General features: G+C 38.7%; 2 protein-coding genes across 3 annotated transcripts; one reads left to right on the top strand and one right to left on the bottom strand.

The window, feature by feature from the left end:
- Positions 1-31,737: 31,737 nt before the first annotated feature.
- On the bottom strand, positions 31,738-77,445 carry LOC149205141 (protein LIKE COV 1-like). 2 transcript variants are annotated; one of them, XM_089394906.1, is made up of 8 exons: positions 76,894-77,445; positions 73,515-73,567; positions 73,226-73,335; positions 42,556-42,723; positions 41,885-41,982; positions 41,504-41,630; positions 32,076-32,184; positions 31,738-31,949 (listed from the first exon to the last, which is right to left on the bottom strand). In XM_089394906.1, exons 1-7 carry the CDS (start codon positions 77,050-77,052, stop codon positions 32,087-32,089), a joined length of 813 nt encoding a protein of 270 aa, XP_089251032.1. In that variant the 5' UTR covers positions 77,053-77,445; the 3' UTR covers positions 31,738-31,949; positions 32,076-32,086. The 2 variants fall into 2 exon arrangements, with proteins under 2 accessions (XP_089251032.1, XP_089251031.1); XM_089394905.1 differs by having other exon boundaries at positions 31,738-32,184; positions 76,894-77,444.
- Positions 77,446-78,682: 1,237 nt separating this feature from the next.
- LOC149205140 (uncharacterized) lies at positions 78,683-79,429 on the top strand. Its single transcript, XM_089397324.1, has one exon. The coding sequence runs from the start codon at positions 78,683-78,685 to the stop codon at positions 79,427-79,429; it is 747 nt and encodes a 248-aa protein (XP_089253450.1).
- The last annotated feature ends 64,750 nt before the right edge of the window (positions 79,430-144,179 follow it).

Genomic DNA, 144,179 nt, shown 5'->3' with positions numbered 1-144,179 from the left:
ATCCCTCTTCCCTTTGACCGCTTTAGCCACTCCCTTCCGTACTTAACTCGCTTGAAAGGTACCTACACACAAGCCAAGACAGAATTCCATCAAAGCATACATATCGATCTGTTAACTAAACATATTATAGAATTGAAAGTAAAATATACATCACATAACACATGAATGGGAAAAAGCATAGAACTCTTTATTCATAGAAGGAAAGATTACAACCCATGCAGATGCATGCCCGATTCAGTGTCATCCTTCCAGCTTCAAACCATTCTCTCTTCATGGAAACAACAATTTGACATGATAAAATTACTCTCTCTACTAATCTCTTTCCATCAACATTTCCTTAGCTCCAGAAGTTTCAACCTTAGACCATCCTTGAATGCCTGGTCCTTTTATAGCTGAAAAGAGGAGGTTTGGCCATTCATGGCCCTCATGAATGCTTTTCCATATTTGGGAAGTGGTTCCATGGAGGAAGGGATAATGGATTAAGGTTCATTCATCCCCTTCCTCATCCAAAAGCGAGCCCAATCCCTCTAGAAACATCTAGAAGCATCCATTGGATGAGGAATCCAATGGATTCATTGGAAAAATTTGATGGATCTCACTCATCGCAGGTGATACAAAGGCCAAGTGCTATGCATAGCACCCTGACAGTGTAGTGCCTACCATTCATTGCAACCAGATAGAAGGCCACCTGCGATGGTCTACTTTGGGACATTTTTTGGATGAATGGTGCCATGAAACTCTTGGGAAGGAAACATGATGTAGGTTAACTTCATTAGGGAATGAAAAAAACTGAATTAGGGGTTGATAGACCCTAATAATACAGATCTAGAAGTTGGGGTTGATGTGCCCAAATTTTCCTATAACAGATGCCCCCTAAAGCATGAAGTCGAAAATAACCATGTCGAGTGAGATGCTTTACCATTTGAAGAGAAGGTTTTGAAGTGGAAGGTGACCTGCATCAGTTACAGTACAAATATCATGATACTTTGATTTTTTCTCATAATCTAGCTAAGGGAAGGCATACCCATGATGAGCTTATAAACTTTCATTACATGTACAAATATAGTCGTCTACAGATATAGACCCATGAATGGATGACCGTGAATGTAAGGCCATTGTACATTTGATATAGTACTCCTGAAAATATATCGCAGCCCGGATGGATGAAACTAGATCCACGGTCTTCAATCTCATCCAATCTTTCACTCATGTACAAGTCTAACCATGTGAATAGATGATCTGAAGTCAAACATGGAGAGACATCGTCTGATTACCAGCCAATGATGTAAGCCGTTAACAGATGCGAGAGGAATCACTGATAATGATAATGACCCTCAAGGTACTGCAGTACATTCCGCATGGTGTGAATAAATGATTTGATGTCGAACACCATACGAAGTCTTTCGGTCGAAGGCCAGTGATGTCAACCTATCGCCGGAAGTGAGAAACCTTCAATTGATGTATGCAAGCCTCAAGGTACTAAAGGGGTGTTTCTAAGTCAACTTCTTGGATGATGTGATAATGTCGACAAGAAGCGACTCATCACAAGAGGGCGTTGATGTATCCCACATCAACGACACGAAACGAGGTAAATGATTTTTGAGATGAAACATCGACTAACGACACAAGGTTCAGGAATGGCAGGCATGAAAATGAAGGTTTACTGTATTGTAAAGGATGAGGTTTTGAACTGAATGACTTCCCTTGAACATATCGGCGACACTGAAGTGAAATGGTAGCATTGACCCAAAACAAAGTGATGGATGGTATGATAGACCAACGGTGTGATAACCATCAATCTAAATGACCTAACCCACATAGTCACGGTGATGAGGTGAAAGTGTCATGTTCAAGAGCGACCTGCTACCATAAAGTGTTCCCAGCTTTTTCCATTTTTCCCCAGTCATTTCTGACTAGTACCTCTTTATTTTTTAATCAAACTTGAGGAGGATAACATATGCTTGTGGTATAATTTCACCCTTCAGGTGAATCCATCGCTATTTGATGTTTTAACGAGTCTAGCAAAGGTGAAACTCGGTCTTGTCTAGATGGACAAGTTTGTCGCTATTTGATTCTTTTAACGAGTTTAACGACAAATATAACTCCGTCCTTTTCATGTTTAAAGAGTCTAAAAAGGGACTAAAAGAAAAATCCACAAGTTATTTTTCGTACATTTGTCTCTCAAGCCTAAAAAAGCATAAAACAATACAAGAGAGAACCTATTGATCATGTTTGACCAACGAGTACCTTTTTCGTAGTTAATCTATCTTAGCCTGAAGAAGGGGTAAAAATATACTGAGTAGATATTGATTTTAATCCATTAACGAGCTAGAAACGACAAGTGCTTGGCAATCTTTTCATGTTTAGAGAGTCTGAAAAGAGCTTAAAGAGGACTCCATTTTGAGGAACGAGTGGTGTCTAGGGTAGCAACTGGTTCCAGTGATGTTGGAACTTCTCAAAACATGTTGATTTATGTGAAGAGGTTGGTTAATAAGACCACTCATTGCAATTGTCCCTCAAAAAAGGTAAAACAACCAAGTGAAAAGCGTATGATCGGCCAAAAGGATGGTGGCGATGGGATAAAAACAACCAAGGCTCATCTGACAAAAAAGGCTGATAGAATGGCAATCACGAGGGTTAAAAATGGAAATGAGTTCATTTTTACACAAGCTTGAACCAAAGGGAACTATGCTTGGATTCAGTTTCATGTTTACACAAGCTTGAAACGAAAAACTATGCTTGCATTCAGCTTCATTTTTACACAAGCTTAAAACGAAAAACTATGCTTGGATTCAGTTTCATTTGTACACAAGCTTGAAACGAAGAACTATGCTTGGATTCAGTTTCATTTTTATACAAGCTTGAAATGAAAAACTATGCTTGAAAATGGTTTACATGCCCCCAGCATGATAAAAGGGAGAATCTCTTTTAACCAGATGGAAGTCACTGCGGTGAAGCAAGACGGTTATCCAACACCTCTTTGGCTTCGTCCAGATAGACAAAGGTGACTGGGGTGATTCCCTTCACATAACCTACAGGGAAACTTAACTTTACCATTAGGTGCATGCCCCCCAAGCTTCATTACATTCACCTAAGTAGACTACTCATGGCTATTAGGTGGATGGAATGAAGGTTCTTTTACGAGATCAAGTGAAAGACTCGACTGGGATTTTACGAGATCTAATCAAAGACTCAACTTGGAACTTTTCTCCAGGGGACCTTGTTTCATTTTTTAATGAGCTTGACACAAGACAAGGAACTCTGCTCATACCCTTAGTTTCATTTTTTAACGAGGTTGACACAAGACCAGGAACTGTCCTCATACTCCTTGTTTCATTTTTTAATGAGGTTGATACAAGACCAAGAACTATCCTCATACCTGTTTCATTTTTTAACGAGGTTGACACAGTAAAAGAACTATCCTCATATTCCTTGGTTTCATTTTTTAACGGGGCTGACACAAGACAACGAACTTTCCTCATACCCTTGTTCATTTTTAACGAGGTTGACACAAGACAATGAACTATCCTCGTAAACCCTTGTTCACAACTCATAAGTAGTCATGAAGGAGAGATCTAGTTCCAATTCCCCCAGTACATGATGTACAACATCACTGAATTGATCGTCAGTTGATGTAGGTATGGAATGGGTTGCCACATAATTAACCAGTGGCGGGGCTGATACCATTGGTACGAAAGGACCAATTAGGGAAGATGGTTGACTAGGAGCCATATTTGGACCGGGAAATGAAATTTGGTCAACGATGACAATTCTACCTTCATGCGAGAAACAAATCACTCGAAAGAGTGTGGAAACAATAGCTCCCATGCCATAAACATAGTCGCACCCAAGTAGTAAGTTATAATCTAATGGGCCTGGGACTACCATCACGTTCAGATAAACGGTTTTTCCTCCCAAAGTAATACGTAACTGAGGAAGGATCCCTAATGGTTGACTGGTTCTTCTGTTAAAACCCAACAGATTCAGTGTAACAGGCATAAGCGGCGGCAAACCAAGCGCTTGCCAAGCAGTTGAGGAAAGGATACTCACTAACGCACCTTCATCTATAATAGTGCCAGATACAATCATATTACAAACTTGTACTATGATCTGGAAAGGCACATAAGAAGGAAGGCGGTATCCTGCTAGTCGATTCCAATCAATGGAAGTGACTAGACTACTTGGAGGGGGTACTGTAGAAACGGGAGGATTAACCCCTTGAGTTACAAGAATGGGAGGATTTTCCTCCTGTCTTGATGGAATAGGAGGATTTCCCCCAAGCTCATTAGAATCTAAAGAAACAAAAAGAAATTGAGTGATATCATGTTCACTCTCTTCGGGAAAGGTACAATTAGCTGAAGGTGAAATCGGGTCAACTGTTACCTTTACCTGTTGATTTGGGTTGGGTATAGACTCATAGGATTCACTTTCAGAGAGAGTGGTTTCCACTGATGGTTGATTTTGGTCAGTCAAGTCATCAACTAGTGAAGAATTTAGGGAGAGTTTCCTGTAATGCGATGAAGCAGGACGGTTATCCAACACTTTTTTGGCTTCATCCAGATAGGGACAAAGGTGAATGGGGTGATTCCCTTCATATAACCTACATGAAAACTTGACTTTTCCCTTTTTTCCATGAACTTTACTATCACTAGTTGATGGTATGTCACCAACATGATCTCCAGAGGTTGATGACACGGGATGATGTGAACGAGAAGACCATTCTTCTAAGATCTGAGGAATATCAGGAAAATTTAGAAGAAGATGGTCTCCTGAACAAAGTTTGCATCGATATCGAAATTTGTGAGGCTTGACGGACGGTTTCTCATCAAATGTTGCATTCAAAACAATGGTTGCTTGGTTGCCCCTCTGCTGAATTTGCTTCTTCTTCTTCTTCTTCTTCCTTTCTTCTTCTTCCTTTCTTCTTCTTCTTAGCCACTTGGTTACTAGTATCAATACTTTCACCAGGCGAAGAGGAATAAGGGGAGGAAGAAACAACCGAGAAAGAAGGCAAAGGGTCAACTTTAGGATCAACTGGAGGTTGATTTTGTCCAGTTGGGGGTGTACTCGATTGCGGAGAAATCACGAAATTTTGAACCAAGGAGGTTGAAAACAACAATACTGGCAAGCCAATGGTAAATCTCGGAAGGAGCAATGTAGCCATATATGGAGCACCAATATTTCCAAACGGAGGAAAAGGACTAGGATTCCAATCAAAAGGAATTCCTTGATTGGTGGACTCCGGATTTTTCGCCATATGTTTCAACCTAAGATCAACTAAAAAACAAGCGTGGAGGATGTTATCCGCGGTCAATTAATTTTTACAACACTAGAAGTTAACTTTGCTTTTTCATTTTTTAAGAGTCAAGAAAAAGCAAAAGATGACTCTAGTCACTTTCGTTGTTTAATGAGCTTGAAAGGACAAGTGCTCAGATGAACCTTTTCTTTTAAGGAGTCGAAAAGGAGAAAAAGTGACTACTTTGGAGATACTAAGCAAGAGGGTTTACCAAACTAATCACAAACCTGCAATATACACCTTGGTGGTAAATTAAAGAGAAATTACCAAGGATTTACCATACCGCAGTCAGTGTTCCCAAATGTTGTGTTCGATGCATTGTGATCGGTAAGGTATGAGGATATTTCCTGGTCTTGTGTCAACCTCGTTAAAAAATGAAACAAGGAGTATGAGGACAGTTCTTGGTCTTGTGTCAACCTCGTTAAAAAATGAAACTAAGGGTATGAGCAGAGTTCCTTATCTTGTGTCAAGCTCATTAAAAAATGAAACAAGTTCCCCTGGAGAAAAGTTCCAAATCGAGTCTTTCATTAGATCTCGTAAAATCCCAGTCGAGTCTTTCACTTGATCTCATAAAAGAACCTTCTTTCCATCCACCTGATAACCATGAGTAGTCTACTTAGGTGAATGTAATGAAGCTTAGGGGGCATGCACCTAATGGTAAAGTTAAGTTTCCCTGTAGGTTATGTGAAGGGAATCACCCCATTCACCTTTGTCTATCTGGACGAAGCCAAAGAGGTGTTAGATAACCGTCCTGCGTCACCGCAATGACTTCCATCTGGTTACAAGAGATTCTCCCTTTTATCATGTTGGGGGCATGTAAACCATTTTCAAGCATAGTTTTTCGTTTCAAGCTTGTATAAACATGAAACTGAATCCAAGAATAGTCCTTCATTTCAAGCTTGTGTAAAAATGAAACTGAATCCAAGCATAGTTTTTCATTTTAAGCTTGTGTAAAAATGAAACTGAATTCAAGCATAGTTTTTCGTTTCAAGCTTGTGTAAACATGAAACCGAATCCAAGCATAGTTCCCCAGCGGAGTCGCCATTTTTTTATGGGCAAATTTAGTGTCTTTTTGAACGACTAACCCCTAGACCTAGTAGCAAGTCTAGAACAACAGTTAAAGTAATTCTATTGCCTTTCCTATAACTAACAGATAAAATAAAGAGGAGCAAAAGTACCAACTTGGATCTCTCGCTCGATCCCTCTTCCCTTTGACCACTTTCGCCACTCCCTTCCATACTTAACTCACTTGAAAGGTACCTGCACACAAGTCGAGACAGAAAACCATCAAATCATACATATCGATATGTTAACTAAACATATTATAGAATCGAAAGTACAATATACATCACATAACACATGAATGGAAAAAAGCATAGAACTCGTTATTCATAGAAGGAAAGATTACAACCCATGTAGATGCATGTCCGATTCAATGTCATGCTTCCAGCTTCAAACCCTTTTCTCTTCATGGAAACAATAATTTGACATGATAACATTACTCTCTCTACCAATCTCTTTCCAACAGCATTTCCTTAGCTCTAGAAGTTTCAACCTTAGACCATCCTTGAATGCCTGGTCCTTTTATAGCTGAAAAGAGGAGGTTTGGCCATTAATGGCCCTCATGAATGCTTTGCCATATTTGGGAAGTGGTTCCATGGAGGAAGGGATAATGGATTAAGGTTCATTCATCTCCTTCCCCATCCAAAAGTGAGCCCAATCCCTCTAGAAACATCTAGAAGCATCCATTGGATGAGGAATCCAATGGATTCATTGGAAAAATTCGATGGATCTCGCCCATCACAGGTGATACAAAGGCCAGGTGCTATGCATAGCACCCTGACAGTGTAGTGCCTGCCATTCATTGTAGCCAGATAGAAGGCCACTTGAAATGGTCTACTTGGGGACATTTTTTGGATGAATGGTGCCATGAAACTCTTCGGAAGAAAGCATGATGTTAGTTAACTTCATTAGGGAATGAAAACAACTGAATTAGGGGTTGATAGACCCTAATAATACAAATCTAGAAGTTGGGGTTGATGTGCCTAAATTTTCTTGTAACAATTGCCTTGTTAGTTTATCAGCCACAATGCCCTGTCCAAGCCACAACTTTCCCTAGCACCACCTTGCCACCCTGAGGCATTCTCAAGCCACAACCTGAAGGTGACTCCAATCGCCCAGAGGAGTCGGTAGATCACGTTTCACAATTTTCACACTAGATCCCTTGTACTCTGAATCAATGTAAAATAGTTGTAAGAAAGATGTAGACTAAATGTCGAATCCTAGTAGCCACTGATCATTGTTCCCACAAATTGATTACTGAATAATGCTACACATAAATCTATCATTGTTCAACTGCACATCACTATCACTACAAACTGTATATCAATGTCACTACAAATCATTGCACAACTGTTGGCTATCACTGCATGTCACTTCTCATGAATGAATAGTCATCAAGGCTCAAATTTCAATATATCATGTTGTTGTACTATACCAAACTGCCCACAATCTTGCAACCATCTGGCACTATTGTCAAATGATGACACAAATCAAGGTGCCTCAGGTCATCCCTATGACCTGCAACCAATGCTCTCAAGCTCTGCCCTAGGAGAGCTACCAGCATGCGTGTAAACACTGTTGCTCAGCTGATCAAGCCCTGATATCCATTCTTACTTCAATATGTTGTACAACTGGATGATAATGTCTTCAACACTTGCTACTCTGCAAGATTACAATTTCATTATTGTACACAAACCCTAGGTCATACTACAAGACAAACCCTAGGTCAATATTGTCATATATCTATGTGCTTCGACCTATAGGTCAAGTCAATCAGTCATGTCAATGTCTTCAACAGCACTGCAACATTGTCATATAGCGTTGGTTAAGCATACTTGTCAACTAGATGTAAGTTCATTGTTCCAATCGATGTATCATAGTTAAGTTTCATTCAACAGGTTAAATCAAGGTTAAGCATCTCATCATAAAAAGGTCACTATATCAATTAGTGTTTTAAATCAAGGTTAAGCATCTCATCATAGAAAGGTCACTATATCAATTAGTGTTTTACTTCATTATCAAGGTACTGTCATTAAAAGGTCACCTATCTCATAGTTAGGTTAATGTCAAGGTGTCATGTAATATCACAAATGTGTCATCATCTACGATTGTCATGAGATTCAAAGCATGTTACTATCATATAGAAATTGTCTTGTCAATGTCCTTATCTGGCTGCTCCAATCTAAAGATAAGACAATACACATGTTATTATCATAAGATCACTGTCAATATATCAATGAAGGAAACAAGTCACTGTATCATAACATTATCACACTGCCTATTTGTTAGTATTAGATTCACAACCTTTGTTGTAAAGAAGTTTGTCTCAAATTAAAACACATTCACTGTTGCACTTGTCTTACAAGGTCACTATATAACTTTCTATATATCAGGTCACTGTGTATAGGTCAAGGTCATGATACTTATTTTCTAAGTGTAAAGTCAAGGTTCCAATATAAGAATCAATAGATTGTCACACTAAGTCGTGATTGTTAAAATAACTTGCAGGTCACCAACCATTAGAAGAGAGACCGAATACTTTTTCTGGAATAGTTTCCTAAACAGTTCTAGGTCAACTTCAAGTTCTCATGATAAGGCCGCAAGGAGTAGCCCTAATCACACTGTTTTAAAAAAACTAAAGGAGGCAGTACATACAATAAGAAATTATTACTGATTTGAGGGCCTGAAATAATGAAGGAGGAGGCCGGAAACATAGATGCCCTAGCCAACATTTTATTGTCTCAGAAGCCTAAAAAAATGATTCAAACATAAATATACCAGGCGAACATTTTGTTGCCTTGGAGGAGGAATTATGCCATAAAAGCAATGAGAAAAATGCCAAACAAATAGAGACCTTACCTCTGAGTTTCTCTAAGAGAGATCCCTAAATATTTGCTGGACTGTGCCTCAGGCAGGCCGAAATATCTTGCCTCAGGAATCTGTTATCTAAGCCGAAAATCACAGAGATGATGCACAAGAGAATGTGTTGAGTTATGATTTGTGAGCTTATCTTAAAGTTCTTTTTATAGTGTAAGGTAGGGGCTTCTTATGATGTAGTCGTTGGAGGATATTTAGGCACAAAACATTATATGGTTTTGAGGTAGACGTTAGAGGGATTTAGTTATTAAAAATTGATTTTGTAAGCCTTGTAACTTAATCAAGAGAGTCGTTGCCATTAAAAAAAATAGATTAGACTTGTAAATCAAGAAAGGGACACTCCATGTGAGTGAAGGTAGTTTTATGCCATGTCTTAATATAATTTTTATTTTCAAACCTTAAGTTAGATGTTTAATAAATTTAATTTAGTTTATTAATTGTTAATAACTTGTTTATTAAACTCTAAGTAATTGTACACTAACCCTCTTTGGTGTGTTTTGTAGGTGACACATGAGTGTATTAAGTCAATGATTGATTTATTGTCTTTTGTTTTTGAAGTTATGTAACTTATACAAGGTGATATTATGGTGACAACCCCTGACATATATTGAAAATCGTTGGTGAATAAGATGTCATGTCTCTACCCCTGGGGTTTTAGCCCACGAAACTAGGTCTTCAACTTTAAACTCAATTTTCTCTCAAACTGAAGGAACCACAAGGGTTACCACATATCAACATAAACATCTCTTTGATCAGAATATAATGACCTAGATATTCAACACAAACTCAATGGTTTGATCCTTCAAAAACCCTCGATAAGGTCGAGGTACATCCTCAGTCCAGGGAACCCAAACCCTAGGACTTGGGTTTTCAACCATCCAACATTATAATTGTCATCTTGATGTAATCTGATAGTTACTAAGAAGTGTTCATTAACCGTTTGACATCAATGATTGGTGTTTTTATTCAAAGTCAAACCCAGTTAACTCCATGGGTTGACATCAATGACAACATCATCCAACAATCACCTTGCCTATAGGGCTTTGGGCTTGCATGTCATTGGACTTACAATCATGTCGTCATGAAATTATTAGGGTAGTTCCTTGGAGTCAACAAGTCCACATTTATTTTGGTCTATGAGGAAATAGATTTTGTAGCTCTATACCATGAAGAGTCCTAAAATAGCTTTTGTGGTGGGGCTTTTCCAATGGGGGTTTTCTCCATTTTTTGAAGTTACAAGGAAGATGCATAAAATAGAACCCCTATATTTTTTTCCTGGTGAGTGCACTATCACATTCAGGGTAATTTGTTTTTTCTTGCATAGAAATGTCAAATTTTTCCTCATAAATAATAAATAAAATAAAATATTAAAAAACAGCAATTTGATTGAAGTATTGGGGGTCTACGAACACTGAGTTGATACATTATTTTGACCAAAAGTTTAAATATTATAAAGGTTTCAATATGATTACAAAATTGATTTCAATTTTCCAATTGAATATTGTTAGCCTCATACTCACAATCAATAAGTCCAAAATAATAAAATTATTAAACTTGGAAAATACAATTACTACTTGTCTTTAATGTGCTCATCAATTTTAGAATGAGTCTATTCCTAATGCTTGGGAGTTCGTTGAAGTCTAGTTGGTTGAGAGATTCTCTCGAACTAGTTAGCTTCCAATATTGGTGTGTGGTTGAGATATTCACTCAACCAAGAGATTGCATGTCCAAGATAGACTAACTATCTCCAGACATAGCTTGATGTATATATATTGTATCATTATTATTTTTGTATATACAGATTCAGACTTAAAAGCCTTATCCTCCATGTTTCTATCTCTTGAATTAAGTTTTTATTTTCTTTAATTATCTTCAATTGATATCAGAGTTGCGGTGAGATTTGTTAGAGCCAATTGGTATCAGAGTGGTGTTCTCTCGGTGGAGCTTGTGTCCAAATGGAAATGCCACTCTACCGTTGAGAAACGCACCTTGTAAGAAGGTCGTCGGTCGTGAGGAGGTGTGTGTGGGTTTTTCAGCGGAAAAATGAAACAGAGTTCACTTCCTCAGTTTTTTTAATTTTCATTCTAGACAATAATATATAGATTTTGACTATTTATTGAGTACAGTAGGAGAACAGTGAATGTTATCTTCTCTGTCGTGTTTAGATAGTAATGTATGTATTTCTGAATAGACGCGAAATCAAATTAATGGTTTAATACAATGAATACCTGCGTGTGGAGTAAATGGAAGTGATTCTCTAAGGTTGAGCGAGTTCCAATGTCTTGTGTAATCTTTATTTGTCCAACTATGGTCATATATCTGCTAGCAAATTCAACAGTGAAGAGTTAAGGTAGAGGTGGAATGAGGTCAGAGTGATCTCGTGGACAGAACTTCAGTCAGATGCAGTGAACAAAGGAAGCCTAGCACTAACTCTAAAGGAGTCAAGATTGGTGAGTAGCAAGGAACATAATGCTTGTGGAAACTGTGAAACCCTTTGCACTATTCCATTGAAACAAGAGGAGAAATCCCTTCACTCCAAATTGATATAGATCGTTGGATGAGTGGAATGAATGTGTTAGAGCAGTCGGTGCAGCTAAACAAAAATATAAGCAACAGCATATCACAAACATCACATAAAAAGAGACACAGGGTTTAACGTGGTTCACCCAACCATTCTGGGCTACGTCCACCAAACATAGGCATCGGCAATCTTATTATCAACATAGGAGATTACAAAAGAATTAATTTCCTCTCAAACGCTCACACACACCCCCAATCCGTCTAGACACCTGTTTTATAGCTAAGAGGATCTAACTGCCTCATAAATCCTCCTACAGCAAATATAGTATGCATTAACTCACTCCCAACAACCTGGAGCTAATCTAGCAAAAAATTCCTATTGTTGTCACACATTAGAGATTTTTGCCTACTTTGTGAAACAGAAAAAATCTCAACAATCTCCACCTTGACAACAATTAGCCTGATACCCTGTTTGTTTATTATTTTTATCTTTTCTGCAAGCCAAGAGAATCCAAACACCAACGCAGTTTCTCCAACAAAACTGGTTTCGTGAACATGTCTGCACAGTTTTCCTTTGTATGCACCTTTTCAAGAGAGACTCCCCTTTCAGTGATAACCTGTCTTACAAAATGGTACTTAATTGGAATATGCTTTGATTTACTATGATAGGCCGGATTCTTAGCCAAATGTATTGCACTTTGACTATCACAAAGTAACCTGATGTTGTCTTGTAACCTACCAAACTCACCAAGCAAACCTTTCAACCAAACCGCCTCTTTGCAAGCATGCGAAGCAGCAATGTATTCTGCTTCAATAGTGGATAAAGCAACAATGTTTTGTAGCTTTGACATCCAGCTAATAGCTCCACCTGCAAGAGTAAAGACATACCCTGAAGTTGACCTTCTCTTATCCAAATCACCTGCAAAATCAGAATCAACATACCCGCAAACAGATTCACTACTCTTATTGTAAGTAATACAATAACTACTTGTGCCTCTCAAATACCGAAGCACCCATTTCACTGTTGACCAGTGTTCTTTACCCGGATTTGCCATATACCTGCTGACAACCCCAACTGCATGTGAAATATCTGGTCGCATACAAACCATCGCATACATCAAGCATCCTACTACATTGGCATATGGAATTCGAGACATAAAATCCTTTTCTTCATCTGTATTAGGACATAAACTGGAAGAAAGCTTAAAATGGGAAGCTAAAGGGACTGACACAGGCTTCACATTGTTCATACCAAACCTCACAAGTATTTTCTCAATATACTTTTGTTTTGATAGCCACAGCTTACCATTGCTCCTGTCTCTGAAAATCTCCATGCCCAAAATCTGTCTTGCTGCTCCTAGATCTTTCATATCAAACGTCCTTGCCATCTGAGTCTTCAACTTGTTGATTTCTTCAATGCTTTTGCTTGCTAAAAGCATATCGTCAACATACAACACTAAGATAATGAACATGCCATTACTTAACTTCTTAAAGTAAACACAATGATCATATTCACTTCTTATATATTTTTGACTCAACATGAAAGAATCAAATTTCTTGTACCACTGTCGAGGCGACTGCTTCAAACCATACAATGACTTCTTGAGCCTGCAGACAAATTTCTTATTGTGATGCTGAACAAACCCTTCCGGTTGTTCCATATAAATTTCCTCATCTAAATCACCATGAGGAAAGCAACTAATGCTAACGCAATTCTAATTGAAACAATTTTAACAACTGGTGAAAATATCTCATGAAAGTCTATGCCAGCTTTCTAAGAAAATCCTTTTGCAACCAGCCTTGCTTTGTATCTGTCCTCTGAATCATTCACACCCCGTTTCACTTTGAAAACCCATTTACATCCCACAGTTTTCCTGCCTTTGGGAAGTTCAACCAGATCCCATGTGCCATTCTTACCTAAGGCCATCATTTCTTCATTCATGGTTGCTTTCCATTTGTCACTTTTTGAACCTTCTACAGCTTCCTGATAACACAAAGGTTCATCATCGTTAGCGGTAAAAGCAACTAAAGTAACATAATCATCATACCTTCTCGGAGGACGTTTGATCCTTGTAGACCTCCTTAAGGATGTTTCTGGTGCTTCCACAATTGGCTGTCTACCATCTGTTAGAACTTCTTCAAGATCACTATCTGAGACCTGTTCATGACCTCCTTCTGAACCCTGTTCATAATCTGACTCTGAAACCTGTTCATGACTAGAATCTAAACTATGGTCATCATGACTATCATCAGAAGTGCTGTCAAACTGAATGTGCTGAAAATCAGATACATCATCATGTTTCAATTTATTATCTACATCTAACTGTACAAGAGAGGATTCATCAAACTTTACATCTCTGTTATGATGATTTTGCGGGTAGTAGGATCCCACAATCTAAATCCCTTTGTTCCATCACCATACCCAACAAAGACATACCTTTTCGATTTCGGATCTAATTTAGTTCATTGATGTTTAGGCACTAGAGCGTATGCATCACAACAAAACACTCTGACAAGGGTGACCTTTCCATACCTCTTGAGGAATCTTGCAACCTATCGCTGTTGATGGCGACCGATTTATCACATAACAAGCTGTAGCCACCGCTTCTGTCCACAACTCCTTCTGCAAACCAGCGTTACTCAACATACTCCTTGCTCTCCCCAAAAGAGTTATGTTCATGCGTTCAGCAACTCCATTTTGCTGAGGAGTATAAACAGTAGTCTTATGTCTCTCGATCCCTGCATCCTTGCAATAGTTGTCAAACTCCTTGGAAGTAAACTCACCACCATTGTCAGTTCTTAAACATTTTATAGTTCTACCAGTGATGTTTTCTACCAATGCTCTAAACTGCTTGAAAACTGTAAAAACATCAGACTTCCTTTTCAACATGTAGACCCACACTTTTCTAGAAAAGTCATCAATAAATGAGACAAAATACGACGAGCCACCATACGAGGTTGTAGGTGCTGGACCCCAAACATCTGAATGGATATAATCAAGTATTCCTTTACTAGTATGTTTGCCTGTTTTAAACTTTTGCTTACTTTGTTTGCCAAACAGACAATGTTTACAGAAATCTAACTTTCCAGACCTTAGATTAGGAAGTAACTTGCGATCAGCCAAAATCTTTAACCCTCTTTCGCTCATATGGCCCAACCTCTGATGCCATAGGCGAATGGAACTACTGTCATGTTCAGACACGGTAGACACATGAACTGACCCTGTTCTTCCTTCTAACTGAAACAGATTTCCTACTTTCTTAGCTTTCATTACTAGTAAAATACCTTTGTAAATTTTCATTACTCCACCTTGAATGACAGTTTTATATCCATTTGTATCAAGTGCCCCCAATGAAATTAGATATTTTCTTAAATCTGGTACATGTCTTACATCAGTTAACATTTTGGTTGTCCCATCAAACGTTTGCAGCTGTATACTCCCTATTCCCACAATATTAGATGTGACATCATTACCCATGTACACGACTCCATCATTAACTAATCTATATGTCTTAAACCAGTCTCTATGAATACACATGTGGTTTGATGCACCAGAATCTAACAACCAATGTTGATCATGATTTGACAAATTAACTAATAAGACTTCGTCGCTCATACCTGAACCAGATGCTGAACCTGTATCAGTCGTGTTCGCTTCCTTCTTTTATGTCAATGAAGCTTCTTTAGAAGTTTGTTGTCGCTTCCAGCAATCCTTCTTCAAATGCCCTGATTTGTCGTAGAACCAGCACTTTACTTTACTCTTCTTCCCCTTGGACTTTGAACGCGAATCGCTGCGCTTACCAGAGCGTCTTTCTCTAGAACGACCTCTAGCCATCATTGCCTCTAATGTAGAGGTGTCAGCATTCGACCGCTTCCTGGTCTCCTCGCACAACAAAGCTCCGAAAACATCATCAAATTCAATGGTTTCGGATGAACTAAGACTTATAGAAGTAACAAAATGATCCCACGACTCAGGCAGCGAGCACAATAAAGTTATGGCTTTATCCTCGGCTTCAAATTTTACTTCTATGCTTTCTAATTGTACCATTAGAGTATTAAAAACATTCAAATGATCAGTAATGGAAGTACCTTCCTTCATTCGCAGACTGTATAGTTGTCGCTTCAGGAGAATCTGATTTGTCAAGGATTTCATCATATACAGCTTCTCCAACTTCGTCCACAAACCAGCTACAGTCTTCTCTGACATGATGTTAAATAAAACATCATCAGCCAAACACAATCGAATTCCGCTCAAGGCTCTTCCATCCAATTAATTCCACTCATCATCTGTCACGGGGTAAGGCAGTTTGGATCTGCCCAACAGCGCCTTCGCCACGCCTTTTTGTACCAGCAAATCATGCATCTTTACCTTCCAGATCTCGAAATTATTTTTTCCATTAAATTTCTCGATTTCAAATCGGGCACTCTGAGTTTTTGCCATCTCGTTTAAAAATCAAAGAATCTCCAATTCCAAATTTAAAAAAAAAAAAAATTAATCTCAATAAACGCCTATGCCTTAGTTTACCTTTCCCTTTATTTAAAAAAACAACCCCCTTTGCTTTGCAGTTTGAATCTCAGATTTCAATTAAAAAATAATGTAAATAAAATTTGGCGCTCGTTGATGAACACAAGAACCGCGCCATTTAAAAATCGCTTTAAGTGTTGACAATTTGGCGCATGTATACCTCTAAAATATGCGCTGATCAGAAAATTGGTGCACTAGCGCCCTTAATTGAAAAGGATCCGCGCCATTTCAGTATTTTGGCGCGACTGTATTAATGAAAAACGTGCCAACTGCAAAATCCTTTTTTTTTGGGTTTTACGCACCAATGTTGACCACACATATTCCTTGGATTTCTTTTACGCACCAATAAACACGCATATTCCTTGGCTTTCTTTTACGCACCAATGGGTACACGGTTCAACGCTATTCTCCACGCATATAAATCAGATCTTATATCCAATGCAACATATCCAATGTTTAACACGCATATTCTCATCACGCACCAGCACAAAAAATTCACACACCAATTGTCATACGCTTCAGCAGCACACTGAAATGCTCGTCGAGCACTCGGGAATTCCACCGATGGAGACACTCACTTGTTGATTTCACCGTATTCTGCAGCGCTTTGCACACATATTCCTCAAGGCAGCCAGATATACGCTCCACCTTCACGATGTGCAGTAGAAGAACAGTGGATATACGCTCCACCTCCACGATGTGCAGTAGCAGAACAGTGATACACTCCACGCAACAATGATTCCACGCAGCTTCTCTGGTCTGTTGGTCGATTCACCTCCACGCAGGTTTACACAGCTCAATCACATAGTTCCGTTGGACGGCATACGCACCTCCACGCAGCAATACGCAACTCCTCCACTGAGCGCTCCTCCAACATGCTCTGATACCAATTGTTGGAGCAGTCAGTGCAGCTAAAAAAAAATATAAGCAACAGCAGATCACAAACATCACATAAAAAGAGACACAGGGTTTAACGTGGTTCACCTAACCATTCTGGGCTACTTCCACCAAACATAGGCATCGGCAATCTTATTATCAACATAGGAGATTACAAGAGAATTAATTTCCTCTCAAACGCTCACACACACCCCCAATCCGTCTGGACACCTGTTTTATAGCTAAGAGGATCTAACTGCCTCATAAATCCTCATATAGCAAATATAGGATGCATTAACTCACTCCCAACAACCTGGAGCTAATCTAGCAACAAATTCCTATTGTTGTCACACATTAGAGATTTTTGCCTACTTTGTGAAACAGAAAAAATCTCAACAGAATGGTTGTGATCATGTGAAAGAGTTCCAACCATCATTGAATAGTCAAATGCTTTTGAGCCATTGATTTCGATCGACGACACTTAGTTTCACTACATTGATAACTCACCCAGTGTTGAAGTCAAATAAATAATCATCATTGATTCACTCCAATCGACGGTTGTTGAGTTAGGGAGTCGGTGCGATGAGATCTTGCTCGACTGTCAAAACCGAAGAAAGATAGTTTTTGATTTTATTTCCATTGTGGGAGACCATAAGTTCAACAACATAAACGTCTTGTGTAAAGGCCAGAGTGACCTGCGTAGTGTTGTGTGAAGTTATGGATCATGCGCAGTGTGTGGTGTAATTTGCATGGCGTAAGTTATTCCGTGAAGGCTATCGAACAAAGAAGTTGTTGGAGAGCGCAGAGTGGAGTGCATAGGCCGTGTACAACATATTGTTACTTGTTTTGATAGCTCAGCGATCACATCCTCCCAAATCTAAGAGTAGTTGCTAATTGTGAAACAGTGGCCTGTGGTGGAGTTGCGTGTAGCTTGTCAAACAGGTCATGGTTGGGTAGGTTTAAAACCTATGTGGTGTGGCATGTGAGTGCAGAACAAATTTCTCGTTAAAGTTTATTGAGGAGAGGAAATTCTTCAGGTCAGGTCATCTCTATTTTCCCTTTCAAGAGGTGTCTTCCAAGGGGGCATTCGTCTTATTTTGAGGACTCAGAAAAACATTCAAATTTCAAAAGAATGATGAAAACATAAAGTTAAAAATAAAAACAATGGAAAAAAAAACAAAAAAATCGCAAAACATAAATAAAAATATATGTTAAAAACAAAACATAAAATAACAAAAAAACAATCATAAAAATATTGAAAAAAAAAACAAAATTAGCCTATAAAAAATAAGAATTAAAAAACTAAAAAATATAAAGAAATAAATTACTAAGAAAAATATATTTTCAAAAAAAATGTTACTTTTTTTTTTATCTCGTTTAAAAAAAAAACAAAACAAAAACAAAAACAAAATTTAAAAAAAAAAAAAAAAAAAAAAACCTATAAAATTAAGTAAGTAAAAATTAAAAAAAATATAAACAAAAACTAAAAAGAAATTAAAAACAAACTATATTAAAAAAAATAGAAAATTAACAAAAAAAAAATTAAAATTAAAAACTACTAAAATTAAGATTAAAAAAATAAAAAATATACTGAAATTAAAAAACAAAAACAAAAACAAAACAACAAAAATTAAAATTTTAAAAATATACATATTTTCAAATAAAAACAAAAAAAACAAAAAACAAAAAACATTTAAAAAAAAAACATTTAAAATTTTATATAACTATATATTTCAATTAAAAAAATATTTAAAATATAAAAAAAACGAAATATATTTTTGATTATTTAAAAAACAACATTTAAAATATTTAAAAATATATTTAATTTTAAAAAACAATTAAAAATAAAATAAAAAATACATTTAAAATATATATATATATATATATATATTATTTAAGAAAAAAAATCGGCCGCGGCAACTATTTGTTTTTTTTAAATAAAATAAATAAATTTAAATATTTTAAATGTATTTTTTTTTTTGTTTTTTAAATTTTAAATATTTAAATATATATATATATATATATATATATATTAAAAGTAATACACCCTATCCTATTCTCCTTATAGAAGCAGGTCTTTCCCCTATTGAGAGCATAGCTATGCTTAGGTTTCTGTTGTACAAGCACAAAATCAGTAACATAGACGATCATAGACTTCCTAAGCTAGATTTATATTCTGACCAAAACCACCTAAGGCTCAATCGAGGGTGGCATAAAGACACAAGGGCCTGGTTAAACTATTAGGAGATCAACGAAAATGATGCATTGCAAAACATAAATAACATTAAAAATATTGTTACTTCTAAGTTCAAAGAAAAAATGTGGTGTGAGAAAGACTTAGCGGCTAAAAGAAAATTAAGTTATTATAAGAAAGTCATCAACCCCACCCTAGAAGATCAAAAGTATCTCTCTATTTTAACTAGCTCAAAGAAGAAAATTAATATAGCAAAGATTAGAACGAATTCTCATGAGCTCCATAGTGAAACAGGTCGTTGGGCAGTTCCTAAAACGCCATGGACGGAAAGGATTTGCCATATATGTGAGAATAGGAACATCGAGGATGAAAACCACTTCCTCTTAGAGTGCCCCGCGTATAACCACATTAGATCTCAGTTTCACAATCTTTGTTACAATACTGACCTTCCTAGCCTTTTACAATGTCAAAATTATAGTGAGCTCGGGAGGCTTCTCTCCAAGCTTTTTGAGCATAGGAATAAAATCTTAAATCAAAATAGATAATTTATTTCTTTAGGTCCGATAGACCATTATTTGGTCTCAGCGGACATTAATCATCATCATCATCATAATTTTTAAAATATTTTAAATGTTTTTTTAAATCAAAAAGATTTTTTTTTTTTTAATTTTATATATATATATATATATATAATGTTTTTTTATTTATTAAAAATTTACTTTTTAAATGTTTTTTTTAATGGATAATATATATATATATATATATTAAAAATTTTAAATTGTTGTTTTTTAATCATAAATATATGTTTTTTTTTTTTTTTTTTAAATGTTTTTTATTTTAAAAAAAATAGAAAATATATGTTTTTTTTTTTTAAATGGTATTTTTTTTAAATCCAAAATATATATTTTTTAAAATTTAAAATGTTTGTCGATTTTTTTAAATTTTAAAATGTATATTTTTTAAAATTTTAATTGTTTTTTGATTTTTTTAATTTGAGTATATTTTGGCTTTTTTAGGTTTTTTTTATGATTTTAATCTTAATTTTAATAGTCTTTTAATTATTTTTATTTTCTATTTTTTTTAATCTAGTTTGTTTTTAATTTTTATTTTTTTAGTTTTTTATTAATGCTTTTTTAAATTTTTCTATTTTTAGTTAGTTAATTTTATAGTTTTTTTTTTTTTTTGCAATTTTTTTTATGGTTTACGGGATAAAAAATAAAATAAAATAAAATATTATATTTTTTATGTTTTTTCGTATTTTTTATATATATTTTTATTTTTTTTATGTCAAAAAAATTGTAATATTTAAAAAAAAATTATCCACGCTTCATACATTAAAAAATTTAAGTGTCAAAATAAGCCCTCTAAAAAAAAGGTTGATGTTGTATCAACACGTTTCAAAATCAACATGAAAATCACTAACATTTAAAATATATATATATATATATATATATATATATGTATATATATATATATATATTTGATACATAATTAAATTTGAAGTGTCAAAAATATGCTCAAGAAAAAAAAAAAAAAAGTGTTCCAGATCGCCACTTTCTAAAATCGGGTCATTTTTTTGCTACCTCTACGAAACGGGTAATCGTATCAGTTCTTGTTTCAAAGTTTACATTGTTAATGGGTTGCCAACTGTCAGGCCAGGAGGTAACTCCTTAAACTAAATTGTGTTTCTTTATTAAGATTGTTCATGATCATATACGAGGGAGAGACTTTTGGGATTCACCTCCCAGTGTCTCTTAATTTTCCTATTCTCCATTATTTACTATTTACATTATTTACAAATGTTCACCCAATTCCAATGATTAGGTGTCAACATTTCCCCCCTTTAATCTGAAGGGATGTTGGTGAGTCCAAGCATCGTTCTAAATCTTTCAAACTTTTCTCTTCCAAGCACTTTGGTGAAGATGCCTGTACTATGTTCATTAGTGGAACAATGGCTTAGATGGATTGTCTTGGCCTCAACATGATGTTGAATCAGATGGTATTTTGTATTGATGTGCTTCGTTCGATCATGAAACTTTGGGTTCTTGGCCAACTTTATTACAGAGGTGTTGTCAATCATGAGCAGAGTTAAATGTACTTGTTTAACCTGCAAATCTTCTAGAATCTTCCTGTGCCACACAATTTCTTTTGTTGCCTTAGTTGTTGCCACATATTCTGCCTCTATTGTGGAATCTACAGGAACTGATTGTTTGCGTGATCTCTAGGATATAGCGCCTGATCCAAGACTCATAGCATAACCTGAAGTAGATACCCCAGTTTCTTTGTCTCCATCGAAGTCTGAATCAAAGTATCCAATCACGCTAAAGTTGCCCCCCTGTGTATACTTGATTCCAAAGTCTCGGGTTCCCTTCAAGTACTTTAGAACTCTTTTTGCAGCAGACCAATGTTCCTCACAAGTCTTTTGCATAAACCTAGAGAGGATTCCAACAGCAAACGCAATGTTTGGTCTGGTAGTAGTCAGGGAGTTGAGACTTCCTACAAGTTTTCTATACTTTGTTGCATCCTCAAATTCTTTTCCTTCAATGGATGTGAGTTTTAAGTTCTATTCCATTGGAGTAGTCAAAGGATTGCACTCAGCCATGTCAAACCTGTTCAATAGATCTCCAATGTACTTCTTTTGAGAAAGGAATATAGACTTCGGACGTTAAACTACTTCATTACCAAGATAGTAGTGAACATAGCCCAAGTCAGCCATTTCAAATCCTTTCTTCAATTCCTTCTTTATGGATGCAATGTAGCTCTCATTGTTCCCTGTCATCAAAAGATCATCTACATATACCACAAGATATACAATTGTTTTGCCAACTTTCTTGACAAACAAAGTTGCATCATCAAGATCATAATGTTTGAAGTTGAGTTTTAGAAGATGCTCAGTCAACTTTTCATACCAGGCTCCCGGTGCTTGCTTGAGGCCATACAAGAATTTCTCAAGTTTGCATAGCTTGTGTTCTTGGCCGTTCACAATAAATCCTTATGGATGGGACATAAAAACATTCTCTTTCATATCTACATTCAAAAAAGGATTTTTTACATCCATTTGATGGACTTTCCTATCGTTCTGAGTTGCCAAGGCAAAGAGTGTTCGAATGGCAACCCATTTTGCTGTGGGAGAAAATGTCCCCTCATAATCGACCCCTTCCTTTTGTGCAAAACCTTTTGCTACAAGTCTGGCTTTGTGCTTGTCAAGTAAACCATCAGCTTTATACTTGTTCTTATAGACCCACTTGCAGCCAATTGGTTTGGTTCACAATGGAGGATTGACCAGCTTCCAAGTGCCATTCTTTATCAAGGCATCATACTCCTTTTGCATCGTCTCTTTCCATTCATCATGAGAAGCGGCTTCTTTGAAGGAAGTTGGTTCAAAACCTATAGACAAATTCAGTTCACAGTCATAAGAAACATCCATATCAATAGGTGAATCAGAATCATCTACATCACCTCCATTTTTCCTGGTTGAATTTCTTGTTCCGGTCTTTCCAACCTCATTAGGATGAACACTTTCAAGTGTCTTTGTCAACCATTTTGGGGGACCTTTCTGAGATGGTCCAAACTGCTCAGTTGACTGAGTTGGGACTAAATCAAGTTCGAGTCTCAATTTTGTCAATCACATCACTGAAAGTATCATTAGTGGTTGGAGCTTCATGTGGGGGAGAAAGTGCTTCAAAAGAAGATTCCACAGATTGATCCAGTATAGGAATCCCCCCTTTAAGATGTGGAATCTGATTATCAAATTCTTGAAACGATTTTTCATGTCTGAATCTATCCAAGCAATCAAGTTGTCGCTCAACAACATTGTCAGCTTTGGAAGATTCAAGAAATATTACATCTCTAGATACAACAAACTTCTTATTAACTTCATCATAGAGATGGTATGCTTTGGAGGTATTTGAATACCCCAAGAAGATACACTTACGACTCCTTGCACGAAGTTTGTTTCTTTGTTCCTTTGGCATCAAGGAATAACAGGTGGAACCGAAGACCCCGAGATGCTTTACCGAAGGAATGTGGCCATACCACATTTCATAAGGAGTCTTGTTTCTAATAGCACTAGATGGACATCTCTTCTTTACAGACACGCCACATAAAACTGCGTCAGCCCAAAACATCAATTTTACATTCTTGAAAAACAACATGGAACGTACCATATTTAAGATTGTCATGTTCATTCTTTCAGCGACTCTGTTATGTTGGGGATTATAAGGCACAATTGTTTGATGTTTGATCCCATGTTAGCGAAGATAGTTTTCAAATTCATTTGAAGTGTATTCTTTTCTATTATCAGTGGGAATATAGCCAATATGAAATTGTGCATCATTTTCAATCCATGTATGAAAGTTCTTGAATGTTTGAAAAGCATCAGAGTTGCTCTTCAATAAATAAATCCAACACATTCTAGTGTAGTCATCAATAAATGTCATCATATATTTATTTCTATTTGCAAAAGGAACAGACTTTGGACCGCATAAATTTGAATGAATGAGTGCAAGTTTTCTATGTGATGTGGAATGTGAATCATGAAAAGATTGTTTTCTATGCTTTCCTAGAATATGAGCATCACATTGCTTAAGTTTCCTAGGAATTGTAGGCAAACCAGTAACACTACATTTTTTCAACGAGTGAAGGTTGTCATAGTTCAAGTGTCCAAATCTAGCATGCCATAAAAGACTTGATGGAAATGTACCTTCATCATAATGAGAACTGTATGAGAAATTTTGTGCACGAGCAGAGGTACCTTGCAACTTCAGAAGTCTTTCTTCTTCTATCCACGTCATGACAAGTGAGTGATCTAATGCTTTTCTAACCTCAACCTTGCCATCAAACATATGAATGGATTTTCCTTGTTGGCGGATGTGGACCAAAGACAGCAAGTTTCTCCTCAGTCGTGCGAGATATTAAACATCATGCAAAAGAAAGTCTGGAAGACCAAGCAATTTGAGCTTGATTGTGCCAAACCTCGATGGCTTGAGTTTTGATTCGTATGCAAAGTACACTACTCCATCAACATTGTCAGTGAATTCTTCAAAAAAATCTCTTCTAAAAGTCATATGGCAAGTTGCTCCTGAATCAAGCAACCAAACATTTTTCCAAGAAGCAAAAGAATTAAACAAGTCTTCAGTTACTCCAATATTACAATGTGCCACAATGTGGTGAGCAGATTCAGGTGCTTTACCTTTCTCTTTGTCATTGGTTTACCTTTGGCTTGATTTATTTCCTACTCAATTATGTCCCAAGGAAACTTACGTGTAGATGCATCATGTCCATCTCTATTGCAATGTATACAATGAAGATCAAAATTTATCCTTGAGAATATCTGCCCCCTGCCTCTAAAATTTCTTCTTTCTCTTCCTCTTCGACCACCTCTTCTTCTAGAAGAATCTTGAACATGATTCTTTTCTTTATTTGCAAGACACGCAGCTTCTTCAAAACACTGAGGGGTTGTCTTTTTCCCAAAAGCTCTTTCTCTTAGTAAATTTCTTCACAAGGGATTCAAAGGTAATATCTTTGAGGTTTCCATTTTCTTGCAATTACTCAAGATAATTTGAATAAGTGGGATAAATTGCCTTGACAAAATCTATAAAAGGAATTTCTAGTTCAACATCAATGGTCTTGATATCATGCATAATAGATCTTACTTCTGATGCCAAAGCAAGAGGATCGTCATTTTTTAATTCAAGACTGAACAATTTAATCATCAATTGGACAACTTCAAGTTCAGAGTGTGAGTCATAGAGTTCCTTCAACTTTTGTAAGGCTTCAAAAGATTTGAAAATGGTGAAATATGGCAACTCACCTCTTCATTTACAAATGCAGCAATCAAGGCATGGGTCTTGTTGTTTTTGTTTTCCCAAATGGTGAACTCCTTATCTGAGGTGGGCTTTACAGGCTCATTATCTCCTTCTCCAACACAAACTCATTTCCACAACTCATTGAAAATGAGAGTGTGCTTTATCTTCCGCGAACATTCTAGATAGTTCTCTTTGCCAGAGAGAACTACTCCAACTATAGAGATCAATGAATGCATTTTAAATGTGTGTATTGTAAGAAAAAATGTACTTCTACTAGCCAAAAAATGAACTTTTGGTGGTAATATGTGTAAAAAAAATACAATATATATGACAGAGGTATTATTTGGGGGAGGTGGTATATGGGGGAGGGGGTAAATGGGAAGGGAGTATGTGGGGGGAGGTATTAACCAGCGGGGATATAAGATATATGGACAACAACCAACCACGAGTTTGGTTTGGAGGGTCAACGTAGGAGGAGAAAGTGTATATGATATATGACATCATAATGTTATTTTGGAGCGGTGATTTTGGAGCGGAGGTGTGCATTATGTATGGTATGGAGGAGGAGTGGTATGCAGTGGTAATAAAAATCATTCAACAGGCAGTGTGGTAATAAAAATTGTTCAATAGGAAGTGTCTTATGGCAAAGTTGTATTGTGGAATGGCGCACATGATGGTATTAAAAACCAGGAAGGAGTGTGATCAACGAAAGTGTTGCGTTAATATAACTAGAGGTATATTATGACATGGCGTAGGTGATATGGAAAGTGCAGACAAGGGACCGAGTATGGGATAGAGCATCCGAGAGGGTCGAGAGGTCGCGTTCAACTGATAAAACACAGTGTTTGATGACTGTCGAGAGGCCTCAATAACACAATGGAGGCAGCATCAACATATTCTGGTCTTCAAAAATTAGTCTACATATATTTGCATACCTCAAATCAGTTGCAATGTATACCATACAGCTCCAGTTGCAACGCATATCATACAACTCCTTCAATGCTCACTGACATAGTTTCAGCACCATTCAATCCACAACAACTAAGCGTCGATTCAATCCAAGAGTCTATGCAATTTACAGTCACGGAGATGAGCCAACATATTGGATTCTAAGCATAAGGGAGGTGTCAATCTACAGAATATAGACATGATAGATTTTATGTCAAAAGAGAGGGGCAGAGGACAAACTGCAAATAAATGGCAGAAGGGAGTTACAAAAGCAGAAAGGGATGCCAAAAATGGAGTTGGCTCTAATACCATGTCATACCAGGAAGTAACTCCTCAAACTGAATTGTGTTTCTTCATTAAAATTGCTCATGGTTATATACAAGGACGAAGAGACTATTGGGCTTCACCTCCCAGTGTCTCTTCATTTTCCTATTCTCCATTATTTACTATTTACATTATTTATAAATGTTCACCTAATCCCAATGATTAGGTGTCAACATGAGAACAAAACAAAGATGTAGTATTGACTTCCTAAGATTGCATGCTTTAAAATATTGGAAGTCTAATCTATGTAGTTTGAATATCAAAGAGGATCAAATTTCTGTGGTGTAAGATGTGGACCCAAATTGTCAGGGAATAGTGCGAGAAGGGAGAGAATTCTCCAATAAACTAATATTGTTATCCGGAATACATCCTTGAAGATATTCGTCCCTTGAAGATACTCATCGTGTATTTGTTGAGATAGGCGCATGTGGATGGAGGTTGCAAGACCGATATTTTCTTTTATGGGAACCATTGTTTCAAACACAGGGACTAAATCTTGTAAGTAGAGAAGAAACAACATGGTTGCAAAAGAAGTGCATAGTGATTTGATGATTATTTATGTGCCATAATGCAAGTTCAAGAAATTATGCTAAGCTTCTTTTATCAAGGTGCATTATGTGTAGGAAGTCGAAGTTGAAAAACCAAGCTAAAGTTGTCATTGAGTTGATAAAGTATATGTTATGCCCTTTGTAAGTTGATGCAAAATTGTCATTGACTTGATAAAAGTAGTAAGAGACTCATCTCAAAACAAGATTGAATTGTATTGTAACTTGCAAATCATCATCTTTTGTAAGTTAATTTGAGTTGTATTAGGCACATTCTCGGTTGAGCTCGACACCCAAGCTAGTCATTAAGTCAAATTGATAGGGGGTTGAGTTCTTTCAAAAAAATCATTTGAACTTGTCATTACATTGTAAAAATCATTAACTTGGACGCATTTTCAATGGTAGCCAACACCGTAAGCTTGTTAAAGCAAAATCAAGTGAGCGTGAATTTGAGATAAACAAAATACAAATCTAAGATCAAGCGAGCATGAAATTCAAGAAAGCAAGTTTAAGTAAACAAATGCAAACGAGCGAGTTCAAATGGAGTAAAGTATTCAATTGTTAGAGTTTCTGAACAATTTAATATTATCCACTATTGAAGACACTGAAAATCAACAAAGCCACTCTTGCTGATATTAAAAGGCATTTACATTATGTACATGGACCATTGAATTTGAATTTTTCCAACTTAAATCATAGCTACAACATGATGAGCTGCAACATAAAAGTCATAAGTCATTCAACAACACAACTTCAAATAATGAAGATAATTCCAAGCCACTCAACAGTATAATTTCAAGTGTAGAAGTTGTACATGATCAAGTCCAGCGTTCTTTTTCCAAGTCAACCATCAAACCATGAAAGAAAATCCATTGTAACAAAAATCGATATGGTTTAGGGTATGACAAATATGACAACAATTTGTATATTCATGATTATTCAAAACCAATCAAATTCATCAGTGGAGGATTTCTTGATCAAACAACATCAACAATCAATGAGAAAGTTGAAAAAAAAAGCCAAAATGTCAGTGTTGTCTAAGAATTGGTCACATGGAAGATCATTGTTTTGATCTCCATCCTTGTCACCATTGTGGCAAGAAGAATCACTCATCAAAGAGACGTTGCAAATGAAACCAACTAGCCACATTGAAGATTAATTATGCATGGAATTACGTTGGGGTGGTTATCAACAATAAAACGGTTGTATATGTTTTACCACAAAATTCAATCTCATATGAAGACAAATATTGCAATGAATAATGAAAAGATGATACTCTCATGCACCTAAAAGGGGGAGTACAACAATGAAACTCTCATACATCTTAAGGGGAGAGTTCAAAGCAAATGTAAATAGTTATGGTCTCTCCCTTTAGTTGACAAATGGTGGAATTGATGATGAAATTGAAATTGAATTGATGATTATGTTGTTAGGCTAAAAGTTTCAATGACACAATTTTCTAGGGGGTGATCAAAATTTGCCAGTGGACAAGTAATTAGGACACTGATTGAGAGCAAATGTGGGCATTTTTGTTCACTTGGATGGTCATTGGACCCAACAAAGGATATATAGATCCTTTTTCATTGTAGTTTGGCATTAAATTGAGTTGTCAAACATTTTCAGGGATGTGTCAGACTTGCAGTGGATTTACTCTCTTCATATTGGAGTTTTCGGCACACCAAGTTTTGGCGGTTTTTCAAGCAGATTTTCATTTAAGCTCAGCTCAGCAGTTTCACCATGAAGACTTGGAGATGGTACTAGGTTTTTACTCTAGACTTATGATTGAGGGGGGGAACGTTAGCCTCATACTCACAATCAATAAGTCCAAAATAATAAAATTATGAAACTTGGAAAATATAATTCCTACTTATCTTTGATGTGTTCATCAATTTTAGAATGAGTTTGTTTATAATACTTGGGAGTGTTAAGCTCTAGTTGGTTGAGAGATTCTCTCCAACTAATTAACTTCCTAGATTGGTGTGTGGTAGAGATATTCACTCAACCAAGAGATTGCATGTCCAAGATAGACTAGCTATCTTGGGACATAGCTTGATGTATATCTATTGTATCATTAGTATTTGTGTATATACACATTCAGGGTTAAAAAGCCTTTTCCGCCATGTTTTCATCTCATGAATAAGTTTTATTTTCTTCAATTATCTTCAAATATACATTGCTTAAAAACAAGGAACCTAATTGAAGAATTGTTTTCCCTACTATTTTCAAATGAATTTTTTTGGCATTAGTGTAAAGGTGGCATTTGATTCCAATTTTGATCATTTGAAATCAATTTTTTTTGGCATTCATGTTAGGATGCTAATAAAACAGCTCACTAGACTTTTATATTAAAATCACTTTTGGTAAAACCAAAATAGTAATTCAACTAGAAAATAAGTAAAAGGAAATAAATTAGCACTAGCATGGTCCCTAATCTTACATTTTATCATAGTGAATCCCTACATAATTTGTAAACTTACTAGTACAAATAGTTAGCTTTGACTCTACAATTGAACAATCCCACATAACACACACTACCAAAATGGCCTGACTTATAGCCATTTATGGTTAAAGGCTATTAAAATACAAAGATTTTATTGCATCAGAGGTCAAACTTCCGACAAATTAAAAATCAAGGTTATCTGAATCTTAAAGAAACATTTAACAAATATCAAAACTCAATGAAATTGCTAAGAGTTTGACACCAGAACAAAAATCAAGGTTATCTGAATCTTAAAGAAACATTTAACAAATATCAAAACTCAATGAAAAACAAAAAGTGTGACGAGCATTGTGCATGAGCATTTTATTATTATTACTATCCAAATGCAAATATGTTATCACATGGATCAACATTTGTATAATTAAAAATTAAGATAGAGAAATCAAGGAAAATGATCTGAATCTTGAAGAAACAACTAACATATCAAAATTCAAATGAAATTATGGGACTAAAATACCAATCCAAACAGTTAGATTATTACTATCCAAATGCAAATTTGTTATCATATGGATCAACATTCGTATAATTAAAAATTATGTTAGAGAAATCAAAGAAGATCTAAATCTGGAAGAAACAACTAACATATCAAAATTCAAATGAAATTATGGGACTAAAATACCAATCCAAACAGTTAGATTATTACTATCCAAATGCAAATTTGTTATCACATGGATCAACATTCGTATAATTAAAAATTATGTTAGAGAAATCAAAGAAGATCTAAATCTCGAAGAAACACCTAACATATCAAATTCAAACACACCAATCCAAAGAGTTCATGAAGGAGATTAGGTGTGTGCTCACCTTCAATGCATGCAGTTTCACGTATGATACCTGAATTTAAAGGAACTTTGCAAATTGACCACCAAAAACACAACAAAAGTTCTAAATAAATTGTTAAATTTGAAACAAAATGAAAAAAGTTATCTAGTGTCTTATTAAAATGAGCCTACACAACACCCATCTCTAATCATATCTTGGGGACAAAGTATCTTTCAGGAGGACTTGTATTAAACCATAATTAACATTAATTAAATAACATATAATTCTCCATATAGTAAACTTTAAGCACCACACAGACTTGCCATAAACGCACGTAGAACCTTGACGTTTTGAAAGGTTATACGTTGAAACCCTGTTACATCAAGGTTCCAGGGTAAGCATTTATGGAAACTCTATCCGGTATTTCACCTTCTCCATACACCCAAATCTTGTAAATGATATAAATAAGCATACTTCGGATGATAAAATCCACCACACACTTAGCACTCTTAATGATTGAAATCACAAAGAAGAAAACATTATTTACAAGTTGAGCTGTTATAGGATGTATTTCATGAAGATGTTGATCAAAAGAATATATAGTTCAACTTGATAGTTATTGACAACAAATCACAAAATAAATGGGTCTACACTTTAAAGCAGTTGTTTTTAGTCACATGCACAACATCCGCATTGACTTGCACAAAATTGGAAATCGTAGCGAGTACATATCACCACATGCATTTGCCTGTGTGCGCGCGAACATTGAGCACAGAAGCATTCAATTTTGACTTCCATTCTCAAAATGATATGATTGCATTTACTCATAACCAGTGCCAGACACAATAAGCAAAACTCTAAAACTGCATGCATTACGACCAACCTTTTAGCTTTCCTTGTTAACAGAGGATTTGGGAATGTTTTTGAAGGCATAAAGTAACTGAAAAGTTGCATCTTGCATATACCTAGAGAAATTCTAGCTCGCTTTTAGAGTGTAGGGCCAATTCAAATCACTAGATTTCTGTATAGGGCATGCAAATTTGTTGTTGTCTTGTAAACCCACCTATAATAACACCAGTACAATCTCCCCGGTGATCTTGCATCTACAATCATTAGCCATACCATCTGCACAGAAGAGAGATTGAATGTACAGTTCAAGATATGTTAGGCTGGTATCACTCAACCTAGCCAGAGTGCTTTTTCTTTACCAGTGGTGATGGTTATAAAAAAGGATGGTTCATGGCATATGTGTCAAGATTACAGACAGCTCAACAAAATGACAAACAAAATTAAGTTTCATATTCCTGTCATTAATGAATTATTAAACGAATTACATGGAACAATATTCTTTGCTAAGTCGGATCTCCTCTTTGGATATCATCAAGTCTTGTCTTATGCATTGTATTCATTGTAAAAAAAGGTTTCTCCCTAGAAGTGGATTTTAATTACAAGTAACAGAAAAGGGGAAAATATACAACCCCTGCAACAAAGCTGACCAAATATGTAGGTAGAATAAGATCCTTCCATTATAGGGTGAACGTAAAACATGAAATTATAAAGCATTAATATTGTACAAGAAAACAATCAAGCATTAATATTGTACAAGAAAATAATCTGATGCACTCCGAAAGAATTGCTTGCAGATAAGAATGTGTCATTTCACGGTCCTACTCCGGACTGGAAGTAATGTTCCTTTAGTTTCCGTAATACATGGATCTGAGCAATTCAGCAATTACATTCTAATAAATACAAAGGAACAGACAATTTCTACAAAATTGGAAGCTCAGCATCTGGAAATACTTCTTCCAAACAGAAAGTATATATTTAGGGAAAGAACAGTACAAACGCCAAATTCATCCTCTGTTCATCCGAGTTCTGTCAACTGTTTCTGATGTCCTTTCCAAAACAGAGATCAATTGTGGCATAGACATACCCACAGATACAACAATCTCTGCATTTGACAGAACAGAACATAAGAAGCAACAATAAGAGACACCATAAATCCTGAATAAATATAAAGATCATTGAGATGATAAAAAGGTTGTCTTACACAAGAGAACACATGATTACACAACTCTTTTATATAACTAAGCGTTCAAAATCCCACATATAGCTTGAGAATCCTCTCATTCTCACAAGTTCCTATTGGGGCATATTCTCAAGGCTGAAACTTCAAAAAAATGCAGATGCCATAAAGTGAGGAATACCAGTGCAAATGGGAAAAAAGTGAGCACAAACTCAAACATCAAGATTGTTGTAATGTTAGTTGAAAAGCCGAAATACAGATTGCTTTCCTTTCAAGTTACAATAATTATCAAACCATTTATAACATGCTCCCATTGCCATAAACATAGTCTCTTATGTTTTATAAGCTCTTTTCCTCATTTCTCTCAGTGATGAAACTTAAAAATAATACAGGAGGTGAAGAACACAGTTGCCATATGAAAAGGTAAGAAAAAGACTCGAATGGTTACGATTGCTGTATTAGGTTGAAAAGCCATAATACAGATTGCTTGATGTTCACCAAAATAGTTATTAAGGCCTTCGAGGAAAATGTACTTCTAATAATGACATACTCATCACTGAAAGTAATCTATGGTTTTTTCTATGAACATAGTAAACGTATAGCTAATCCAGATATGGCTCATCAAACTAATGAATATTGAATGTCAAAAACAAGGTTCAATAAAACAGGTTGCCATCACAGTTACACCTTAGATGCTGTATTACACCAGAACAACATGCTAGTAAGTAAATTGGTATTCTATCTAAACAAGAAATACTAAGAACAGTTGAAGCTGATAGAATAGCCATTTTTGCTTTATTACAACGTAGCATATTTGCAGATTTGCAAGCACAGTTACATTCTTTTTTCTTTTTCTTTTTTAAATACTTCTTACAGCCACAGAAAAATACTTACAAACGAAAAAGCAAAAAGTGAAAGGGTGTATACAATGGGACTCAGCTTCTTCCTTAGAAAAACAAAAGCAGCAATCAAATCAGAATATTCCGTGGGATCCAAAGATTTGGTGTCTTTGATCAACAATGAACCTTTTGCCCACAGTTGATGACATACCTCATCTTTTCACAATGACATGAAGGGAAGAAAATAACGTATCTCTTGATCAAAGATAAACTTACACCTGAGCTTCTAAAGCACAAAAAGCACCAAGATCTGTAGACAATGCCATAGACCAGAGAGAATCATGCCCAAGAAAGAGACCATCTCCAAGCGACATTGCACACAACTGAATCCTGCTCAGAAATAAATCTGTGCGTCATGCCTCAAAGAATCTCCAACACCACTTGGTGAACCGGCACTCCTAGAAGATATGCTTGACGGTCTCTGGCTCCCAAGTCCCGACACATAGGATAGATTCCATCAAAGAGGCCAACTCTTAGTCAGCCTGGCTTTAGATGGGATCCTTAATCAAACCAAAACCCGCCAGTTATAAGACAGCCACACCAACCATACACTATGAAGCCAGCAAACCTAAAGGTCCTTCAAATCTGATGAAGCCCACCTCACACTAAGGACTAACAAGAGGGGGTGACGTTGATGAGTATCTGAATCTAGAGGGCAAAAATCATACTGAAGCAATGGGCAACCAAAACTCCAACACCAGTCCCACTAAAATGGTCCAAGAATACCAACGTTCATGTTAAACAACTCAATCTTCGAAATGAGAGTGTGCAACTCTATGATCAACAGATGATAAGGAGCAAGAAGACCAAACTCTTGGGCAAGAGGTCACCACTCTTTCAAATAAGGAGTATCAGGATTCTGCAAATCATGCAAGAAGAAGATGCCCTTTCGACTCAAACTTTGCACCTGAAAATGTGTCATCTCCACGACACACTCACCCTGCTCACGCCAACTCCATATCTGCCAACAAGCTAAATCCTAGCTTGCACGACTACCCTCCCACTCCCACCAGACTCCAAGTAGACTAGATACTCCTAAAAAGAGGTGGGAGAAATGATATAATTTAAGAAAAAATTCCTCTAGACTCTACCAACACACTGAAATGAAAGAAACACACCTCACCACCCACTTGGCTAACAAAATACACATTAACTTGTGTTTATGTTTTGGGTAGCATCAAGAGCATTCTCACGCGCGGAACAAATGAGCTACATGATGGGGCTTTGCACCCATAGACCCATGTTATGTTGATGACCCATGGAATTTTGATAACCCATGGTATTGCACCCTTTGGAAAAGCATAAATACAAGGGTGAGCGATTCATTCCTGTGGTTGGTATGAGAGCATCTTGTGGAGGAGAAGACCGAGTAGGGCATCAAACCTATGGAGGGCCAAGAGAGCCTATGGAGGGCCGAGAAAGCCTATGGAGGGCCGAGATGTAATGCCCCTTATGGATTAATAGCCTAAAAGAGGACGAAGTAGCCTATCTGACCCTATAGCCTATAGTCTTGATAAAGGGGCAAAAAACCCAATTAACCAATGTTTGGAGCAACATTGGGTCTATTTTGGGTCAGCTGGGGCAAAAAATCCAAATTGGGGGTTGCACTTGCAACCCCTCACATTTAAGAAACCCCATGAGGGAATCTATAAATAAAGAAGAGTTGGAATCACATTTTCATCATCAATTTGGATCGAAATATCTTCTGATTTTCTAGAGTTTGAGGCTCTGAGGGGTTTTAGACCCCTTCTCAACTAGTTTCGAAGAAGGTGATCCCACCATAACTAGCTTCTATATGATTTCGGTGGTGAAAGATTCCACCCTAGTCAGGTATTTTTTTCCAACAAACTTTCTGGAAACATTCTTCTACAACAGATCATTCATTTATTGTTTGGCACGTCAAAGAAGACCTTTTTGGAGGATTCGTTGGCTCTGTTTGGAAACAACAAATGCGGGATCAACGGCCTAACATTCAGCCGCAGCAGCAGGCCGCAAGAACGCAAGGCCGAGGACCACAGGGCCAAAATTCTGCTCCAGACAGCGAATCTACCTAAGGACTTTGTTACAGCCAGAAAGGCCAATTGAAGGGCACTCAAGCTTATTGTTCCCTCGAACAGCAAATTAAGCCGGGATAGTCTAGGTTCTGTGTAGAATAGAAGGGTAAAATAGCTGTTAGCTGAATTCAGTAAAATTATTGGATCTGGTTTATTTACATTTGCAGACAATATTGAATTGGTGAAGTATTGGCTGAATACATTCCTGGCTTATTGGACAGTCAGTCCTAATTATTAAGGATTTGAGGAATATCATACTGCCATTGTTTAGATTATTCATGCAAGCTTATTGTTATTGATTTGTAGAATACATAAAGGAATACTTCTTGTTTGTGAATGAATGAATTTTTATTGGAAACCCTAGCTTGACTAAGAAACCCTAGGACAAAAAATTACCCTAGGACATTATGTGGTATCAGAGTTGGCTCACCTGCCAGCCTGGAGGGTTGTTTAAAGATGGAGCAGCTGGAATCAGTTTTTGGGAAGGAATACGCATAGTCTTGGTGGAAGCTTGAAGAGTCTCATAAGAACCTGGCAAGGGAAGCCGATCATAGGCAAAGGCACACCCGAGGGTTGGTCATGGCTATACCCACCAAAAAAGAATAAAGGACCTCAATCTTTTGAATATGGTAGGATGGGCAAATCAGCATCTTTGCCTTGCAAAGGTAATGGGGCTCAAAACAACTCTGAAATTGGTATGAACAGTGTATATCAAAGGGGCAGAATTCAGCCAGTAATGCTGAGTTCCAATATTTAGCTGAGGAGAACTATGAATCTGAATCGCAGGGTATTTCAATGAAGAGAAAGAATTTTGACTTATCACCCTTTGGTCAATCATCTCAGCCCACATCTCTTTTTGGGTCAATCCCATTGTTAGGGCCAACTCCTGCATATGAATCAGCAACCTATTCTCTAGCAGCACATCAGCAATGATGTCACAGAGCAAGCCAGCAAGCCTTACACAATCAACTCCTTCCCTGTTCAACGGCCTTCAATCATCAAATCCAGCCCAGAGACTGGGTGCATTTTCTTTTGGTAATTTGAATTAGGCACAACCAACTACTTCTGGTGGTTTTGGTGGCATATCAATTCCAGTTTTTGGGCAGGGCGCCTTGGGGCAACCCACTCAGAAAATATAATGGCTACTACAGAGTTAAGTATGGCAAATTGCTAGTATGGGTAGTGAAGGCGAGGATCAGCAGGTCTAGCGAGACATGGAGCAGACCATTCACACAAGGAGTTGTGGATAGTTTCAACTTGCAGCCTAGTGTGTAGATAAAGAGAAACGGTTGAGAGATTCATTCATCAGATATGTTAGGATCTTGAGAGGAGATCAGCACACATCAATAAAAATTTCATTATGATCCACGTGTGAAGGTCTTGTGAAGAGATCTGAGTTTGGAGGGGCCGAGTAAGGGCCAAACCTGTTCCTGTGATAGGAGAGGGGCCAAGAAGGCAGGACCGAGATGGTCAGTAGGATGAGACAGCCATTGGAGATCCAAGTGAGAAACTTGGAGTGAAGGTCAACAAGAGACCTTGAGCATCGAGAATCCCTGTGATCTGAAGTCAAAGGGAGTCAGGCTTGCCGCTTCAGAGGGAGTGGGCAAGCTCAGGACGGAGTTAGTCTTCAGAGGGAGTCAACAAGCTCAGAGAAAGTCGACAGCTCGAAGGAAGACAACCTTTACGATCAGGAAGTCATGGTACAAGATGGCCATGCAACATGCTCAGGAGCGGGAAGCTTCTAGGAGCAAGGTGTTTTCAAAGAAAGGTCCTATTCATATAGCGGGAATAGCATCTATGTCATATGGAGCAACTATGGTAGCAGACCAAGGGTGGAAATGTGTTCCAGGTTCACAGGCAGGGCCACTTCCAGGTTGTTTTGTGAGAATACATCCCTCACTAAGAAGTGTTGATGTTTTGGGTAGGCATCGGGAGTATTCTCACGCGTGATGCAAGTGGTTCAAGTGATGGGGCTTACATCCCTCGCTAAGAAGTGTTGATGTTTTGGGTAGCATCGGGAGTCTTCTCACGCGTGGGGCAAGTGGTTCAAGTGATGGGGCTTTGAACCCACAGACCCATGGTATATACCCATTGTATTCTGATACCCATGGTATAGACCTGTGGTATTGCACCCTTTGGAAAAGTATAAGTACAAGGGTGAGTGATTCATTCTTGTGTTTGGCAAGAGAGCATCTTGTGGAGGAGTAGGTCAAATAGGCCTCAGACCTGTGAAGGGCTGAGAGGGCCTATGGAGGGGCGAGAGGGCTAGAGAAGGGATGAGTTTACCCCTGTTTGGACAACAGACAAGCATTGAGTTTGCCCCTGCTTGGACAATAGAGAAGAGTTGAGTTATAGAAGTGTTTGAACAGCTTGGAGAGCTGAGTTTGCCCTTGACCTTCAGTGATTGGGCAGTTATAGGAGCAGCCAACAGTGAGCAGGCTATGGCATGGAGACCGAGGAAGATTTCAGTGGTAAGGACAAGGCTTTTTCTGTGAAAGTTTTCCCTTGTGATTTGGCATTTTACTGAGCACTGTAAAAGGGTCATTTTCCCTTGTACGGGAACCCTAGATTCTTGTTAAAGAATTAACGAGAATTATGTTTTTGGGGCTGAATTTTGTGTGTGGTCGAATTGTTAGTTTTAAAGTTCCGTTGCGCTAAATTTGTTTCTGGTGAGACACATCAGTGTGTTTCAGTTCATTAGCTATCTAAAGTTAATAGGAAGCTATTACATCTTGTGTGTGTGTGCACCGAGTCTAGTGCCCAAAATCTAACAACTTGCAACATCTATCAGAGCAAGGCCTCCCTCATCCTTGGGCTTAGTACAAGCATCCTATGCAACTAAGGGAAGACTTCTCGCACCACCATACTTGTACCACAAGAATGACTTCAAAATCTGCTCAGCACACAAAACTAAGCTCTATTAGGAAAGCAACAAGTGACATGATAAACATGAGAATCCTGACAAATGTAACCCATCATCGTTGACTTCCTACAAAAGGGAGATCATTATGATGTCAAACATGCAACTCGCTCTTCAACCTCTAGAGACACCAATTCCACATGGCCACAGGTGATAACCCAGTCCAAAAAAGGATGTCTAGTTATCTGACAATCACCCCATGACGAAATAAACCAAGCAGTAGGAATCCACTCCAGAGGCAAATCCAACCCAAAAAGCCAAAAATCAATTTTGTGAGGACTAACAATGGCACCAAAGACACCACAAAAGGTGTCCAAGCAAGTAAGATTCGTCTGCAAAATAGTTGTTAACCTCTTTGAACCATCTAAAAACATAAAATTGCTTATCTACCCTACAATAAAAGTTGCCTCTAACAAGTAACCCAATGCATCAACAGTCAGTAAATATAGATAAGGCACCAAAGGATGGCCCTATTGAATCAACCGATGCAACAATATCCGGAAGGATAAGGTTGTGTGACAAAAATGAAGGTCGAGGCATTGGTGAAAAAATCACTCACCATACACACACACCAAGAATCATAACCTAAGCACATCAATGTATCTCAAAGATGAAAGACCAATCAACCCGATCATAAGCTTTTTCAAAGTCAATATTCAACTTAAGGCGCCATTGCCCTATCCCTCTAGCCCACTCCATTGCCTCCCAAGCTGAAACCATAATATCAAGGATGAATCTCCCCTACACAAACCTAGTCCGCTTCAGTTGCACTACATACGTGACAACTGACCAGATCCTCAAAGCCAAAGCCTTTAACATGATTTTGTAAGCAATGGTAAGCAAAGTAATAGTCTACCAACCACCTATAGAGTCTCTCACTGCATTCTTAGGAATAAGCTTCATCAAGCCCTAATTGAGACTTGAGAGTCTCAAAGAGGCAACTAGAAGAAAAAAATTCTACATCTCGACAACAAATATCATCCCCAATAAAGTCCCACATGAACTTAGGGACTTCATAAAGCAAACCATCCAATCTCGTTTTTGCATGCAAGTAAAGGAGGCATATAAATCATCTCTCATTATAATATCCTAAACCAACATATCGTTGTCCCCACTAGTGACTTTGCAAAGGATAATCATATAACAAGCATCTCAATAAACACCCATGCTATTTGTCAAAGCAACAAGAGAAAATATAAACAAAAGAATCGCTAAAGCTAAACATACCTCGAACCTCACTAGAAGCTTCAACAAGAGAACCATCAACCCTGCGGAGACTAAGCACCCTATCTAGAGCACCTTCCTCTTGAGGAACTTGGACCCCTTATCCCCCTCGTGGATCCACTAGAGCTACAACCAAACCCTTGCACCATGTGCGATATACTCCCCGCATCGAACCGTCATCTCCAACTTTGTTGACTCCTTTTGCAAAGCAATATTGTAAATGTCCTCTTCAAGGAACATGCAAACCTCCTCAAGCCTTTTTCTAGACGCCCATAGTTCCCTCCACCTCCCACAAGCTAGCATCCTGCCCAACCCCTCATCAACTTCAAAGTACACCATACAACTTCCCACGAAGTATCCATCCCGGAGAGACCAATGGTCAAGGGGGAAAATTCCAAACCTATTGAACAAGGGCTCGAGAGTAAGTCAACTACATATAAGACACATTCAGCTTGAACACTAAAGGCTATGATGCATGAAAGACCAATAAAAATCATAGACTGGATTGGAAGATAGTCTGAGCCAGCCACATCCATAGGATGAATCTTACTCAAGAAAACTACATCCTCCTTGGGCCCATAAAAATGATACAGCCATGCACGAACTCTATCTTATCCCTATCCGCCCATAGTTCCCTCCACCTCCCACAAGCTAGCATCCTGCCCAACCCCTCATCAACTTCAAAGTACACCATACAACTTCCCACGAAGGTATCCATCCCAGAGAGACCAATGGTCAAGGGGGAAAATTCCAAACCTATTGAACAAGGGCTCGAGACTAAGTCAACTACATATAAGACACATTCAGCTTGAACACTAAAGGCAACAGTGCATGAAAGACCAATAAAAATCATAGACTAGATTGGAAGATGGTCTGAGCCAGCCACATCCATAGGGCGAATCTTACTCAAGAAAACTACATCCTCCTTAGGCCCATAAAAGTGATACAGCCATGCACGAACTCTATCTTATCCCTATCCATAATTGGTCCAAGAGAACCAATCACCATCATCTAACCCCTTTTTTTTTCAACTAGGGTCTAAGATTTAAAAGGAATCCTTACGCCTACACCACGCTTGCTTCTCCATTCCATAAACAAAACCCCACCTCCACACCTATCCCCTTCACACTCAAACATGCTTAGGTCCCCCCTAAAGATGCATTAAGTTGTCAACAAAGAAGAGGCCATCCAATCCCACAAGTATCCTTGCTCAAAGCTAAGGACAGGGGCATACACAACAACAAAAAACTATCACATGGTCCTACATCAAGAGCACAACCAAAACACACCCATCTACCAAATCCAAACCAAACGCAATCACATGATCCTGCAAAGACGAAGAAAGAGAAACCATTACCCCTCCACTCCCTTGATAATGCTCAAAACCCCTAAAATGGGACATTCCAACAATAGCTCATTTGGTTACGAAGCTCAAAAACAAATCCCCCTAGGTTAAACACACACGTATATGTCAACAGGTTTACAAGGGATATCATCCACAAATGTGAGGAAGCATCCCTTGGATTTTCCAATGAGATTTTCCTTGGAAAAAAAAGAATGACTCTATATATGTGGTGTCTATAATAATTGCAAGTCTCATTACCTGATTGGCACATCCCCATGTTGGGATTCCATTCCTTTGGAGTGCAGGTCCCCAAATCGATGTTATAGCATCCTCCTTCACTCAGCCATTGACATCACTGAGTGGCTTTGGTGTCATGCTTAGTGGACCCTCTTTGGTATGTGATTGTTATCTATGTGATGCTTATAATAATTGCAAGTCTTACTACTACAATGCAGTATCCCTATGTTGGATTCCACATGACTAATTTTCTCCTTCCTCCTATGATTACTTCCCACTGCTACAGATGTACAATATATTAAGTAACAGCGCAGGTCTCCAATGAAGTTAGGATATAAAGTCACAGCACACATCTCCAAGGAAGTAAGGATGGACAGCTAATTTTAGTGCAAACTATAGCATAAAACAGAATGGCAAGGACATGTGTTTTGGAAAGTGAAAAGAAGAGGATAAAGTATAATTCCTAGATCTATGGAACAAAATCCCAAAAAGGATGAAATATATATTGGAAGCATATACACCATAAATAATAACAATAATGAAAGAAAAAAGTGTGTTTGCCAACCTATGCCTTCACGAACAGATAAATTTGGTCGAATGATATCTTTAGAGTTAACAAGGAAAATGTCACCAATATAGAGATGATTCGTGGGAACATAGACACTGCAGAGTTCCTCATCTCCACTCTCAACCTGTATATGACAATGGGAGAAAAATAAGAACTACCTTCCATACAAATTGAAATAATAGTTATTTAAACTGTAGCATGTCAAGAGACACTGCATGTTTACCTAAACATGCATCTTTATTAAATTTTATGACAATAATGGTGATCTGCAAATGCAGATATACAAGAAATGTTTCCATCTGCCGCTCAATTTCAGCACTCACATGGAATACTTCAGTATTAATCAACTTCAAGGATATCTAAAGCATAAGCAACAACCTGAAGGACAAGTGATGATGTAATAAAACCAAAGGCATATTCCCCTACACGTGGATGACGAATAATTGCAACCTCTTTAAAGGCCCTTGTGTTCTGGTCTGCAAAGAATAAGCCACGTATAAGCTTCAAAAACACTTTCCAACAAAATAATAACAAAATTACCCACCTTATCCACAATCATAACTTAAATTCTTCAATTAGTATTGCATGTATCCACAAATTAGTACCTTGTCTTTTATTGTATTTGACCAATTCATATTTTATTGAATGGAAAACTACAAATCCATAAAATTTCAATCCATGGAAAAGCTTCAGAAATTAAATCAGATATATTTTCTGCAATATCAGATAGGTATAAGAAAACAATATGACCAATCTTGGAACCATGAATGCATACATCTCTTGAAATCTGACTATAAATTAGAGGAAAACAGTGTTTCTTGGTGTTAGTGATCTGACATTTTCCAGACCTGATAATTGATTATAAAATAAAACATGTTTCTAAAATGTAAATGTCCTAAAAGCAATGCAAAAGACCATATCATGCTTATCAGTCTCAAAGTCAAAACAAGAACATGCACATGTACTTCTTAAAAGGGAGTTATGCAGTCTAACATGACAATAACATGTTTTTAAAAAGCCCAATATATGATGTCTAATCTCAGGAATACCTGGAGAAATGGCAGCACTTATTTGCTTCGAGGCTGAGTAGATATGTTTGACAAGAGGCATTTTCTTTATGAACCATTCTCCAACCCAGAGGACAGAAGCTCCCATCCATGAAGATACAAATAAACCCATCAAAAATATGAAGAACAAAGAAGTAACAAATCCAAGACCTACAGTTGACACAGAAACAAGAGTTAGTAACAGAATCTCCATATGCTGTCAGTTTCATTAAATAGGTTCTTCTATATTAACATGCAACAGTATAATATCTACAAAAATTACAAAGTAATTTGACATCGCTATAAACAGAAAGCAACTCCTATGCAAAACTAGACTAGGATGCATCATAAATAGAAGCTCCTTCAGAGCTCCAAATTGATGCTGACAGAAATGGAATATCAAATATGTAATCGAAAACTGTAAGAAACCACATTTAATATTGGAGTGATTGTGCTGAAAACTACCAATCACTTACTACCTTGCAATTGAAAACTAAAAACTGTTCACTTCCATGCTTGCTGCCTACCAACTTGATCCTTGTGAAGCTTGCTTAAAACTCACTATCATTAATTTTGATTGCCCACAAGACTTTACCCAGTTGGCCTCTCTTTAGACATATCCTACAAACTAGATACTTATTGACAGGTATCTTAAACAGTGAATTTGTTTAGGCATTTGCTATTTTTTGAGATCCAGCCTAGCAGGTTACTGTTTCCAGATTTAATGTTTTTTGTTTTTTATATTTTCACACACATATCTACACTTTTAACAGAAGATTAGAGGTGTCCTGACAACAGGCTTGCCTGGTTTCCAAGGCAGAATTATATTACTAGGTGTAAATCTGCATCATAGCTTGCTGTCCAAATTTTTTCTCACACAGATTTAATCTGATATTTACATAACATCAAGTTATTTTCGCAGTTCTGAAGGATATCTTGTTTCGAGGTTTATATTTATCTTCAAATTGCAAAGGGACCCCCTAAGGCTTGCAACCACTAGCCCAAAGTGCAAAGAGATTGTGCAAGGTGAAATTGGCACCTTCCCAAGTAGGCTAGTAACCATTTAACCAGATGGTTTTAGTGTTAACACTATCTTTGCAAGGAGTAGGGTGGCCTACTAATCATATCTTTGTCAACTGTCACTTAACTCAGCCAGTTTGGACAGCAGTCCGAGCTCTCCCAGGAGGAAATGGACATTGGGAAGGGAACTCTGTGGAATATGCCCTGAACAGATGGATAGATGACTGGGTAGTGAAGGCATAATTCAAGCCCCTTCTGGTTTTCTTTATGTGGGCCATTTGGATCACCAGAAATGCTTGCCTTTTTTCAGGATTTCAGAGGTTTAGTACTGCAAGTGTTGTACAAAACAAAAAATGCCTTTGAAAGCTATGAGAGATCGCACAAAAGACCAAAGAACTGAGAGTAGTGGATCCAATTATAGATAAGTCTAGACCTTGTGGTTTTTTGATGGGGTTGCCCTACTGGCCCAAGGTGGCAGCAGGGCAGGAAGAGTTTTTAATCAGTTGGAATCCCATTGGATCAATTATAAATGTGGACTAAGGAATTTGTCAAACAGCACTACTGCTACAAGCAACTATCATATTGATGACCTTGGCAATTGATCATCAGGTAGAGCAGCTTGGAGTTTATGGAATCAAAACTGGTAATTTCTTGGATGAAAGAAACTATAGCATGACACAACATTGGTCTCAATGGGTATTTGATGAGAGCAGAATCACAAATAATTTCCAAGCCAGTTTTAGAGACATCGCCTTCCAGCACATCTACAGAGAATTCAACAAAGAAGCAAATGCACTCTCAAAGAAGGGATGATCCAGGCCTACTGGCAGGTTACTGGTTCCTGCTTCCAGAGAGATAAAGGAGGAGCACCTCCCTCTTCTTCATTTCTGATAGGTTGGGTACACAACAGCCCTCACTGTCACCCCCAATTGTACCTCAGACCACATTCTTCAAAATCAACTTGTATACCCTTGACTAACAGATGCCATCAGACCCCAGGGTGACAAGAAAGAAGGCCTCTGTATTCACAGGATTGCTTTGAGATGTGTCATACAGTAACAGACAAGTTTTGTGAAGGGCAGATTTATTTTAGACAGGATGATTTCTGCTGGAAGGCCATGGAATGGACCAAAGAAACAGGCCAGCACTCTTTGTTCCTTAAAATTAATTTTAATAAAGAATTGATAGATTTGACTGGTCCTTGATCACAGACATGTTACAGTGCCTTGGATTTGGTCCCAAATGTGTTGCCATGGTGAACATCCTTTTCTCCAATGCTTCAGCATTGCTTCTGAACAGTACACTCACAGCTCAGATCCACTTCATCATTCGATCGTGCAGGGTTTACCATTTGCTCCTTACCTGTATGCTTTATCAATTGACGTTTTGGGTTATTCACTGCAAGTAGGTAAGATGCAAGGAAGAATTTGGGGTATCTCTCTTCTTGATGGCTCAGGGATGGTTAACAATGATTTTGCTAATGATTTTCTTTTATCAGCGTTGAAATCTGTAACTAGGTTCGGTCTTCATAAATATGAAATGTACTCTTGATTCTTGTATGATGTAAAAAGAAGGAAAATTTATTATTGTTATTTTTGTAGCATGGGTTTCATGCTCAAGGTACTTTTATTTAGAAGTCAAGCACCCATTGACTACTTCTAGGGTTTGTCCTAGTGTCAAGGAGTCATAGAATCATTGTCATATGAAGAAGACACCATTCGGCACATTGTAAAATGTAAAAAGAATTATTTTTGTATTTAAAAGTGTCAAAATATCTTCCAAGACCAAGTCGGTCTGACAGCTAATAAGTCGGTCTAAAAAGGGCATGTCGTCCTCCTTGAAAGCCTATATATGGGAGGGAACTCGACCTCCTATGGACACTCACTCATCTTCTCATTGTCTAAGCAAAGGAGAAGCAAAAGAAGGCTAGAGAAGAAGGATGAAGTACAAAGATTTGGGTTATTTCTCTCTCTATTTTCACACGTGCGAACGAAGAAGAATAGGGTTTTGTTGCTGCAAGATCGAACTTGAAGAAATTGCAAAAAGAAGGTCGAAGGAAGGTCTATTAGGTCATCTTCAAGCCCTAGAAGAAGGAGAAATCCAAGCAAAGGTCAAAGGAAGCATTGGAAGCCCTAGTTTTGCTCACACATGTGGAAGCAGCAATTGTTGCAGGGGACGAAAATTTCACACACATTGGAGGCCGAAATTTTGTCGCTGGGGGTCGAAGTTATGCAACTAGAAGAGATTTGATTGTGTTTGACTTGGACAAAGGAAGCACAACATAAAGAAGGTCGGACTTGGTCTTGAAAGGGTATTGGTCTTGGTCTAGAGGTCTTAGAATTCGCCATTTAAAGAATCTATAAGAAGATGTAATATCCCGTTTCAGAGATTTCCCCAAAACCCCAGTAAACTCCAACCAAATACGCACAAATAATATAATAACCGGGACACTCAAAATGATAAAAATAATAGTGGTGCAACATATAATAATATAAGCAGATACTCAAGAAATGTAGGGAGAAACGCTAAGCCATTTTATTATATTGAGTAATGGAATGAGTACAGGAGGTGATCAAAAGGATGGCACCTCGACTTGCACCAGGCAAGTGAAGAAATACACTCAGAATAACAAAGGAATGGCCTTTGGGTGGATGCTGCTAGAAAACTGTCGTGCTACTGCTACTGTTGGAAATCAAATGTGGATTTGGGGTTGTTCCCCTCCTCAAAAAATGTTGAAACTCTGGAATCCGCCCCTACTCAGAAAACCCAAAAAAACCCAGAAAGCTTTTCTGAAATGGCCGACCCCTGAAAATCACCCCCTTGGGGAATCACGCAATCCCTCAAGGCCCTACGCTGCCACTGAGTAGAATCCTCCAAAATACTGTTTGAAACTCTGCCAAACCACTCCAATATGCAAGAGTTGATCCCTTGCTCAATATCCCAACTCAACTCCTCCACAAATCCTCAATCCGGAACTGCTCCCAGAAGAACTGTGTTCCTCTCTCTCAAGACTGCGCAGTCTTCCAATGCTCAGTTCCTCCTCCCTCCAAAGATCAATCGTCCTGCAAAAGACTCCTGAAAACTACCTTGCCCGAGCAGGCACTCGAAGTCCCCCGGGGCTAAGGGTGAGATCTCCGAACAGAGACACTCGATGCACTAAACAGTGTTGCAGACTAGCTAAACAGCCAGCGTGCTCTAAGTCGAAGTGACTAGCTCAAATGCACATAATCGAATCACAAAATGAGGGGGCTCCTCTCTCCTTTATAGCATTGGCCTCTCCCAATCCCAAGGCTCACCTCCTCCAATGTAATCCCCTCTTGCCACGTGTTCCCTTTCCATCTGCACAATCCCTCCAAGTGTCTGCATGGGCCCCATCTCTGCGTGGTCCTTTGGCCCCTCTTGGCTCCCCTTTAAGTCACAACGTTGTGCTGCTAGGAAGTGAGTTTTATTCTAAAAGTGAGTTATGTCCCCTTTTCCTCACCTTTTTATTTACAAATAACTATAGAAGGCAAAATTGAGCAAAATCGAATATTCTAATTACCCATGGCTAATTAGGAATATTACAGTCTCCCCCGGCAAAATGTTGTTTGTCCTCAAGCAACTGAAGTGATGGATGCTGCAAAATTTCTCACTCTCCCAAGTGGCATCCTCATCCGGTAAATTCTTCCACCTCACCAAGAATTCCCTGATCGTCCTGCTCCGTAGTTGCCTCCCCCTGGTATCAATAATAGCCTCTGGCTGCAAAACACCAAATGCCTGTTATCATCCATGGGTGGTAGCTCATCTATCACTGTCCCACGCTGTCCCAATGCCTTCTTCAGGCATGATACGTGGAAAACGTTATGAATCTTACTGCCTTGGGACAGCTCCAACTCATATGCTACCTGTCCAATCCTGCGTATCACCCTATATGGCCCATAAAAGCGGGGCTTGAGCTTTTCAGCGCCCTTCTGCTTCAGTGACGACTGTCGGTATGGCTGTAATCGTAGGTAGACCAAGTCCCCTACCTCAAACTATCTCTCCACCCGACCCCTGTCAGCATACAGCGTTTGTTGGTTCTGCGTTGTAGCCATATTATCCTTGAGAGCTTGGAGAATATCCTAACTCTCTTGGATCCAAATCTTGGCTCTCAGAGCCTTGCTAGCACCAAACATCACGTCAGCAAAAGATAAAGGATGATATCCATACAAAGCATAGAATGGTGACATACCGATGGACATGTGATGTGTAGTGTTGTAGCAGTACTCCCCCAGATGCAACCACTTCAGCCATGCTCGCTGTTGTCCACTGACATAGCTACGCAAGTAGCCCTCCAGCCACTTGTTAACTATCTCTGTCTGCCCGTCCGTCTATGGGTGATAACTGGTACTCGATGTCAACTCTGTCCCCACCAACCAGAAAAGTTCCTGCCAAAATCCGCCCATGAAATAGTTGTCCCTGTCACTAGTGATGGTCTTGGGAAGACCATGTAACCTGAAAATCTCTCTGAAGAATAGCTCGGCCACCTGCGCTGCTATGTAGTGTGCGGATATGGCGAAAAAGTGTGAGTACTTTGTCAGCCGATCAACTATGACAAAGATGCCATCCTTGCCCTGTACCATGGGCAACCCCGTGATGAAGTCCATCGAAATACACTCCCATTTCCCCTCCGGAATGGGAAGAGGTTGCAATAGTCCTGCTAGATGGTTCATCTCCCCCTTGTTTCTCTGGCAAACATCGCACTCCCGGACATGCTGGAGTACGTCCTCCTTGAGGCCCTTCCATGAGAACCTCTCTCTAATGGCCCTGTAGGTTTTGGTAAACCCCTGATGACCTGCCAATGGTGAATCATGTGACGCCTAAAGTATCTTCTTCTTGAGCTGAGACCCCTCAGTCAAAAAGATCAGGTCCCTGTAGTAGATGATCTCATCGACCACCCTGTACCTGTCATTTGCCACCTGCCCATCCAGAACCTCGCATGCAAATCTATCCTTGGAGTACTCTACTAAGAGTCGAGCCCTCCAGTCTGTGTCCAAGCTCATAAGAGACAACGTGGCTGGTCTACGTGAAAGGGCATCTGCCACCACATTGTTCTTACCCTTGACATACTCAATGTCAAAGTCATATGCTTAGATCTTACTGATCCACTTCTGTTGCCTCTCCTGTAGCTGCTTCTGCTCCAAAAAGAACCCGAGGCTGTTGTGATCAGTCCTCACCTTGAACCTGTTACCCACTTAATACTGCCGGAACTTGGCCAATGCATGCATGATGGCCAGCATCTCCTTGTCATGTATATAGAATACAACCTCTCGTGCGGAAGGAGCTTCCGGCTCTCAAAGGCTATAGGGTGACCTCCCTGCATCAATACTACGTCAATCCCCTCTCCCGACGCATCACACTCCAAAACAAATGGCTGCGAAAAATCTGGTAATACAAGCACTGGGCAGCTGCTCATCACCTCCTTGAGCCTGTCGAAGGCTCGCTGCGTTGTATCCGACCAACTGAATACCCCCTTCCTCGTCAAATCTGTCAGGGGTGCAGCAAGCTGTGAGAAACCCTTGACGAACTTGCGGTAGTAAGTACAAATGCCAATGAATCCTCAAAGTTCCGTCACGTTTCTCGGCTCCGGCCAATCTCTGATGGCCCTGATCTTCTCCTCATGGACCCTCACTCCGTCCACTCCTATGATGTGTCCCAAGTATAACATCTCCGTCAACCCGAACTCACATTTGGAGAGCTTGGCATAGAACTATTGCTCCACCAAGATGCGTAATATTGTCTCGATGTGTTGGAGATGCTCCTCCCAAGTCCTGTTGTAAATGAGGATATCATCAAAGAACACCAACACAAACTTCCTTAAGTGACTGCGGAAGATGTGATTCATGCAAGACTGAAATGTAGCTGGGGCATTGGTTAGCCCAAAGGGCATCACCAAAAACTCAAAGTGCCCATATTGACACCTGAAGGCGGTCTTGGGAATGTCTTGCTCCCTCATGCGAATCTGATGGTACCCAGATCTCAAATCAATCTTTGAGAAGAATCGTGCTCCTCTCAACTCGTCCATCAACTCATCGACCCTGGGTATGGGGTATCTGTTCTTCCGGGTCTTCTTGTTCAGAGCTCTGTAGTCAATGCACATCCTCAATGTGTCGTCCTTCTTCTTCACCAACACCACGAAAGAAGCAAAAGGACTCGTGCTCGACCGAATGTGCCCAAGAGCCAGCAACTCCTGAATGGCCCGCTCAATCTCCTCCGGATAAGCCTCGGGATGCCTATAGGGGGTAGTAATCACTGCCTGTATGCCCTGCTCAAGCTCAATGGTGTGCTCAAACCCACGGTCTGGTGGCTGTCTCGGCGAAATCTCCCCAAATAACATGGCATACCGATCAAGAATGGACTGTATCTCCGGGTGCACTGTCTGCCCTGTAGTCCCTGTCTCTGATGCATGCAACTCTACTGCCCACTCTATGTCTCCCTTCAGGAAGACTGCCTACATCCGATGAGCCGAAACAGTCTAAGGCAGATATGTGTGTTGTCCCCGTATCTTCTCATGCTTCCCTGTCTTCTCATCATCCCACTCCATCTCTAGGGCCTTCCAATCTGTCGTGACCTTCCCTAGAGTGATAAGCCACTGAACACCCAGTACCATGTTGGTGTCCGAAATATTGACCACGAAAAAGTGGTCAGTCAGTTTGTAGGTGTCCATCGTCACTGATAACACTGGGACATAACGAGCACACACCATGGTCTGATCTCCTGGGACCAAAACTGAAAATCCATCGAAGCTCTCTGTCTGTATACCTCTCCGCTCAACCATCTGTGCATAGATGAAGTTGTGGGTTGCCCCACTGTCAACCAAAACTGATACCCGCTAGCCACGTACTGTCCCCCGTACGCGCAGCGTCAAATACTTGGGAACTCCTCGCAATGCTCCAAGGGCTCCTCCGTTAGGTGCAAAAGCTACGCCACCTGCTGTTGCTGGTGAAGGCGACGAGGGACCCTGCACAGCATGACTATCTCCTGCCTCCACATCATCCTCCTCATCCTCTCCCCCACTACTCTCGGAGAAGACCTCAATAAAATGTGCCTTGCCAGTAGCACATCTATGTCCTGGTGCCCACGACTCCTGACAGGTAAAGCACAACCGCTTCTTCTTTAACTCCCTCCCGACATCATCATCAATCTGTACTCGTCCTGGATTCCCCTTCAGAGGCGGAATCCTCACATCCTTCCCCTTGGCTGAAAACCCTGTCGCTGGGGGTAAGGTGTCCGGGTCCTGGGTAAGACATCCTGTAAGTCCCGGGTCCTACTAATAGCATCTTGAAGGGTGGTTGGTCAAGCAGATCTGACTAGACCCCGAAGTGGCTCTGCTAACCCCTCAACATACATGTAGATCCTCCGTGTCGTGGATAGATCTGGCACCATCACTAAAACCCTCAAAAAGTCTGCAATGTAGGTCTCTAGGCTCCCTGTCTGTTTGAGCCTCGTCAGCTCAACAAAGTGTTATTCTGGATCCCTCCGATCAAACCTCTCCATCAATCTCCCGGTGAACTCTGCATACGTCGTCACTGTGGAATGCCCGAGTGTAACCATCCCATGGAACCACCAATCCTGGGCCTCACCATCCAAATGTAATGTCGCCACCTTGATGGCCTCTGTCTCCGACATCTGGTTAAGCTGGAAATAGATGTCCAGCTTCTCCACCCAAGACCTTGTCGAACTGTTTGATGAGCCATCAAACGTAGGCAAGTGAAATCTACTAGCAGTGCGATGGGTGTCTCCATCATGATAATGCCGATATCCTCTGTGATGGTCGCGGGGTCTACTATCCCGCTGGAGCTGAACAAAGTCTCTGAATGAGAGAGCATCCTTGAACTCCTGTCCATAGCCCTGGTACTCTGCAAAATAATCGCCCATATGACCGGGCTTTGCCTCCTGCTATGCTCCGAGCCCCGTATCTGCTCCTAGGAAAGTGGGCATGGTAGAGCATATAGGGGCATGTGAGGCCACCTGTTGAGTAGTATCACGCTGAGTGGCACCCTGCTCTGGCAAATGGTGAGATGCACCCGATCCCTCTCCAACCTGGAAAACTCGTGGGCTCTCACGCTGTCTAGCCTCCACTGCCATGAATCTCTACACCATCACCTCGATCTGCCTTGACAGATCCTGCACTGATTTGAGGATCATGTCCGCAAATTTCTTCCCGTCATCATTTGCCATCGAACCCTCCTGCTCTGCATCCACCACAGGGTCCTCCTGTCCTGCGTCCACCACAAGCTCCTCCTGTTCTGCGTCCACTACTGGAACACAGTCTCCCTCTCTGTAGGTGTTCTCCAACCTACGCCCAGTGTCTCTGTATATCCTATCTCCTACCTCTGTAACAAATGTAGGGCTTTTCCCCTGGTGTCATAGATTGCTAGCTCCACAGGCTGAGCCAGGTCTATGCTCTGATACCACTATAATATCCCGTTTCAGATATTTTCCCCAAAACCCCAATAAACTCCAACCAAATATGCACAAATAATATAATAACCGGGAAACTCAAAATGATAAAAATAACAGTGGTGTAACATATAATAATATAAGCATGAAATATAAGCAGATACTCGAGAAATGCAGAGAGAAACGCTAAGCCATTTTATTATACTGAGTAATGGAATGAGTACATGAGGTGATCAAAAGGATGGCACCTCGACTTGCACCAGGCAAGTGAAGAAATACACTCAAAATAACAAAGGAATGGCCTCTGCGTGGATGCTGCTGGAAAACTGTCGTGCTGCTGCTACTACTGGAAATCAAATGTGGATTTGGGGTTGTTCCCCTCCTCAAAAAATGTTGAAACTCTGGAATCCGCCCCTACTCAGAAAACCCAGAAAAACCCACAAAGCTTTTCTGAAATGGCCGAACCCCGAAAATTGCCCCCTTGGGGAATCACACAATCCCTTAAGGCCATGCGCTGCCACTGAGTAGAATCCTCCAAAATACTGCCTGAAACTCTGCCAAACCACTCCAATATGCAAGAGTCGATCCCTTGCTCAATATCCGAGCTCAACTCCTCCACAAATCCTCAATCCAGAACTGCTCCCAGAAGAACTGCGTCCCTCTCTCTCAAGGCTGCGCAGTTTTCCAATGCTCAGTTCCTCCTCCCTCCAAAGATAAATCCTCCTGCAATAGACTGCTGAAAACTGCCTTGCCCGAGCAGTTACTCGAAGTCCCCCGGGGCTAAGGGTGAGATCTCCGAACGGAGACACTCGATGCACTAAACAGTGTTGCAGACCAGCGAAACAGCCAGTGTGCTCTAAGTCGAAGTGACTAGCTCAAATGCACATAATCGAATCACAAAATGAGGGGGCTCCTCTCTCCTTTATAGCATTGGCCTCGCCCAATCCCAAGGCTCACCTCCTCCAACGTAATCCCCTCTTGCCACGTGTTTCCTTTCCATCCGCACAGTCCCTCCAAGTGTCTGTGTGGGCCCCATCTCTGCGTGGTCCTTTGGCCCCCCTTGGCTCCCTTTTAAGTCACAACGTTGTGCTACTAGGAAGTGACTTTTATTCTAAAAGTGAGTTATGTCCCCTTTTCCTCATCTTTTTATTTACAAATAACTATAGAAGGCAAAATTGAGCAAAATCAAATATTCTAATTACCCATGGCTAATTAGGAATATTACAGAAGAAAAGAGATTTGTGGATTTTCCTCTCAAGTGGAGAGTTTTTGGCCCTGGCTTGTAGCTTATCTCTTGCGTTCTTGTGTATAGTTGAGCTTCTTGTTTTGGTAGTTGTTTGATGATAAGAATAACATAATAGTAAGTGAAGAAGCTAATAAGTAACAAAAAGTACAAAGACATCACAAGCAGTTATAAAGTTTAAGAGAAATCATCCTAATTGCAGCCCTATAGATTTCTCAACATGGTATCAAAGCTAAGGTTGGCTAAGGGCATGATGAAGATCGCTACATCTTCGAAGAAATCTTTGAAGCAGTGCTCTATGGTAGCAAGTCATCTCAAGCAAGGTATCAAGCCATTGTGGAATCTCCTATTATCCATCAAAAATAGTATAACCATGACTTCTACAAAGGATGAAGGATTATTCTCAGCAATTACAGGCACATTTGAAGACGAGAATATTTGGGTAATCGACAGTGGAGCATCAAGACATATGACAGGTGAGCACAAGCAACTAAAGACCCTATCAAGAGGAGAATCTTCCTACTCCGTTGAACTTGGTGACAAGAAGAGCTATCCTATAACAGGAATTGGGTCAACCTCGTTGCAACTAGAGAATGGAGGAAATATTCATCTCAACAATATCCTATTTGTTTCGGGTTTGCAAAAAAATCTACTTTCTATTTCATGTTTAGAAGATAAGGGAGATAGAGTCGCTTCCATGGATGGAAAGGTTGTGGTATGGGACAAAGACTCTAGCATCAACAATGCAAAAGTCATTGGAATTCGTAAAGGAAGACTTTGTAGGTTGCTAACACCTCTCTCTCAAGCATTGATTCACATTGAAGTAAGTCCATGTGAACTTTGGCATCGAAGGTTTGGGCACCTTCACTACAAAATATTATTAACTCTAAATTCAATGGTGAATGGCATCCCTGAACTCAAGGAGGATCATGAAAGGGTGTGCAAGGGATGTGCATTAGGGAAAAATGTTAAGAGACCATTTGGAAGCAGTGCTTCAAGGTCAAAAGAAGTCTTGGATCTCATTCATTCTGATGTTTGTGGTCCTATGTCTACAAAGCCTCATGGAGGTTATCTATATTATGTAACATTCATTGATGACCACTCAAGGAAAATTTGACTCTATTTGCTAAAGTCCAAGGATGAAGTATTTGACAAATTTCAAGAATTCAAAGTTGAAGTAGAGAACCTTACAGAAAGGAAGATAAAGGTACCAAGATCCGACAATGGAGGAGTGTACACGTCAAAGGAGCTCATAGTTTTCTGTAAGGAGGCTGGGATTGAGAGGGAGTTGATAGTCCCATATAATCCTGAACAAAATGGAGTTGTTGAACAAAAGAATCGATCAATTGAGGAAAGTGTTAGAGCCATGTTACATGATCAAGACTTGCCTAAATTTCTATGGGGTGAAGAAACTAAAACTGTTGTGTGTATTCAAAATCGAAGTCCTCATAGATCACCAGACAACATGACTCCTAAGGAAGCATTCACTAGGAAGAAACCAAGCGTGGACCATCTCCGAATATTTGACTATCTTGTCTATATTCACATTCTAAAAGATGAAAGAAATTGGATCCTACAAGCATGAAGGGAATATTTGTTGGCTATAGAAACACTTCAAAGGCATGTAGGATCTACATAAAGGAAGGACGCCAAATAGAATTCGAGATGTGATCTTTGTGAAAGTATTGCATTCAAGAAATTGAAGGACCTCCCGACTAACTCTGATGATGAAGAACTTCCAATATTTGAAGTGTGAAAATTCCTATAGTCAAGGAACCCCTACTGCAGCAAAACTGAATTTACTTCTCCTACTTGATTTTAATATACATTATCAAGTTATTTTCTGAAAAATACTGAAGTAAATTACTTCTGCAACCTACACCAATTTAATTTGATTACATGAAACAAGAAATTGAGCAAAGAACAAGATACATAGGACACCGTTATTTTTTGACAAAATAGTCCCCGGAAAAACCCAATGCAGGAAAACCAGTGCAGCAGCTCTGAGGGTTTTATATTATTAAGCAGTAGTTCTGAATACAATGTTGGATGCCCTCCAGGCAATCCAGTTATAGAGAAAGATATAATGCCGGAAAACTAAGTGAGATTACCTCACTTCACCCAGCAGTTTCTGGTTGATTCGACAACAGAACTGGCAAACCCCTGGCTATCTCTGCGTTGGCCCTGCATAAGCCCTACATCAGCACTGCGTTGTCTCTTCTGCCTCTTGGAGGTCTGCATCAACCTCTCCCAGTTGTTCTGGCAACTCCCTGGCAGTTCCGGATTTCTGCGTGAAGGCGACTTCCCTTCTACGCTGGCCCTTTTGGCTCTGCGTCAAGCCTGCGTGGCTCCATACTGGCCCAGCGTCAATCCCTCTAGGTTTTGCGCTACCTCCATTGGTGGCTCTCTGCCTCTCTGCCTAGTTTTCCCGAACTATCCCTACCCCTCTACTGCAAAATGATCACTTAGTTCAAATTTTCGAGCTTCCTAGCCCCAGAAATTTCGAACTCTAAATCAATTCATTCTCTCGGTGTGTTTTTGAATGAACCCCAAGCATCCTTCTTATACTTTTATCATTGAAACTTCAACGGTCAAGATTAAGTCTCTAATCAACGGCTAAGATTAAAAACTTGACTTGATCCGCTTTTAAAACATTCTCACCCATATTTTTATTTATACCCATTAATACTTTAATTTTCCTAAGTTTAGACTTAGGAACCCCATTAAAAATATTAATTATTTTAATAAAATACAATCCGGGTGGAATTTCACAAAACGGTTTTTGGGTTCTTTAGAACTCATGTACCTTAGCCTCTCCACCAATTTTCATGGCTAAAGCACATTCGATGCTACCAAAAGTTAACACTCTCACTTAGCGAGGAATGTGCTCTAGCAACAATGTCCAACTGCATGTTGCTCTATCTCTGAAGCATCTCCTTTCCACATTGTTGTTGCCATCAACACTATGCTACTATACTGATGCCCATGACACTACCACTGCCACTGCTGCATCTGTACTACAGCTCCCTCTCAAATGTTGCATCTGCTATGCTGTTAGCACTGCCATTGTTAACACTGCATTTGTACTGCAACTCAGTTGTTGAGAGAAGCAACTGAAAAACACCCAAAATTACTGAACTAATTGTGTTCAGCATAATACCATGTGAATGTTGGAATCTGACTACTACTAGTCTCTGACCCTCTGAATCTTTTGCGTTGTTGCTGACTTCTGCATTGTGCCATTTGCACTGCTGCCAACCTTGCTCTGCGCTAATCAGTCTCTAGTCTCAGGCTACTGCATCTGTCTCTCCAACCAACCCACTGCATCATCTGACACTAAGTCCATCTCGTTACTGCTGAATCTCGGGCTCCCGTAGCAAGGAATTGATCCAAGAGGTGGGTTCCTCAAAGATCTTGCCCACATGTAGTCCTCTCGACTACAGTTCTATATCGCCCCATTTCCCTCCTAGAGATGTGTGGGCACTCATGGCAAACTCATCTTCGTCAATTTTTGTTGGAGCAGCCTTAGGATCATGTTTCTCATCCTTATCAGTTTGCTTCAAAGGACAATGGGATGCAAAGTGGCCCATCTCGCCACATCTGAAGCATTTCACCTTCGAAATGTCCTTCTGCTTCTGCTTCTACTTATGTTGTCCCTTTGATGCTAGAGTTGCGTTCACCTCCTCCTCCTTGGTCTTCGTGCCACTCCCACTGTTGCCATTGAGGTTGACCTTAACCAAATCCCTCATTAATTCTTCCTATTGAAGGGATGCCCACATCTCCTCCCATGAAGGTAGTCTTTCCCTACCCAATATACTTTGGATGAAGGCTTGTCATTCATCTGAGACTCCATTCAGGGCCGTCCTTACCATCACAGTAGACTAAGGAGTAAACCCCACTGCAGCAAGTTGGTCTCTAGTGTCCTGAAGATGTTGAAGATAGGAGTTAACCCCTTCTCCCTTCTACATCAATGTCCATTGCAACTTTTGTTCTAAGTACATCTTCCGTTGTTCGGAAGAACCTTCATACAATGAAGACAAAGCTTCCTACATTTCTCAGGTTGTATCTTTGCCCTGCAAGTGTGAGACCACATGATCTCGAACTCCATCAAGTATGTACCTCTTCGCCTTTACCTGCTCGGCCTTGTACTTCTTCTCACCCATATTTTGATTAATATCCATTAATACTTTAATTTTCCTAAGTTAAGACTTAGGAACCCAATTAAAAATATTAATTATTTTAATAAAATTACAATCCCGATGGAATTTCACCAAATGGTTTCTGAGTTCTTTAGAACTCATGTGCCTTAGCCTCTCCACCAATTTTCATGGCTAGAGCACATCCGACGCTACCATAAACTAACATGAAGAAGAATGCACTAGGGAGGAAGAGGATTCAAATCATGAAGAAGAAGGTCCCAATGAACCTGTACAACAAGTGATCATCCCTGAAAGCAGAAAGAGACCCAATTGGTTGAAGTCTACTCTTTTAGATGCGGAAGGACATGGAGCAGCCAAAGGCATGTTCAGGGAAAGTAAGAAGCCCAAAAGATATTCAGGGTATGCAACCTATATGACGAAATTAATAGAAGCAAAGCCATCCACTTTTGAAGAGGTTGTCAAACATCAAGAATAGAAAGATGCCATGAATGAAGAATATCAATCAATAATGAAGAATGGAGTTTGGGAAATCGTACCTAGGCCTAAAGACAAATTTGTGGTAACTTCCAAGTGGCTCTACAAGATTAAACATGCAGCAGATGGAAGTAAATATAAGGCAAGATTTGTGGCTAGGGACTTCTCCCAACAAGAAGGCATCAATTATGAAGAGACATTTGCACCTACAGCAAAGTATACAACTATACGTTCGTTGGTCTCTTTCGTGGCATCGATGGGATGGAACATCCATCAAATGGATGTCAAAACAACGTTCCTGAATGGTACTATTGATGAAGAAGTCAACCCTTGGGAGTTGAAGTAAAAGACAGAAAGACTTATATCTGCAGGCTGAAGAAGGCACTTTATGGCCTTAAGCAAGCACAAAGGTGGTGGTATGTAAAGGATGGATACATACCTACAAAGATTAGGCTTCTCGAAGAGTTCTGCTAATCTGAGACTCTATATCAAGGTTTTGAAGGATGAGCCCGTAATCATTCTTCTATATGTGGATGATTATCTCATAACAGGTGTAAAAGGTCATATTCAAGAGTGCAATAAGCATATGGCAACAAAATTTGATATGAAGGATCTAGGGCTGATGCACTATTATTTGGGGTTGGAAGCGTGGCAAGGACGTGATGCGATATATCTAGGTCAAGGAAAATATGTGATCAAAATGTTGAAAAGGTTTGACATGATCGATTGCAAACCTATGACAACCCCTATGGTCACAAATTTGAAGAGGTTAAGAAGTTTTGAATCAAGCCCGGTGGATCCAACAAGGTGTAGACACTTGGTTGGCTCACTAATGTATTTGGTAAATACTCAACCAGACATTTGTTTTGCAGTGAATATTCTCAGTCAGTTCCAGGTAGAGCCCAAGCATGATCATTGGATAGCAGCCAAGCATATACTGAGATATCTACAAGGACCAATCCACTACTGCCTAAAGTATGATAAAAGGAATGATATCAACTTGATTGGTCATACAATTTATGATTGGGGAGGCAATGAGATGGATGGGAGAAGCACTACCGGAGGATGTTTTTAGTTTGGGATCCTCCATGATATCCTGGATGGGTAGAATGCAAGAATCAATTGCTTTGAGTAGTGTTGAGGTTGAATACATTGTAGCCTATGAAGTAGGCAGAGAAGTTGTCTGGTTAAGGAAGTTGTTGTCCGACCTATTTGAAGAACCGATGGACCCTACAGTGATACATTGTGACAACATCAATTGTATAAGGTTGTTTGGAGACCAGGTGTTCCATGGAAACACAAAGCACATAAATAATAAGTATCACTACATACGAAAGTTAGTGCAAGATGGAGTGTTGCAGCTACAATGTATCTCCACCGATGAAGCAGGTCTCTACCATCTTGATAAAATCTCCTCCTAATAAGAAGCTTGTGAATTTGAGAGACAAGCTTGGCTTGGTTGATATGTCCTCCCTAGTTGAGAGGGAGAGATAGATACATCATTCTTGTCTTCACTGTGTGAAGAAAGAATGGAGGATTGAGTAAGCATATGGTTTCTGATACTCTTTGAGGATGAGGTAGGGCATCCAAGATAAAAGTAGTCGAAGAGGAAATTCCTTAAGGATGTGTTATTCCAAGATAAGAATTGTCCTAAAAGGACACACCCTGTGAACGCCCGAGTGGGGTATGTGCCTTGAGAGACAATGATGATGGTGTCTGTCAGTCATTAATCTCGCTAGCATTGTGCTCTGATCTTGTGGAGAGATAGAGTTGTTAGTCAAGACCTTGCTATGACAATGTTGGTTGGTATGATGCAAAGAGATAAGTTGAATTGATAGCTTATGAGATGGCTTACCAATCTGACTCTTCCTATGAGATCTCTTCAGTTTGAGAATGTCCATTTACCATTTATGAATACCTCCCTAGTTAAGAGGGAGTGTTGAAATGTGTAACTAGGTTTGGTCTTCATAAATATGAAATGTACTCTTGATTCTTGTATGATGTAAAAAGAAAGAAAATTTATTATTGTTATTTTTGTAGCATGGGTTTCATGCTCAAGGTCTTTTTATTTAGAGGTCAAACACCCATTGAGTGCTTCTAGGGTTTGTCCTAGTGTCAAGAAGTAATAGTCATTGTCATATGAAGACAACCCCATTGGGCACATTGTAACATGTAAAAAGAATTATTTTTGTATTTAAAAGTGTCAAAATGCCTTCCAAGACCAAGTCGGCCTGGCAGCTAAGAAGCCGGCCTAAAAAGGGCATGTCTTCCTCCTTGAAATCCTATATATAGGAGTGACTCAACCTCCTATGGACACGCACTGATCTTCTCATCATCTAAGCAAAGGAGAAGCAGAAGAAGACTAGCGAAAAAGGAAGAAGGACATAAGATGAAGATTTGGGTTATTTCTCACTCTTTTCACACGTGCAAAGGAAGGAGGCTAGGGTTTTGTTGTTGCAAGATCAAACTTGAAGAAATTGCAAAAAGAAGGTCGAAGGAAGGTCTATTAGGTCACCTTCAAGCCCTAGCAGAAGGAGAAACCCAAGCGAAGGTCAAAGGAAGCCTTGGAAGCCCTAGTTTTGCTCACATGTGTGGAAGCAGCAGTTGTTGCAGGGGCCAAAAATTTCAGACCTGCAGTGGAGGCCGAAATTTTGTACCTGGGGGTCAAAGTTGTGCCGCTGGAAGAGATTTCACTGGGTTTAACTGGGACAAAGGAAGCACATCATCAAGAAGGTCGGACTTGGTCTAGGAAAGGTATCGGCCTTGTTCTACAGGTCTTGGAATTCATCACTTGAAGAATCTATAAGAAGAGAAGAGATTTGTGGGTTTTCCTCTCAAGTGGAGAGGTTTTGGCCCTGGCTCACAGCCTATATCCTGTGTTGTTAATTTTGGTATGTTCTATGCTTAAGAGCAATTTACTTCAATTTCTTATTAGCCCAATATCAATTTCCAGCTTAGTAATCACATCAGCATGATAGTAAAATGCAGATAGAACATCAACATAAACAGTAGAAGACAAGCCAAGACAAGAGGACACAAGATGTGGCACCAGCTAGGGACAAACCCCAATGTGGGGAAACCCTTGATCAGTTCTTCTTACAATCTTCAATAGTTCAGTAGAGAGAGAGATAGTACAAATATACAAATCTGATATTTTATGACAGCAACAGCGAACACTAACTAGCAAAGTCAAATTTGGTCAAACAGGTCAGCTTTGACCTCCAATCAAGCTTGGTCAAAGCTCAGTGAACTCGGCCTCCAACAGCAAGAATATCAGCACAAAACAGTCTAAAAATCCCAATCAAACATTGGTCAACTGCAGCCAGCCCTAGCACAATCAACACTGGTCAACAAAGGGTCAAAGTAGGGTCAAAGAGGTTGTCCAGAACAACGGCCTGCCAAGGAGAGGCAGTCTAACCTAATCCGCAATCAAAGAAGAGTCAACGCTAGTCAACATTGTCCAAATAGCCTCCTTGCAGCTTCAGTCAAACTCGGTCAACACAGCCCTAAACAGAAAACAGTCTCCTTCCTTTCGCACGTGTGAGAGAAGTTGCTCCAGATATGCATACCCAAACAAGAGAGGAAAGAGAAGGATGTGAGGATGAGATGGTGAAATAATGCCATGAGGTCTCCTCCTTTTATATGCAACGTTGAGGTTAAGTTGGGGGTGAAAATGATTGTTTTGCTTGCTGGCCGACCTTGACAAATTGTCAATAATATAAATAAATTCATATCTCCATACATACATGTCGGAATCGGATGATCTTTAGATCATTCCTATGCCTCTCAGAGAGAGGAATTCAAGAAAAATATCAACTGCCATAAATAAGGTGACCCATATGGAGTTTGGCCCTAGTTGCCAATTTTAAAACTCCCTCTCAATTAAGGAGAACTCCATCTGCTAATCCATCTGTCAGTCAGTACTATCTCTGCCATCAATGCACTGCTCTACTAAACTATGAAGAAGAAGAAGTGATCGAGAATGTATCATACCATTCTCTACTGACCCGAAGTCGGTCCCAAATAAAAGAGTGTCTCATACCTGACCCGAAGTCGGTTCCAATAAAGAGAGTGTCATACCACTCTTACTGACCTGAAGTCAGTTCCAATTGATCCCGGATCAATATCATCCTAGCATAGGGAGTACGGCAGTACACGATGCGTCCATCGGTAGTACTATGGTCCCTATCCTCATTTCCCTATTCATTGGCCAGATGAGAGGTACTTCCCATGAGTCCCAGATTGCATGGGTAGGATGTCTCAGCAGGAGAAGGATGAACCACTCATCTTGCTTACATGTCACCACGGGGTATCACAGGGGAAGGCTAAACCACTCACTCTGTACACAATAAACCACTAGGGGAAAGCTAAACCACTCACTCTGTACACAGCAAACCACTAGGGGAAGGCTGAACCACTCACCCTATGGTTGCTCATCGCTCCAAGAAGTACCCCAAGCCCCCCGGAGCTCCCAAAGCCCAATGTCCATATCATACAGGACCCTCATAAGAGGGTCTCTCCACGACTCCTAGTCGTTCTCAGAAAGTCAATAATTTTACCTTTCCCAAGGGCTTTGTCAAAATGTCGACGACCTGCTCGTCAATCCCAATGTGATGGAGCCTTATTGCTCCTCATTGTACCATATCCCGGATAAAGTGGTACCTGATATCGATGTGCTTGGAGCGATCATGAAATACGGGATTCTCTGATAATCGAATCCCACTCTGGTTGTCGCAAAGGATCACGGTGGTATCCAACACATATCCAAACAGCCCACTGAAGAGCTTCCTCAACCAAACAGCTTCACAAGAGGTCATACTCGCAACTATGTACTCGGCCTCAGTGGTGCTAAAAGCAACAGACTTCTGCTTCCTGCTCATCCAAGATACCGAAGCAGAACCCAAAGAGAAACAACACCCAAAAGTGCTATTGCGATCCACCACACTGCCTGCCCAATCAGCATTAGAATAACCATGCAGCATCACATCTCCGGCAGTGTATCTCAGTCCATGAGTGATTGTGCCCCAAAGATATCTTAGAAGATTCTTGGCACCAATCCAATGTGTGTGATGAGGCTCAACCATATATTGGCTCAACGTGTTAACTGCAAAACATATATCTGGACGAGAGTTCACCAAGAACATCAGTGCTCCTATGAGTTGACAATTCTCAGAAGCATTTCCCAATTCAGGTCCGACAGCACTACCGCATAACTTCTTAAAGATAAGCTCCATCGAGGTAGTCACGGATTTGTAGTCCACCATCCCAAATCTTTCCAATATCTTCACACATTTTCCTTGAGATAGGAAAATTTCTCCTAGCTTTTGCAACACCTCCAACCGTAGGAAGTGGTGCATCAGTCCTAGGCCCTTCATCTCAAATTCGGAAGCCAACTCCCTCTTACATTTGTGAATGAGAGGGTTTGCACCAGTCAGAAAGAGGTCATCCACATAAAGCACCAATATGAGAGGTTTATCATCTTCAACCTTAAAGTAAAGTTTCGGATCAGCTTCACTCCTAGTGAATACCAGCTTCATCAAATAGCTATCAATCCTCTCATACCAAGCCCGGGGTGCTTGCTTCGACCCATAGAGAGCTTTCTTCAACCTGCATACATGAGATTCCTGATCATGAATCTCAAACCCCTCGGTTGTTCCACATAGACCTCCTCTTTGATCGAACCATGCAAGAAAGCAATCTTGACATCCATCTGATGTAGGTTCCATCCTTGCGAAGCAACAAGGGCTATGATCGAGCAGATGGTGGTGTATCGCGCAATAGGTGCAAATATCTCATCGTAATCTACACCTTCCTTTTGAGAAAAGCCTCAAGCAACAAAGCGAGCCTTGTATTTTTCTGCACTCCCATCAGCTCCATGCTTGATTTTGTAAAGCCATTTAGAGGTGACAATCGATTTGTCCTGGGGTCTAGGGACCACATCCCACACATCATTCTTCATAATGGACTTGTATTCTTCATTCATAACATCCGTCCATACTTGATGCTTCACGGCTCATTTTGAATGATAGTGCTCATTTTGAATGAATAGGCTCATTTTGAATGATAGTGCTCTTCGAATGATGTAGGCTCATTTTGAATGATAGTGCTCATAATGGTCAAGTATCCCTGATACCTGGTCCACTTCTTGCTTTCACGGAAAGTACCCCTTGGTGCACTATGTCTCTCGGCATCTTCGAGAGTCTCCCTAAGCCATGAGGGCCTCTTCTTGGAGGAGGAGAATCAATATGATCCATAGGTTCATCAACATCTGGCATCGTTTCATCTTCTTTTTCATCCTGCTTTCTAGTGTCAACTTCTTTATCCTTCCTTAGTATAAGAAGGTTGTCAACCTTGCTAAGAGCCATATCTTCGTCAAAGGTGACATCATGACTTATCTCAACTTCCCTTTGACCAAGCACATAAATTCTATAGCCCTTAGAATTTTGGCTATAGCCCACAAAGATTCCGTTCTTTCCAGATGCACCCAATTTGCTTCTTTTCTCTTTCAGCACATGAAAGTATACGGAACTTCCAAAAATTCTAAAATGAGAGACATCGGGTTTCTTACCAGTGAACATTTCTTCGAGAGTCTTGGAGTCCAATGCTTGATGAGGGCATCAGTTTTGAACATATACAGTGGCATTCGCAGCTTCAGCCCATAGAAACTCCGAAAGCCTTTGATCATGAAGCATGGCACGAACAGCGTCCATAATAGTACGGTTCTTCCTTTCAGCCACACCATTGTGCTCAAGAGTGTATGGTATTGTGGTCTCCCTCTTAATGCCAGCTTCTCTGCAATAGTCATGGAATTCATTAGATTCATACTCGGTCCCATTATCAGTCCTCAATATCTTGATTCTCTTTTCGGATTGATTTTCGATCATAGCTTTGAAGTGACGGAACCAGCTGAACACTTCATCCTTCTTTTTCAAGAAGTAGAACCAAGTCTTGCGAGAATAATCATCCATAAAAGTGAAATAATATAAATATCCTCCCAAAGAGTTACAAGCATCATACCAGATATGTCGGAGTGGATCAACTGCAATATATCGGTGGTCTTCCTATTACTAGAGGGGAACGGTCCCCTTGCAAGTTTTCCTTCGACACATCCCGGACATATACCTTCATGCTCTACTTTGAACTCAGGCATACCTGTCACCATTTGTCTCACATCGAGAAGACCCTTATAATGAAGATAGGCAAACCTCCAGTGCCATAGTTCAGATTATAGAGATGTGTCGCAAGACATGGCCCCCAATGGACTTCCTCCAACTTGATACAAAGTGTCAACCTGGAACCCAAGAGTAAAAGCATCTTTAAAATTCCTTTTCCAAATACGTACCTTTCCATCGATGAATGCCACCGTGTAACCTTTGTCTTCCATTGCAAAATAAACACCAATTTCTTCTTGAGATCAGGTACATATAGAACTTCTTGTAAATGAATCGTGTTACCCTGATTCAATTGAAGGGTAACATTCCCTATGCCCTTTACGGGATAAGTGGCATTGTCTCCAAGAATGATCTCCAAGCTTGTCTCCTTCTCTATCAAATTAGAGAGAGCTTCCTTGTATTCAGTGAAGTGCCTTGAAGCACCACTATCAATAAGCCAATTCCCCAAGGTATCTAGAGGAGAGGTAGTGGAGAGGGCCAATATAAGATAATACTCCTTTTTCTTATTGTTAACAACAATTAATTCTTCATACCTGGAGTTCCTTGCTTTTTTGGAGGGGTGACCATTTCCATGATGTCCCGCATTCCTTTTTCCTTTGCCATTGAACCTACCCAATGCCATTTCTTTGATTGTTGTTGTTGAAGTTGCCCCTGGAGTAATTGTGATCATCATCATGTGATGTGTCCCTTCTATTTGGACACTCCCTCGCATAGTGGCCAAATTAATTGCAAACAAAGCACCTACCCTTCCTTCCACCCTTAAATCTGGGCTTTCCATTGAAATGACCTTTAGACCCTGCATTATTTCTCCTTTTGGCATGAGCAGAGAAAGCAGTGGGGTTGCCTCTACTACAAGGCATTTCTTGCTCCACATTCTTGTTTCTTCTTAAATGCATCTTGACATCAATTTTTCAAATCCCGAAATTCAATCATTATTGAGAATAGTGGTTCTAATGTATACCACTCGGGTGGGAGCCCTCCAAGGGTAAGATAGTAAGTTCCCTGTCAGGAATGACTTCTCCAATCGAGAGAAGATCATTCTTGATCTCAGTGATCCTTAAGAAGTAGGATTGAATATCCTCATCCTTGCCCTTCTTAATATCCTTCAACTTATTTTTGAGGAACAAAATTTGATTTGCATCACTAACCTTGAACATGATTACCAATCTGTTGTAGATCTCCTTGGAGGTGTTCAAATCAGAGATGTAGGCCACCAAACGCTTGTCAATGGAATATCTGATAATCTTCTTCGCTTTGACTTCAGCCTTGGTATACTTATTCTTTCTAGCAGCCGGTGCATTTGATGGAGGCTCAAGGATTTTACCCTTCACATAATCCAACACTTCTTATTCTACCATTGTCAAATCAAGAGACATCTTCCATCCGTGATAGTCAGACTTTTCACGGAGCTTGTCTTCAGCCGGGAAGTGAGATGAGGAACCCATTGAGCCTTTTGTCCTTTCCAACTGTCTTCGGTGATTGCTCTTTCACTCTTGCTTGGGCTTTGTCTTCACCTCAGCTCCGATAACATTGTTAATTTTGGTATGTTCTATGCTTAAGAGCAATTTACTTCAATTTCTTATTAGCTCAATATCAATTTCCATTTTAGTAATCACATCAACATGATAGTAAAATGCAGATTGAACATAAACATAAACAGTAGAAGACAAGCCATGTTAGGGTCCCACCCTAACCCCCTTATTTATGTCATGGGATCACGTCATGGTCAAGAGTTAATAAAGCCCATATTAATATTTGTAAGTGGTTAACCCGCAATTAATGACGGGACCACAGTTAGTTGCAAATGGGCCATAGTATTAGATAGATGGTATTAATAAAACCCACGGTATTGGCCCGTGGTATTGCATGTATGAGTCATATATAAAGGATAGAGACTCCCTGCGAGGAGCATTGTGTCTTATTTTGTATTCGAGCTCTGCTCTATTGGAGGTTGCCCCCTCGAAGAGGCAAGTGAACATTACTCTCTGAATAATAAAATCATTGCTATTCTGTGTTCTGGGTATCTTTTCTTCGCATATTTTGTATTTGGGTATCATTTTGCAGGTTAAGAGCATAACAAGTGGTATCAGAGCACTTTCCAGGGCCGGTGGGATCTCCAATTCTTAGCAAAAAAAAAAATCGGCTAGAGACGTGTTCCGGCGTCTTTAAACCACGGGATCTGTCGTTGAGCGCATAAACCTGCGGATTTGGGGAGGCATGCACGCAGGAAATACAAGAGGTGGTCACGTCTAATGGACTCCCTTGTAACCCCTGTGGGTACCCCTTCGAGTAGTAGTGCATTAGACAGAACCGCGCACGGACTGTCTTCCACGTACCCTCTGGGTATATCGGAAGCCCCCTAGGCTCCCTTGAAACCTCGCCATAGATAAACCGTCGGTCGTCTTGTGGATATAGTACACCGAGAACGGCACTCGGAGAGATTACTCGCCCGTACGATAGGGAAGTCGGATTGTACGGCTAAGGGTACGGTCGACCCTCCTTAGTTAGAGCCCTGAAACATTGGGCCGAGTACTACTGCCAGACCCTTATGTATATTGCGATCTGTAGCACCTGACACTCCTCACGACCATAGTTTCCTTTTCTATCGGGGGATCACACATCATCTATTCCCGATCCACGGGTGCAAAGAGGTGCAGCAGCAGCAGACATCAGATCCATCAGATCCGCCGCAGCAGTTGTTCCGCCATTCAAATCTCTCAGACCCACCAGATCGGAGTTGTTGTGAAGGGTTCCTATACCGGGGTATACTTTTCGCAGGACTTTTGGCAGCATTGACATTTTGAGGATTTGGCAACTGCAGTATTGATCAAGGAGGAGTAAAACTCCGTTAGGAGTTTTCCAAAAAAAAAAGTCTGAGATCTTCCGGGGCGCTTATTGGTGATCTAGCCCATCAGAATCAGGACGACGAGCTGAGAAAGGTGGTACCATTCAATTTATTAGTCAAATTTTTTCGGCGGTCCCAATTTTTCATCAGGTTGGTGTATGGTAGAGACTAGAGCTCAAGCGATGGCAAATGAAAGGATGGACAAACTGGAAGACTCCGTGCAATCCCTCCAACGTGAGTTTCAAGGACTAAGTCTCCAGATACAACAATTCCTCCCGAAGGGCAAGGAGCAAGCCCACAAGGAGGCGTATAATGGCCATGAATACAATGAGGGTGAGTCTAGCCACTCTCCTCACGTCTGGCACACCCATCCACCACCCAGTCAGCGACCTCCCAAGTTGGATGTGCATAAATTTGACAATTCTCACCCGTCCGCATGGCTAGCACAAATGGAGCAGTATTTCAAATTGAATCATATCCCAGATGATGCGAATAAGCTTATGATTGGGAGCATGTACTTGGACAATGAACGGTGGCAATGGTGGGAATGGCATCAGCGTTGCAATGGACCTTTTAGGACTTGGACCCAATTTACCAAAGCTCTTCGAGATCGCTTTGAACAGGAAGACTCTTTTTTGGGTCGTCTCACTAAGCTCCGATAGACTGGTACAGTGGATGAATATATTACCGCTTTTGAAGCCTTAGCCTTCCTCACTAGGGGTCTCACAGATGAGTTCTACACGGAATGTTTTATCAGCGGTCTTAAAGAAGCCATCAAAGCTCAAGTTCTACTTCACCACCCTCCCACGTGGACGGAGGCTTGCCAGGTAGCTCGTAAGGTGGAACGTGCATTAGCAGCCCAATACAGTCGCCCAAATTTCCCCGCTAAAGGTCGTCCCCCACAGGCTCACAACACGACTCAAACACTTAAGGTCCAAAAGGTGTCACCTGCGGAAATGGCCGAAAGAAGGAAGCAAGGACTATGTTACTACTGTGATGAAAAATACTCCCCAGGTCATAAATGCAAGGAGCCCAAATTTTTTCAAATAGATGCCACTGACTACAGCTCAACAGAGGAAGATCCACCACTTGAGGAACATGAGGCGCTAGAAGAAGACAACCCAAAGGAGAATGTCTCTGACGAACCAGTTATTTCGCTGCATGCATTGGCAGGGATTTCTTCCCCTCAAACTCTCAAAATCCGGGGTTTTCTTAAACATCACCCAGTAGTAGTCTTGATTGATAGTGGAAGTACCCATAATTTCATCCATCAAAAAATCGCAGAAGCAGCGCATTGTTTTGTACCAGCAGTTTCTAACTTCCAAGTCCAAATTGCGGATGGGGGCACAATGAAATGTGAAGACCGCTGTGAAAATGTCAAACTTCAAATGGGGGATTATCAGTTGAAAACCCACATGTTTGCCATACACATGGGGGGTTGCGACATTGTCCTCGGCGCTGAATGGCTCCGCACTCTTGGGCCAATCAAAATGGATTTCCAGGAGTTATATATGAGTTTTAAGCAGAACAACTCCACACATACCCTCCGTGGACTCCAGGCGGGAGCCCCCTCTATCATCAGCTCGCATAGGATGGAAAAATTGTTAAAAAATGGCCATCATGGAGTAGTAGCTCAATTTAATGCCATCCAGGTAGTCGAAACCATGTCTCTGCCAATTCATCATGAGATGCAACAGATTTTAAATAACCATCGGACGGTCTTTGACAAGCCTAATGAGCTTCCACCCTCGCGAGGGGAACATGATCATAGCATCACCTTGGTTCACCCAAAAGAATGAAATAGAAAAAATCATCAAGGAACTGTTGGAAGCAGGTGTCATTTGTCCCAGCATTAGTCCTTATTCATCCCCAGTGGTCATGGTGCTCAAGAAAGATGGGGAGTGGCGGATGTGTCCCGACTTCAGGGCCCTTAATAAGTTGACAGTCAAAGATAAATTTCCCATCCCGGTGGTTGACGATTTGCTGGACGAACTCAATGGGGCTCAATTCTTCACTAAGTTGGATCTTCGCTCAGGCTACCACCAAATTCGCATGAAGGAAGTCGACATTCCCAAGACGGCTTTCAGAACTCATGAAGGCCATTATGAGTTCCTGGTCATGCCATTTGGTCTTTGTAATGCCCCCTCTACTTTTCAGAGCCTTATGAATCACATTCTCAAACCATATCTCAGAAAATTTGTCCTTGTCTTCTTCGATGACATCCTCATCTATAGTGGCACTTGGGCTGCACATCTTCAGCATGTAGATCTACTCTTGCAGCTGCTCCGCAAGCATAAATTATTTGTCAAGATGTCCAAGTGTTCGTTTGGCATGGAAGAAGTTGAGTATCTGGGCCACATTGTGGGGCGTGAAGGTGTCAAGGTGGACCCCAAAAAGATCCAGGCAATGCAAGAATGGCCTCAACCTAAGACCTTGAAGAGCTTGAGAGGATTTTTGGGTCTCACAGGCTATTATCGTAAATTTGTCTGCAACTATGGCCGCATAGCAAAACCCCTCACTCAACTCCTAAAGAAAAATTCCTTCTTCCGGAACGAGGAAGCACAACAGGCATTCACCGCTCTCAAAAACGCCATGTGTTCCACTCCAGTCTTAGCACTACCTGACTTCACCAAATCCTTTGTCATTGAATGTGATGCTTCGGGTACAGGTATTGGGGCGGTCATAATGCAGGAAGGGCGACCGTTGGCCTTCACAAGCCAACAACTCATTGGGAGGAATCTGGGCCAATCTACCTACGAGAAGGAAATGATGGCCATCTTACATGCAGTCGAGACCTGGCGACCTTACTTATTGGGGCGACGTTTCCAAATCCGCACAGATCATCACAGTCTTAAATATTTTTTGGAGCAACGCCTATCCTCCCCACAACAAAATAAATGGTTAGCCAAAATGTTGGGATATGATTATGAGATCATTTACAAGAAAGGGAAAGACAATAGTGTAGCAGATGCATTATCTCGCCAATTTGAGGAGGAAAGTACTCTGCTCGCAATTTCCCTCCCCATTCCAGACTGGATTGAAAAGGCTCGCAGGGAATGGTTTTCACACCCCGGGCTCTCCCAACTCATTTCTCAATTGCAGGTAGATCCTAATTCCACCAAGGGCTACTCGTGGCAGAATGATATTCTTCGCTACAAGGACAGAGTCGTAATCTCACCAACATCCACCCTCAAAAGTCGCATTTTGGCAGAATTGCACTCATCTCCCATTGCAGGACATTCAGGCTTTCAGAAGACGTATGCTCGCACCAGAAGATCATTTTTTTGGACATGCATGAAAAAAGACATCCTTACCTTCATAGCGGAATGTGAGGTCTGTCAACGCCACAAAGGGGAAACCGTCAACACACCAAGCACATTACAACCATTGCCCATTCCGGCATCAATTTGGACGGAGGTTTCTATGGATTTCATTACAGGTCTTCCAAAGTCAGGGAACAAATCAGTCATACAAGGCACTCAACTCAAACTCAGTACTTCATATCATCCGCAAACAGATGGTCAAACCAAAGCCGTCAACAAATGTCTAGAAACCTACCTTAGGTGTTCCACTTCAGAAAAGCAACACCTTTGGGTACAGTGGTTACCTCTGGCTAAATGGTGGTATAACACCAACTATCATGCCACCACCAAAATGACTCCCTATGAAGCAGTATATGGTCAACTTCCTCCTTCCCCTACTTCTTATCTCAAGGGGTGCTCCAAAGTACAAGCAGTGGATCAACTCCTACAACACCGCGCAACCAGGCTCGCCCATCCTAGAGAGAATCTTCATCAAGCTCAGAACCGCATGAAGCAACAGGTCGACCAGCATCGCTCAGAGCGCCAATTTCAAGAAGGGGATCAGGTCTTTTTGAGGTTGCAACCATATAAGAAAACATCACTCAAAGACAAGGGTTGTCAAAAGCTCTCTCCAAAATTCTACGAACCATACCAAGTACTTCAGCGCATTGGAGAAGTGGCTTACAAGTTGGCTTTGCCACCTACGGCAAAAATCCATCTAGTTTTCCATGTATCGTGCCTCAAGAAAGTGATTGGGAACAATTGCCGAGTTCAAACCAGTCTACCTGAATTGAACGAAGAAGGGTCAATCTGGCTTCAACCCAAACAGGTTCTAGACACACGAGACAAGCACCTGCGCGGCCACATGATTAAGGAAGTCCTCGTCAAATGGAAAGACACCTCTCCGGAAGATGCAACTTGGGATATACGTGTGTGCACAGTAATTACTAATATTTTATCTAAAATTTCCAATAGAAAAGGTGGGTGCAGATCAGTATTCCCAAAGCTTATTTCATTAGTATATACTATAAAGCTGAATAGATAATTTTAACTTTCTGGCACCTGTCACATACAACAGAATGACCATTTAAGGTTCACTCTTTTTCATTTGATTGCGAGTCACACACACAGAATTTGGTTGATATACAGCAACAAGTTACAACAGAAGAGAGAGAAAATCAGAATAAACACAAACATCGAGACTAGGGATGGGAGAGAAAAATGTGCAAGAATGAACAACTTCACAAATTTAATCCGTCATTAACCTCATTAATCCAAAATGCTGAGAATTAGTCAGATGGGCAGACGAATCACCATCAATCTCATCCTTCTCTGGTGACTATGAGTATAAGTATATTCTCCAAAATAAAATTGGAATTTGGAACATTAACGTTTAAACAATTAGTTAGTGCAGGGAAGTGTTGATATAGTCTATGTGTTTTGGGCCTTGGGATAATTAAAGAACATTGATATCTTCCTACAAATACGCTGCAGCTGGCTGGCATCGTATACATTGAGGCATTGATATATTCCTAGATATCAGTTTGCTTGGATACAAGGTTACAAATTTGAATGTCATTGTTGCAGTAACACGTTTCTAGCCATTGATATGTCTAGATTCCTAGCCAGCTTGTTACTTATTGCCAATGGAGGTTGAGGAGGCTTTCCCTTTCCCATACATGAAAATATTATCATTTAAGATACAAACTTGGGTTGCTGCTATTTCTGTGGATGAAGATAAAACCTGTGCAAGGATGTCTGGGAAATGCCAATGCATGTTATAGTTCATGGAGCTAAATTATGAATGGATGATCCTGTTATTTGCTGCGTTGATTTTTTACTGCTCTGCTAATTTTATAGTAGAAGCATGGGAGGCAGCAAACTATGTAAAGGAGTGCCCTAGCCTCACATAAAAGCAGCAAAAACATTCTATAATGGATTGTTAAGCAAGCTAATGCTTAAAATTAAATTCAAAGAAGAAAAGGATAAAACCTCAACTAGATAGTATAGAATGACCAGAAATTCAAGAACCTTACCAAAGATATTGAAGCCCAATCTCACATATATTGGTCTGAAGAAGCCATCAACAAACTGAATAAACCACCATGTGATGTAGAAAGTTATTGCAACCGGAAACAGAACCACACTGCAAAAGGTTACAATCAACATATCAAGCTCATATAAACAACTAGATTACAGTTCAATCATAAATGACCACAAAACAAGACCACCCCATTTTAAGTAACAAAATTTCCATAAAGAAGCAACAAATGATATAAATAATTTATCTCTGTAATGCACCAGATAAGATAACAGTGTTCTTACCATCCACTCATGAACTTTTTTGAAACCCAGCTCTGAAGGACAGCATAAAAAGCCTGGTCAATTTTACACCACCCATTAATCGTGTGTTAATGAACTTTTCAAAACTTTACTAAATTTTCAATAAAAACAATATAGATGTAAGCATCATCAAAATGAAACCGCTAGAAAGCTAGATGGAAAAGCAAATAGTAGGAAAAGGAAATTTGCAAAGGTTTTAAAAAAACATTGTCAGAAGCCCTTGAAGACCAATCAACTAGAGAGAATTGACATAAATGTCCTATATATTTTCTTCATCTACCAATTCAGAGAATACAAGCCCACTTCATAATCAATACAATATAGCTTAAGAACAAAACAACTAACAGGGAATTAGTAACTACAATGATATGCAACAAACATTTCCATGCAAATGACAGATCAAAAATCTTGAACTGATATGTGTGATTATATACCAATAATGAAAACCTTAAAGCGTCAATTAAATGTTAAATGCCTCATTCATGATGCCAGATATGAAAACGCACTTAAGTTAAAAACTTCAGTAATTGTTTTTGTATGCATATTGGAGCCTCCTTAGTGGTAATTGGGACTAGCTGACCTACAGGCCAATTTCTACTTTGATCTCTCAGGAAACACTTGTTTACAATGTTTTCTTAAGTTCAGTAATAAACCGATGTGTTCTAGACAGAGATTTAAAACAGGAAATCACGATTGCAAGCTGCCACTTTTTTTTATGTGGGTGTTTAATATCAAATTTTGCAGCAAACGAGAAAAGATAATCATTTAAATGATCATGTAGATTAATATTACGAACCTTAATTATAATGCCCAAATGTATATAAAAGAGGCATTGACACTTCTGTGAATCTATACGATGTGCAGCATGAAAGAAGATTCATCTCAAATGAGCTCAAAACCAAGTTCAGTATTGACAAAGCCAAAAAAAAAAATGTTATGCAGAATTTATAAACTTTCACTCCAGATTCTCTGCAACACATGCTAGGCATCAAGCTCCTTCATAACTACAAGAGAAAAATAGCAGCAGACTGTTTTTCCTTATACTCTACAGCCTCTGCTAAACATTAAGAAGAATCAAATTAAAGCAATGAGTGGATTAGATTTTTGAAGCTCGCAGTGCTTCAGGATAGCAAGTTTTTTTTCAATCATGGAGACAAAACAAAAGCAATGTTGATAACATAACATTATTCCCAAACACCGCTATATTAACTATCACATAATTGGTCTGCCAGGCTGTGGTCCAGTAGTTAAGAGTCGAGACAGGATGCCGCCACCATAATGACCCAAGCTCAAAACCCGCCAAATATAAAGCCCTGATGACATGTATGAGTTGCCCGAGTTTAATGGTCCACATAATTTAGTGGGCTTTACTGTGATAATGTGGAGTTAGGTTCACAGCCCACCACAGATCAAGAAAAGTACTCGCACTTATAAAAAAGAACGTCACAGAATTGAAGCCAATTTTGCTATCTACAAGCCCAATTTCTAGAGGATAAAATCATTCAGGGCTTAAGCATATTCTCTCTGCATAGTTAGTACAGATTCTCCTAAACAGTCCAGATATAGCAGCAATGATAAGGCCAGAAGCACAAACCAACTAAAAAGTAATTACAGGGTGTTTTCAAGAGGGCAGGCTGGGAAAAGAACAATTTGGATAGAAAGAACAAAAAATAGCAACACAAAAGACTTTCAAACAAAAAACAGCAACACAAAAGATTTTTGGACAAGATAACAAGCTCTGGGCACAAAAGAAAGCTATAATGCAAAGAAGAAAAAGAAAGTAGACTTCAAAGAAATCGTCAACAATAAAATGTATGCAGAAGACTGTGATTTACGGTACTTTCACCACACAATATAGTTGAATTTGAAAGAGATATGTTAATAAATGTACAGATGTAGATAAGTAATATTCTCCAGTAACATCAAGAATAGTAATATAATATATTTCATCTGATTTACCCAGAAGAGACTTATTAAAACAGTCTAAATTTATTCAACAAATCTGACTGCCTTTCATAAATTAACCAAATCAACTGACTAAATTTATTGCCATCAGCGAGCAAGACAAGTTGGTATAGAAATTAGATGGTAATAATAAGCGGCTAGTTGTAATTTGTATCTATTCATTTAATCCGTATGACTACCGAGAATAATAATCTCTAAGATGGATTCAGAAGATAGTTCAGCTAGTAAAATCGCCAAGATTTTTCAACGGCTAACGCTTGATTTAGTTATAGTATATACAAAAAAAATCAACCAACAAACAAATTCATAGAACAGCCTAGTCTGGATTATGCAAATGAAAATACAAAAATATTCTATCTGAATTCTAGATACGTCATTGTCCGTATCTGTACTTGTTATTTCCTTTATATTTCATAAAATTGTGAAATTTTGATATGAATTTCCTGTTGCATGGAGTCAACACATGTACAGTCCAAGTAACAGACTCGAATACCAGTCATCAAGTTAAGAGGAGTTCAAAGTTTTTAGGAAGACACAGTAAATACAATGCCAAACCTCTAGGCTGTGCAGGTAAAGAAGCAACGGGATATGACTTCAAGAGATCCATGATTTTACAACCTCGAGAAACAAGCAGCAAGTTGTCAATTCTGCTGTTAGAAGAGCAAACCCTGTACGACAGTTCAAGTGACCCAATAACTTAATGAACCGATAAGGGTAAAGCCTGCCTTCTTTCTAGGGTCTACAGATGTGTGATTGAGCTTGTTAGAAGGGCAAACCGTGGGCAACAACTCAGGTAATCCTAACTTCATAATGCGCTGATGCTTCTGTGGGTGAACCCTACCTTTTTTTCTCTTTTGCGGGTCTACAAAGATGAACTATTGGGTTTTTTCTCCATTAATTTATCTCCACTCCTCATTAATGCATTCCCCTCCTTTCTAAGGAGAAGTGACCATTGGGTTTTTCACCATTCAGTCTCCTCCCCGTCCTTTCAAAGGGGGCAGTCTATTGGGCTTTTCCCCATTAATTCATCTCCCCTCCTTTTAAAGGAGCAGTGACCATTAGGTTTTTCAACATCAGCCTCCTCCCCTTCCTTTCAAAGGGGTCAATGGACTGAACTATTATGGTTTTCACAATTCAGTCCCCTCCCCGCTCCTTTTGAAGGGCATAGTGCCCCAAGTCATGAAATCGTATGTGGGTTAGCTATGATGTTTGAAAACCTTAGGGGAGTATGTGTGGACCTTCCAAGCCACGGCGTTAAAAAATGAATGCCTAATAACCATGGAGCTACGGTCGAGCCCTATTCTGATATTTACCTGTTCAAAATCGAAAAATGGGATGCACAAAACAAAAGAATAAGAATCCCTCTTTGAAGGTAAAGGCTGAATAAGTGAGTAACCTTGCGACTTGACTGGTAAGCATTGGGAGAACTGGGAGAATTCTTGGCGGGATCTTCAACGTCGTCTCCAACGGGAATCAGCATTTCCCTGTCTCCGCTCCCGCGTGCACACATCGCAGCAGCAACAGCTGAAGGAGCTGCCAACTTCTCCTCACCCATAAAATAACTAACACCCACACAATCTTGTTCTTCTTCTTCTTCGATTTCGGCCCCAAATTCAACCGACCTATTCTGTTTCACTTCCTTTCTTGGAAACAAAAATAAAAAATCTGGAGACTTTACTCAGAATGCCAAATTTCGGTTTCAATTCGAATTCGAGATTCCAAATGGATGAAGGGGGTCTGTAAATCCAGATTGGTCAGCAAATCCACATGCCCGCGCATCGATTGATCAAATTGCATCAGCCCTTCGTCCCCATTGGCGGCTCTTACTCCTTCCACCACTTGCCTTGCTCGGTACACATTTCCTCTCCTTTCCAATGTGGGTTTGGATTTGACTCTGGTCAAGCCAGATAAAATCTTTTATTCAAACCGCCTATTGCTAAGCTATTTGTCTTCTGGTGTTCGAAACAATGGGATTTAGACCATTTTCTGTTGTTGTTATTATTTAATAATTATGCATGAGAAATGTACAGGGTGATAAACATTTTATGAAGTGTTAAAGGAAAGATTTGAAAATTTTAAATTATTGTTGTAGTTATGATCCACGATTATGAAGTGTTTTTAGTGTTGTTATTTTATAATTATGAATGAGAAATGAAAGGGGGTGATAATATTTTATGGAGTTTTAAAGAAAAGAATTGGGAATTTTAAATTATGGTTGCAGTTATGATCCCAGGATTATGAAGTGGATAAGAGGTTTTAGATTGAGAGGTTGGTCTTAAATGTGGTTTTGAATGTTTTTACATGTTATTTTGGAGTGAAGACCGAGGATAGTGATGTATGGTAAATGGGTTAGTTGTGGAGTGGAGACCGAGGGATAGTGATGTATGGTAAATGGGTTAGTTGGTAAGTTTTATAAGGTTGATAACATTTACTTTATTTAATTTTTGGAGTGTTGACTAGTAATATTTTGTAAGTTGGTAAGTTTTTAAGGTTGATAACATTTATTTTATTTAATTTTTGGAGTGTTGACTAGTAATATTTTGTATGGGTTAGTTGGTAAGTTTTATAAGGTTGATAACATTTATTTTATTTAATTTTTGGAGTGTTGACTAGTAATATTTTGTATGTCATTTTTTTAGTGGCTTTAAATTCACATGGTGGTCTTGAATGTTTTTACATGTTATTTTGGAGAGGAGACCCAGGGATAGATAAATAGGTTGGTGTGTTTTATAAGGTTGATTTAATTTATTGGTTTATTTTAGTAGGTTGATGGGTGATATATTATATATCATTTTTTTTAAATGAATTTATGTTTTTTTATGGGATAAGATATTATAGAATTTAGAAGTATAATTTAATTTGGAGAAGATATTGTAATAGTGAATTAAATAAATTATTAAATTAAATAATAATAATAAAATATAATGTCATTACTGTTGCGATCGGCCGCTGAGGATAGCGCGACCAAGCTCCTGCTACGAGCCTCGGCTCCGTGACCTGCCCCCTGCGGGCCCTTAACCCAGCGATCCGCCTTCTGTCGGCTTTTCGACCTAAGATCTGATCGGATCCTGCTAAATAGATCCTCCATCGATTTCAGATCTGATCGGATCTTGAAAGTTAGTCGCCCTTCTGGCTAGGAGGCGATCCCTGCTGCGCTGCCCCTATGGCGGCCGGCATCAAGCCTGATGGAGACCCAGGGCCACGATCCACCCTCCGGACTTGCCGATGAGGCATTTAACCAGCTCCTGGCAGGCTTGCCTCCGAAAAAAAGAAATGAAGCCTCCAGATTCGTCAAGAAAATAGATGAGATTCCAGAGATCTCTCTGCCTCCGGAAACTCCCATGCAGGTAGCTCTGTCGCTGGCGGATCGGGGACTCATTGGCCAATTCACAGGACTTTGGCCATCCCCGAAAACTACAGAGCAATGGGTTAACAGGAACTGGGCGCCTCTGATCAGCCAAAGTGTTACCTCTTACTTTCTAGGGCGAGGGTTTTTCCTATTCGAATTTACCTCCAGAGAAGACAAAGACCTGATCTTTAGAAATGGACCGTATTTCATGGGTCCTCAGGGTCTCTACCTGAATAAATGGACGCCGGATTTCGACCCAGCAGTAGATGTTCCTAATGCTGTTCCGGTATGGGTTCGTCTCCCAAATATGTTGGTTCACTGTTGGAACTGGGACTCCTTGAAACACATCGGCAACTCCCTCGGGAAATTCATCGATCGGGCAAGCAACAAGGATCAATACGATTGTGCCAGGATCTGCGTGGAGGTAGATCTAGAGGAGGGCTTACTAGAAGCAGTCAAAATCAAAGTAGGCAGCTGGTCCCATGTGCAGATCTTGGACTATGAACAGCTGCCTTTCAAATGCAGGAAATGCCATGTGTATGGGCACTTCGCTAGAAATTGCCCGACTAACCCAGAGCCATAGAAAGGAAACGAAGAGGGATGGAATCAAGTAAGACGAACTAGAGCCAATCACAAGGGCCAGAAGCAGGGTGGACTATCCGGCAAATTAAATGCCCAGAAACCCCCTACAAAAAAGACGCAAGAAAACAAATTTATCCTCCTAAGCCAACCGACAGAAGACATTCCAGAGGCAGAGACCCAAAAGCCAGAATCCTCAAGGAAAAGCACACCTCCAGCTTCCCCAAAAGAAGTTGAGAACCTCAAAGACACGGACCCAGAAGACGAAGAAGAAGATCAAGAAATAGAGGAGTCAGAAGAAGAAGGCGAAATAGGAGAATCCCAAACCTCGGTAAGAAGATCAGCAAGAGGGTGCAAAACAGACAAAGAGAAAAGAAAGCAGCAGACCTACAAAGACAAGCTACAGGGCAGCCAACCAACGCTGGAAAAGCTCCTTGCTTCAAAGCCTAAAATGATGAAAAATTAGCCCCAAGGCTCCAAGGGAACCCATCAGAAACATAAATAATGAAGGTCATCTCCTGGAATTGTAGAGGTTTGGGGAGCAAAGTCAAGGAAGAAGCAATAAGAAGTCTAGCAAGAACAGAAGCCCTAGACATACTTCTCATCCAGGAGACCAAACTGGAAGACAAACTCTTCCTGCAAAAAAGCAAAAATTTATGGCCCAGAAGCGAAGCAAGAGCAATCTCAGCCAGGGGTGCTTCAGGAGGGATCGGTACTCTATGGAACCCCAACAAATATGCACTCAGCTATGAAGCAAGCAACACTCATTGGTTGATGCTAAAAATGCAGAATCTAGACACAAAGGAAAATATTACTCTCTTCAATGTATATTCTCCAGTCAACATAAGGGAGAAAAAGGAATGCTGGGATACTATAAAACATCAGGCAGATCTGCTAATTCTGGAAAATGTAATCATTGCCGGAGACCTCAATCTCACTCTTCATTCATCTGAGAAAAGGGGAGGAAGCATAGTTCGAGACCCGGCAAGAGAATGGGCGAAGGATCTTCTGCAAGATTGGGACTTGCTTGACATCAAACCCTCATCAAGTAAGTACTCATGGTCTAACAAAAGAGTAGGTCCGGGGCATATAGCTGCCAGACTTGATATATTTTTCATCCAAAGTTCCTTTCTGCTACTTTGTCTAGAACCTAGAATGCATATTCTTCCTTGCAGCATCTCGGATCATAAGCCGGTTAAGCTAGAGCTGCTTGCCCACTCAGATCTGGGACCCATCCCCTTCCGATTCAGCCCTCTCTGGGTAAAGGAGCCCCTCTTCATGCAAACAATCAAAGACTATTGGAGCCAGCCAGTTAAAGGCTCACCTTTCTTCATTTGGGAGGAAAAACTCAGAAGGGTAAAAGGAGTCTTGAAACGTTGGGCAAAAACCCTTTCAAATCCAGCAACAGAAAGGAAAGTCATCAAATCCTCCCTTGCCTCTCATCAAACTTGCATGGAGAGCGCCATAATTATAGAGGAGATGATGGACCAGGAAATTAATCTTCAGCAGCGCTACCATAAAGCCTGCTTGGCTGAAGAAGAATATTGGAGACTAAAATCGCGGAACCTCTGGCTAAAAGCAGGAGATAGGAACACGAGCTTCTTTCATAAGCAAGCCCAAGCTAGGAAATGCTTCAACACTATTTCTGAGATCAAGGAGGATAATGATACGCACAAGGAATTTGCAGACATCAAGAAGGCAGCCTATTTACATTTCCAAAAGCTATTCACTGAAGATCAGGAGTCGCTCCAGCACCAAGAGCTGCTAGACATTATCCCTCAAGCAATCTCTCCTCGTATGAACAGGGTTCTAGAGGCCAAAATCACAAAAGAGGAAGTTAAAAAAGCCCTCTTTGACATGGAGCCGGACAAGGCCCCGGGGCCAGATGGCTTCTCAGCCAGATTCCTCCAAGTCTGCTGGCCAATTGTGGAAAAGGACCTTCTTAAAATGGTTCAAAAGTCTCAAAATTCTCAGAAAATAGGAGGCAGCACAAACTCTGCTTTCTTAGCTCTCATACCAAAGGAAAAAGGAGCCAACAATTTCAGCAGATTTCGTCCGATCTCGCTTTGCAACACTGGGTACAAATTAATCACCAAGGTCATTGCAAACAGGCTGAAGCCCATCCTGCCAAAAATAATCCCGGAAAACCAAGGAGGCTTCATTCAGGGAAGGCAAATCGTGGACAACTACACTCTCGTTCAAGAGGCAATACATTCAAGTCTCCACCGAAAGGAACAAGGTATGGTGATCAAACTCGACTTAGCAAATGCTTTTGATCGAGTCAATCATAGATTCCTTTTAAAAGTCATGTATAAATTTGGATTTGGGGCAAACTTTATAAAGTGGGTGCAGGCTGCCATTTCAGAGCCATGGATTGCCCCCCTAGTAAACGGAAGAGCCACAGAATTTTTCAAAGCCTCGAGGGGCCTCAGGCAGGGATGCCCTCTCTCCCCCCTGCTCTTTGTCATTCAAGCCTCTGTCTTCAGTTTCCTGTTAGATAAAAAAATGCATGATCAAGAAATCAATGGTCTGTGTATAGCTAGAGGGGTCAAAAGCTTAAACCATGCCTTATTTGCAGATGATACCCTGCTGTTAGGCAGCGCCACCCTTTCCTCCGCCTCCAAGTTTAAAGCTGCCCTGGATGTCTCCATCAAGGCCTCTGGCAGTGCCCTTAACAAGAATAAATGTCATATTTACAGCTGGAATACCCCGCCAAGGGTTCTTTCCGCTATATCTAGGTGTCTGGACTTTGCTGCCTCATCCTCCTGGACCTCTTTTAAATATCTGGGCCTCCCTGTCTGCCATAGAAGGCTCTCTGTCAAAGACTGGCATCCTCAGCTTGAAAATTTCAAAACTAAAATTCAATCCTGGGGCTTCCGCTGGCTCAACGCTGCTGGCAAGTCTGTACTTGTGAAATCTGTGCTCTCCAGTCTCCCTATTTTCCATTTTGCAGGTCTCCTTGCCCCTCTAACCATTCTTAACAAGATGGAGGAGCTCATGCGCAGATTTTTTTGGAAGGGTGGAAAACAAAATGACAGGAAAATCCCTCTCATCAGCTGGGAAACGATTGCCAAGCCGCTGTGGGAAGGTGGACTGAACTTCAAAAGCATTGGTCACCAGAACGTGGCCATGGCAGCAAAGACCATTTGGAGGATCATTGCGCCCAAACCAGGTTGGGCTCAGCTCGCCTTATGGAAGAAGTATTTCAGGGGATCTCGTCTAAGATGCCTAGAAAATGAAACTCAGGCTCAGAACTCACCTCTCATCACACAGAACTCATCATTTCACAAAATTCTCGCTAAAGCAGGCCCCCTAATCAGAGAGCACTCTTTTTGGGTCCCCGGGAATGGCAGGAGGATAAATATATGGACTGATCGTATTATGAATAAGGAGCCTTTGGAAAACAGACTTGTCACTAGGGAACTGCACAGGTGGATGGAAAACAACGGGCTGCACACTCTCTGGGATATCTCACGATGGCAAGACGAGAATTGGGCGGGCTGGAAGAGTGAAACGGTGTCGGAACATCTGAGAAAAGATTGGAGCACGCTGACAGCGCACCTTCACGGTTTGGCCCCCACGCAGTTGCGCAAACAGGATCAGAAGGGATGGGGAACGCAGGACAGAGGGTACACAGTCGCCATGGGTTACAGAAAATTAATAGAGAAACCACATGTGCCACCTGATCCAACACCGTGGCATGGAGTATGGCGCACCCATTCTTGGCCGAAGACTGATATATTTGCCTGGCAGCTCTGCCATGAACGAATTCTCACATATGACATTCTGCAAAGGAAAGGGATCTACGGCCCTTCTATTTGCCACCTGTGCAAAGAAAATTCTGAGACAGCAGCGCACATAATGCTGGAATGTAAATTTGCCAAACAAATCTGGAGCTCCTTCGTGTAGAACCTTAGCAGCACCTTCTTAATGCCAAATACCATTGTGGAGCTGTTCTCAAATTGGACAGCCAGATATCCAGGTCAGCCGCCAAGAAATCAGGTAGTTAAAACAGCCTGGGACATACTACCAAAGACAATCTGCTGGCAAATATGGCTTGAACGAAATAGAAGATTATTCAGGGGCACAAACCAGAACAGCAAAATTATAGAGAGCAAAGTTAAAAGCCAAATCAAGGAATGCCTTGCTGACATTAAAGATGATTCAAATCTCAGTCATCAAGATATCTCCTGGGGTTCACTCATTGGCTTACAATTCCATCCAGCGAACAGGGCTGCCCCATCTCACAAAAACTGGCATATAAGGAAATCTGAAGATGAATTTAAAGAATGGCTCACTGCACTCTCAAAATATACCCTCTTCTTTGACGGGGCAGCCAAGGGAAACCCAGGCAAAGCTGGTGCAGGAGGAGTCATAGTAAACCCAAAAGGGGAAATAATTCACTCCTTCGCATGGGGGCTTGGACATACAACCAGCGTGCAAGCTGAGGCTCTAGCTCTATACCAAGGCCTCAAGATCCTCCAAGACACAAGTATTGAGACAGCCAATGTAATCGGAGACTCCCAAGTTATAATAGATGCAATGATATCCAGCTCTGCAGTGAAGGATCTTAAACTTTCTAGACTAATAACTAGAATCAAGGGATTTGGAAAATGCTTCCAGAGTTTAGACTATTTTCATGTGCTAAGAGCCCTCAACAAAGAGGCGGACAAAGAGGCCAATAAAGCCACTCTCCTCTCAGCAGGAATCAAACAGAAAGACAAAGAAGAATCATGGGATCCCATCCCCTAATCTGCAAGCTCCAATGTTTTACTGCCTTCTTTTAAAGAAATTTGTCTGTATCTCCAAGTGGGGGAAAATAATAAAAAACATAGACTCTAGATCAAGGAAGAACTTTGTAAGAATAAGATGCATGCTTACTCACAAAAGTGACCTGCATCAAAATACAGAAGACCTCTATGTAATCAGTTTACTGGCTTTCAGCCCAAGAGGAATATAAATATCCCATACCCGTTTTCGTCAAAAAATAATAATAATAATAATAATAAAATATAATGTCAATTTAATTAAACTAAACTATAAATAATAAATAAATTCAATTCAATTTGTTATATTCTCTCAATCGAGATGGTATTCAAGAAGCATTTAAAGAAGAAATAAATGATTTAAATGGATGTGAGGTAGAATTGGCACATATTCAGAGCTACCACATTAAGTAATCACTAGTGGCAGCCTGACAACACTTGCCACCAGTTGTACTGAGCATGCAAGGTCATTAACCTCGCACACCCATTTGTAATGATAGTCCATTGCTCGATGTTGTTGTCTCATAAAATTCATCCAGAGACTTTTGTTAAAATGGCAATAAGAATTATTTTGGTTATGTTGAGCTATGCCAAGAAAGATTGTGGTAACCTCTTTCTCGTAAACTCTTTGATTCACTCAGTCTCACATTACCTCTTAGGTCTTGTTGTTTCCATTTTAATCAAAGGGATAGGCCACGGTTTTCCTAACCTAGTCATCACTTGCTCTAAGTCTTGAAGTCATCTTCACAAGTTTCCTCTCTATCCAATCTAGCCAAGATTGTTGTATGTCTCAATTGATTGGCCTCTCATGTTGCGTTAGAGAGCAAGTAGTAGAGGAAGAGTGCTCGAGGATGAGGGGATTTGTTGTTAGCGACATGGGCAAGCACTGGAATGCTCTCACTTCCTCAACTTTGGCATGCCTCGAGATAATATGGTCCACCATCTTACTAGTATTCCCTTCAAGTTTAAAAAGGAATGGTTCGATATATAGCTGCTAGCAGTTGAATACAAACATATTTTTACACAAATTTTAGAAGTCAAGATTTTAAACTTTCATTGTGAGCACTCTCCCCTTCAATCGAGTCCCTTTATTTGGTTAAATTCTTCACAGATGGTCTTCCTACCCCTCGTATAAACAAGGTCCCCCCTGTTCAAGATCCCCTACTCTCTCTACCAATACTTTAATTTGGGTTTTACATTATTTTGGTCACAACTTGATCGCTCCCTCCTATTGGACTTGGCATTACCCTACGTCGTGTTTTTTTTTTTTTTCTGCTAGTCCATTTATATGCCTCGATAATGCGTGAGGTCTTAGCAAGGCTCATCCTCTCGGGTTAAGGGGAGCACTCACAGTAGACTTCGAGCTCATAAGCTTAGCGAAGATATTGTTCCCCCAATCCCATCCAACAAGAAATTGTTCGGGTTGATGATGAAGAAAGAGTTGATCGCGATGAGCAAACAGATGAAGAGGTTTTGACCTCCATGGAAGATTGGGTGCCTAACCCAACCCAGACCCAAGGGCGCCAAAACCAATATCTTTGTACATTCGAGTTATATTAGAACATGAAGTCCCTGTTAAGCAAAGTTTTCTTGGAATGCAACAAGGCATGCAAGGAGATCTTGATGAAAACAAATGAATTATAGATGGAGCATAGAGATCTTAGCTTGGAACACAAGGATATATATACCTAGCTGGATAGGATTGAGGTGTTGTTATTGAAGAGCAAAAGCCCTGCATTGCGGAGGACCACTGCAGACCCCATTAATGTTTCTACATCTTCACAAAGGCATGCATGTTTTTGCTGCTGAAAAAATTTGGGCTTCCATCTACTATGTTTATGCATAAGAACTTTGTTATGTTATGGAGATATAGATTAGTTGGGTTCAGGAGGCATCTAGTCACTTTGGTTTTGATTAAACTTTGCAATAAATGTTGTGTTGTATGTATCATGTTTTGGGCAAAATCATTACTCTTCAGGCGTTGATCTGGTTTCCCGAGTGGCAAACCAGTGCTAAATGGTTATACTACTATACTGTTATGTAACTTATTAACAAATGAATGAAAATTTTACAAAAGAAATATTCAATTTGTTATAATGTAATTTTTTTTATTAATAAAATTACTATATATATATATATATAATCAATAAATTAAATTTAAATAATAATGATTTATATTCATAATCATAAGATATCATTAATAAACATATAAAACCTTAATAACTTAATTCATAAACATATAATTAGAAATTAAATTATGTCTGTATATAATACCTTAAACTTTAAAAAATAGATGAAGAGCTATGTGGAACCCTTTTGTCGAACTTTGTTTCATGCTGCAAAATCATGTGATCACACTGAATCCCTATCTGTGTTATCGATCTAGATGAAGAGTGGTGTTTGCACCTAAAGTCCATGGAGTTACCATCGATGCAGCCTTGCATACAAACTATATTTTTTTCCCCCAAAAATAAAATTACAAACTATATCTATATATATATATATATATATATTAAATAATGATGATTTATATTCATAATCATAAGATATCATTAATAAACATGTAAGACCTTAATAACTTAATTAATAAGCATATAATTAGAAATTAAAATATGTCTATATAGAATACCTTAAACTTTAAAAAAATAGATGAAGAGTTATGCGGAACCCTTTTGTCAAACTCTATTTCATGCTGCAAAATCATGTGATCATTATGAATCTTTGTGTTGTCGATTCAGTTGAAGGGTGGCGTTTACACCTGAAGTCCATGGAGTTACCATCGATGTAGCCTTGCTAGTGAGGCTCTCATAAGCCTACCCGTGTGTGGATGTTATATTGATTGTAGGGGAGTTTGGATTTGACACGTTGAAGTGTGGTGTCAAATGCAGTGTATGCACATATTTGATTTTTTTTGTTGCTTGAAGTTGTTTGCATGTTAGCGACCATCGCGAGGGTTTTTGGTTTCTTCAGTTGTGTGCTTCATGTAGGCATAATGAGTGCCCCAAATAAATTTGTGAAGAAAGCAAAATCAAACCCTTCTTTAGATATGGGGTTTCTCTCCTTAGCCAAAAAAAATTAAAAAAAAAATAATAATAATAATAAAAAATAAAATAAAATAGATAAATAAATAAAAAATAAAAATAAATAAATAAATAAATAAAAATAAAAATAAATAAATAAATAAAATAAAATAAAATTAATTAATTAAAATGAATAAAAATAATATAATAATAATAATATATATATATATATATATATATATATATATATAAATAAATAAATAAAAATGTGGTACTCTTGAAGGAAAATGGGTTACTAGGAAAATTCATTGGTTTGTGGCCAAGTTATGAAGTTGTTAAAGACTGGACTTTTAACAATTGGGCAAATCATGAACCCAAGAACATTTTCTATTGTGGTAATGGATATTATTTATTTCTCTTTACAACCAAGAAGATAGAGACCAAATCTACAAATCAGGTCCATATTTCATGGGCACCAAAGGTTTGTTTCTCACTCATTGGTCTCTTGAATTTAATCCATTGATGGAAGTCTCATCTGCACGTATGTGGACCGTATTACTTTTTACCCCCCTTATTTGCTAGGGTGAGGGCATTTTTAAGGCCATAAGAGATAAATTGGCAAATATATTACCAATGATATCGAACACAAGAACAAATTTTCATGCCCCTGAATTTGTGTTGAAATGGATTTCTGGAAAGGCCTCCACAACGTGATTCAACTCAGTTTGGATGGGTGGTCTCATCTCTAGGCTCTGGTTTATGAATAGGTTCATTTTAAATGTATTATGTGCCACAAGTATAGACACTTTGCAAGAAGCTGTCCAAAAGCTTCAAATTCTTGAAGCTCCCCAACTCCATCTCCTCCTTTAAAGCAAGGAGAAAACACACACGGATTCACTCTTGTTAAAAGGAAATATAAGAAGCATGTAAGTGAAAAACAACAAACTTGTGAGGTTGAATCTAAGCGTCGGTCCCTTTCCAAAAATAGATTTGAAATATTGAATGCTTATGAAGAAGAAAGTGAGAACCTTGAGGCCCAAGCATATTAGCCAAGTAACCTTGTTCCAAAGTTCCCTCCTAATTCAAATGATGAAGAAGTTCCAGATGAGGCCCCTCCAACTATGATGGGAAAGTTATCCACAAAGGTCTGTGCATTAAAAGATGAAGAAGTTTTTAAGGTGATTGCAAAGAAGTCCTCCTATTCTTCCCCTTCATATTCAGATGCGCTTAAAAAGCAACGTTCTTCCCCACTGGTAACAAGAAGCAAGAAAGATCGTAGTAAAAAGAACTTTGGTCCTTACTTCCGTGGGCTAAGTATTGGGCCATCCTCTAACAATTCATATAAATGAATTGTTTCTACATTTTTCCATGTAAACAAATTGTTAGAATTTATTCTTGCTCTTTTCCAACACTAGGGATAAAAACCAGAAGACTTAGTACTCAAACGTTTCCCTCCTTATTCTTATTAGGAGGAAGTTGGTCTCTTAGTTTTTTTAAAGTGCTTCACAAGAAGAAGAATATATTGTAACTCACTTCTCGAGCAATTGCCACATCTGAACACAGATTTCAATACAAATTATATATATATATATATATATATATTCATTTTACCACATAAATTAAAATAATGATTTATATTTATTACCATTATATTCAAATCTTTATATTTTAATTTAATTAATAAACACATAAAAATTTAATACTTATACCATATAATTAATGCTAAGCATATCACATTAAATTATAAAATTATAAAACATGTTAAAGACAAATATCTCACACACACACACGTATAAAATTAAGATTTTAATAAATTAAGAATATGAAAATTGTATATGTAGAGACGTGAAATTTATATTAATATAAATAGTATTATTAAAAACAAATATAGATTCATCTTGGTTGTGGGTCTCAAGCCTTTCTCGCTGCAATTCCACAAGTTTTGCGGTCAAAAAGAGGTTTACATCTTGAGAGATGTGATCCCTCTAGAAACTTGGCAAATCCAAAGTTAAGATGGATCTATGACAATTATATAAATAGTTCAAGCTCAAATTTTGAGGTAAAGTCTTTGTATACGCGTAAGGATAATGTTTATATTTATTTTTTATTAAGATAGAGACGGGTTAACCAATTATTGTTGTTTGTGTTGTGCATTTGGCTAGTTTTGTGTTAGTAAGTACTCAATTTGAATCCCTTCACGTTAAATGCATTAATCTATGTTAATGTGTTTATGAGGGATATCATTCACAAATATGGAAAAGTTATCCCTTGAGATATACACATGTATGTGCATTCGTGTGTGAGAGAAAGAGAGACAAATGTGGATATATATATATATATATATATATATATATTAGAGCCAATTGCATATAACTTGGGTGGTTGGAAGAAATGTTGTTGTCCTCCCTACTTAGACTTAATTCTCATTTATAACATATTAAGTTCATAATGATTATATCATTATAATGACTTCTAACCTTTTTATTCAAAAATTCCTAGAAAACCAAAACATTTATATTCTTCATAAAAAAAATAAAAAAAATATTTTTTAAAGAAATACCATTATATATATAATTTTTTTTAATAATACTAAAAGCTAAAACTTAAAAATGATAGGAGAAGAACATTAAACATTAGATAAAACATGTTTCTTAGTCTTAACATTCAAGCATTGATTTTTTCATTATACTTTTTGAATATATTGCTTGTGTAACATTTAATATGGCAAAATGTTGTATTTTGATTCACATTAATTTACAAAATGTATTGTAATTATAAAATCAATTAATAAAAACTTCTTATTATATTTTTTATAGTATTCATTGTTGTTTTGTTAAATATGTGAAAATGAAGTCTTAATAATATTATCTTAGTTAAAATTAAATCTCACTAATTACATGTGATGTAGCCTTAGCCGCACATATCCACAATATGCATATAAATGCATGTCATATTCATGTCCCAGGAATTTCAATCTCATACTTAGGAAAAACTCTCTTAAATCAAGGTTTAATGCTCTTTCAATAAGCTCTATGCGAAAACATTTCATTTAATTATCCAAAGTCTAAACCTTTATAAACCTTCAAGTGGAACCTTATAAAATTCTTCCATAATCTTTGGTTAATTATTATTATTATCCGCGCATATCAATAATACCCTTTTAACTTCGATTTTAGTTTAAACCCAACATTAACCATAATATATTTATTCCACTTTATTTCTATTATAACTTTTGTATAATAGAAACTATACATAAACCATTTAACCCTTCATTAATTTACCATTTTGCTGATTCACACGACTTTGCACATTTACCGATGCCCAACCTGCAATTCAAATCTCCACCATTAATTCTCTTGTTTCAATCCAACGGTGATCGCGTCATATCACGCTCTAACTAGCATGATGGATAAAATTCCGGAAGCACGCGAGAAAAGTTGTTTTGCTTCCCCATCGGCATGCTACGTGGCACCTCCACATTTTATCGCGCACTCTCAAGAATTTCTGCTTACCACTTTATTTCCACGCGATATACCGCTTAACCCATTTCCCGCTGGAACTCAAAGAAGTTAAACTTATTTTGAATAACTCATCGGGTCCACCCAGCGTGTTAACCTGTGTGCACATTCGAGTGCGATTACCATCGGATTATCACCAGAGCGAACGGTCACGATGAACCGACGAGTAAACTTTGTTTAATAGATGCATCGGGTCCATTAGCCGTGGATAACTCGCATGCTAGTTCGAACCCGACCACCGTAGGATCTCCTCCGATTGACGATCACATATACATGAATGATATTTCATTACATAGTTTCAAATCTATATAATATTTGGCATCATATGTTCATGTAATGATTCATTAACAGGAATCTCCAGCTTATAACAATTCAGAAATTCAACACCACTCGCACCCCTGCACGCTATCCTCTTTCTCTGAGCTTCGATTTAATTATTCAATCATAACATAAATAATTCCGACTACTACTCTGTGTAAATTTGCTCAAGTTCACCTGCACATCTGTATTCTACAGAAATATTCCACAATTTATACACCGTTTGTAGTTCAATCACTTAGTGTACACTATCTAATTCAGAATCGAATCTCTGTGTGTGTGTATATATATATATATATATATAAACAAATATTTACAAAAGGTTTCTTTTCTTAGGCTTGATTTCTAATCAGTGGCCTCTTCACCTACTCTCTGGCCTGTAGGCTCACAATTCAAACCTTTACTATCTATCTAAATTCTGAATCCTTCCATGCCTTGATGCTTATAATTTTTATACAAAAGGTTCTGTGAACCAATTCTGGTTCAGATCCTTAATAATTTCAACTAAACCCTAAGAATCCTCTCAATCCCATAAATCATGAACTAATTCCTAATTTAAGATCTACAATTAATTTCCAAATCTATCAATTCCTATGAACTCTCAACTATCCTGATTCTCTCATGTTCCCCTTCATTCGAGAACATTTACAATATGCCTCTCAATACTTAATTAGATCCTATTCTCATAAAATCACTCAAAAACATTAGAATTACATTAATTTGATGCATAGGAAACCAACTTCCTTAAAAACCACAAGACCCCTAAATTCTACTAAATGTACAAATTTTTGGAACCATGATGCTCCTGCATCAAACTCCCAAGGTAGAAAACATTCATGATCTCCAGATCATGTGTCCTCATATGTCAATAAAAAAAAACCTCCAGGGTCCCAAACCTTAGTTTGTAACTGCCCAAATGCCTTGCACCTTTGCTGCTGCTGTATATCTGTTGTCTTCTAGTTCATCTTCCTCTCTTCAATCAGTTTCAAATTCTGATTGATCACTCCTCTTGCTGTCATTTTCCTCAATCTGGATTGTTTCATCATCAACTGCCATAATTCTTCAATCTCCATCTCCAGCACATCCTTGGGCTGGTACATACTCTGCCATTTACTGCTATCTCTTTCTCTCTGCTTCAGGTTGTTGTTGTTGTCCACTAACTTCGGCACCTTCACATTCTGCATCTCTTCAAGCTCTTTCTCTTTCATGGCTACCTCTTCTTGCATCAAGTCTTGACTTTCCAGCATTCTAATATCTCTGTTCCATGGATTAAATACTTCCATAGAATCTTCTTCTTTCTTCTTTACTTGGCTGCTCTCTTGTACCAAATATTCTCCAGCATCTGCAACAAAACCTGCAATCATAAAACAATTGTTAAAATAAAAAACATAAGGCTTCTGTGCCTCTTCTTCCTTTGGCAACAATTCAGCTTGCTGCTCTAATTTTTTCTCCTCTGTCAGCACATCAGTATGCTGATTCAACCTCTCTAAAGAATTCTCTAAAGGATTCTCGAGATTGTCAGCAAGTCTCTCTTCCACACCATCTGCTTCAATGATGTCTTGCTGCTCTTGTCCGCTGTAATGAACTTCTTCATTCTCATTCAGCGATGATTTTACAACCCGAACACTTACTCTTGGTTTTCTAGCCTTTTCTCCAAAAGACTTAACTCGTGCCATATATTTGCCATCTCACTTGGGATTTCTCCTAAAAGCTCTATACAATCCTCACTATCGTCTTCTTTGTCACAAGTATAATTTCTTGGTGACACTACTTCTTTATTCTCGATTAGAATAAAATTCTTATCCTCCATCTTTGTGATAGTTTTAGATGTCTATCCATCACTCTTCCGGCTGTTTAAGAAAATCAATTTCTCTTTGTCCTTACCAATAACAAATTCCTTATCATAAGATATAACTGTCTCATCTCTACTAAAGATATTTCCTTCACTAAGAAAGGAATTTACGAACTCCTTCTGTTGTAATAACTCAACTTGATCTCCATTTGAAAGACAGTCATCATCATACTTTTCTTGGCAACTTTCAGGTTCACTCAAGACAGTTCCATAGGATGGTTTGTCTTCTGCAATACCTGCATTCGCACACGATTTGTCAATTTTAAAACCACAAGACCTCATGATCTCACTTGATGATTCAATCATCAAGTCCTCCTGCTATTCCAAGTCCTCTACATGACTCAAATTTTTCGATGATCTTCTCTTCAATCTCCTCAAGTCCTTCACTTGGTTGTTGGATATCCTTCCCTACTTCTTCTTGCTTTTGGCCATCATCATGAGTCAAACTTTCTATGCTTTCAGTCTTGGCAATATGCTGAAAAGTAAAACTTGTTCCCAATTGTGTATGGGCATTTACATGAGACCTATCTATCTCATATTCTTTCAAAACAGAATTGAGATTCTGCCTGTCTTCTTCCTCCTTTACGACAATATTAGCAAATTGTCCTTTTTCACATGTTTCACCTGCAAACATACACAAATTATCAGATTTAAAATCATGTGACCTTTTGGTCTCACTTGAAGTTTCAGTCTTCAAGTCTTCCTCCAAATACTCATTTATTCTGAGTAATTCTTCCTTCAGTTGAGCATTCATCATTTGCTCTTTCCTCTTCTGTAGTTTATGCCACCTTATCTTTCTTCTCATAAGAAAACCACAACTCTAGTCTTTCTCATTCATCTGTAACAGTTCCATCAGTACTTCAAGATGGACTATTATCTCAGCCTTCTCCCTCTCATATTCTTCATCATTCATCTGTCTCCATATGCCATTTTCTTTGGCATCTTCTTTCTTCACTTTGTGGCTTTTCTCTGAACCTCTACAATGACTATCAGTAGTCATCTTCTTCTCCATCTCTATGAGTTCTTCACCCACTCACTATGAGTTGCACAAGTCTTTGCAGCAGCAAGTCCTCCTTGGTGCACGATACCTCACTAAGCTTCTCTCCTTTGAGCTCATTCTTTTGGCATCTCCGTGGTTCTCTTCTCTGGAACCATATGAGCAATCCATGCTCTAGGCTTCAACTCATCTGCACTTTTGAGAACACAGCTATCCTCTTGTATTTCAAACCCAAATGAAATACTAGGTTCTGGCCACTCTCTCTTAGAAACCCTTATTGACTTCCTTCATCACTGCTCTTCAGGCTATGATATTCTTGTTGAGATGCTTCACTAATTACTGTTACCTGCATACCAATGATATTTAAAACAAAGATCATTCTGAGCTTTCAAAAGTTTGTTGCTGCCAAATTTCTATGGCCACTTTAAAATGCTTTTGCTCAGCTTCCTTCTGAGAACACTCTTGTCCTCTCTATCCAACCTTCAGCCAAGTTCACTGCCACCTTTTTTTCCCAGTCTTTCATTCACTTTGTTCTTTAGAACACATACAACTTTCCTTGTTTGTCTGCTTTTATCAATCTTTACTCTGTCTTTAACCTGCAAAACTCAAACCAGAGTTAAATAAAATAATACCTATATGATTTCACAAGCAGTTTCCATCCACTCTTCACATTCGAGTGAATCTCCATTTTCCTCAAGAAAACAACATCGTTGTGCTTTCTTTATGCTTCTACAATCTCTTCTTAAGAGTATCACTTACTCTCATCTTATGTCATGCCTTCTACTTATCAGATTCAAATAACCTGATCTCCTCTTTGCAATATCTCCATCAATTTTATATAAAGCACATTTGCTTTTACCGATCTCCTCTTTCTTTCGCAATCACACTTGCATTTTGCACAATTCTGCTTTAATTAAAAAGAGCTTTAACCATGCTCTGATACCAAATGATGCAGCCTTAGCCACACATATCCACAGTATGCATATAAATGCATGTCATATTCATGTCCCAGGAATTTCAATCTCATACTTAGGAAAAACTCTCTTAAATCAAGGTTTAATGCTCTTTCAATAAGCTCTATGTGGAAACATTTCATTTAATTATCCAAAGTCTAAACCTTTATAAACCTTCGAGTGGAACCTTATAAAATTCTTCCATAATCTTTGGTTAATTATTATTATCCACGCATATCAATAATACCCTTTTAACTTGGATTTTAGTTTAAACCCAACATTAACCATAATATATTTATTCCGCTTTATTTCTATTATAACTCTTGTATAATAGAAATTATACATAAACCATTTAACCCTTCATTAATTTACCATTCTGTCGATTCACACGACTTTGCACATTTACCGATGCCCAACCTGCACTTCAAATCTCCACCGTTAATTCTCTTGTCTCAATCCAACGGTGATTGTGCCATATCGCGCTCTAACTAGCACGACAGATAAAATTCCGAAAGCAGGCAAGAAAAGTTGTTTTGCTTCCCCATCGACATGCTACGTGGCGCCTCCTCGTTTTATCGCGCGCTCTCAAGAATTTCCGCTTACCACTTTATTTCCATGCGATATACTGCTTAACCCATTTCTTGCTAGAACTCAAAGAAGTTAAATTTCTTTTGAATAACTCATCATGTCCACCCGCCATGTTAACACGTGTGCACATTCGAGTGCGATTACTGTCGGATTATCACGAAAGCGAATTGTCACGATGAAACGACGAGTAAACTTTGTTTAATAGATGCATCGGGTCCATTAGCCGTGGATAACTCGCATGCTAGTTCGAACTCGACCATTGTAGGATCTCCTCCGATGTTATGCTCTTAACCTGCAAAATGATACCCAAATACAGAATATGCGAAGAAAAGATACCCAGAACACAGAACAACAATGATTTTATTATTCAGAGAGTAATGTTCACTTGCCTCTTCGAGGGGGCAACCTCCAATAGAGCAAAGCTCGCTTACAAAAATAAGACACGATGCTCCTCGCAGGGAGTCTTTATCCTTTATATATGACTCATACATGCAATACGACGGATCAATACCGTGGGTTTTATTAATACCATCTATCTAATACTACGACCCATTTGCAACTAACTGTGGTCCCGTCATTAATTGTGGGTTAACCACTTACAAATATTAATATGAGCTTTATTGACTCTTGACTATGACGTGATCCCATTACATAAATAAGGGGGTTAGGGTGGGACCCTAACATGCCCTCCCCCTTAAGACTAGCCTTGTCCTCAAGGTTGAAGCTGCGAAAACTGCTGAAGAATAGTGGTTGGTTCCCAAGTTGCATCTTCCGGAGAGGTGTCTTTCCATTTGACGAGGACTTCCTTAATCATGCGGCCGCGCAGGTGCTTGTCTCGTGTGTCTAGGACCTGTTCGGGTTGAAGCCAGATTGACCCTTCTTCGTCCAATTCAGGTAGACTGGTCTGAATTCTACAATTGTTCCCAATCACTTTCTTGAGGCATGAGACATGGAAAACTGGATGGATTTTTGCAGTAGGCGGCAAGGCCAACTTGTAAGCCACTTCTCCAATGCGCTGAAGTACTTGATATGGTCCGTAGAATTTGGGAGATAGTTTCTGACAACCCTTGTCTTTGAGTGATGTTTGCTTATATGGTTGCAGCCGTAAAAAGACCTGATCCCCTTCTTGAAATTGGCGCTCTGAGCGATGCTGGTCTACTTGTTGCTTCATGCGGTTTTGAGCTTGATGAAGATTCTCTCGAAGATGGGCGAGCATGGTGGCGCGGTGTTGTAGGAGTTGATCCACTACTTGTACCTTCGAGCATCCCTTAATATAAGAAGTAGGGGAAGGAGGGAGTTGACCATAGACTGCTTCATAGGGAGTCATTTTGGTGGTGGCATGATAGTTGGTGTTATACCACCATTCAGCCAGAGGTAACCATTGTACCCAAAGATGTTGCTTTTCTGAAGTGAAACACCTAAGGTAGGTTTCCAGACATTTGTTGACAGCTTCAGTTTGACCACTTACTGAGTTTCAGTTGAGTGCCTTGTAGCCTGAAGAGTTCCTGCCAAAAATTACTTGTGAAGATTGGGTCACGATCGGACACAATAGAAGTGGGCATGCCATGCAATTTGAAGATTTTATCCATGAAAGATTGAGCGACCAAAGTTGGTGTAAACGGGTGGGGTATGGCGCAAAAATGAGCATACTTCGAAAGTCTGTCCACAACCACCATGATGACTGACTTGTTTCCTGACTTTGGAAGACCTGTAATGAAATCCATAGAAACCTCTGTCCATATTGATGCCGGGATGGGCAACGGTTGTAATGTGCCTGGTGTATTGACTGTCTCCCCTTTGTGTCGTTGACAGACATCGCATTCGGCTACGAAAGTAAGGATGTCCTTTTTCATACCTGTCCAAAAAAATGATCTTCTGGTGCGAGCATATGTCTTCTGAAAGCCTGAATGTCCTGCAATGGGGGATGAGTGCAATTCTGCCAAAATGCAACTTTTGAGGGTGGAGGTTGGTGATATGACGACTATGTCCTTATAGCGTAGAATCTCATCCTGCCACGAGTAGCCCTTGTTGGAATTTGGATCCGTCTGCAATTGAGAAATGAGTTGGGAGAGCCTGGGATGTGAAAACCATTCTCGGCGAGCTTCTTCAATCCATTCTGGAATGGGAAGGGAAATTGCTAGCAGGGTACTTTCCTCCTCAAATTGGCGAGATAATGCATCTGCTACCCTATTGTCTTGCCCTTTCTTGTAAATGATCTCATAATCATATCCCAGCATTTTGGCTAGCCATTTATTTTGTTGTGGGGAGGATAGGTGTTGCTCCAAAAAATATTTAAGACTGTGATGGTCTGTGCGGATTTGGAAACGTCGCCCCAATAAGTAAGGTCGCCAGGTCTCTACTGCATGTAAGATGGCCATCATTTCCTTCTCGTAGGTAGATTGGCCCAGATTCTTCCCACTTAGTTGTTGGCTGGTGAAGGCCAAAGGTCGTCCTTCCTACATTAAGACTGCCCCAATACCCGTACCCGTATCATCACATTCAATGACAAAAGATTTGGTGAAATCAGGTAGTGCTAAGACTGGAGTGGAACACATGGCATTTTTGAGAGTTGTAAAGGCCTGTTGTGCTTCCTCATTCCAGAAGAATGAATTTTTCTTCAGGAGTTGAGTGAGGAGCTTTGCTATGCGACCATAATTGCGGATAAATTTGCGATAATAGCCTGTAAGACCCAAGAATCCTCTCAGGCTTTTCAAGGTCCGAGGTTGAGGCCACTCCTGCATTGCCTGGATCTTTTTGGGGTCCACCTTGACACCTTGACACCCCATAATGTGGCCCAAATACTCAACTTCTTCCATGCCAAACGCACACTTGGACATTTTAACAAATAATTTATGCTTGCGGAGCAGTTGCAGGAGTAGATCTACATGCTGAAGATGTGCGGCCCAAGTGCAACTATAGATGAGGATGTCATCGAAGAAGACAAGGACAAATTTCCTGAGATATGGTTTGAGAAGGTGGTTCATAAGGCTCTGAAAAGTAGATGGGGCATTACAAAGACCGAATGGCATGACTAGGAACTCATAATGGCCTTCATGAGTGCGGAAAGCAGTCTTTGGAATGTCGACTTCCTTCATGCGAATTTGGTGGTAGCCTGAGCGCAGATCCAACTTAGTGAAGAATTGAGCCCCATTGAGTTCATCCAATAAATCATCAACCACTGGGATGGGAAATTTATCTTTGACTGTCAACTTATTGAGAGCCCTAAAGTCTGGACACGTCCGCCACTCCCCATCTTTCTTGAGCACCATGACCACCGGTGACGAATAAGGACTAATGTTGGGACGAATGACACCTGCTTCCAAAAGTTCCTTGATTATTTTTTCTATTTCATTCTTTTGGGTGAACGGATATCTATATGGGCGCACATTTGGGGGTTGGGCCCCTGGAACCAAGGTGATGCTATGATCATGTTCCCCTCTCGTGGGTGGAAGCTCATGAGGCTTGTCAAAGACCGGCAGATGGTTATTTAAAATCTGTTGCATCTCCGGATGAATTGGCAGAGACTTGGCTGCGACTGCTTGGATGGCATTAAATTGAGTTATAACTCCATGATGGCCCTTTTTTAGCAATTTTTCCATCCTATGCGAGCTGATGATAGAGGGAGGTCCCGCCTGGAGTCCACGGAGGGTATGTGTGGAGTTGTTCTGCTTAAAACTCATATATAACTCCTGGAAATCCATTGTGATAGGCCCCAGAGTGCGGAGCCAGTCAGCGCCGAGGACAATGTCGCATCCTCCCATGTGTCTGGCAAACATGTGGGTCTTCAACTGATAATCCCCATTTGAAGTTTGACATTTTCACAGCGGCCTTCACATTTCATTGTGCCCCCATCTGCGATTTGAACTTGGAAGTTAGAAACTGCTCGTACAAAACAATGCACTGCTTCCACGACTTTTTGATGGATGAAATTATGTGTACTTACACTATCAATCAAGACTACTACTGGGCGATGTTTGATAAAACCTTTGATTTTGAGAGTTTGAGGTGAAGAAATCCCTGCCAAAGCATGCAGCAAAATAACTGGTTCGTCAGGTACATTGTCCTGTTGGTTGTCCTCTTCTACCTCCTCATGTTTCTCCAGTAGTGGATCTTCCTCCGATGAGCTATAATCAGTGGCATCAATTTGAAAAAATTTGGGCTCCTTGCATTTATGACCTGGGGAGTATTTTTCATCACAGTAGTAACATAATCCTTGCTTTCTTCTTTCGGCCATTTCTGCAGGCGACACCTTTTGGACCTTAAGTGTTTGAGTGGTGCTCTGAGCCTGTGGGGAGCGACCCTTAGCGGGGAAATTTGGGTGACTGTACTGGGCTGCTAACGCACGTTCCACGTTACGAGCTACCTTGCAAGCCTCTGTCCACGTGGGAGGGTGGTGCAGTTGGACTTGGGCTTTTATGGCTTCTTTAAGACCACTGATAAAACATTCCGTGTAGAACGCATTTGAGAGATCCCAGGTGCGGAAGGCTAAGGCTTCGAAGGTTGTAATATATTCGTCCACTGTGCCAGTTTGTTGAAGCTTAGTAAGACGACCCAAAAAAGAAGATTCTTGGTCAAAGCGGTCTTGAAGAGCTTTTTTGAAGGTGGTCCAAGTCCGAAAAGGTCCATTGCAACGTTGATGCCATTCCCACCATTGCCACCTTTCATTATCCAAGTACATGCTCGCCACCATAAGTTGAGTATCATCATCTAAGATGTTATTCACATTGAAATACTGCTCCATTTGTGCTATCCATGTTGTCGGCTGAGACCCATCAAATTTATGCATATCCAACTTGGGACGTCGCTGACGAGATTGTTGGTGGGTGCCCCAGGTGTGAGGAGAGTGCCTAGACTCACCCTCACTGTGCCCTTGCCATTATACGCCTCCTCGTGGGGTTCCTCCTTGCCCTTCAAGATTAGTTTCGATAGGCTTTCAATTTGATTTTGGATGGATTGCAAGGTTGTTTCAAGGTTGTCCATCCTCTCATTGGCCATAGCTTGAGCTCTAGTTTCTACCATGCACCAATCAGATGTTCTTGAGATTTGGGACCGCCCAAAAAAAATTCAGTAAGAATTGAATGGTACCACCTTGCTCAGCTCGTCGTCCTGATTCTGATGGGCTAGATCACTAATAAGCGCCCCGGGAGATCTCAGATTTTTTTTTTTTTTTTGAAAACTCCTAACGGAGGTTTACTCCTTCCTTATGAATACTGCGGTCGCCAAATCTTCAAAATGTCAATGCTGCAAAAAGTCCTGCGAAAATTATGCCCCGGTATAGGAACCCCACACACTACTCAGATCTGGTGGATCTGAGAGATCTGAATGGCGGATCTGATGGCTCTGCGGCTCTGATGGATCTAATAGATCTGAATGACTGATCTGCGAACTCTAGACTGTGGGACTGATGTCTGCTGCTACTGCATCCCTTTTTCACAAGCGGATCTGGAAGAGATGATGCGTGATCCCTCGACAGAAAAGGGAACTATGGTCTTGAGGAGTGTAAGGTGCTACAGATCGCAATATACATAAGGGTCTGGCAGTAGTACTTAGCCCAATGTTTCAGGGCTCTAACTAAGGAGGATCGACCGTACCCTTAGCCGTACAACCCGACTACCCTATCGTACGGGCGAGTAATCTCTCCAAGTGCTGTTCTCGGTGTACTGTAGCTGCAAGACGGCCAACGGTTTATCTATGGCGAGGTTTCAAGGGAGCCTAGGGGGCTTCTGATATACCCAGAGGGTACGTGGAAGACAGTCCGTGCGCGGTTCTGTCTAATGCGCTACTACTCGAAGGGGTACCCACAGGGTTTACAAGGGAGTCCAACAGACGTGACCACCTCTTGTATTTCCTGTGTGCATGCCTCCCCAAATCCGCAGGTTTATGCGCTCAACGACAGATCCCGTGGTTTAAAGACGCCGGAACACGTCTCTAGCCAAAAAAAAAATTGCTAAGAAATGGAGATCCCACCGGCCCTGGAAAGTGCTCTGATACCACTTGTTATGCTCTTAACCTGCAAAATGATACCCAAATACAGAATATGCGAAGAAAAGATACCCAAAACACAGAACAACAATGATTTTATTATTCAGAGAGTAATGTTCACTTGCCTCTTCGAGGGGGCAACCTCCAATAGAGCAAAGCTCGCTTACAAAAATAAGACACGATGCTCCTCGCAGGGGAGTCTCTATCCTTTATATATGACTCATACATGCAATACCACAGATCAATACCGTGGGTTTTATTAATACCATCTATCTAATACTACGACCCATTTGTAACTAATTGTGGTCTCGTCATTAATTGCGGGTTAACCACTTACAAATATTAATATGGGCTTTATTGATTCTTGACTATGACGTGATCCCATTACATAAATAAGGGGGTTAGGGTGGGACCCTAACATCTGATTGACAATCACATATACATGAATGATATTTCATTACATAGTTTCAAATCTATATAATATTTGGCATCATATGTTCATGTAATGATTCATTAACAGGAATCTCCAGCTTATAACAATTCAGAAATTCAACGCCACTCGCACCCCTGCACGCTATCCTCTTTCTCTGAGCTTCGATTTAATTATTCAATCGTAACAGAGATAATTCCGACTACTACTATGTGTAAATTTACTCAAGTTCACCTGCACATCTGTATTCTACAGAAATATTCCACAATTTATACACTGTTTGTAGTTCAATCACTTAGTGTACACTATCTAATTCAAAATCGAATCTCTGTATATATATAAACAAATGTTTACAAAAGGTTTCTTTTCTCAGGCTTGATTTCTAATCAATGGCCTCTTCACCTACTCTCTGGCCCATAGGCTCACAATTCAAACCTTTACTATCTATCTAAATTCTGAATCCTTCCATGCCTTGATGCTTATAATTTTTATACAAAAGGTTCTGTGAACCAATTCTGGTTCAGATCCTTAATAATTTCAACTAAACCCTAAGAATCCTCTCAATCCCATAAATCATGAACTAGTCCCTAATTTAAGATCTACAATTAATTTCCAAATCTATCAATTCCTATGAACTCTAAACTATCCCGATTCTCTCATGTTCCCCTTCATTTGAGAACATTTACGATATACCTCTCAATACTTAATTAGATCCTATGCTCATAAAATCACTCAAAAACATTAGAATTACATTAATTTGATGCATAGGAAACCAACTTCCTTAAAAACCACAAGACCCCTAAATTTTACTAAATGTACAAATTTTTGGAACCATGATGCTTCTGCATCAACATGCTTGTTCTTTGATTGTGTTTATTTTGCAGAGAGGCGCTTTTTAACCGAGTATGCAAGAGATGTAATGTCATGTCCTGTAAACATTTTGACTTGGTCAAAATAAAAATAACCTATGCTAAAATAAAAATTCTACGTTGTCCACAGGGTCTTGGATAAACAATGACTGAGTGCTTTGTTAAGGCACTCCTTGATGTGAAGTCACATGTTCAATTCCCCACCCCGATCTAGGTGATATATTGGATATGATAAAATCCCACCAAACTTACAAAAAAATTATATTATTCTTTTTTAGGTGAAATAAATTAACCACTCATAACCTTTAGATCATCTTTAAAAAAAATATATTAACATCTTCATAATTTTTTAATCAAAATAATCGTATTTAGATATTATTAAATAATTTCACTTTTATACTAGTACGGCATGCTAATTTTAATAAATGTACAACAAACTTTTGAAAAGAATTAAAAATAAAAATAAAAGAATCATTATCCATTCAATCTATCTTTTCTCGCTTTATTTCCCATTAACAAATTCATCATTTACAATTTGGTTCCAAGTTTGTGTAATTAAAATGTCATTGGCACCAGGGGTTAAATTTGACGCCCGTATACCCGTTTTTTGGGTTTTTACATGTTAAATACTATTAGTTTCCAAATCTACATGTCATCGCTGACTAGCTAATAATTTTTGAAAATGTCATATTGACGGGCGTATTGAAAATTGACCAGTTTCAATTTTTTATTATTATATATATACACCGCAGTGACGGCAGAGTTTAATAGCTGTTTCAGGTTTCAGTTAATTAATGTTGACTAAATAAGAGACCCAGAACGCCTCCTTCCTGCTTTTTCCATGCTATGTTTATTTTTATAATATTGGCATGCCTGATAACTACTGCATGATAAAATTTAGATTATGATACGATATGTTGAACAAAAATTCCATATCTCATATGTAATGATATAAAATTAACTGTTTTGACTGCTGAACAACTTTAACTTTATATAAAGTATGCGCAGCTTTGTATAACTATTTTTTTAAAGCGCATGAATGTATACGCATACATTTTATAAAAATATGGACAAAGGGAAGTAATTGGTATGATAAAAGCTTAACCTAAAAAAAATAATATAATATTCTCCTAAGCCATGAACCCATGATGAAAAGGTGTTACATAGTTAAACTTGCAGGACGAGACAATAAATTTCAACTTTAAGTGTGAATTCCATCTCATGTAGCATAAAATAATTGGGTTGGTGAGTCGTGACCTCGAGGCTTCCAGCGAGTAGTTACCACCCTACCAGTTATGTTCACAACTTCCGGACTCCGATTCAAGTTCTAAATTCTAGCCATTTTGGCTATCACAGTTTGAGAACAGATTGCAGAACACTTGCAGAGTTTGAGAACAGGAATATGTTCAATGGTTCTTAAGCTTCTTGCTGGTAGATTTCGCTAGAGAACAGGTATGTGTTCAATGGTTCTTAAGCTTCAATGGTTCTTAAGCTTCTTGCCGGTAGATTTGGCTACAAGTAGGTGGTTTTTGCACTTGATTCTTTTCTGTTTTTCTCTGAAAATTCTTTTGCTTTTTTATCCCAAAATTTTGAAATAATGACTCCATTGAATATATTTACATTCTTGATCAAACTTGATTTTAATATATGAACAAAATCTTCTTGTGCTTGTGAGAATCTTCTTGTGCTTTACAATTGTAGCAAATGAAGGACTATTGATTAGAAGTAAAAATCAATTTATAAAATTCAAGGTCGTAGGAAAAATTAACTTGTCTGCTTGGCTTTCTATTCAAAGAGAGGTTTTCTGTACATTTTATTTTAGTAAATAATGGATTTTTCCAATTCACATATTAGGAATTACACATTCATCACCCAAAAATAAACTTAAAACATCCAAAAACTCAATTCAAAAATACAACTTTCTTAAACCCAATTCAGAGATACAACTTTATGAAACTAATTTTAATTAGAAACTTACAACAATAATCAGTACACTAGATTAAAACGACAGGGAAGTTGTAGAATGGTAACTAATTGCCATAATTTATGATCCATCAAAAGCCCAGCAATACAACCGATTACAATCAAAGAGGGTAAAAATGGCCATCTATTTCATTATTTCCACAATTATAAACCGTCAACCATTTACATTTAAGGCTACCATGTCTTTACCACAAAGGCTCTATAGTACCATCTCAAAACCCAAACCCTCTAAAAATCCAAAACAAAACAACCCGCTAAATAAAAGGTAAACCTATATACACAACCACCATTTACAACTTAACACACCGTTTTCCATTGAAGCCTTCACCTCATCCATCTTGGTATTTTCTGGTAGCCGGAAACGCTCCAGAAATTAGTGCAAAATCAACGCCAACAGTTGCCTGTTTCAGTAAACACTTATATCACATAATTTGTATTGATGATTTTAATTATTAGGATTCTGAGATGTTCAATAAATTTTGAGTCCATACGACTTTGAAGTGTCTTGTCTGTTTTTCTTCTACCGCCATTGACAATAGCTACATTCTAAACTTCTATATGAGGGCTTTTATAATTAGTTTGATTCGTGTAAAGAGGTCATAAGCAAAGATGAAAATAGGTGCTTTGCTAGTCAAATATAATTAAATTTTTTACAAAATAGTAAATATTTTTCTTTGAAATTGTGAATATGGGTAAGTAATGTGTGAAACTGTGATATTTAATAAGTGGATTTGTTTTGAAATTTCCAAGTTGATAAAAAAAAATTATTCAAATTTCAAGAGAGTTTCTGAATTTTTTTTCAATGAAAATAAATTCATTATTTAGATGAAAAATATTAATTACCACGTGAATATTATTTTACCTTTGTGTAATATTTACAGGGATTTGTGCAAGATGGCTGCATTAGAGTGGGAGATAATGTGTGTTTCATACCATCATAGCCTAAGGATCGATTCTCGGAACCTCTAGAATTAGATTTAATAATCAATGAATATAAATCTGTCATCTTTGCAGATTTAACTAGATTTACTAATTTTCATAGATATAAGAGAAGTCAATTTATTGATATTGCAAAATTCAACTATTTGATTTGTTTATATTGATTGAATTTTGGAAATATATAATTCAATTTCTAAAATATATCTGCTACCATGAAACAGTTATAAGTTGATATAAACAGAATAGATCCGTGGATGATAGAAAGTTTAGAATGATGAAGAAAAAATGTGAATTTTTTTTGTCCAATTTTAATTGCAATAATATTTACAGTCACTATTTTCATGTGAGAGTAATTATATATATATATATTTACTATATTTACTATATTTCTTAGAAATAAAAAATTTACAGATATGTAGATACATATTTTTAATTTATTTTCTCATTATTTCTATTTTAAAAGAACAAAAAGATGAACATTTCAACAATTTGGAAAAATCACAAAGAAGTTTCATCAATGAGTCTAAAATGAAAGTGTAGCTATGACACTTGAATTGATTGGTACAACACATCATCGAAATTTTGAGAATTACAGAAATTAAATGAAACTTGTACAAATAAATATTAAAAGTCATATGATGGGCAATTTAAAAATAAAACCGTCATAAAAAATTTCTCTGATGGGTAGAGGCACCCGTCAAATTTAACTCCTGATTGGCACTAACAAACTCGTACGGTAAACTTTGAATTCTGAATTTTAATTTGTTTGGAGTTTTGACGAATTAAAATATATTTTGTAAAATTGAAATATATATATATATATATATATATATATATATATATATGAGCATTTAAAATTTTAATTATTAGTTTATATCTATTTTAATTTTTGATTTATTAAGTGTCAAGAGGATCAAATCTTTTAAGATGTAAATCTCTTTTTTAGTGCGAAACTTAAGGGATAGATTTGATCCCTATAGGCACTTGATAGATTACAGTTAAAATGGATCTAGGTTGGTTTAATTATTAAAATTAGTATTACTATTTTTATTTTTATGTAACTTAACCAAGTCAAAATGTTTTAATTAATAATAATAATTATTATTATCATTTTCCTTGGATCTGGGTGATGCACGACAAACGAGGAGGGACAATTGTCACATGCCAACTCTACATGAGAATTTAATGGGAATGGTTGGGTGGTGGTCATTCCCTAAACTCATTGTAGACCACATTCATTGCATCCAGTCGATGGAGGTTTAGGCGAGGATAGAGTAATTACACTTCGAGTGAGATATGAATTATGTCTTCACTGTGGATTCTAACATTCATTTTAACATTCATTCCCTTGGCTTCTCTACTTTGTGAGTGGATGGTCATTGGGGTTGGGAGAGGCAGTAAGACTCAAGTGTTTTCAATTCAGAGGCATAGATTACACAGGTTTGGTTATCATAGCAAGGGAAAAGGGTCGAGCCAGGCAAGGCGACAAATGTCATGGGCACCAACTTCTCCCTCCCTGGAATGGTAAGGATGAAGAACAATTTGATGACGACATGTCAATGCATATCCATTGCCTCGTAGCTAACATGGAGGCCTGAGAGTGAAGGAACACAAGCAATGGCCACTATGCCATCCAGAACTTGATTTCTAGACAACTCTGGGAGCAGGGACAAGCCAGGGAAAGAGTCGAAGGCAAAATTGTTGAACTCAACACCTTCCTTGTTCACACGCACATGACCTTAAGAAATATGTCCAAAGCGATGGGAATTCCCTTTCCCCCTCCTTTGGCGTCCTCCAATTTGAATGCATGGATTGAAGCAGTGGAATCCTCCCATCAGGGGCAGAGACACTTTAGTCTGACTCAATTAAAACCTCAACCCAAGAAACAAAAGGTGGCCGGCGATCACAACTCTCCTAAAATAGTTGGGTAGGTGACGAACTTAGCCAGCCAGACTGGTGTTGAGGGCCTAACCAAAGAAGAACCCTCATGGAAAGAGGCGAAATCCTATAATGGGAAAGCATTAATCGATTGGGAACATCCCCCTTAGCTTCGCGAAGGATACGACGACCCCTTCCTCTACCTAGAGCAGCAGGAACAGGTTAGGAAGGAAAAGTCTCAATAAGGCAAGGTTCTAAGGGAACAATAGTATCTCATCAAGAATAAGGCCAACAAGGACAAGGAACAACCCAAACAAGCATGCTAAATTCCTAGGATAAACATTCTCAAAGTCTCAATTTTACATGTCATTTAGTTGCTCTTGTCTACTTAGTTTTAGTTATGTTTATTGTTTTGGTGTCATTTTGTCACCATTATGGTTCAGAACTCTTTGGGAGACCATCTAGTTTCCCTCTCATGGGCAGATGGTCTCCTCAATTCTCTCCTCAACACACATTTTTTTTTGTTTGCAAACAACTCGAGGATATAGACTATTCCAGACCTCCGTGATTGTATATTATGCAAATTTTTTAAAATATAAAGATTTTGGCTTTTTTCTTTTTTAAAGCTTGGTAGATCCTCCTTTTTCATTAGTTAATCAATAAGCAAGTTACAAACACATAAAACATGTTAGGTGGCCTCAACTTGCCCATCGGGAAACCAAGTCTGTTGGCCACCTAACCGCATGATAAGCCATCCAGTAGCAAAAAATATTGAGTCTTTCTATCCAAGCTATATAAGTTTGATTATCATGTCCACATCCATACTCTATTTTCCTATAAGCATATATAACTGCAAACTGAAAAGTAAAGGCTATCCGCATAAATACTAATAAAAAATGATAGAAATAAAACATTATAATCATCCCTCTTGGCAAAGGTAGATTCGAATGGAGCCGGATCTTTAGCATTGGAACTAGGCAACTCTATCTATGAGAATAGACAAGGGAAGTGTTTCTCCATGCTGCCGAGTCAGCCTTCTTGTTTTTGCATTTGAAATTGCAACTTCTGGAAATCTTGTTTGTAATTGGGAAAGTCCTGTACAGCTACCGCCATGCTCACCAAAATTTGCTCCATGGCCTTACCCAGGAGACTTTTCATAAGCCAATACAAATACAAGGTTTGCTTGAACTGTGTCACTCGCCCTCGAGTGTGTCCAGGGTTCGGCACGAGGATGCACCAGTCTTCCATCTCTATCTTGGTTGCGCTCGCCTGGCGGTTCAAATCGACTTCCCATTCCTCTATCAGTCTCCTAATCTCCTCGTTGGTTCCCTCCCTATATGTTGAGGTTGCTTCATTGATGAGGTTAGCAACATGATTTCTGCCATGTCTCTCTCCCGAGGAGCTGGGTTCATTCTCGTGCTCAGTCACCTGAGGCCTCTTGCCTTGGCCCCTAGTCTTTGTTGTTCGAGCCATAGCCACACAGACTCGACATCTGGTAATCAAATACAAATTGGAAAAACCATGTGTCTATGAGAAGGCGAGCCTCGAAATCCCTTGTGCCCATGAAGGCTTACCTCTTTGCATACGTGTCATGAAGGCAATAAACCAAAATTGACAATCAATTATGCTTTTTCGTTCCATCACCCGCAGGCTCTGCCACCACCGAATTCCTTCCTCCCAACTGTGCATGCAATCTCGTGCCCCCCAAGTCCTTTTGCATAACAAACAGAATTAAAAATCTCAAACCTGTGTGAGGATTCCTTTGCCCCAGGTGACACACCACCAGAACAACTACCTTTCATACTCTAAACCCAGGCTATGGGTGTGGTACCCTGATAGCTAGCCAGCCCCAGGCCCTTTAGCATAGCGACCCAAAACGCAAATTCCAAGCCTCTCGCACCCAATTCCAGCGTTTTTGTGACCATTCCCCCAACCCAGGTAATGCAACACCACCTCAATAACCCTGTAGACTCTAGGGTGGCTCATCCCCTCTATAGTGACCTTGCAGCCATTACGACGCAAGCCTTGGTTACACAGCCCTGAAAGCCAGCTAGCCAAAGATCCCTTTTCCAAACAACCTTCACCCAACACTCCGAGTCTGGCATAGCCAACTCTTGTTGCATGACATTTCCCAGGCCCCAGACGACACTTCCCCGTAGCAGAGACCCAACAAACCCTTCGACCCAGGCCTTGGGTGTACAAACCCATAACCCATCCAGCCATAAGAAGGAAAAATTCAACATCAAGACATACATTAACAATATCCCAACACCCGACCCCTTGGTCTTCGAATCAGACTAGAGAATATCATTCCCCAAGGTTGACACCCTTGCCCCATAGCCAAATTAGCCCCATGCGGGAGAGGAAAATCTCATAGCGGATTGACATCGAAGAGGTTCTAGTGGGACTCAAGTTCTTCTTCCATACTATTGACGCCAGACAATTCCCCCAACCCAAATTGCCCCCTGCGCGCTAGCCTGTTTCCCCCATGCAAAACCCATAAACCAAACAATAGACAAGGGAGCATGATGGAGGGGAGGAAAAAGAAGTTTACGTACTCGATTGCCTTCGTTTGGAGTTGATGGAACCTCTATCACCTCTGGAGACGCTGCACTGAACCGTTTACAGAGTCCCATTGCCGCAAATGCTAAACCACACTCACTTGGTCGCGGAGACTACCAGCAGCGTTCCCACCATAATCGCCACTAGAGAGAAAACTTACCGTAAACCTCTACCACCTTTCTCTGTGGTGATAGTCTTATGCATGCAAAAGGCCACCATACCCATCGCCTCAATCATGTGGGAGGCAGTGGTGTTGTACCTTAGTGTACTCAACATTGAAATTGTCTTGATGGGGCCGTCCTCTGGCTCACACCCCGATCGGGGGATTTTTTTTTTTATATTTTTTTTATAATTATATTTTATTTTTATTTTTATGAATTTGATCAAGACAAAATGTTTACATAACATAACATAAACTTACAACAATTGTTCCAGACTGAACTGGAGAGCACTTCTCAACGTAGTAATTAATTTATAGTTAAAAAAATAAAATTAAATCCTAACATTTAATATATTTATAATACAAAATATAATATTTATATTAAATTTAAATAAAATATTGAAATAAAAACATGCTAAAATAATTTACAACAATACACAAATGATAAAGATATATAAAATTATAAGAAGAATAATATAAATATAATCCCACCACAAAAATATATTAATATGATAATAACTTATATATATTAAGTATTGAATTATTGCATTCAAAGGTGATATTTTAATGTTTAACATATTTTGACTAGGTCAAAATAAAACAAAATAAAATAAAAATTAATTAAAAAAAAAGGTTTTTCCCATGATGTTTTTTTTTTTTTTTTTTTTTTTGACGAAAACGGGTATGGGGTATTTATATTCCTCTTGGGCTAAATGCCGGTAAACTGATTACATAGAGGTCTTCTGTATTCTGATGCGGGTCACTTCTGTGAGTGAGCATGCATCTTATTCTTACAAAGTTCTTCCTTGATCTAGTGTCTATGTTTTTAATTCTTGAAATTTTCCCCCACTTGGAGATACAGACAAATTGCTTTAAGAGTAGGCAGTAAAACATTGCAGCCTGCAGATTAAGGGATGGGATCCCATGATTCTTCTTTGTCTTTCTGCTTGATCCCTGTTGGGAGGAGAGTAGCTTTATTGGCCTCTTTGTCCGCCTCTTTATTGAGGGCTCTCAGCACATGAAAGTAGTTTAAGCTCTGGAAGCGTTTTCCAAGGCCCTTGATTCTGGATATCAGTCTAATAAGCTTGAGATCCGTCACTGCGGAGTTGGATATCATTGCATCTATTATAATTTGAGAGTCACCGATTACATTGGCTGCTTCAATATTTATGTCTTGGAGGAACTTGAGGCCTTGATATAGAGCTAGAGCCTCAGCTTGAACGCTGGTTGTATATCCAAGTCCCCATGCGAAGGAATGAATTATTTTCCCATTTGGATTCACTATGACCCCTCCTGCACCAGCTTTTCCCGGGTTTCCCTTTGCTGCCCCATCAAAGAAGAGGGTATGTCTTGAAAGCGAATTAATGCCAATTTTTGTAAGAGAGGGCAGTTTTGTCTGCTGGTTGGAATTGCAAGCCAATGAGGGAACCCCAGGAAATGTCTTGTTGGCTGAGGTTTGAATCATCTTTAATGTCAGCTAGGCATTCCTTGATTTGGCTTTTAACTTTGCTCTCTAAAACCTTGCTGCTCTGATTTGTGCCTCTGAAAATTCTTCTATTACGTTCAAGCCAAATTTGCCAGCAGATAGTCTTTGGAAGAATGGCCCATGCTGTTTTAACTACCTGATTTTTTGGAGGCTGACCTGGATATCTGGCTGTCCAATTTGAGAACAGCTCCACAATGGAATTAGGCAATAAGAAGTTGGAGTTCAAATTCTGAACGAAAGAGCACCAGATTCGTTTGGAGAACTTGCATTCAAGCATTATATGAGCAGCTGTCTCAGAGTTTTCTTTGCACAATGGGCATATAGATGGTCCATGAATTCCTTTTCTTTGCAGAATATCGTATGTAAGAATTCTTTCATGACAGAGTTGCCAGGCAAAAAAATCCGTCTTGGGCCATGAGGGGGTGCGCCATACTCCTTGCCAAGGTGCTGGATCGGGAGGAACATGGGGTTTCTCATTTAGCTTTCTGTATCCCATGGAAACCGTGTACCCTCTGTCATGCGTTCCCCATCCCTTCTGATCCTTTTTTCTCATCTGCGTGGGGGCCAGGCCGTGGAGATGCTCTGTCAGCGTGATCCATTCATTGCGCAGGTGGTCCAGCACTACCACGCTCTTCCAGCCCGCCCAAGACTCATCGTGCCATAGTGAAATATCCCAGAGAGTGCGCAGCCCGTTGCTGTCCATCCACGTACGCAGATCACTGATGGCGGTTCTGTTTTCCATAGGCTCCATGTTCATTATTCTATCAGACCAGATGTTAATCCTCCTGCCATTCCCGGGGATCCAGAATGAGTGCGTTCTGATTAGAGGGCCTGCTTTAGCGTATAGTTTGAGGAATGGCGAGTTCTGCTTGAGGAGTGGTGAATTCTGAACCTGAATTTCATTCTCTAAACATCTTAACCGAGATCCCCTGAAATACTTTTTCCATAAAGCGAGCTGAGCCCATCCAGGTTTGGGCGCAATGATCCTCCAGATGGTCTTTGCTGCCATAGCCACGTTCTGGTGACCTATGTTTTTGAAATTCAGACCGCCTTCCCACAGCGGCTTGGCAATAGTTTCCCAGCTGATGAGAGGGATTTTCCTTTCATTTTGCTTTCCGCCCTTCCAAAAAAACCTGCGCATAAACTCATCCATCTTGTTAAGAATGGTTATTGGAGCAAGGAGTCCTGCAAAATGGAATATTGGGAGGCTGGAGAGCACAGATTTCACAAGGACTGACTTGCCAGCAGCGTTGAGCCAGCGGAAGCCCCAGGATTGGATCCTAGACTTGAATTTTTCAAGCTGAGGATGCCAGTCTTTGACAGAGAGCCTTTTATGACAGACAGGGAGGCCCAGATATTTAAAAGAGGTCCAGGAGGATGTGGCAGCAAAATCCAGACATCTAGAGATAGCAGAGAGAATCCTGGGCGAGGTATTCCAGCTGTAAATATGACATTTGTTCTTGTTAAGAGCGCTGCCAGAGGCCTTGATGGAGACATCCAGGGCAGCTTTAAACTTAGAGGCAGAGGAGAGGGTGGCACTGCCTAACAGCAGGGTATCGTCCACAAATAAGGCATGGTTTAAGCTTTTAACTCCTCTAGCTATACACAGACCATTGATATCATGATCTTGCATCTTTTTATCTAACAGAAAACTGAAGACAGAGGCTTGAATGACAAAGAGCAGGGGGGACAGGGGGCATCCTTGCTTGAGGCCTCTCGAGGCTTTGAAAAATTCAGTGGCTCTTCCGTTTACAAGGGGGGCAATCCAAGGCTCTGAGATGCAATCCCAGACCCACTTTATAAAGTTTGCTCCAAAACCAAATTTACACATAAATTTTAAAAGAAATTTATGATTGACTCGATCAAAGGCATTTGCTAAATTGAGTTTGATCACCATACCTTGTTCCTTTCGGAGAAGACTTGAATGTATTGCCTCTTGAACGAGAGTGTAATTGTCCACGATTTGCCTTCCCTGTATAAAGCCTCCTTGATTTTCCAGAATAATTTTTGGCAGGATGGGCTTCAACCTGTTTGCAATGACCTTGGTAATTAATTTGTACCCAGTGTTGCAAAGCGAGATCGGGTGAAATCTGCTGAAATTGTTGGCACCTTTTTCCTTTGGTATGAGAGCTAGGAAAGCAGAGTTTGTGCTGCCTCCTATTTTCTGAGAATTTTGAGACTTTTGTACCATTTTAAGAAGGTCCTTTTCAACAATCGGCCAGCAGACTTGAAGAAACCTGGCAGAGAAGCCATCTGGTCCCGGGGCCTTGTCCGGATCCATGTCAAAGAGGGCTTTTTTAACTTCCTCTTTAGTGATTTTGGCCTCTAGAATCCTGTTCATACGAGGAGAGATTGCTTGAGGGATAATGTCTAGCAGCTCTTGGTGCTGGAGCGGCTCCTGATCATCAGTGTATAGATTTTGGAAATGTAAGAAGGCTGCTTTCTTGATGTCTGCAAATTCCTTGTGCGTATCATTATCTTCCTTGATCTCAGAAATAGTGTTAAAGCATTTCCTAGCCTGGGCTTGCTTATGAAAGAAGCCCGTATTCCTATCCCCTGCTTTAAGCCACAGATTTCGCGATTTTAATCTCCAGTATTCTTCTTCGGCCAAGCAGGCCTTATGATAGCTCTGTTGTAGCTGAGTTTCTTGGTCTATCATCTCCTCTGTGATTATGGCGCTCTCCATGCAAGTTTGATGAGAGGCAAGAGAGGATTTGATGACTTTCCTTTCTGTTGCAGGATTTGGAAGGGTTTTTGCCCAGCGTTTCAAGACTCCTTTTACCCTTCTGAGCTTTTCCTCCCAAATGAAGAAAGGTGAGCCTTTAACAGGCTGGCTCCAACAGTCTTTGATTGATTGCATGAAAAGGGGCTCCTTTACCCAGAGGGGACTGAATCGGAAGGGGATGGGGCCCAGATCTAGGTGGGCAAGTAGCTCTAGCTTTACCGGCTTATGATCCGAGATGCTGCAAGGAAGAATGTGCATTCTAGGTTCTAGACCAAGTAGCAGGAAAGAACTTTGGATGAAAAATCTATCTAGCCTGGCAGCAATATGCCCAGGTCCTACTCTTTTGTTAGACCATGAGAACTTACCTGTTGAGGGCTTGATGTCCAGCAAGTCCCAATCTTGCAGAAGATCCTCCGCCCATTCTCTTGCCGGATCTCGGACTATGCTTCCTCCCCTCTTCTCAGATGAGTGGAGAGTGAGATTGAGGTCTCCAGCAATGATTGTATTTTCCAGACTTATCAGATCTGCCTGTCGTTTTATAGAATCCCAACAATCCTTTTTCTCCCTTATATTGACTGGAGAATATACATTGAAGAGAGTAATGATTTCCTTTGTGTCGAGGTTCTGCATTTTTAGCAGCAACCAATGAGTGTTGCTTGCTTCAAAGGTGAGTGCATATTTATTGGAGTTCCATAGAGTACCGATCCCTCCTGAGGCACCCCTGGCTAAAATTGCTCTTGCTTCGCTTTTAGGCCACAAATTTTTGCTTATTTGCAGGAAGAGTTTGTCTTCCAGTTTGGTCTCCTGGATGAGAAGTATGTCTGGGGCTTCTGTTCTTATTAGATTTCTTATGGCTTCTTCCTTGACTTTGCTCCCCATACCTCTACAGTTCCAGGAGATGGCCTTCATTATTTATGCTTCTGCTGGGCTCCCTTGGAGCCTTGGGGCTGGTTTTTCAACATTTTGGGCTTTGAGGCTAGGAGTTTTTCCAGAGTTGGTTGGCTGCCCTGTAGCTTATCTTTGTAGGTCTGCTGCTCTCTTTTTTCTTTATCTGTTTTGCGACCTCTTGCAGATCTTCTTACCGAGGTTTGGGACTCTCCTATTTCTCCTTCTTCTTCTGACTCCTCAGTTTCTTGCTCTTCTTCCTCGTCTTCTGGGACCGTGTCTTTGGGGTTCTCAGCTTCTTTGGGGGAAGCTGGAGGTGTGCTTTTCCTTGAGGATTCTGGCTTTTGGATCTCTGCCTCTGGAGTGTCTTCTGTCGGTTGGCTTAGAAGGTCAAATTTGTTTTCTTGCACCTTTTTTGTAGGGGGTCTCTGGGCATTAACCTGAAGATTGCCTTTGCCGGATGGTCCACCCTGTTTCTGCCCCTTGTGGTTGGCTCTAGCTCGTCTTACTTGATTCCAGCCCTCTTCATTTCCTTTCTCTGGCTCTGGGTTAGTCGGGCAGTTTCTAGCGAAATTCCCATACACGTGGCATTTCCTGCATTTGAAAGGCAGCTGTTCATATTCCAAGATCTGCACACAGGACCAGCTGTCAACTTTGATTTTGATTGCTTCTGGTAAACCCTCCTCTAGATCTACCTCCACACAGATCCTGGCACAATCGTACTGATCCTTGTTGCTTGCCCGATCTATGAATTTCCCGAGGGAGTTTCCAATGTGTTTCAAGGAATCCTAGTTCCAACAATGAACCAGCAGATTTGGGAGACGAACCCATACTGGAATAGTCTTGGGAACATCTACCGCCGGGTCGAAATCGGCGTCCATTTATTCAAATAGAGACCCTGAGGACCGATGAAATACGGTCCATTTCTAAAGATCAGGTCTTTGTCTTCTCTGGAGGTAAATTCGAAAAGAAAAAACCCTCGCCCTAGAAAGTAAGAGGTAACACTTTGACTGATCAGTGGCGCCCAATTCCTATTAACCCATTGCTCAGTAGTTTTCGAGGAGGGCCAAAGTCCTGTGAATTGGCCAATAAGTCCCTGATCTGCCAGCGACAAAGCTACTTGCATGGGAGTCTCTGGAGGTAGAGAGATCTCTGGAATTTCATCTAATTTCTTGACGAATTTAGAGGCATCATTTCTTTTTTTCGGAGGCAAGCCTACCAGGAGCTGATTAAATGCCTCTACGGCAGGACCGGAGGGCGGATCTTGGCCCTGAGTCTCCATCAGGCTTGATGTCGGCCGCCACAAGGGCAGCGCAGCAAAGGCCACCCCCTAGCCAGAAGGGTGACTGACTGTCTGGTTCCGATCAGATCTGAAGCCGCAGATTGCAGGATCAGCAAAATCGAGGAGGATCGCAGGTTTTAGAGCCCGCGGAGGGCAGGTCGAGGGGAGCCGAGGCTCGAAGCAGCAGACCTGGTCGCGCTCTCCTCCTGAAGCTGATCAATCTTACTATATTGTCCTTTTTTCCCATGATGTTAACCCATGGTTATTCTCATGATATTCTTCTCTAACAATATTTTTGTGTTGAGAGGCGCTTTACAGTCCAGTACAGGGGAGATGTGTAGGCGTAATGTAAGATTCTATATCAACATTTTTTAAATGTCGAAAATATATGTATATGTGTGTGTGTGTGTGTGTGTGTGATGATGACGACAACGATGATGATTAATGTCCACTAAGACCAATGCGTTATATCGAACCTTGAAAAAAAAAAAAAAAAATATATATATATATATATATATATATATATATATATATATATATATATATATATATATATAATTGTGATTCTTCAAAATCTTATTTCTATGATAAAAAAGAAGGGAAAGAAGCACTCCAAGATCACTATAGTTGGGTTGACTTAACAAATCAAGAAGATTGGAAGTGTAGCAGATGTTAAGGAAATGAGAGCAGATGTGAGTAAGAGTCGGATAATCTAAGAAGAAGGGTTTTTCATCTTCCAACCTCTTAGTATTGTAAAGTTGACAGATTCTATTGTCCGAGGGAGTTTTGGGAGTAGACCACTGCCGGGTTTCACTTTTAATATATATATTAAAAAAAAACCGGCTTCATATGTTTTAATAAGCATTCAAATTAAAACATATATAAATATAAAATGTAAAATGTAAAATGTAAAGGAACATCATAGTATTCCACCTAACAATGATCTATTTCGGTCATCTTAATTTATAAAAGAAAATTTAACGAATGAAAATGATTAAATTGGATAAATATGAAGTACAAAATCATGAGCTCTAACAAAAATCAATATATTAAATAAATATAAAGTACAAAACTATTGGCTATAACAAATCATGGGCGAAAACGCTTTTCTCATAAGCTATTGTTAGGGTCCAACCCTAACCCCTTTATTTATGTAATAGGGTCGAGTCATAGTTATAGTTAGTTAAAGAGTCAATAAAGCCCGTATTAATAATTGTAAGTGGTTGACCCGCATTTAAGAAAGGGACCACAGTTAGTTGCAAACGGGCCATGGTATTAGATAGGTGGTATTGAGAGAACCATGGTACTGACCCATGGTATTGTATGTATGAATCCTATATAAAGGATAAAGACTCCCCATTGAGGAGCGTCGTGTCTTATTTAGTAATCGAGCTTCGCTTTGCTAGAGGTTGCCCCCTCGAAGAGGCAAGTGAATATTGCTTTCATCTCTGAATAATAAAAAGCTTGTTGTTTTTCTCATTTTGTTCTGTGTTCTGGGTTGTATTTTTGCACATATTTGGTATTATGGAATCTTCTCTCAGTTCAAGAGCATAACAAGTGGTATCAGAGCGCTTTCCAGGGCTAGTGGTATCTCCATTTTTGGCATAATTTTTTTAGGCTAGAGACGTGTTCCGACGTCTGTAAACCACGGGATCTGTCGTTGAACGCATAAACCTGTGGATTTGGGGAGGCATGCACGCAAGAAATACAAGAGGTGGTCACGCTTGTTGGACTCCCTTGTAACCCTTGTGGGTACCCCTTCGAGTAGTAGCGCATTAGTCAGAACCGCGCACAGACTGTCTTCCACGTACCCTCTGGGTATATCAGAAGCCCCTTAGGATCACTTGAAACCTCGCCTTAGATAAACCGTCGGTCGTCTTACTGCTACAGTACACCGAGAACAACACTTAGGGAGATTACTCGCACGTACGATAGGGTGGTCAAGTAGTACGGCTAAGGGTACGGTTGATTGTCCTTAGTTAGTGCCCTAAAAGATTGGGCCAAGTACTATTGTTAGACCCTTATATATATTGCGATTTGTAGCACCTGACACTCCTTAGGACCATAGTTCCCTTAACTCTCTGAAGATTTCCCATTATCATATTTTCCAGATCAGATCTAGTAGTTGGGGTTTTGTCGCCACTGCAACAATCAGATCCACCAGTTGAGGTTCTACTGCCACAGTACCATTCAGATCTAGCAGTTGGGGTTCTGTCGCCGCCGTAGTCCAACTCACATTCAACAGTTGGGGGTTTTGCAGGAAGATCTGACCATTTGTGCAATGAGGCTTGTGGCTCCTATAACTTGGGGCGATTCTCGCAGGACATTGGGCAGGATTAAGTTTTCTAGAAATTGGCCACTGCAGTATTGTTAAGCGGGAAGTAAAACTCCATTCGGAGTAAAAAGAAAAAAAACATCAGGACAACGAACTGATCACCATGATACCATTCACTTGTCAGCTTCAATTTTTGGGTGGTTCCAAATTTTTTCAAAGTGACGACAAGTGACCAAGACCTGTGTATGGTAGAAACTAGAGCTTAAGCCATGGCCAACGAGAATATTGAGAGCCTTGAAAAACAGTTGACTTCTTTCCAAAACCTAGCGGAGCAGATGCAGAAATTCATGGACACTTTCAAGGTGAGCACATCGGGGTTGCTTATGGAGGCACATGGTTTTAATGAAGACCTTAAAGGAGAATCTAGCCATCATATTCACTTCCATGAAAATCACCAACATTCCCAACCTCAGCCACCCAAATTGGACATGTATAAATTTGATGGCTCTAATCTGATAATATGGGTAGCACAAATGGAACAATATTTCATTCTGAATGATATCCAAGACGATCCAACTAAAATATGTGTGAGAGCCCTTTACTTGGACCAAGAGAGATGGCAATGCTGGCAGTGGCATCAGAAATGCTTTCTCGAGAAACTAACTTGGCAGGCGTTCTCAAAATCTCTTTGTGACTGCTTTGATAGAGACTAATTTTTTGGGTCATCTTACTAAGCTTCGACAGACAGGCACAGTAAAATAATACATTGCAGCCTTTGAGACATTGGCCATCTGCACAGAAGGTTTGGGAGATGAATTCTACTTGGAATGTTTTATAAGTGGTCTCAAAGAATCCATCCAATCACATGTCTGGACGCACCACCCACCTACATGGATAGACGCTTGCAACAAGGCTGTCGAAGTAAAACGTGCTTTAGCTGCCCAGTCTCCTCGTCCAAATTTCATAGCCAAGGGACGCCCCACCCAGGGTCAAGGCCCTACCCAAACACTTAAGGTTCAAAAGGTGTCTCCAACAGAAATGGCTGAAAGAAGAAAACAAGGATTGTGCTACTACTGCGATGACAAATACTCCCCAGGGCATAAATGCAAGGAACCCAAATTCTTTCAAATTAATGTTACTAATCACAGCTCATCTGAGGAAGCCCCACCCCTTGAGGGACCAGAGGACGAAGTTGAGGAAACCCAACAGAACAATGAACTCCCAGCTATGCCAGAGGAACCAGTTATCTTGCTACATCCTTGGGCGGGCATTTTTGCACCTCAAACTCTCAAAATCAGAGGCTTTGTTAAACATCGTCTTGTAGTAGTATTGATTGATAGTGGCAACACTCATAACTTTATCCATCGGCGAGTTGCCGAAGCTGTTCATTATTTTTTGAGGGCAATCTCTAATTTCTAGGTCCAGATTGCTGATGGGGGAACAATGAAATGCGAAGGTCGTTGTGAAAATATCAAACTTCAGATGGGAGACTACCACCTCAAGACCCACATGTGTGCGAGTAACATGGGTAGTTGTGACATTATCTTGGGGGCTGAATGGCTTCACACCCTAGGCCCAATCACCATGGATTTCCAGGTGTTATATATGAGCTTTAAGCAGAATGACCACATGCATACCCTCCGTGGACTCCAGGCAGGTGCTCCTTCTGTCATCAACTCACATCACATGGAAAATTTGTTGAAAAAGGGCCATCATGGATTTATCTCCCACTTTAATGCCATCTAGGCCATCGAGCCCACTACTCTTCATATTCATCTGACATGCAACAGGTCTTGAATCGACACCAAAAGGTCTTTGAAAAACCTAAAGAGTTTCCACCCACTAAAGAGTAACATGATCATAGCATCACTTTGGTCCTAGGGGTACAACCGCCGAATGTGCAGCCATATCGATATCCTTTCGCCCAAAAGAATGAAATTGAAAAAATCATCAAGGAACTCCTTGAAGATGGTGTCATTCTTCCTAGCATCAACCCTTATTCATCACTAGTGGTCAGGGTGCTCAAGAAAGATGGGGAATGGTGCATGTGTCCAGACTTCAGGGCCCTCAACAAGCTCACGGTCAAAGACAAATTCCCTATCCCGGTTGTTGATGATTTACTGGATGAACTACATGGTGCTCAATTCTTTACTAAGCTAGATCTTCGCTCTGGATATCACCAAATACACATGAAAGAAGTAGACATTCCCAAGACTGCTTTCCGAACTCATGAAGGCCATTATGAATTCTTGGTCATGCCATTTGGTCTCTGTAATATACCTTTGTCGCTGAATGTGATGTGTTTCAACGCCACAAAGGAGAAACAGTCAAGTCACCAGGCACCTTACAACCATTGCCCATACCTGCCTCAATCTGGACAGATGTTTCTATGGATTTCATTACTGGTCTTCCAAAGTCAGGCAACAAGTCAGTCATCATGGTGGTTGTGGACAAACTTTCTAAATATGCTCATTTTTGCGCTCTACCCCACCCATTTACCCCCACTTTGGTGGCTCAAGCTTTCATGGACCAGATCTTCAAACTGCATGGCATGCCCACTTCCATTGTGTCTAATCGTGACCCGACTTTCACCAGTAACTTTTGGCAAGAACTTTTCAAGCTACAAGGCACCCAACTCCAACTAAGTACTTCCTATCATCCCCAAAATGATGGTCAAACTGAAGCAGTCAACAAATGTTTGGAGACATACCTAAGGTGCTTCACTTCAGAAAAGCAACATCATTGGGTACAGTGGCTACATCTAGCTAAATGGTGGTATAACACTAACTATCATGCAACCACCATGATGACTCCTATGAAGTAGTGTATGGTCAACTCCCACCTTCACCTACTTCTTATATTCCTGGATGCTCTAAGGTGCAAGCAATGGATCAACTCCTACAGAATTGTGCAACCGTGCTAGTTCGTCTCAAAGATAATCTCCATCAAGCTTAGAATTGCATGAAGCAACAAGCAGACCAACGTCATTCAAAGCACACATTTCAAGAAGGAGATCATGTATTCCTGAGGTTGCAACCATATAAGCAAACATCACTCAAAGACAAGGGCTGTCAAAAATTAGCTCCAAAATTCTACGGACTGTATCAAATACTTCAACGCATTGGAGTAGTAGCCTACAAGCTAGCCTTGCCACCAACTTCAAAAATCCATCCAGTCTTCCATGTATCATGCCTCAAGAAAGTGGTGGGGAACAATTGCAAAATTCAAACTAGTCTACTTGAATTGGATGAAGAAGGTTCACTCTAGTTCTAACTTGAACAGGTCTTCGATACGCGAGAACAACATTTGCGTGACCACACAATCAAGGAAGTCCTTGTCAAGTGGAAAGACACCTCTCCAGAAGATGCGACCTGGGAACCGGCCACTATTCTTCAGCAGTTTCTGCATCTTCAGCCTTGAGGACAAGGCTACTTTTTAAGGGGGAGGGCATGTTAGGGTCCAACCCTAAACCCTTTATTTATGTAATAGGGTCGAGTCATAGTTATAGTTAGTTAAAGAGTCAATAAAGCCCATGTTAATAATTGTAAGTGGTTGACCCGCATTTAAGAAAGGGACCACAGTTAGTTGCAAACGGGCCATGGTATTAGATAGGTGGTATTGAGAGAACCATGGTACTAACCCATGGTATTGTATGTATGAATCCTATATAAGGGATAGAGACTCCCCATTAAGGAGCGTTGTGTCTTATTTTGTAATCGAGCTCTGCTCTGTTGGAGGTTACCTCCTCGAAGAGGCAAGTGAACATTGCTTTCATCTCTGAATAATAAAATACTTGTTGTTTTTCTCATTTTGTTCCATGTTCTGGGTTGTATTTTTGCGCATATTTGGTATTCTAGAATCTTCTCGTAGGTCAAGAGCATAACAACTACTTTAACACAATAAAATCTAACTACTAAAAATGAATGGTTTAGGAAATTATAGATTCAAGTTACATTTATATATGATGATGATGATTAATGTCCACTAAGATCAGTATGGTCACCATATTTTTAATTATGAAATTAAAAAATTCATAATTTAATAATATTTTTAAAATATATTATTATTAATAAAAAATAACCAATATTTACGTAGATAGTTTAATTTCACCATCAAAATTTAACATAGTAATAAATTTGTTACACAAATTATGTGTGTGGTTTATTAAACTAAACTGATCAATATAAAATATAGCTATATATTAATGGCTTAATAAATACAAATACAAATTTGTTGTATATGAGAGACCCATTAAACACTTTAACAATAATTATAGTAAATAATATATATGAAAATGTCCATCTTAATTTATGAGGAAATTCAAAATATATAAATAAATAAATCAAGAATTAAACTCTACAATTTATAAATGTATTAATAATTAAACATTATGACATTAAGCTAATATATTCATGGAGGATTTTGAATCAAAGGCCTTAGCTTCTTCTCGTCTTCTGCGTAAGATGTGGAAGAGGTTTGTGGATGACACTTGTGTCATCTGGTCCCATGGTAAAGAAAAATTGGAACTGTTTTTCTTCCATCTTAACAATTAATCTAATTCTATAAAGTTCAACATGGAATTTGAATGTAATGGTACTCTGCCCTTCCTTAACGTCCTCCTCTCAAGGAATGATGATGGTTCTTTCTCTCATCGGGTATTTCATAAGAAAACTCATACGGAACAATATCTTCAAACTAATTCTCATCATTTCCTAGCTCAAAAGCTTGGTGTTCTCAACACCTTAGCGACTAGAGCTTTAAGAGTTTCTGATGAGAACCATCTCAATGAAGAGAAAGCACGTCTCCTAAGTGTTTTTTTAATAATGAGTATAGGAGACACCAATGTACTAAGGCTTTCCTCAGAGCTAAAAACGGTCCTAGTGCTAAGAAAGATACCAAGGATCGATTTTCTAGTGTTCACCTTCCTTTTATCCAAGGGACCACTGACAAGATTACGAGGATCCTAAGGAAGCATAAGGTGGCTTCAATCTTTAGGCCTTTAAATACCATCAGGAGCTCCCTCAGAGCTGTAAAAGACCTAATGAACCCCAAGTATATGAAGGGTGTTTACGTTATCCCATGCTCTTGTGGGACTCCCTACATTGGTGAGACTGGTCGCTCGATTAATCAAAGGATTCGTGAGCATGCTGTTAACATCAAGCATGGCAGGACCTGCTCTTCTGCTTTGGCGGAGCATGCAGATAAATCTAAGCATCACATCTGCATTGAGGAGGCCCAAGTCGTTGCGAGGGTTAGTCATTTCCATCATCAAATTGAGGGAGGCCTTAGAAATTGAAAAAAGACCCAATAACTTGAACAGAGATGATGGTTAGAATATTAGTAGAAGTTGAGTCCATGTCCTGTCCTCCTAGATTTTTAGGCTTCTTTTTGGGATTTATTTTGTTTGTTTGTTTATCTATGTAGGTATTGACGTCCTTTTTATAGCATTTATTGTTGATTTATTCTTCATTAGAGTTTATTTTCGTGATCCTTCGTGGTTTTTTTTATGTATTTTATCATCCTATTCGTTCTAAACTACTTTAAGTATTTTTGTTATTTGTTTAATGGGTCTCAACCCCATATTTTATTGTTGACCCTGTTTTATTTATTGATTACTTTTCTTTGGATATATGTGTGTGTGTGTTTCTATATATATATATATATGTTTCTTTTGACTTTTGTATATTTTTGTTTTGTTTTATTTATTTTTCTATTAATTATTTTTAATTTAGTTTATTTTATTTCCATTAATTATTTTATTTATGAAATGATCTTGTTTCGATTAGGGCCTTGACTTGTTTTTATAATTTTTGACTTCCCTCCTTTAGAGTTTGATTTTTTTTAATAAATTAATTTAAATATTATTTCTAAAAACTAGTGGTTTAATATAGTAGTTACTTATTAATATTTGTTTTTAATAAATTAATATCATAATTTAAATATTATTTTTCAAACACTAATAATATTTGGTTTTAATAAATTAATTTAAATATTATTTTTCAAAAACTAACCCTTTAATATGGCCATTACTTATTAATATTTTTTAATAAATTAATAAACTAATATAATTATTTAAATATAATTTTTCAAAAACTAGTAATATTTGGTTTTAATATTAGTTTAAATATTATTTTTCAAAAACTAGCTGTTTAATATAGCCGTTACTTATTAATATTTTTAACAAATTAATAAAATAATATCATTATTTAATTTTTATTTTTATTTCGAAAACTAGTTGTTTAATATAGCAGTTACTTAATAATATTTATTTTTAATATATTAATAAATTAATATTGTAATTTAAATATTATTGTTCAAATATAGCCGTTATTTGAAATTATGTCTCTACATTGCTCTCTATTTAAGCCTTTGCCATGGTCTGTCTCTTCATCTAGCCTGATGATGAACCACACTTGTTGGTTCGAAACGCGTCGGCCAAAAATTTCTCTTATGTGATTTATACCGAAGGACTTTGCTTAATTCATTATGGATCACACAAGATTGAATATAGACATTATGACATTTTTATCAAGATTATAAATTAAGTTTAGGTAATCTAATTAGTAAATGAAATGGGTTTTTACAGAGCATTTTTTCAGTCAGTTTTATTCAAAATCCAAAATAAATTTTTAAAAATCATATGTTTAAGTTGTTTAATTTGAAATATCAAGGACCTCAGGGTTTTTTTGGGTGCATAATATATTTAAACATTCAAAAGTGTATTTTAAACAACAAGAAATCATAATCTTGCTAGAAATTGTATTGTCAAACAAAAAGTCATTTCGTCTATTAGCTAAACTACGCCGCATTAATTTTAAGATAATAAATAATTTTTATTAATTAATGAGTTAAAATTTCAACAATTAAAAATTAATAGTTGTAAAAAATAAATTAATAAATATTTATTATATTTTCTTTTCAAAATTTTCAACATCAATAACTATTAATATATTATAACTTATATTAGTTTATAAAGATAATATTTATCAAACAAAACAACTAGAGTACTCCAAATTAATTTTAAAATAATAATTATTTTTTATTAATTTAGGACTTTAAATTTCAACAATTAAAAAATAATAATTTTAAAATATAAATAAAAAAATTTATTATATTTTCTTTTCCAAATTTTCAACATCAATGACTATTAATATATTATAACTTATATTAGTTTATAAAGATAATATTTATCAAATAAAACAACTAGACTACTCGGAATTAATTTTAAAATAATAATTAATTTTTATTAATTTACGAGTTTAAATTTCTACAATTAACAATTAATAATTTTAAATAATTAAAAAAAAAAATTATTATATTTTCTTTTCAAAATTTTCAACATAAACGACTATTAATATATTATAACTTATATTAGATTATAAAGGTAATATTTATCCAATAAGACACTAACACTTGAGACATCCAATAAAAACTATAAATTATATTGTTTAAAAATTAATTTAGATCTATTTAACTCTGGATCTACCAAACGTCAAGAGGGATGAAATCTCTTGAGATAAAAACCTTTTTTTAAATGAAAAGAGATTTGATCCCTCTAGATGCTTGGTAGATTTAGAGTTAAGAATTCTTCAACCCAATATGGTAGAGATGTTTTTTTGTTTGTTTGTTTTTGTTTTTGTTTTTGTTTTTGTTTTTTTTTTTCGAGGAAAAAAACGAACCTTTTTATAAGAAATAAAAAAGTTACAAGCACATGAATTAACATTCCAGCTGGGTCTGTGATCTTTAGACCACCATCAGTCCTCAAAGCGAAAGACATGCTCCCCTTTGAGTCACCATCCAAGCAAAAACCAAAAAACACATAAGCATTTCTCCGCCTACTTCCAGCACTGTACCGTTGCCGACTATGGGCAACTCTGTCAAGTGATTTTTCCAAGACAAAAAATAACGTGGGCCTCCTATTACCGCAGGAAAAAAACCCACGGAGCTGTTTTTCATAAAAGAGTTTTTAAAGCAAATCCGATGAAACAAAGCTAATAAAAAACCAGCACAGATTTTTGATCTGAAGCAGAAAAGAAGTGCTGTAGAAAGACTGTCAATACATCCTGTAGCAGCAAAAATTAAGTGTAAGGAGGTAGATCCAACGCACGGATCTGATCGTTCATCTGTTCAGCAATCCTCCACGAGTCCACAGCGAGCTGCAAACCCTCTTTAGAAAGCCTATCTGCATCTTCGTTCCTGTCCCTGTAGATATGTTCAATGGAAAAAGTATTAAAATGAAGTTTTAACTTTTGAATCTCTTCCAGAAGTGGTCTCAACATATAATTTTGACACCTGTATTTTCCAATGACCCAGTTAATTACATTCAAGGAATCACCAAAGATCTGAATAGTGAAAATGTTTCTGTTTATGAGCCAGCAGAGAAGGAGTTTTAGAGCCAGGAGTTCAGCAAAATTGTTGGTGCATGGGCCCAACCCCACAACAGCTTTGAGAGAGTGAGAGGGATTGATATGAATAACAATACCAGCACCCGCGGTATTGTTTTGAGCTGCCCCGTCAAAGTAGGCCCACGGAATACCTTCCTTGATCCGTTCTTCCTTTTTTTGGACTGAGATTTTTGGATCCTCGGGCTCCGGGATGCTAGTAAGGATGGCTGAACTTTGAATTGCAATCACCTCCGCTGGAGTAAGCTGCTCTCTGAAAATGCTTCTGTTTCTAGCAATCCAGATACCCCAACAGAGGATGGGGGGGAGATTCCTAAGGTTCCTTTCTGGGTAATGATTCCACCAATATTCCCAAGCAGAGAGAAAAGAATCCCCTTCCCAGCGAACATTTTTTCCCAAGAGCTTTTTCACTTCTTCCCAAACTTTCCTTGCAAACGGACAAGAGATGAACAAATGGCAGATGGATTCTGAATCTAAGAAACATAGGGGGCACCTACCTGGACCCTGTTTAAATCTGGATTGAAGAATGTCCCAGGTAGGGATTTTCTTTCTTAAGACACACCAGAAAAATAATCTCGCTTTCTTGGGACACTTCAATTTCAGGAGGGGCTTTGCCCACCATTCTGGGATTACCCACCCTTTCTTTTTCATCAAGAAAGCATACCCCGCCTTTGGGGAGTAGACTCCATTTTCTGCATGAGCCCACACCAATTGATCTGGCTTATCTTGAATTCTGACATTTGATCTCTTTAGCTCCTGAATGAAAACCCCCCACTCATTCCTCCACCTGGGATCAATTCCTAACTCATCTTCGGATTTCCATGCTTGACCCCAAATGGTTGACTGACCCATATTTGCAATCTGATTTAAACCAAAAATCCCCTTCGAATCCAGGTGACCAATCAGTTCAGGAGGAAGGGCGAAAGATTCATTGCATCCAACCCAAGGGTCTCTTCCAATTTTTACGTTTTCACCATTTCCTACCTGCCAAGCCAGACCCTGTTCAATTACTTTGAAAGCATCTACTGTGGCTTTCCATATCACAGAGAAGTTCCTTCCTTTCTTGTTTGTGCTCCTTATCCAATCTTCTATGGGCATGGGATCTATATATTTCCTTTTTACTACTTTGGTCCAAAGATTCTCAGCAGAGATTAGACGCCATCCAGACTTTGCTGCTAATATGGTAGAGATGTTGTAATGTCATGTTTAACATTTTTTTACTCCAATATGTAGTTTTTGCTATGGTATTATTCTCTAATGTTGCTTATTTAAAGGCTAATAATTAAATTGGCCTAGATCCCTCTTAACTCTATACCTACTCAATATTGAGAGAGATCAAATCTTTTTCCACCCTAAAAGAGATTTACATTTTAAGAAATGTAATCCCTCTCTAAGCTTAATAGATCTGTTATTAAAATAATTTAAACAAATGAATATATGAACCTAGTGGCAATTTAAAATACATATTAAATATAATTATCGAAAATAAAAATAAAAACCTTCCCATATAAAAAATAAAAGAGTGGTATTATTAAGAATAATAATATTTAAATTAAACTACATTGTTTAAAAAACGTATATTTTGATTGGTTACTTACATTATTGGTTGGTCCTCCTCCGGAAGGTCACATGATTTTGGCTTTATTTTTTGTGGTTTTGAACATAGGGGGCCCTTTTCACGTGGTTGGTGGCATCCCGTGTGGCCTACCCAAAAGATTAGGTGTGTTGAGGTGAGACGGTTTGAAAGAGAAGTAACCTCCGGTTTTGAAGATGATGAAGAATGATTGAATATTTTAAAGTCTATCCAAAACCAATAAAGAAGGGATAAGACAGGGTTTTATTAACAAAGGAAAGTGATAAGATAGGGTTTTATTAACAAAGGAAAAGTGGTGGATCACATGAGGTGATTCCTAAAATGATTAAATCTTAATAATTTATCCTCTTACACGCTTTTTGAGATATTAATGGTTCTGTCTATTTTCAAGGAACAAAATCTTCCACGTGGTCAAGAATTTAATAATGCTCCATAATTTTGAATGAGTTGCGTAGAGTGAATACCAAGTTTGTTAGAAAAATTCAAAGTAGATTTTGAGATGATTGGTTTGGGTTGACATTTCTAGTATGGGGTGGATGGGATGCGAGATATGGGAGGGGTATGTCAATGGTCTCTCTCAACGTTAATGTAAGGGATGTGTGAGGCAATTTCCATGGTGACTTAATGGTAATAGTGTGGTGATAAAATATTTAATATTTTTTATAATAAGAATTTGTCATTTCGATTATAATTAGAGTAAAATTTTGTGTTATGGGATTTATTTTACTTTCGTTTTCATTTGATTTCATGAGTTTTTATGGAATTTCTGATTTATGGTTTATTTGCTCTGTGATGCTTTTACAATTGGAATGGCGTGTCTTGACTTGATAGTGATACCTCTAGGATCAATTGCTTGGGTTACCATTTGACATGATTGTATCTTTCTATATCTATATGATTTCTAGGCTATCATTGTTAGAAAATTTGAGGTTGCACCTCTTCGTCGTGGGATCTCTTCCTAATTCCCTTTTTCTATCACAAGGTTTATTGAGTCTTGAGCTAGTCGTTGAAGTCACCATTCTTGTCGAGATTGCTTCCTTGTGTACTTCACCTCCCCTATTATTCCCCTTCTACATCTGCGATCAAATTTGAGACTCAAGGCACCCATCATGTTGCAACATAGAACTCAATGTCGTATAGACATGGCCCACTAGAAGCTTCGACAAACTCGCTCACTTTTCAAAGAGCTAAAGCTTCAACCCACCTATATCATTCTAAGACATCACCTGCAATTCAAAAGGAGCTCGCAGAGGTGGAAATACATATTAAGGAAGAATGTGGTTGCCTATTAGATATTGATATTGCAAGCGAAATGATTACCTAGGCCCCTCACATTAACTAGACCAATGGCAAACATAACTAATATATGCGAACAATGGATCTTTATTGGTAGATGAAGACATTGGTGGGGAGAGTCTTGTTGGATCGTAATGAAGCTAAGGACAAGATTCTTCTAGTGTTCGATGACACCAATTGTCCATGAAATTTCTGGGTAGACACTTGCAACAAATAGAGGATCAACTCGCTCTTACCCTTGAATAGAGGGGCTCTCCAAACAAGGGCAAAATGCCAATCTAAGTGGTCCCTCTTGACTCTCTCCATCACCATGATATGGTGCTCCTCTAAAAAAATTTTCTGGAATTTCTGTTTATTTGAATATTATAGTTGTTAGGCTAAACCATGTAGGTCAATACTAAACTTTTAGAACCTTATGTTATAATTGAATTCTCATATCTAGGGTTTTAAGAACTTAAGTTTTTTCAAGGTTGAAAATGGCAAGAAATGCTAAAAATAGAATTGCTAAAAATAACATTGCTATAAATAACAGTTCAGGTACCAGTGTTGGACATAGCAGCAAGGAATGAAAAATGGAATGAAGTGCTATAAATATCATTGCTAAAATTAGCATTTCGGGATGGATTCCAATTTTAGTTAGTCCCTAAACTAAAATTGAGAAGTAAAATTTGAATTTGATCTTAGCAGCTATTTGAAAAACAATTAATTATTCATCTTGAGTTAATTAGTTGTAGAAAATGAAACATGAAGTCTATGTGGGGACATGCAACAATTTCCCCATTAATTGAGGAATTTATCCATCAGTTAAAGAGATAAGGATGAGTTGTAATATTGAGTTGAAATTAATTGGCTCAGCTAACTGAGACAAGTCCAGTTAGATTAGTTGAAATAGTTTTTTGAATTAATTGTGAGTTCAATTAGTTAATGCTTGCATGCATGTAACTGCTACTCTCTAGATAACTTAATATTCTCTCATAAATAACTCATGCATGTCAGTTCAGACAGAGACCCAATTGAGATTAAAGGAAGGGACAACGTACTATCAGTTGGAGGAATTTTCCTATAAAGGAAACTCATCCATGCAGAAGGAATTATCTCCTTCAGGTTTGTGCAGTTATTTCTGAGCCAAATGAGCAGTGTGAGGTGGGAATTCACACAAGTGGAAGCACTGGACCCCAAGAAAAACTACGCAAGGAAATAGGAGGCTTGGAGGGCAGAGGAGAAGGTTTGTGAGAAGCCTTTGGCTGTCTATGAGCAGCAGAGGGATTGTACTGAGCGCTGGTAGCTTTTGAGCTAAAGCTTTGTGTAATCTAGATATATTTCCACTTGTATGACAATACAAAGATTGTGGTTTTAGGCTGAGGCTTTCCCAGGGTTATTTCTTCTATGTTACGTGTGATTGATTTCTCATTCTCAGTTATATGTGTTCTCATTGATCTTGCTCATATTCAATTAAGCTTCCGCAAAGTATGTTGTAGAAGTAGATCTTGTATTTTTCTTTAGTATATTGCATAATCTGTTGATCTACAGTGGGAATTTCTACATTCAATTGGTCAAGTTTCCCTAGTCATAGAATAGGGCAAACTAAGTTGATAATTTTTGTTCTCATCTAATAAATCAATAGAATCTTTAATTTACAAAAAAAAATGGTTTGGGCTCATATATATTGAGATTGATTTGAGTAAAATGGTTTATTAGATAAGATGTTATTAAATAAATGAATATAATGTTGGATTCATTTATAAGATTATAAGAACATAATGTTTTAGTATTGAATGTGTTAGCACGTATAACTTCTATTTGAAATTAACCTTTCCTACTTTGACAATGTGTTCTAGGGTCCCGAAATAATATATTTTTGCCAGTTTTAGTGAGTGTTTCCTTTTTTGGCAGCGCTCATCGTAATGATATAAATAAAAAGCACTGCCAAATCAAAAGGCAGCGAAGGGTGCCTTCGATATAAACAAAGGTGTTGCAAAATCAACAGACAACAATTGATGCATATCGTTTCAAAAAGGGGCACTTCCAAATTAATGGACAACCTTTTAAAATGCTTTTCACTGGTCAATCAGTATGCCAGCAAGGATCAATGAGGATAAACATTAGTGGAGCATGATGAATGCATAAGGTGTAATTGCATAAGAATCATTGATGTTTTTAGATCGAGCTGTCGAAAAAGGGGTTGAGTGTTCTGACAACGACTTAGAAACTTGGATAATTATTTCAAGAAAGTCTCATCATTACCATTTCATCTTGCATGGGGTTCATTTCTGTTTTGCCTTCATGGAGTTCACATCATTACAACCCTTGTGGAGTGGCAGGTGTCAGTTTCCTATTCTGAAAAGAGAGTTGCGACGAATTGTTAATTTCTCTCAACGGTTTAGTGTTGCCAAGTCCATTTGCAAAGATGGGAAAAAGCGGACATTTATGCAAGAAAGAATCAGAGTGTTTTGACAACGTTTTAACTTGGTAGTGTAACCCAGAAAGTTTGACAGTGTTAAATGTACCCTTTCTGGAAGTGATTTTTCCTACAACTGGGTTATTTTGTTCGGATAAGATGGGATAAATCAAAGAGGACTTAGCCATTTTGTTGGGAAAAGAAGTCAAAGCATATCAATTGGCGATTCCATGTTGTCGTGATTTTGGACATTCAGTTCCATACTTTCCTCCAGGATATCAACAAGCAATCCCAGATACACTTCTTCAACATAATCTACAATTATTAATCTAGGTTCAAAGCTAGGAGCACAAGAAATTAGTATTTTGCTTAGTCATATGCTAAACTTATTTCTAAGGTTTAGATATGCATATGTCTTTTATATTTTGTAAATTAAATCTTTCCATAAACTATGGATTTAATAACTATGTGATCTTTCAATAAATTTGATGTAAAAGAAAGATTAAGGCTTGGGTTTTTTGGGAAGAAAATCACTATGTGTATGTAAAGATCCTTTTGATAGTAATCAAAGTTTCCCAAGATTAGAAGTACTTGAATATTTCAAACTAGAGATTCTTGTTTTTTTATTTTCTAGTATGTCTCTAAGTGCATGTGTTTCTTACTCTTTAATTCATGATTTGTCCTTCCTCAGTACTTGAATGAAATATATAAGGAAATAGAATTCATCTTACGATGCTTTAATTCATCACATTCAAATATATCTTTTCGTCATTATGATATTATTACATAATTCACTTTTGGTAGTGCTATGTTTTAAATTGAAAAATTCCTTTCTTCAACCACCATACTACAACTTTTTTATGTCTAAGGAAATATTATCTATCATGCCTCTGTAATATTGTTTGTTCATAAACCAACAGCTTGGAAACCCCTTAATTAATACCTAGTTTTGACTCCATGCCCAATGGATACTTCACTTTGCCCTACCATATTTTAAACCCTATCATACCTAAGATCTAGTCCTTGTATTCATTCAAAACTAGTTGCTGAAGTGACATTGAGTGACTGAGTTTAAGAGAGAGCCCTCTATGGGTTGGAAGGTATAGCTTCCAATATAAAAGAGTGGTTTCAAGTTACCTCAGGATTCACCTTTACACAACTAGGTAAAATTTCAAGTGATAGCATTTTGGCGTTGTTGCTGGGGAACGGAGGATTTAGGTAAATTACCCCGGAGAATGGCAATGTTTTAGGTATGAGTTCTAATGGTGAACAATAGTTAGACATAAACAAGTTGTGCATCATTCACCTGATGACTCCATTGTCAAACAATCTAGAGTTCAGAGTATCACTAACGACTCTAGTGTCCGAAGATGGATTCAATGGAAGCTTACCGAGCTGCGAGATAGGCTCCTATGAATCATTCTCATATCCTTGGTTTTCCAAATTATTTGCATCATATAGATTGGTATTCAAATTTTCCAAGATTCAAATATGAGAAAGGGGATGACGTTGCTCCACATCTGATCAAGTTCCATATGCATTTATGTAAGCTTAAAGTTTATCATGAAGATTTATTGATGAAAATGTTCATGGTCTCCTTGTAAGGAAAGACAAGATCATGGTATGAAATGTTACAACATGCAAGCTTATGTTTTGTAAAAGGTTTTCATACAATATTTTTTGGAAATTATAGAGAATGTTTTCCATCTTTATCTTTGGTTGAAAACTATTGTGATCATTTTGAAAATTTCATTCAACACATGGAAAATGTTTATGACGATGATGAATTTATTGATGAAGAAATCAAAGATGTTATTTATGAAAATTCTTTTCAACATTAGGGAGAGACATTAGATGGTAGGTTATAAGATCAACTAACTAACTTGTCCTTACAAGAAAATTCCATCATAGAGTTTGAGGAAATCAATTTCCATATGCATTTACATAAGCTTAAAGTTTATCAAGAAGATTGCTTGATGAAAATGTTCATTGTCTCCTTGGAAGGAAAGGAAAGATCATGGTATGAAAGGTTACAACCTACAAGCTTATATTCTTTAAAAGATTTCATACAATATTTTTTTAGAATTATAGAGAATGTTTTCCATCTTTATCGATGGTTGAAAACTGTTGTGATCATTTTGAAAATTTCATTCAACACTTGGAAAATGTTTATGACGATGATGAATTTATTGATGAAGAAATCAAAGAGGTTATTTATGAAAATTATTTTCAACATCGGGAAGATATAATAGATGACAGGTTACAAGGTCAACTAACTAACTCTTCCTTACAAGAAAATTCCTAATATATGCAAACGGTGGATCTTTATTGGTAGATGAGGACGTTGGTGGGGAGAGTCTTGCTAGATCACAATGAAGCTAAGGAAAATATTATTCTAGTGCTAGACAACAACCAATTTTCCATGAAATTTATGGGTAGACACTAGTAGCAAATAGAGGATAAGCTCAGTCTTACTCCTGAATAGAGGGGCTCTCCAAACAAGGGCAAAATGTCAATAAGAGTGGTCCCTCCTAACTCTCTCCATCACCATGATATGGTGCTCCTCCTTTTTTTTTGTCGGATTTTTGTTTATTTGAATATTATAGCTGTTAGGATAGACTGTGCATGTTATAGGACCAAACATTTAGAACCTTCTGTGATAATTGAATTCTCATATATAGGGTTTTAAGAACATAATGTTTTTCAATTGGTCGAGTTTCTCTAGTCACAAATGAGGGCAAGCTAAGTTGATAATTTTTTTTCTCTTCTAAAAAATCAATAGAATATTTAATTTACAAAAACAAAATGGTTTGGGCTCATATATATTGAGATTGATTTGAGTAAAATGGTTTATTAGATAATATGATATTAAATAAATGAATATAATGTTGGATTCATTTATTAGATTACTAGAACATAATGTTTTAGTATTGAATATGTTAGCACATATAACTTCTCTTTGAAATTAGCCTTCACTACCTTGACATTATGTTCTAGGGTCTTGAAACAATGTATTTTTTCCAGTCTAAGTGAGTGTTGCCTTTTTTGGCAACACTCATTGTAATGATATAAATAAAAAGCGTTGCCAAATCAAAAGGCAGCAAATGGTGTCTTGATATAAGCAAAGGCATTGTCAAAACAACATACAACAATGGATGCATATCGTTTCCAAAAAGGGGCATTTCCAAATTAATGGATAACCTGTTAAAATGATTTTGACTAGTCAATTGGTATGCGAACAAGGATCAACGATGATAAACATTAGTGGAGCATGATGAATGCATAAGGTGTAATTGCATAAGAGTCATCGTTGTTTTTAGATCGAGCTGTCAAAAAAGGGGTTGAGTGTTTTGACGATGATTAGGAAAAGTGGATAATTATTTCAAGATAGTCTCATCATTACTATTTCATCCTGCATGGGGTTCATTATCGTTTTTCCTTCATGGAGTTCATATCGTTATAACCCTCGTGGAGTGGTAGGTGTTAGTTTCTTGTTTTGAAAGGAGAGTTGCAATGAACCATTGATTTCTCTGGACGTTTTAGTGTTGCTAAGTCCGTTTGCAGATGTTATGTAGAATTATTCTTGAATGTGTACGAAAAGAAGCTACTTTAGGCTGTGGATGACAAACAACCCTAACAATAAAAATGACTGCTAAACCTTGTAGATATGCAACAAATGATAGAAACAAAACTTGCCAAAGCCCTGATCTATGCCATAGTCATAGCTAAACAACAAAATGGAATAGTAAAATAGGCACAAATAATTCCAATAATCCAATGGAAACTAGATATATAAAGAATATATTTTATTAAACAACACCTGTGAAGGGAACAAGTAATGTTACCAGTCCCCTCTATGGGATGGGTTCTTGGCTATCCTCAAGTGTCTTCAACTTTTGTAGAGTCTCTCTCCTCTATAATGTGTAAAACCCAACAAACAAAATGTTTGAGCTCAATGAGAATTCAAATGAAAAAGAAGATGGTGTGCGACAATGATAATAATAAGCGCTGCAACAGTGAGTGCAACGATGAAAATAATCAAAAGTGAATAATGAATGGAAAACCCTTCTATTTATAACAAAATATTAGGTTATCCTCGAATAATGAGCAATAATAAAATATTATTAACCCCATTCTAGAATTAACCATTTGGAATATTTTATTATATTTGGTTTGGAGGAAAAAAAACATTTAAACTTTTATTTAGAAATAATAAATAAATAAATGATTTATTTATCATCTCAAGAAATATGGTTAAGGAATGATAAAAAAATAATGATTTATTTAATTATTCTCAAGGGATTTAATAAAACTTGACAATGAATAATAACTAATTAGTGATTAATTAATTATTCATAGAGAAAAATAAGATCATTAATGATTTATGTATTTATTTCTCATAATTGGGTCAAATGAGACAAGGAATATTAATTAAACAATTGGTTAATTAATTATTCCTAGAAGATAATTAAATAAATAGTGATTTATTTAATTATTCTCCATGGGTTAAATTATAAATGACTTAACAAATGTGGTTTATTAAGTAGTTTCTCATAGTGAAAGCAATTTTACTATGGTAAAATTGGCCCTACATGGTGTACTTCGATCCATCTAGTAAATTATGGCTAGATGATCAATTTTTTGTAGTAACAACAAAGATGAGAAAAAGTGGTCATTTGTGCAGGAACAAACCAGAGTGTTTTGTCAACGTTTTAACTTGGCAGCTTAACCTATAAAATTTGACAGTGCTAAATGTACCCTTTATGGAAGGTATTTTTCCTACATCTGGGTTATTTCGTTGGGATAAGATGGGATAAATCAAAGATGACCTAACCATTTTGTTAGGAAAAGAAGTCAAAGCATATCATCTAGCAGTTCCATATTGTTTTGATTTTGGACATTCAGTTCCATATTTGCCTCCAGGATATCAACAAGAAGTCCCGAATGCACTTCTTCAACATAATGTACAGTTATCAGTCCAGGTTCAAATATGGGAGCACGAGAAACTAGTACTTAGTTTAGTCATATGCTAAACTTAGTTCTAAGGTTTAGATATGCATATATCTTTTATATTTTGTGAATCAAATCTTTCTAGAAACTATGGATCTAAGAACTATGTGATCTTTTTGTAAAGCCGATGTAAAAGAAAGATTAAGGGTTAGGGTTTTTTGGGAAGAAAATCACTATGTGTATGTAAAGATCCTTTGGACATTAATCAAAGTTCGCCAAGGTTAGAAGTAATTGAATATTTCAAACCCAAAATTTTTGTTCCGTATTTTCCAGTATGTCTCTCAGTGCATGTGTTTCTTACTTTGTATTTCATGATTTGTCCTTCCTCAATATTTGAATGAAACATATATTGAAATAAAATTCATCTTATGATGCTTTAATTCATCTCATTCAAATATATCTCTTTGTCATTCTAATATTATTACAGAATTCACTTTTGGTAGTGGTTTGTTTTAAATTGAAAAATTCCTTTCTTCAACCACCATACTACAACATTTTTATGTCTAAGGTAATATTGTCTATCATGCCTATGTAACATTGTTTGTTCATAAACCAGTGTCTTGGAAACCCATTGATTAATACTTCGTTTTGACTCCATTCACAACGAATATTTCACACTACCATACCACATTTTAAACCCTATCAAACCTAAGATATAGTCTTTGTATTCATTCAAAACCAATTGTTGAAGTGACATTGAGTGACTGAGTTTAAGAGAAATCCCTCTTTGGGTTGGAAGGGCTAGCTTCCAATCGAAAAGTCTGGTTTCAACTTACCTCGGTATTTTCCTTTACATAACGGGGTAAAATTCCGAGTTATAACATTTTGGCGTTGTTGTCGGGGAACGAAGGCATCAATTAAATTACCGCGAAGAAGGACAATGTTTTAGATCTGAGTTTTGATGGTGAACAATAGTCAGACATAAACAAGTTGTGCATCATTCACCTAACGACTCCATTGTCAAAAAATCCAGAGTTTAGATCACTGGTGACTCTACTGTCCGAAGATGGTTTCAACGGAAGCTTACCGAGCTGTAAGGTATACTCCTATGAATCGTTCTCATATGCTTGATTTTCAAAATTACCTGCCTCCTATATATTGGCAGTCAAATTTTCCAAGATTCAAATATGAGAAAGGGGATAATGTTGCTTTGCATATGATGAAGTTCCATATGCAATTACATAAGCTTAAAGTTTATAATGAAGATTGCTTGATGAAAATATTCATGGTCTCCTTGGAAGGAAAGGCAAGATCATGGTATGAAAGGTTACAACCTGCAAGCTTATATTCTTTAAAATATTTTCACACAATATTTTTTGAGAATTATAGAGAATGTTTTCCATCTTTATCGCTAGTTGAAAACTGTTGTGATCATTTTGAAAATTTCATTCAACATCTTGAAAATGTTTATGGTGATGATGAATTTACTTATGAAGAAATAAAGAGGCTATTTATAAAAATTCTTTTCAACATCAAGGACAATATTAGATGATAGGTGACAAGATCAACTAACTGACTCTTCCTTACAAGAAAATTCCATCATAGAGTTTTAGGAAACCATTGAGCCAATTCATCATCATTACACTCCATAGTTGCAGGAAAATAGTGAAGAAGAACAAATTATTTTAGACCTCTTAGAAAATGGAGAAAATATTCAAGGTTTTACACCTCTTGAAGTCACGAAATCAAAAACTTCAGACAATCAAGGTGCTATTTTTTGTTGAATCATGTGAAAGGTCATCTTTAGTCATTCTTGTTTTACAAGATATGGTTGTTCCATTGGCAACTTTTCAAGAATGTACAAAATATTTCTCTAATGTGAATGAAAAAGATGATAGGCAGACATATGTTTTTCCATTTGAAAATGATCATGATGTTTCCAGTGAAAAGATTGAAGACATAAAACAAGGAATAAAGGATGAAGCTTGTCTTTTTCCTTTTGCTCATCAACAAGAAGTACACATTCATATTCTTCAAGACCCTTTTACAATTCTATTAGAATCATCAGGGAGAGAGAACCTTACATAATTTATGGACTATGGATGTCAATTTCCGCTGAATTTTGAGTTGTCATTTCTAAAGTTTTACTTTTTCTTTGAGAAGAGTGAAAAAAAAAGCAATCAAATGGCCATTTGCTTTCATGGTTACACTGGATTTTGAGATCACTTGACAGTGTAGTTTATTGAAATTAGTGTATGATGTTTTATTTTTGAATAAGATGATAAAAACGGGCATGTTTCAGAGTTCAATATGAAGTATTTTCAGTTTAGATTTTAGTTTACTACAGTGTAGGATTTGTTGAAGAGCAGGTAAACTAAATCACAGGCTAGAGATTTGGAAATGAGTTGGTTTCAGGGATTTGAAAAAGGTAATGGATCATGCATTTCGTCTATGGGTTCTTTGCTACCTCACAGGGAGGATAACATCCCCATTGGAGCCATATGTTAGCACATATAACTTCTCTTTGAAATTATTCTTTGCTACTTTGACAATGTGTTCTAGGATCCTGAAATAATATATCTTTTGCTAGTTTTAGTGAGTGTCTCCTTTGTTGAGAAATGGCAACAAGAAATTCCAGTTTAATTTGTCCTTGAATTAAACTGTGAATTAAAATTGAATTCTATTCTCATAGAAACTTGTAATTAGTTAATTAAGTTTAATTAACTTAATTAGCTTAGTAATTTCGAGTTGGAAGTATTTCTGTAGTCATGTATATGTTCTCCCTAAGTTTTAGGGGTCTAGTATGAGTTTAAATTGAGTTGGAAATCAGATCACTTAGTTTACTGAGTTATGTTCAGTTAAATTAGTTCCAAACTGTTTGATGAACTAATATAGGACTAACAGTTAGTTGGTGCACTAGTGCATAAACTAGTCCTACTCCGGTTAACTGAAGATTCCCTCATGAGAAACTCCTGCATGTCAGTTCAGAGAAAGACCCAGTTTCGAGTGCAGGGACAATGTACTATCAGTTGTATTATTTATTGGAGTGTAAATATCATGCATGCATCAAAGATTGATCCTATGTTTGGATTGCACAGTTTTGGAAGCATGAATTCCCTTTAAATACGAGCTATTCATCCTAGGAATTATGCAAGAGATTAGGGGTTTGGAGAGCTGCAAAATTGGATAAGTGTTGGCCAAGAGCTAGCTTGTGAGCTGAGAGGGTTGAGCATACTTGTGTGGAATTATTCTAGTGAGAACAAGCTTTGTATCTTCACTCATATTTTTGATATATGAAATATAGATAGCGGGGTTTTGAGAAGTGGCTTTCCCAAGATACATCTTGTGTTATGTGTCATTGATTTATCTTCTTCTTGTTCATATTGTTTTCATCGATCTATTGGCTTCCGCTGGTTGAAAGTAGAACTAGATTCTTGTCCTGTGCTTTAGTACATTGCATGAGCTTCTGAATCTATAGGATTTTCTACAACCTTTTTTGGCAGCACCCGTTGTAGCTAAATAAAAAGTGTTACCAAATCAAAAGGAAATGAAGGTTGCCTTCGGTATAAACAAATGCATTTCCAAATCAACATACATCAGTTGAAGCATACCATTTCAAAAATGGGCACTACCAAATTAATGGACCGCCTGTTAAAATGATTTTGACCAGTCACTAGTATGCCATCAAGAATCAACGAGGATAAATGTTAGTGGAGCACGATGAACGCATGAGGTGTAAATGCATAAGAATCATCGTTGATTTTAGATCAAGTTTTTGAAAAAGGGGTTGAGTGTTTTGACAAAAATTGGGAAACATGGATAATTATTTCAAGACAATATCATCATTACCGTTTTAGCCTGCATAGGGTGCATTACCATTTTTCCTTCATGGAGTTCATATTGTTACAACCCTCGTGGAGTGGTAGGTATCAATTTCTTGTTCTGAAAAGAGATTTGCGGTGAATCACTGGTTTCTCTCAATGATTTAGCGTTGCCAAGTCTATTTGTAGAGATGGGAAAAAGAGGCCATTTGTGCAAAAATGACTGGAGTATTTCAACAACATTTTAAATTGGCAGTGCAACCCATAAAGTTTGACAATGCTAAATGTACCCTTTCAAAAAGTGTTTTTTCCTACCACTGGGTTATTTAGTTGGGATAAGATGGGATAAATCAAAGAGGACTTAGCCATTTTGTTGGGAAAAGAAGTCAAAGCATATTAGTTGGCAGTTCTATATTGTCTTGATTTTGGACATTTAGTTCCATATTTGCCTCCATGAGATTACAAGCAGTCTAAGATGCACTTATTTAGCAGAATCTACAATTAACAGTCCAGGTCCAAAGCTGGGAGCACAAGAAAATAATATTTTGTTTAGTCATATGTTAAACTTAGTTATAGGGTTTATATATGCATATATCTTTTATATTTTGTAAATCGAATCTTTCCAGAAACTATGGATTTAAGATATGCGATCTTTCTATAAAGATGATGTAAAATAAAGATTAAGGGTTGGGTTTTTGGGGAAGAAAATCATTGTGTACGTAAATAACCTTTTGATATTAATCAAAGTTTGCCAAGATCAGAAGTACTTGAATATTTCAAACTAGAGATTATTGCTTTTGTATTTTCCAGACTGTCTTTGAGTTCATGTGTTTTTTAGCCTGTATTTCATGATTTGTCCTTCCTCAGAATTTGAATGAAATATATATGGAAACAAAATTCATCTTATGATGCTTTAATTCATCACATTCAAATATATCTTTTTGTCATTCTGATATTATTACAGAATTCACTTTTGGTAGTGCTATGTTTTAAATTGAAAATATCCTTTCTTCAACCACCATACTACAACATTTTTATATCTAAGGAAATATTGTCTATCATGCCTTTGTAATATTGTTTGTTCATAAACCAACATCTTGGAAACCACTTAATTAATACTCAGTTTTGACACCATAACCAGTGGATACTTCACTTTGCCCCACCACATTTTAAACCCTATCATACCTAAGATCTAGTCCTTGTATTCATTCAAAACCAGTTGCTGAAGTGACATTGAGTGACTGAGTTTGAGATAGAGCCCTCTACGGGTTGGAAGGTATATCTTCCAATATAAAAGAGTGGTTTCAATTTACCTCAGGATTTTCCTTTACACAGCTGGGTAAAATTCTAAGTGATAACATTTTGGCATCGTTGCCGGGGAACAAAGGCTTCAAGTAGATTACCTCGGAGAATGGCAATGTTTTAGATATGAGTTATGATGGTGAATAATAGACTTTAGACATAAACAAGTTGTGCATCATTCACCTGGTGACTCCATTGTCAAACAATCTAGAGTTCAGAGTATCACTGGTGACTCCACTTTCCGAAGATGGATTCAATGGAAGCTTACCGAGCCGCGAGATATGCTCCTATAAATCGTTCTCATATCCTTGGTTTTCCAAATCGTTTGCATTGTATATATTGGTATTAAAATTTTTCAAAATTCAAAGATGAGAAAGGGGATGGTGTTGATCTGCATCTGATCAAGTTCCATATGCATTTATGTAAGCTTAAAGTTTATCATGAATATTTCTTGATGAAAATGTTCATGGCCTCCTTGGAAGGAAAGGCAAGATAAAGGTATGAAAGGTTACAACCTGCAAGCTGTTGAGATTGCAACAAGATGATGGAGCTTGGTGAAAAGAGTCGCCTTCACTAAGTGGGCCCGCAGGCAAATTATGGCGCAAGTTCTATTTTTGATCACAGTGTGGATGATCACAGTGTGGGTGATCACAGTGTGAGTGATCACAGTGTGGGTGACCACAGTGTGGGTGACCACAGTGTGGGTGACCACAGTGTGAGTGAGCATAGTGTGGGTGATCAAAGTCTATTTTTAGACTGGTTGTCAAAAATAGAAAAGTCAAATATTATTGTCTCATAATAATATTTGGACTATAAACTTGATCTTATTCTCTTGGAGCACTTCAGTTTGAGCTACAGATGTGGCCCATGCAGCTGTCAGAAGGAAGTACGATTTTCTTATGAGTCAGTTGAGTTGTTGCATGCATGACTTCAGTTAGAACTCAATCAGTTGAGTTTGGTGGAGTTGATGGAGTTGTGTTCAGTTTGACTTGGTTAAACTAGTTGTAGTTATTCTAACTGCAAATAGACTAATGATGAGTTGTTAAACTAATTATTAACTCATAATACAACTATAGAATACATCAGTTAACTCAGTTGCATGTCAATGCATGTTCAGTTCAGCAGGGACAGGTGTTAGAGAATCAGATTGCTATCAGTTGTGACTATACTTGTGCATCAGATCTTGCACAATCAAGGGATTGAGTATGCCAATGAGTTTGCTCATGTATTTGCCCAGTTTGCAGCTTCTGCTCATGTCTTACACATTGTGAGTGATTCTTTGGAGGTGAAATACGAGTTTGGTAGACCATTCTCATTCATTCTTGAGCAGGTATTGAGTAGTGGAGGCAGGCAAGTAGTGGAATAGATTTGGAGATCAGATCTTAGCTGTATTGTGTGTAACAGGTGGAGCTGGTACTGGATTGCTTGTGATAAGCATTGTACTTTGTAATGTTACATGGTCTCAATCATTAATATACAGATGGTGTGGGGTTTTTAGCGAGATGCTTTCCCCGGGTTACATA

Source organism: Pinus tabuliformis, chromosome 1_2 (assembly GCF_031772625.1).
Source record: "Pinus tabuliformis cultivar Carrire ecotype Pingquan chromosome 1_2, CPIR1, whole genome shotgun sequence".
Classification (NCBI taxonomy): domain Eukaryota; kingdom Viridiplantae; phylum Streptophyta; class Pinopsida; order Pinales; family Pinaceae; genus Pinus; species Pinus tabuliformis.
This window is presented reverse-complemented; position numbering and strand designations above follow the sequence as displayed.

Coding starts and splice junctions, on each gene's coding strand:
- LOC149205140 (XM_089397324.1), top strand. CDS start 78,683: ATGGAGACCCAGGGCCACGATCCACCCTCCGGACTTGCCGATGAGGCA.
- LOC149205141 (XM_089394906.1), bottom strand. CDS start 77,052: ATGGGTGAGGAGAAGTTGGCAGCTCCTTCAGCTGTTGCTGCTGCGATG. Junction 73,336..73,514: donor AAAAAGTTCATGAGTGGATG/GTAAGAACACTG, acceptor AACCTTTTGCAG/TGTGGTTCTGTTTCCGGTTG. Junction 42,724..73,225: donor ATTGGGCTTCAATATCTTTG/GTAAGGTTCTTG, acceptor TGTCAACTGTAG/GTCTTGGATTTGTTACTTCT.